Raw genomic sequence first — 144,179 nt, 5'->3', positions numbered from 1 at the left:
CGATCTTCAGCAACTCTGCAGTCTGCCTGCGATCTTCAGCAACTCTGCAGTCTGCCTGCGATCTTCAGCAACTCTGCAGTCTCCCTGCGATCTTCAGCAACTCTGCAGTCTGCCTGTGATCTTCAGCAACTCTGCAGTCTGCCTGCGATCTTCAGCAACTCTGCAGTCTGCCTGCGATCTTCAGCAACTCTGCAGTCTCCCTGCGATCTTCAGCAACTCTGCAGTATGCTTGTGGTGTTCAGTAACTCTGCTGTCTGCCTGCGATCTTCAGCAACTCTGCAGTCTGCCTGCGATCTTCAGCAACTCTGCAGTCTGCCTGCGATCTTCAGTAACTCTGCAGTCTGCCTGCGATCTTCAGCAACTCTGCAGTCTGCCTGCGATCTTCAGCAACTCTGCAGTCTGCCTGCGATCTTCAGCAACTCTGCAGTCTGCCTGCGATCTTCAGCAACTCTGCAGTCTGCCTGCGATCTTCAGTAACTCTCCAGTCTGCTTGCGGCTAATAGTAAATCTGCTACCTGTCTGCGGCCTTCGGTATCACAGCTAATGGTCCCGTCTGCTACCTGTGTCCTGTGTGCCTCACCCGTTTGCTGCACGGACGCCCATGTGCCCACCCGGACCTTGGGCTTCAAGGATCCACCACACCTAGTGAGATTATTTTCACCAGGGGCGATAATGCTGAATCCACTTAAACATGTGTCCATCTTGGTGGCTTTTCTGGTTCTTTAGGACAAGGGGTCTGACTCTCCACACCCCCAAGATTCCTATCCTATGTGTGCATGTACAACATGGCATAAGCCTGGTTCTCTCTGCGGACTTTGGTATATCCATTCTCTATAGGTAGATGGTTGACCCAGCTTTGGGGAAGGAATTTTTTTTTTTTTTTCCCTATGGAGAAAATTGGCTTCTACTCTCTGGGTTTTTTGCCTTCCCCAGGATCAACAATGCAGAACAGCTGCACTAAAAATAGGCTGAACTAGATGGACATAAGGTCTTCCTTCAGCCTTCAAAACTATGTTACCATGCAGGGGCGATGGAAGGATCCCTACGCTCCCTGCATCACTTATATGCAGGTAGCCCCTATAAGAGCTGGTGGCAATAATTGGAGCTGCAGATGTTTCCTCCTCTAGAGGGAAATGTAAACACATGGAAATCATTGGGCAGCCATGAGATAGGTGAATCTCCAGCCTCAATTGGGAGGAATGGGCCTGGTCTTTCCTGTGTCCTCAGCAGAGCCATTAATCTACAGCATATAGCTGTCTGTGGTGCTATTTGCGGATTTACAACGTTTTTATGTATTTTATACATAAAATAATAATAATATAACTATCAGCACCAAGGACAAGACCCCAGACCGGAAGTCCGCCATTTTGCTACACCCTCATTCTGAAGCCACCGGAGGTAGTAATCTCATCCTGCCTCTGACCTCTAATACAGTCCCTCTGTTCATCATAACCATTATATTGCTCCTCTCCTCCCTCGCTCTCCGCCTACACTCTTCTACACTTCTACTTTCCCTCAGCCATCCACTGTTATCCCCGCCGCCAGGCTTAGGTGACGTTGGAACGCATAGCCCCGCCCCCATCATCCGGGGCACGTCGCAGTGTACGTGCTGACGTCACGGAGGTATTAAGAAGCTGCTGACAGGCGATTCCCCGGCTAGTGACACTGCGGAGAAGATGGCGGTGAGAGTGATGCGTGGAGGAGACACCGGGGGCCGTGGAGGACTGGGGGGCCCGGCGGCGGGGGCCCGGGAGCACGTCCAGGCGGTCAGCAGGGATTACCTGTCCCAGCCGCGGCTCAGTGAGTACAGGGGGGTCATGTGACCAGGAAATGGCCATGTAGCCCCCTGCTTATATATGTATAGGGGTCAGTGACACCTGTACACCACATATCTGTTGCTGCTGGTGGGGGCAGTAGTGGACACTTCCTTTAAGAGATGTGACTGATAGAAATCAGTGGGCAGCTCTGAGATCTGTGACTCTTCGCCCTGAATTGGGGGCAGGGAGTTGCCTTTTTAGCGGTTGTGTTCTTCATGTTGGGGGATTGTCTTGTTAGCAGCTGTTTATTAGGCATGGTATTACGTTGTGGTTGCAGAACTACATTTCCCAGCATGCCCACAGCTGTCAGACTATCAGGGCTTGCTGGGAGATGTAGTTCTGCAAGCAGTGGGGGCTCCAGGTGGCAGGTCAGTATATTGGGTCGCTGTGGTTGCCTCCTTACCGGTGCAGGTTGTGGGTTCCCTTAGCGCGGTGCCTGCGGCGGATGATTTTTTATTTCTGCTGTTTTCAGTGACAACAGACGCCGGTTACTTTGTGTTTTGTGCACACAGATCCGCAGAGAGGAGGGCGGATGTCACCCTGCAGGCGGGATGTATGGAGCCTATAGGGGATGTACCGTCATGTGACCCCCTGCATCACATGTCTGCCATCATGTGACCTACACCCCCCGTCCTCCCCCCCATACATCCTCATTCCTGCACCGAGACGCTGGGAAATTCATAAAATTCCTCTCCCCTTCTCGCCTGCGTGCGACGTGTACTCACTTTTTTCCATCCCTTTCGCATATTGACTCCCAATTTGCCACAGTGTAAGAAATGTTTATATGCTTTGATCATTAGATTCTTGCAGGATAAGGTTTTTTTTTTTTTTTTACAGATTTTTATTTATGGAGATTATTTTATTTGCGAGAAGTGGGGATAAAGCGGCTCTAAGTTTCTATTTTTGTGGTGTATTCTTTCCGGTGGCACAGTAATAGTAAGACTAGGACTAAGCCGCAGGGCAACATGTAATGTGACCCATCCCTGCCGGTTGTGCTGTTTCTTGGGGGGGGAAGTAAAAGCAGCCTTTGTTTTTCTAATCTCAAGCCCTTAAAGGGGTGGTCTGGAGATATTATATATATTAATCCTAAATGCCTATCTAGTTAATGTCAGAATATAGGTTATTTTTCTAATATACGTTAATTAAAAATTCCCCTTTTGTTCCCTCACTGCTTGATTTTATAATTTTTACCATTATCCTGTTTGACGACTCTTCGTTTGAGCTCCGTGCATGCCGCGATAGTGAAACAAGTCTTCACCAGCGGGCAGAGACTGTGGTCACCGCCGCAGCCTCTGACCCCCACCTTAAGATGAAGCGTTATCAGTGACATTCGCTTCGGTGGCTGGGCTAGTCCCTGCTCTACCGAGCATGCGTCGGTTGTCAATTCTGACGGATGCGCAGTCCATTCTTGTCACTGTACAGTATGCATAGTGACAGTGCGCTCACTCGATGGCTCTGGTGATAAGTATGGAGCCGGCAAGCAGGGTTGTGGAGTCGGTAAGCCAAACCTGCGACTCCAACTCCGACTCCGACTCCTCAATTTCCCTTACTCCGACTCCGACTCCACGACTCCGACTCCCACACATATTGCTTATATTTAAGTGAAAAATTTATTGTAGTACAATGTGAACATCAGACATTTAATCATTTTTATGATCCAATAATCAAGATATTTAGGATAGAACAGAATATATATTGGTGAACTACCCGGTTTTCATTCTTTTTGGTACAGATATGATATGGATAGACAGATATGGATAAATGGATAGATAGAGCAGATTTCTAATCTGCTTTTGCTATTGAAAACATTATCTATGAGCTCAAAAACCTTTCAGGTGATGCGGTTTTTTAAAAAGATGATCAGCTTTTGCAGCTGAAAAACGTATCCTCAAAAAACACAGGAAAAACACTGTGTGTGAATGTAGCCTTAGATCAGGAATAGAACAGCCATTTATAGGACATTTCATAACTTTCCCAAACTCCTATGAAAAAATATTCAGCACATCCTGCATTGAATTACTGTACCCAATTTATTATATATTTTAGGAGTCGGAGTCGGTCCATTTTATACCGACTCCAACTCCGACTCCGACTCCACCAAAATGAGCACCGACTCCGACTCCACGACTCCGACTCCACAGCCCTGCCGGCAAGGGAGCGCACTGTCAGTGAGTGGTGTTGGATGATCACCCAGCGTCCAGTAAAAGCAGAGACCAGGACTGCATCCACCCGAGTACTGCCCATGCCCTCTCTTCCCTACGCACCAAAGATGGCGAGTGAGCTCACTGTCACTGTTCATAGTGTGTACTGTGCATACGGCAGATTTAAAGGGAATCTGTCACCCCATTTTTGTACTATCGTTTGCCGGCACCTCCATCATGTGCTTTTCTACAGCATTCTGTAATGCTGTAGATAAGCCACCCGATGTAACCTGAAAGAGAAGAAAAACGAGTTATATTATACTCACCGGGGGGTCGGTGCGGGCTTGGTCCAATGGGTGTCGCTGTCCGGCGCCTCCCATCTTGTAGCGATGACGTCCTCTTTGCTTCCTGTGGCAGCTCCTGCGAAGGCATACTTTACTTGCCCTGTTGAGGGCAGAGGAGAGTACTGGAGTGCGCAGGCGCCTGACCTTTCTTGGTGCCTGCGCACTGCAGTACCTTACTCTGCCCTCAACAGGGCAGAGAGTGTGCCGGAGCCGTGACGTCATCGCTACAAGATGGGAGGCGCTGGACTGTACCGCGTCACCCTCTGGACCCGAACCGGACCCGGAACACCCCTGGGTGAGTATAATCTAACTTTTTTTTCTTCTCTTTCAGGTTACATCGGGGGCTTATCTACAGCATTACAGAATACATTACAGAATGCTGCAGATAAGCCCCTGATGGTGGTGGCGGCAGCTGATACTCAAAAAATGGGGTGACAGATTCCCTTTAACAACGGACGCACGCTCAGTAGAGCAGAGACCAGCCCTGCACCCGCCCGAGTACTGACCGTGCCCGCTCTTCCCTACTCAACAGAGATGGCGAGTGAGCGCACTGTCACTGTTCATAGTGTGTACTGCGCATACGTCAGATTTAACAACGGACGCGCGCTCAGTAGAGCAGGGACTAGCCCAGCCCCTGAAACGTCACTGATGGAGTTTCATTTCTGGGAGGAGACAGAGGCGCTGACACTGACTACTTCTATTGAGGGAATGTAGAAAAAGATTAATTGTGACATTAAATAGGAATTTAGGATTAAAATGAATTTCTGTTCACGGACAGCCCCCTCAGGTGCGGGCAGTGCTGTTGTGTCTGCGCTAAATTCTAGTGTGCGTTTTGCATGAGGTCTTCCAGTATTTTACTGAGCAATGCTTTCTGGACACGTTCAGTGTTTGCGGCAGATTTTTCTGCATCAGAAACATTAACCAGAAGTGAGACTATGGATTGTTTACTGTCAGAGCAGTGAGACTATGGATTCTTTACTGTCAGAGCAGTGAGACTGGATTCTTTACTGTCAGAGCAGTGAGACTGCGGATTCTTTACTGTCAAAGAGCCGTGAGACTGTGGATTCTTTACTGTCAGTGAGATTATGTATTCTTTACTGTCAGAGCAGTGGGACTATGGATTCTTTACTGTCAGAGCAGTGAGACTATTCTATACTGTCAGAGCAGTGAGACTATGGATTCTTTACTGTCAGAGCAGTGAGACTGTGGATTCTTTACTGTCAGAGCAGTGAGACTGTGGATTCTTTACTGTCAGAGCAGTGAGACTGTGGATTCTTTACTGTCAGAGAGCAGTGATAGTGGATTCTTTGCTGTCAGCAGGGCTGTGGAGACGGAGTCGTGGAGTCGGAGTCGGTGCTCATTTTGGTGGAGTCGGAGTCGGAGTTGGAGTCGGTATAAAATGGACCGACTCCGACTCCTAAAATATATAATAAATTGGGTACAGTAATTCAATGCAGGATGTGCTGAATATTTTTTCATAGGAATTTGGGAAAGTTATGAAATGGCCTATAAATGGCTGTTCTATTCCTGATCTAAGGCTACATTCACACACAGCGTTTTTCCTGTGTTTTTTGAGGATACGTTTTTCAGCTGCAAAAGCTGATCATCTATTTAAAAAACTGCATCACCTGAAAGGTTTTTGAGCTCATAGATAATGTTTTCAATAGCAAAAGCAGATTAGAAATCTGCTCTATCTATCCATTTATCCATATCTGTCTATCCATATCGTATCTGTACCAAAAAGAATGAAAACCGGATAGTACACCAATATATATTCTGTTCTATCTAAATATCTTGATTATGGGATCATAAAAATGATTAAATGTCTGAGGTTCACATTGTACTACAATAAATTTTTCACTTAAATATAAGCAATATGTGTGGGAGTCGGAGTCGGAGTTGGAGTCGGTGTAAGGGAAATTGAGGAGTCGGAGTCGCAGGTTTGGCTTACCGACTCCACAGCCCTGGCTGTCAGAGCAGTAAGACTGTGGATTCTTTACTGTTAGAGCAGTGAGACTATGGATTATTTACTGTCAGAGCAGTGAGACTGTGGATTCTTTACTGTCAGAGCAGTGAGAATATGGATTCTTTACTGTCAGAGCAGTGAGACTGTGGATTCTTTACTGTCAGAGCAGTGAGATTGTGGATTCTATGCTGTCAGAGCAGTGAGACCAGGGCTGTGGAGTCGGAGTCGGTGCTCATTTTGGTGGAGTCGGAGTTGGAGTCGGTATAAAATGGACCGACTCCGACTCCTAAAATATATAATAAATTGGGTACAGTAATTCAATGCAGGATGTGCTGAATATATTTTCATAGGAATTTGGGAAATGTCCTATAAATGGCTGTTCTATTCCTGATCTAAGGCTACATTCACACAGCGTTTTTCCTGTGTTTTTTGAGGATACGTTTTTCATCTGCAAAAGCTGATCATCTTTTTAAAAAACTGCATCACCTGAAAGGTTTTTGAGCTCATAGATAATGTTTTCAATAGCAAAAGCAGATTAGAAATCTGCTCTATCCATTTATCCATATCTGTCTATCCATATCGTATCTGTACCAAAAAGAATGAAAACCGGATAGTACACCAATATATATTCTGTTCTATCTAAATATCTTGATTATTGGATCATAAAAATGATTAAATGTCTGATATTCACATTGTACTACAATAAATTTTTCACTTAAATATAAGCAATATGTGTGGGAGTCGGAGTTGGAGTCTGAGTCGGTGTAAGGGAAATTGAGGAGTCGGAGTCGCAGGTTTGGCTTACCAACTCCACAGCCCTGAGTGAGACTATGGTTTCTTTACTGTAAGAGCAGTGAGACTGTGGATTATTTATTGACAGAGCAGTGAGATTGTGGATTCTATGCTGTCAGAGCAGTGAGACTATGGATTTTTTACTGTCAGAGCAGTGAGACTATGGATTTTTTACTGTCAGAGCAGTGAGACTATGGATTCTTTACTATAACAGCAGTGAGACTATGGATTCTTTACTGTCAGAGCAGTGAGACTGGATTCTTTACTGTCAGAGCAGTGAGACTATGGATTCTTTACTGTCAGAGCAGTGAGACTATGGATTCTTTACTGTCAGAGCAGTGAGACTATTGATTCTTTACTATAACACAGGGCTGTGGAGTCGGAGTCGTGGAGTCGGAGTCGGTGCTCATTTTGGTGGAGTCGGAGTCGGTATAAAATGGACCGACTCCGACTCCTAAAATATATAATAAATTGGGTACAGTAGTTCAATGCAGAATGTGCTGAATATTTTTTCATAGGAATTTGGGAAAGTTATGAAATGTCCTATAAATGACTGTTCTATTCCTGATCTAAGGCTACATTCACACACAGCGTTTTTCCTGTGTTTTTTGAGGATACGTTTTTCAGCTGCAAAAGCTGATCATCTTTTTAAAAAACTGCATCACCTGAAAGGTTTTTGAGCTAATAGATAATGTTTTCAATAGCAAAAGCAGATTAGAAATCTGCTCTATCCATCCATATCTGTCTATCCATATCGTATCTGTACCAAAAAGAATGAAAACCGGGTAGTACACCAATATATATTCTGTTCTATTTAAATATCTTGATTATTGGATCATAAAAATGATTAAATATCTGAGGTTCACATTGTACTACAATAAATTTTTCACTTAAATATAAGCAATATGTGTCGGAGTCGTGGAGTCGGAGTCGGTGTAAGGGAAATTGAGGAGTCGGAGTTGCAGGTTTGGCTTACCGACTCCACAGCCCTGCTATAACAGCAGTGAGACTATGGATTCTTTACTGTCAGAGCAGTGAGACTGGATTCTTTACTGTCAGAGCAGTGAGACTATGGATTCTTTACTGTCAGAGCAGTGAGACTATGGATTCTTTACTGTCAGAGCAGTGAGACTATGGATTCTTTACTGTCAGAGCAGTGAGACTATGGATTCTTTACTGTCAGAGCAGTGAGACTATGGATTCTTTACTGTCAGAGCAGTGAGACTATTGATTCTTTACTATAACAGCAGTGAGACTGTGGATTCTTTACTGTCTGAGCAGTGAGACTGTGGATTATTTACTGTGAGAGCAGTAAGACTCAATTGAAAATTCACTAAATCATCTCAGACAGATGTCTGTCCAGCCTCTGAGGACTTCCATTGAAGGAGAACTCACCACCTCTCGTGGCCGCCTTTTCCACTCATTGATCATTGAATTTAAGGTTCTGATTGTGTATTTTTGTGAAGTGAGAATCGAAAAGGTGCGCCATCACAGGAGAAATTGATAAGCTACGGACTTAAAAATAAATAAAAAATAAATAAAAGTAACAAAAGCCCAATGTGCAGTCTGTGAATCCAGCCATAGATGAGTTGTGCATTACTGTCATATGGCAATACCATTTATTTATTAAGTAATAAAGCATTGTAATCGGATGACATCATGGGTTTAACCAGAAACATTTGCTGCTTATGGACGCAGTAATGGATTCTTTGGTTGTTACCCAGCTTTCCCAAACCCCTGAATGGTATTGGTCCTATTGAGCCGGGAGAAATCCTCAGGAAATCTGCCTAGTAAATCAATGATATGACAGAACATGGCTGCGCTCCCTGCAGGGGGCGCTAGCACTTCTCAGTTTTCCCAATTGTCCTAGCTTTTGCAGAGTCCTTCAGTGATGAATTTCCCTTTTTCCATATTGTTGACGGCTACAATTCATACAGCGCTGGATGACAATGGTCGTTTTTTGTCGCGGCTGCCATATTGGTTTTTTTTCCCCAGATTTTTTTCATGTGTAGCCCATTTATGCAAAAATCTGGAGTATTGCAAATGGGTGTTCAGTTCGGTCAGAGGTCTGCACCTCCCTAAAGGGGGTTTTACACATAGCGATATCGCTGCTGCATCACCGATTTGGTGATGCAGCAGCGATATCGCTACATGTGATACTTACCTCCGACCGGCTCCCCTGCTGTCTGTTGCCGATCGTGTGAGATCGGCCGGGTCCATTTCTCATCGGGCGCTTCCTGCTGTGGCGACGAGCGACGCGCGGACGGAGGACGTCAGGATCGCCGCGTCTGAAAGGTAAGTAACGACCGCTGCTGCGTCACTGTGAGATCTGCCTGTGTGGCAGCTCACTAGCGACCATGTAGCGATGCACCAGCGATCCTGACCGGGTCGTATCGTGGTCGGATCGCTGCTGCATCGCTAAATGTAAAGGGGCCTTAACTCCCCAATGTCGGGGGGCAATAATGATTGGGCAAAGGGGTTGTCCAAGCTCTGGACGGAAGTCACTGCAGGCTACTGAATCGTGGCGGCCAGCGGTGCCCCCCCATGTCACGATGCCCCGTTACATGCCAGCTAGACACTTTTAGGCACCTCCGGCGCGAGCGCCTTCAGATCCTCGATCGCTGGGATCAGCAAGTTGTCTCCTATCCTATAGGTAAAGGGATAACTTCATTCTTCAGAAACGCGCCAGTCCGTCAAGTACCTTGTCATCTACCAGTCCCCATCTCATCACATAGGAGAACCTATCGCAAGCTTCTGGGTGCAGGGCTGCCAGACCTTGGTGGCCTCCAGGCTATTGACAGAATGGCCTCAACGTGGCGGCTTATAAGTGGAACTCGATGGACTTTTCTACCTGAAACTACGAAACCACAGATGTGGTGCAAACAGGATGTTTACGAAAAGTTGCAGGTCCTCGTTTTTGTCACCTGTAATGGCCAGAATTGGCCGCTCGGAGGCTTGTCGTGCCGGATGGGTGTTTACAGTCACTGGAAGAAGTATGCGTTGGATAGAATATCAGTGCTACAAATGATAAATCTCGTGTCTAAAGGCCAGCCTGTTGCATCTGGAAATGCGATTTTCCTGCAGGTGAGTAGCATTAAAATCCTTAGTAGAAGAGCGGCTGCAGGGAGAAAATGAGCCTATATCTTCCCTGCGCCTTACCCGAGCTCGTTCGCTCATCACTCGTCTCTTCCTGTTAGTGGAAACTCTTGCTCAGATCATTCATTTCACAAATCACCTTAAAGGGTCAAACATTGGTCCATTAAAGGTTCGCTGCCTCCAACAGGTGACACTACAGGCGGTCTGCATTCTTCTAGAGGACCTAGTGTGCCTTCTTCTGCCCCATCAGACACCAGCCTGCCTTATAAGTCTGCATACATCTGGTGGGGTCTGGTGTCTTTCTAGACTTGTCAGGAGGTTGATGAATCTTTAAAGAGATTGTACAGGGTTACGGATAGAGAAACCTTTGTCAGGTGTTCATGCAGTTGCCAGGTTTCTGACGGCTCTCTGAGCACCGCTGCCTGCAGGAGAACGTTGTGTCTGCCGTGGCGTATACAGATCTAGAGATGGGCAGGGCGTGGCTTGTCACGTGTCACGGTCCTGTGGTCGGGTTCCTGGAAAAATGAGGAATTCGTGTGTGGTGACACAATGGCCAGAGAAGAGGAAATGGAGGAGCAGATGACTGCAGCATGGAGGACACCGCGGGGGGAAGCAGCGCCTCTGACACTTGTGGGCCGCTTCCCTTTTCTGAGGCTCTTGCTTACATTCTTGCCATGTTATGTGCACGGTCGCCCTCGGGACTGTATTTCGCCCCAGGAATCGATGCATTTGACGACCTAAATCAATTCCAGGCTGTGACTTACATCCTTCACAGTACCACTCAGACCTGATGAGGCCGGTGTACATGCTTTGAAAATCTGCATCAGAATGGCCGTGTTACCCTTTGTGAAAGTTTCCCTGCCTAATGGTAACATTTAGCCTTTTATGAGTTCATGTTTGTTTTAACCCTTTAACACACAATAGGGGTGATCGCGCGTGGAGCGGCCTCAGGAGCTGCACTCCTTCCACATGCCGTGTCTGCTCGCTATATTATACAGTCAGCACCTATGTCTGACAGCAGCAGCGCTTACTGAAATGGTAAGCTCGGCGAACATTGGCTCCCCGCAGCACGATGGCAGGGCACCCATCGGCTACCTTGCCGGCCTGGGACCTGCCGGAGGCCACAGAACTAAATGTTTACTGCGTACTTCAATATGATCGGACAAGCGCAAGATCAAGTCCCCCCCAAGGGGACATAAAAAGAGAGAAAGCAAAAATGATTATAAAAAAAAAAAAGTTTTATTAATAAACATTTGAATCCTCCTGTTTTTCCCCTCATTGAAGATAAAGAAATTATCACCACGTCCGGAAAGGTTAGATCTATCAAAACTAACCATGAATGAGAGAAAAAAATCTAAACATCGGAATTAAATGACCGTAATGTGCCCCAGCCTCCCAGAGATGCATTGGGGGCGTGTTCATGATCATGTATGCAGACACTCCCCCAATGCACTTCCAGGCTAATTTGCATGCAGCTTTAGAGCTATTTTTTTTCTCATCGCTGGATTACTACAAGACGGTTATCATTTTCCTTCTTGTAGCAGCAGGACCTCTGCAGACCAGCCACTAGTTTCAGGAGTCAGATGATCAAGGCCGGCTCCCTTGTGAATAGACTCCCTCGCCTCATACTGAAACCTGCGCGTATGTTTCACAGAAATCCATCTGACGCTCCACAACACGAGGATACCGCCGGCTATCACCACAGGCGGATCATCGGCACACTTCTGATGTGTTATCACAGCCCCCCCCCCCCCCCCCCCCCCGGAGTCTGGGATCCCTTAACTTCAGTCCATTAGACCCGTAGATGAACCAGACCAGAGGGTGTAACACAAGAAATGCTCCTGTAATTGTTTCTACTGTATATAGAGGTGTTATCAGTCATTGTACAGGAGGGGGAGGAGGTGAGCTGTGACAACAAATATTGTGAATGGTGGATCCCATGTTATCTACTGTATAAAGAGGTAGTCATTGTACATGAGGATAAGGTGAGCTGTGACATCCTGTGTTATCTACTGTATATATAGGTGTTGTCAGTCATTGTACAGGAGGAGGAGGAGGTGAGCTGTGACATCACCTATTGCGAATGGTGGATCCTGTTATCTACTGTATATAGCGGTGTTATCCATCATTGTACAGGAGAAGGTGAGCTGTGACATCACCTATTGTGAATGGTGGATCCTGTTATCTACTGTATATAGCGGTGTTATCCATCATTGTGAATGGCGGATCCTCTTAGCTACTGTACATAGAGGTGTTATCAGTCATTGTACAGGAGGAGGAGTAGGTGAGCTGTGATATCACCTATTATGAATGGTGGATTCTGGGTTGTCTAGATGTGACGGTTGTCATTGTAATCTTGTCTGTGATGATAATGAGACTGCTGAAGTCTTCTGTACAGAGCAGGAAGGAAACGGCTCAATATTAAAGCTAGTGTCCTGTGTGAAATCCGGTAAGATTTTAGGATATTTTTAAGTCGCATGAAAACAAAAACCACCAAAAATGTCTAAAGTGTCAGCACAGATCTGCTGTAAGCGCTGTGTCCTCAGTCTGTGCATTGCCCTGTGTGTCACCGTGCAGACCCCTCAGTGTGAAATCCTAGGTTGGTCAGCCGCTCTCACCCATAAATATGTATCTTAAGTGTGTGATCATGGCACTGGTGAATAGGGAGGAAGTCGGACTACAACCCTCATCATGTCGGATCTTCTTTTCCTATTCCTTATCCCCAGTAAGGTCGGATTCGCGCATCAGATGCACTGGCTGGTGGCCGCAGGTCGTCTGACCAGAAATCAACAACCCCCATATGTGTGACACTGATGAGGTGGGGCACGAGACCTGCGGGTGGGCAAGTATGAATCCAGCCTTCTGCCTGGCTGTGGTCATCATAGGGAGAGAAAGCTTTCTTTTTGGCCACCAGGTGTCGCTGTTAGTTTTCAGATCTGCGTGTACAGAAGTAAGTGCACCCGCCCCATGTGCCCGGAGAATGCAGAGTAAAGGGCCGGACGTATTGTGAATCAGTCCATTGTGTATCAGTAGATGAGCAGAACGGCACGGGATGAGGAAAAGTGGCATCATGTCTTTATCTGTGTCCGGACTGCTCAGAATAGCCGACTGATTATTAAGACGCAGGGCTATATAATCAGCCGATGGGCTGACTGTATGGGGTCACCATGGACAACCTATAGGCTCGGCTGCTGTTTATTTAATGATTTGTTGACCGGGGGTTGGTACTTGGCTTAGAAACCCAGTCATACCTCACTACAAGCCCTCCCTGAAGATTAGGCAGCAGTGGCGCATCACCTCTCGGTCCTACACTTGTGGCCTATGGGGACCTCTTACATTACCTGAGGTTGTAGTACAGGGTGCAGCCAGCAGAGGTCAGCATCGCTCACTGTGAGAGTTTCCAAACTTCGGCCGACCCGCACATCGTGCCCCCGTGTTGGGCAGAATTATCTTAGTCGTGCCCCGTCGGATGCCTTCCATCCAACTCTGTCAATCTGAATTTCTGCCCTCGTTTTTGGTGATACTGGTTTGTCTCTTGCCCTCTTTGCTCTCCACATTAATCTGCCTGTCTTTGCTCTGCAGCTTATCGGACGGTATCTGGAGTCAATGGACCTCTCGTCATCTTGGACAACGTCAAGGTAATCCGAGCTCAAGCTCTTGCCTTTATTGTAGTGCGTCGGCCTCACGGGGCCGCAGAGATGAGCAGAATTTGTAGCCCCCTTCTCTTCAGCCTCTTCACAGGAGGCTTAAAAGGTTTCCATGCATTTAGTTATGGGCTTAAAGGCTTTGTAGCAAGGTGGCAAGTTATCTCCTACTCACAGGGTAGTTGAGCTTTACTCATAGCTGGTGGTCTTTCTGCTGTGCCCCTCACCGATCCTAAAAATGGGGCTCTGCACTCAACCATGTGGACCTCTGCTCTGTTGTCTATGGGACTTATGGACATTACCGTATAGGAGGCAGCTAAATCTAGCAGTGCCACTGGCAATGAAGGGAGCGGAGCTGCATATGTACCAATGCGGAGCCCCCGCAATCCTACCAGCAGAGCCAGGTCTCCTAGGTAAGGTGCACGTGCTTACAAGTAGATGGGCGGACTTCTGGCTGTTCAGGTTCAGCTGAACATTTAAAAAAAAAAAGGACACCAGAACAGTACCCGGACCCCATTCACTTGAATGGGGCACCCGAACATCCAGTGTTTGCCACACTGTCATGTGCATGGCAACGTGGCAAATACTGCTTCTGATACGCAGTAAAATCGTTACCAGTGGTCAACGAGGTTACCGCTGGCCACTGAGGCTGCGTTCATGTCTGGGCCCCTGAACTGTGATGACCTCGGCAAGATAGGTGTCTTATAGACGCTCCTCGATTACTTGCAGTGGGTTTGATGCCACCGGACAATACAAAGGTGACATCAACCCCACAAGTATGAACCCGCCGCTACAGGGCAAGTAGGAAGGAGTGGGGCAAAGCGCCAGAATTGGTGCATCTAATAGCTTTGCCTTTTCTGGGCGGCTGCAGGCTGCTGTTTTTAGGCTGTGGGTGGGGGCCAATATAAATGGCAAGGCTGGTTGTCAAAAATGGGCTAGAAGGGGATCGTGTCATTTTATTTTTAATTATTTAAATAATTTACAAATAACGCGTGGGGACCCCTCTATTCTAGATAACCAACCTTGCTAAAGCAGACAGCTGAGGGTTGCAGCCCGCAGCTGTCAGTTTTGCCTGGCTGGTTATCAAAAATACAGGGGAGCCCACACCGTTTTTTTTTTTTTTTTTTAAATTGTTTATTTAGAGCGCAGGCGCCGGCTGTTATTAGCAACAGAAGTAGGCTGATGGGAGCAGTCGTCAAAACAGCATACGCCAGTGAATGTAGGTAAACTTTTTACCTCCAATCACAGCTGTGCGCTCACGCTGTCATTTGACAGCGTGGGAACCGCGGCTGTTGTGAGTTCATTTTCCCCTTCACCGTCGATGTCTGATGAACTCCCTCTTCTGGTGAAGGAAGGTAGTGAGGCTGATTACCAAACACCTGATCTGGTAGATGATGACTGGGTAACAGGAAATTCTGACTGGATATAAGGCAGCCGACGCCCTTCTGAGTCGCTGGTGATTTCTCTGCTGGATTCTTGGAGACCAGTCTGATTCCTGCTTCCCAAAGATAAGTTTTTGCTCTGCTATTGAACTTATTAGTTTTGTTTTGTTTACTTTGTTTTTTGGAGTTCAGCCATCCCCGGTCGGGGGTGTGCTGAGTTCAATTTTTGTCTCTGATCAGTTTGTCTCTTTGCTCTGTCTTCAGAATTTACCTGAGTGCTGATATAGTCTTTTTGAAGTCCTAGCGACTTCAGGACCTGTTTTTCCTATCAGACGGTTGGGACATTTTGTGGTAGGGTTTTTTACGGATTGCAGAGAGCAGCTTTTCTATCCTGTCCTTCTTAGTTAGCTTGGACCCCATCGTTTGCTCAACCTATCTTTCTATCTGTGTTAGTGTTTTCATCTTGCTTCACCGTCATTATTTGTTGGGGGCTGCCTATTGCTTTGGGGTCTGCTCTGGGGCAGTTTAGATTTCCCCTTTCTTTAGGTTTATTTAGTTCTCCGGCTGTGATCGAGGGGTCTAGGGCATCGTAGGAACCCCCCACAGCTACTGTTAGTTGTTGTGGATAGGATCAGGGGTCTTCAATCCGATAGCTACCAACCTCTCCGGTTTTCTGGACTTAGCTTGTATTTTTGTTTTTTCCTCCTTCGGTGACTCATTCATAACAGAGGCTGGTGATTCTGTTATGAATATGTCATCGAAGGAGGAAAAAGACAAACTGCTCAGAGACAAAAATGGAACTCGGCACACCCCCGACCGGGGATGGCTGAACTTCAAAAAACAAGGTAAACAAAACTAATAAGTTCAATAGCAGAGCAAAAACTTATCTTTGGGAAGCAGGAATCAGACTGGTCTCCAAGAATCCAGCAGAGAAATCATCAGCGACTCAGAAGGGCGTCGGCTGCCTTATATCCAGTCAGAATTTCCTGTTACCCAGTCATCATCTACCAGATCAGGTGTTTGGTAATCAGCCTCACTACCTTCCTTCACCAGAAGAGGGAGTTCATCAGACATCGACAGTGAAGGGGAAAATGAACTCACAACACGCGGCTCTTTGAAAGGCAGGGATGATTTCTCTGCCGATCAGAAGCCGTGTTTGCCGCGCTGTCATACACATGACAGTGCAACAAACACCCAGTGTTCGGGGCGCCGAACAGTAACACTGACTTCCTGGTGAAGTCCGTGTTCGGTGTTTGAACAGTAGGTGTTCGGTATGGACATCGAACTTTACTGTTCGGATTCTCCCATTTCTACCTACAAGCTTTGCTGTACAGCTTGCAGAATTAGCTGTGAAGTTGGCTGAAACGCTGTACTCAGTCCCTTTTGCTCCTCTGAACCAGCAGAAGCAAAGCTGTCTGTGCTGGCTGTATGGTGCACGGTCAACATCAGCGACTCAACTGTGCTACTAACCCAAACTTACATCAGGAGCCTTCCGCCAAGCAGAAAGCTTAGAGGCAGGGGAGCAGTGCGCTCCTGAAGACATGAGACAACCCTTTTAAATCTGCTCATCTCCCAAGAAGCCCCAGTGGCGCCCCCCCACCCCCCTTGTGACCCTCTGCGTCATCTTTTGGCACATGTCTTTTCACAGTCCGCCCCAGTACTTGGGTTCTGCATTATTTTGGCATTAAACCTTTTATGTTGTGTTTTTACCATTTTCCCCTAATTTTCAGCACATTGATGTCTGTCTTTTTGCTGTGGGTGATGAGTTTCTCCTGTGTCTTTATCTCAGTTCCCCAGATATTCAGAGATTGTGTACCTGACTCTTCCCGATGGCACAAAAAGAAGCGGTCAGGTCCTGGAGGTCAGCGGCTCCAAGGCTGTGGTACAGGTAAGGCCGCCATGCCAGGTGTATGCCCATTGTGCCCTCTTTTTTCCTCTAATATCTTTTTCACCCTTCTCCTCCTGCAGGTATTTGAGGGAACTTCAGGTATAGATGCCAAGAAGACGTCTTGTGAGTTTTCTGGAGATATCCTGCGGACCCCTGTATCGGAGGACATGCTGGGTATGTGCGCCCCATAGCGCCACGTATAGAAGTATTCTGGGTTGTCGTCCGATTAGACTTTGCAGAGTTGCTGAGATATTCAGTTCTGTTTCTCCAGGTCGTGTATTTAACGGCTCCGGGAAGCCCATTGACCGCGGGCCCATGGTACTGGCTGAAGATTACCTGGACATCATGGGTAAGGCGGAGGACCCTGGAGAAGTCTCGAGTCGTCTGGTATGTGCATTATTTTTAGAATTTCTACCTAAACTTTGTGTGTTCCCTGTAGGGCAGCCCATTAATCCTCAGTGCCGAATTTACCCCGAGGAGATGATCCAGACGGGCATATCTGCCATCGATGGCATGAACAGTATTGCCCGTGGGCAGAAGATCCCGATCTTCTCTGCCGCTGGTCTCCCTCATAATGAGGTGAGTTGGGCGCTTGGTGCATTTGTATGAGCATCGGGGGTATACGTGTACGTATAGGCCCATCACTTAGTATATCTTTATATATATATATCTGCTCCTGTCACCTGTCAGATTGCAGCACAGATCTGTCGTCAGGCCGGGTTAGTAAAGAAATCCAAAGATGTTATGGATTACTCTGAGGACAACTTCGCCATTGTGTTTGCTGCTATGGGGGTAAGTGGCTATTGATGAAGTGCGGCCGACTATGAATTGGATTTACCAAATTTTTCTAAATTCTTGTCTTTGTCATCACCCAGTCACCAGATCCTTCTAACCAGTAGGGGTTGTTCAAAGTACCTTCCTGCAGTCAACTTCAATTTGTAGGGAAAACCTGGACATAAAGCACCGATTCATCAGTTTTTGAAGTTGTGCAAAAATTTAGCTAATTTGTGCCAGTCCCAAACGTTGCCAAGCACGGCCAATAAATTAATCATTTATGCTGTGATAGTGGCATAAATTGCATCAAAAAGAGTGACCTTAATGGCGCACAGTGGTTAAGAGATGCCCCAAAATCATTAAAGGTCACCTGCTTCTTAATGGGAATCTGTCAGTGAAATCACCCCTCCTAAGCCATCTATATGGGCATGTAGGTCATAGGAAGCTGAATAAAATGTTACCTTGATGTCTGCAATATGATGTCATATTCCTGAGAAATCCATGTTTTTCTGAATATGTAAATAAGCTGTTAAGATCTATGGGTGGGACATAGATCTCCCTGAGAACCTGCCTACAGAGATTATTATAAATGAAAGGGGGCATTACCAGTGTGAGACATGTAATGGCTGACAGTCTGCTCTCCTGAGCTACATGTCTGACACTGTTAACACCCCCTTTCATTTACAGTAACCTCTGGAGGCTCCAATCGGTCCTCTTGCTGGCGTGTCCATTGGCTGTCATGGCAGCCGGGGATCTGCTGAAGGCTGCCATGTTAGTCCTTCTCTGCACTGGGCTTCATAACTTTTCATTTAGGTGATTTACTGCAATGTAGTACAGTGATTGCGAGCGATCCACCAAAGGAGAGTAAAATTTAGTGTAAAGAAAAAAAGTGTGTGTTGGGACAATACAAAAAATGAGGCAAAAAAAGGCAAATTGGACATAACTTGACACGACTCCCAAAGTGGGCTGGACAAAATTTTGGGCACCTTTACAAAATTGTGGCTAGACCACTTTGTTTCAAGCAAGTGATGCTGGTTCAAACTTACCCGTGACAAGTAACAGATGTGGGCAATATAAAAATTACACCTGAAAGCAGATAAAAGGGAGAATTTGACTCCATCTTTCCAGGACGTCCACCTGACAGCACTATGGAGGACGTCCTCCTCCTCCTTACAGGGACAGGAAAGCACACAAGAGGTTAAAAGGCCATGTCCCACCCCCTTTCCTTCAGTGTTTTTTCCTGTCCCTGCACGGAGGGACACGCGAGAGCTTACCGGAGGGACCCAGGGGATCGTGCGGCCGGTCCAATCCTTCCCCTGTCAAGAGGTCCCGGGGCCGAAACTTCCCGGTGGGGAGTCCCTCGGCTCCAAAGGCCAGGAGCAGGACGGCGCTCCTGGAGGGAGCCGTTCCTCCCGGTGGGGGGGCTCTCGGCTCCAGGACGGGTCGGCTCCCCGCAGGCGGCTGGCCATGCGGGCACCGATAGAAATGGGGCGGCGGGCCGAGTACCCGCAGGACGCGCTGACGCTGGGCAGTGGAGCCCGGAGCGTCATAGCAGGAAAGGCTCCCTGCTCGCGCCGAGCGCGGTCGCGCGCAGATGCCCGGCAGGAAGTGGAGGCGCGGCTTACCAGCGTCACATCCGGTGACGTCGGACGCCGGTTTCAAATCCAGGGCGCGCGCGCTCCTGGACCAGAGCGTTCTCCAGCGTCACAGGTGGTTCCAGACTGTGTGACTGCATCGGACGACAGGGGATGGAAGGCAACACTGCATCTGGTGGAGGGGTAAGTGCGCATAGCGCAGACCACCCTCCCCACCCGTCCCCACAGCCCAGATCTGATGAGGTGCCCCTTATATTATCAGGAAAAGGGAACCCCGGCTGAGTCCCCCTCGGGGAAGGACCCGGCGAAAGCCACCGCCAAATCAGTCAGATGTCCGGTGTGCAGAGTAAAGCTGCCAGACACCTATAGCAAGACCCTATGCGGTCCCTGTACCTCCAGGGTCATAGGCGAGGAACAGCCATCTCTGCGTTCCGAAATGAGGTCGCTGATAAGGGAAGAGATTCAGGCCTCTACGTCCCGGCGTCGATCCCCCAGCCCTGGGCCAGGTCGCAAGCGTCCAAGGTGGGAACCAGTCCCAGTATCAGAGGCGAGCCCTAGCGAGGAATCCGATTTCCGGAACTCGGATCAGGAGGAAGAAGGCGAGATCCTGGGGGACAGTCAGGAACAGAACAGAAAGTATCTCTTCAGACTGGAGGATACGGACGAGCTGGTACACGCGGTCAGAAATACCATGCAGATGGAAGAAGTCCCTAAGCCACAGTCCAGACAGGACTTAATGTTTGGAGGACTGGTGTCCCGCAAACAGGTGGTGTTCCCTGTGAGCGAGCACATCAAAGCAATGATCCAGGAGGAGTGGAAGGAAGCAGAGCGTCGGTTGACACTCTCCCGAATCTTTAAAAATAGACTGCCCTTCGATCCCGAGGAAACTCGGGCGTGGGAAGAAGTCCCTAAGATCGACGTCCCGGTGGCCAAGGTTACGAAGAAATCGGCTATCCCAGCCGAGGACTCATCCGGTCTTCGAGACCCAATGGATAGAAAGGCGGACGTCTTGTTAAAAAGAACATGGGAGACGTCGGCGGCCCTGATTAGAGCCAACATAGCAGCCACCTCGGTGGCCAGGTCTATGTTCCTGTGGTTGGGGCAGTTGGAGGAAAACCTAACCAACAAGACCCCGAGGTCAGAGATACTAGCATCTCTTCCTCTTTTAAAATCAGCCACGGCGTTCCTGTCGGATACGTCGGCGGAATCTGTTAGGTTTGCGGCCAGAAACAGCTCCCTCTCTAATGCGGCCCGGAGAGCAGTCTGGCTTAGATCCTGGTCGGGGGATAACCCTTCTAAGGCCAAGTTATGTGCCATCCCTTTCTCGGGTCTGAGGGTGTTTGGTCCAGCCCTGGATAATATCCTTGAGCTGGTGTCTGATAAAAATAAGGGATTCCCGGAAGAAAAACCCAGGCGGTCCCAGTCCTTTCGGAGAGGCTCCTTCTTCAGAGGACAGTCAGAGTTTAAGGGCCGGGCGAGTTCTAATAGAGGCTCCTACAGAGGCTCCTTCAGCCAAAGTGGGAAGAACAGAGGTCCCCCATTTGCATCGACATCTAGGTCGAGGAGACAATGACGCCATAGGCATTGGGGGGAGACTTCGCCACTTTGCAGCAAACTGGTCGCGAGTCACCAACAGTCAGTGGGTCCTCAGAACCATCAGAGAAGGTTACAGGATAGAGCTCTATTCTCCTCCCCCCGACAGATATATTGCCCCCACTGTCGTCCTGGAGGACTCCGCAATGTGGTCGGATCTTCAGGACATGTTAGACTCGGGGGTCATAATACCAGTTCCAGCATCAGAAAGAGGGAAAGGTCACTACTCTTCCCTGTTTGCAATTACAAAGAAATCCGGCGAGACCCGCACCATCATAAACCTGAAGCCACTAAATGCTTGGGTCAGATACAGGAGGTTCCGGATGGAATCTATCCGATCCGCGATTCCTCTGATAGACAGGGACGCAGTTATGTGCACCCTAGACCTAAAAAAGGCATATTATCAGGTTCCTATTCATCCCTCATCCCAAAGCCTACTAAGGTTCGCGATCAGTTCACCAGCCCGGACCTGCCATTTCCAGTTCCAAGGTCTTCCATTCGGGCTGGCCTCAGCTCCCAGAATCTTTACGAAACTGGTGGTAGAGGTGGTGGCCTACCTGAGAGATCAGGGTATTGTGATTGTGCCGTACCTGGACGACTTCTTACTGGTGGCAAGATCCAAAGAAGCGCTCATCCGAGACAGGATCCGAACAACTACTGTGATGGAGTTCCTGGGCTGGGTGATCAACTGGGAGAAGTCGGACCTCACACCAAACACCAGAAAGGTATTCCTGGGAGTCCTCCTAGACTCAGCCGACAGAATATCCTGGCTACCCGAGCAGAAGCAGAAGTCCATTCAGGCCAGAACCAGAGGTCTGTTGAAGCGTCAATGCTCCATAAGGGAAGCAATGGAGGTCCTGGGCCTCATGACGGCATGCTTCCAGTGTGTCCGTTGGGCCCAATTCCACTCGCGGTTGTTACAAAGAGAAATTCTCGCGAGGTGGGACAGGAGTCAGGCGTCGCTAGACAAACCCCTAAGACTCTCAGGACGAGCAAAGGAGTCCCTTCGCTGGTGGTTACAGGCCAGGAACCTTCAGGTGGGCGTGCATTGGACAACCTCTCCATACGTGGTAGTCACCACAGACGCAAGTGCGTGGGGATGGGGAGCCCACATAGAAGGGAAGATCTTCCAGGGGAAGTGGCCAGCAAGCATCAAGGCCAGATCCTCCAATTTCAAGGAACTCTTCGCGGTCTGGGAAGCGTTGCGGAGAAACCGGTCGGTACTAAAGAGTCGTCATGTTCGCATTCTATCCGACAATACAACGACAGTGGCATTCCTGAAACACCAAGGAGGAACCAGACATCAACCACTACAGGCACTGGCGGAAAAGATATTCACGTGGGCAGAACGGACAGTTCGATCCGTGACCGCGGTACATCTAGAGGGTTCCCAAAACGAAGTGGCGGACTACCTGAGCAGACAACAGATCCACCCGACAGAGTGGGAATTGAACATAGAGGTCTTCAACCAGCTTTGTCAGCGCTGGGGGAACCCCAGTATAGATCTCTTCGCAAGCCGCAAGAACTCGAAGGTTCCCAGATTCTACTCCCTAAATCCAATGGACCATCCAGAGGGCGTAGACGCCCTGAGTCAGACTTGGGGAGAATCCCTCTCTTATGCGTTCCCACCACTGGCCCTCATACCGGCAGTGCTCAGAAAGATACGCGAGGACCACGCAAGAGTGATATTGATAGTGCCATACTGGCCGAGGAGAAGCTGGTTTTCCCTTCTGGGAGCCATGGCAGTAGAAGATCCAGTCGAGCTGCCCTTGTGGGAGAACATCATCCACCAGGGCCCGATCCACCACCCGGACCCAGCAAGACTGCATCTATCGGCCTGGATCCTGAGAGGGACATCCTGAAGGCAAAAGGATTGTCGGAGCAGGTCATATCCACCCTACAGGCCAGCAGGAAGCCGGTGACGTCGGCAATTTATCGGAAGATATGGAGGAGATTTTGTCTGGAGGGTGGCAGGTCCGAGCTCGTGGCAGGTACCCCGGATCTCCCTAACATACTAGGGTTCCTGCAGGCAGGTTTTAATAAAGGCCTCAAGCCCAGCACTCTAAAAGTCCAGGTTTCAGCTTTGAGCGCCTTCTTTGATTATCAGTTAGCTGCACATCCCTGGGTGATAAGGTTTATAAAAGCCACACAGCGCCTGCGTCCCACGATTAGGCAGCTCACCCCGCCATGGGACCTGGGCCTGGTACTTCGGTTCCTCTGCTCGGACACTTTCGCCCTTAGTGAGAAGATAACCATCCCTGCTCTCACTCGTAAAACGGCCTTTCTAGTAGCCATTACCACGGCCAAAAGAATAGGGGAGATCCAGGCCCTATCCACTAAGGATCCATACCTCCAGATAAGAGAGGATAGTATAATCCTAAGGTTAGACCCGGCATTTACCCCGAAGGTAGCCTCTACAAGAAATCTGAATCAGGAGGTAGTGTTACCCTCTTTCTGTGATAATCCCCGAAATGAGAAGGAGCGGCGGCTCCACTCGCTAGACGTGAGGCGCGCAGTTATAGAGTACCTAGAGGCCACCAATAGTTGGCGTATCGACCCGAACCTGTTCGTTCTCTTTGGGGGTAGGAATAAAGGGAAGAGGGCCTCTAAGGCGTCCATAGCGCGTTGGATTACCTCAGTAATCTCGGACGCCTACTAGGCTGAAGGCGCCAGCCCGCCTGATTCCTTAAAAGCCCACTCTACAAGGGCGGTATCGGCCTCATGGGCCGAGCGGGCGGGGGCGTCAGTTGATCAAATTTGTCGAGCGGCAACCTGGGCTAGTCTTAATACATTCTGCAAACACTACAAACTAGATGTGTTAGCTGGCCAACAAACCGCATTCGGGAGAAAAGTTCTCCAAGCAGTAATCCCACCCTGAGGAGGTGCTTTGGTACTCTCCATAGTGCTGTCAGGTGGACGTCCTGGAAAATAGGTATTAGACCTACCGGTAATGATGTTTCCAGGAGTCCATCCTGACAGCACGGGTAGTTCCCTCCCTCTTATGTTATACTATGTTGTATTATGTTATGTCATATGCTGTAATATGATTGTTTCATTAAACCGTTACTAGCATCATCCACCTTGTGGTACTTGTCAAATCACTGAGGGAAAGGGGGTGGGACATGGCCTTTTAACCTCTCGTGTGCTTTCCTGTCCCTGTAAGGAGGAGGAGGACGTCCTCCATAGTGCTGTCAGGATGGACTCCTGGAAACATCATTACCGGTAGGTCTAATACCTATTTTGCATTGTGTGTCTGTGTGTGCCCCACTAAGCATGGAGAACAGAAAGAGGAGCGGAGCACTATCTAAGGGCTTGAGAACCAAAATTGTTGAAAAATATCAACAATTTCAATATTCCAAGTCCATCTCCAGAGATTTTAATTTTCCTTTGTCCATGATGCGTAACCTAATCTAGAAGTTTACATCCATGGCACTGTAGCTAATCTCCCTGAACCATGGACATCAGAGAAGAATTGATGAAAAGTTGCAACGCAGGATAGTCGGGTTTGTGGATATGCAGCCCCAATGAAGTTCCAAAGAAATTCAAGCTGTTCACCAGACTCGGGATGCATCATAGCTCGCATTAACAATCTGACATTTAAATGAAATGCTATGGCAGGAGACCCAAGAGGACCCCACTGCTGAAACAGACACATAAAAAAGCTAGACTGCACTTTGCCAAAATGTACATGAGTAGTGATGGGCGACCCCCTGGATGTTTTGGTTCTCATGAACAGTTTAAAAAAAAAAATTTGGTTCAGTTACCAGAACAGTATCGAACCCTGACCCCATTCAGAATGGCTACCCAAACATCCATTATTGGCCAACCTGTCACGTGGCAAACAATGGCCCTGATCCGGCGGTAAGACTATTGTCCTTTCTGTGGAACTGAGCATTCCACAGGGGAGAGGACATGGTCCGATATGTTGATTACCAGGTTTGATGTCTCACCTGTGACCGTGTGGTCATCCTTTCTCCTTGATCGCCTGGTAGGTTTGTGCTTTGGTGTCCTCCCCTGCGGCCTTTTTGGTAAAAAACGGTAGTTGCCAGAAGTTGAGAAGTCGCTCTCTGAGCTGAAGGACCCATATCTGTGCTGGCTTCGGGGTCAGCACCAAGAGTTTGTAGAAGCGGAGGAATCTGTGTTTTTGTATACACGGTTATTGGAGTAATCCTCGGAGTCTCGTTGGAATTTTTGCCTTTTGCGTTCTTGTAGCATTTTTTGATGGTGCGCCAAGGCCTTTTCCGTCTTAGTCTTCAATGCAGTCCAATCAGAGGAGGACAAGGTAGTTGAGAGTTGTGCCTCGATAGCCTGAATATTCTTTTTTGCCTCAGTTATGGCTTTTTGAAGATATTCCACAGTAAGGATTATGATATCCAGGGAACTTTTATTAAGGATTTTTTAATATTTATCACAGTATTCCGGATCATCGGAAAAGAGGGTAGGTTGAAGATTGCTCCTAAGGCCCCTGGGAGTCTTGTTTTGCCTGTGGTATTCCGCTAATGTTGTACAATGGAGATCCTAGGAAATTAATTTATGTTTCTCCTTTTCCAAATCCCTAGTCCTCAGTTCATGTACTGGGGTCCTAAGGAACTCATTTGAACCAGTTACTTGAGACAGTATACTGGAGCTAGTAGCCAAATCGTAGGCAAAAATGTCAGAAGACATGGATTAGTGGGGTTTAAAGGAAATGATTGGTGCAAACGCCAATAGTATAACGTAGAAAATAGATTTAGCGTGCACTCAGTTCAGGTAATAACGAGGTGCTGGTGTAACGGACCAATGGCCCTTAATATAGGGTAATATATAATTCACCGCACACTCAAGTGGATTATCATGCCAAAGTAGCTGAATTTTTATTTACACATAATCTGGGAGCGTAACAGAATAATGCAGTGGAAGCGATATATATATACAAATACAACGTTTCGCCTCCACCGGAGCCTTTATCAAAAATTCTCTGTGAAAATAAAAAATATTTCTCCTTCGTCTCATTGGGGGACACAGGTACTGTTGGGTGTATGCTACTGCCGTCTGGAGGCTGACACTAAGTATACAAAAAAAAAGTTCGCTCCTTCTCCGCCGCATACACCCTCGCCCTGATTGCGGGCGGAAACCAGTTTTATGCTTAGTGTCTTTAGAGGCAGACATGTCTGGGTTTTTCCAGACTTTTTTTTTTTTTTTGTTTCCCATGAAGATAAGACAGGGGAACGCATCCTATTGAAAGGATTCGATTTCCCCAAACCATCAACGGGCGAGCGCGTGCGAGTGTCCCTCCACGTATCCTTTCCCGCACTGTGGGACATTATGCCAGACTTAGCCCTGTCCACCCCTAGGTATTGAAACCATGGGCTTGCACAGAGGCACAAGACTAGTCTGTGCGGCCCCCACTGCTCCACCAACGCAAGACGGCGGTGCTGCATGGCGGCGGACGGTCCCTCTCCTCGCCCCTGCAAGGTGGACCGAGTTAGGGTGCCTGCACCATCCAAAATGGATTACCTCATGGCTCTACTGAATGGAGCAGGTATGGATGGCTGGGGAGGGCCCTGGGCAGGAGAGGCTCTAGGTCAGCGGCAAGGCTAGTGCTGTAATCCAGCATTCTCCATTCCACTCCCCTCTTCTCCCCCTCCTCTTCTCCTCCCTCCCTATACCTGTACGCGGAGGCCGCGGATGGGAAAGACACCCAGCGGTGGTGAAGGAGAGTGGTTCAGGGAGGTGCCGGCAGGATCGCCGGGATAACGGCCGCCAGTGCACGGGCGGGCGGGTAGTGTCTAATTTAGCCCGCGGCTTCGGCCTAGGCCGCGGGTGGAAGTTCCGCCCCCCGGCGTGACGTCGCATCCGGCGCCGCCCCCCTTGGCTAGGGCGGGCGCAAGACAAATTGAGGCCCTGGCTTCAGTAAGGGGTAGGCAGCGACCAGGAGAGCATAATCGCCGCCTACCCAGAGGTGAAGGAGCGCAGCAGAGGCAGGGCAGAAGCGCGAGAGGGACGCAGGAGCAGGGTAAGTGCGACCCTGTCCCTGGTGCCACGCTACGTGCAATAAAAGGTTACCCCCCTCCTTTCCCCTTAGAATCTCAGATTGGGCCCAAGCGGCAATATGTCCGGGAAAGGAAAGACGCACACGTTCCTTTATGCCGCATGCGTCTCCTGTGGGGTTCTGTTCCCACGAGCGCAGACTGTTAAGTTATGTGAAGCCTGTGACTCCGAACGCGCCCAGGAGCCCTCCTCCGCGACGGAGCCCAGGGGTCTGGACCCCATGGAATGGGCGTTATCACTCTCGCGGTCCATGGCTTCGCTTACAAAAGCGATCGAGACCCTTCAGGCCCCGGATAGGGGCAGAGACGACGGCTCGCCTGTCTGGGAGGGTTCATCCGCCTCACAAGAGCCTCCGGCCTGCAGGGGCCGCACTCTCTCTAGGCAGACGCATAGGAAGAGAGCCCACACTACGTCTCCAGGCCCCTCCGGTGCTTCGGCATCTGTGAGTGCGGCGTCTCGTTCACCGTCACCATTTTTTGGGAGTTGAACAGAGTTCAGATTATGACGTGGAGGAATCACTGGACCTGGATACCCCGGGGTGTTGGGAGACCGTAGACAGTCTCATTGAAGCTGTCAATCAGACTTTGGGTATTGAGGAGGACATCTCTCTAAGCTCAGGTCATAAAGTATCCTTTGAGAAGGCCAGGCGACCGCATAAAATGTTTGGCACTCACCCAGAGTTTGAGGACATAGTGCAGCGTCACAGGGAACGTCCAGACAAGCGTTTTTCGGGCCAGAAAACGCTAGAAACGAGATATCCATTTGCACCAGAGCTCTGTAAGAGATGGGTGGAATCTCTGGTTGTGGATCCCCCAGTGTCACGCCTGGCTTCAAAGACTTTATCAGTACCTAGTGTTTCGTCCATTTAGGACCCCACGGATCGCCTCATAGAGAGCTTGGCCCGCTCGGTATATCAAGCATCAGGATCAGCACTCTCTCCTTCTTTTGCGGCAACATGGGTAGCCAAGGCCATGATGTCATGGTCAGATTCTTTAAATAAGGTCCTGCAGGATAGAGACCTGCCGACGGAAGTGTCTGAAATAGCAGGTCAGATCGCAATGGCGGGTGACTATTTAATCAATGCATCCTTAGATGTGGCTAATTGCGCAGCACTAGCAGCGGTGAATGCAATCGCCATTAGGAGAGCCCTGTGGTTAAGGCGAGCTGATTCGATTTCCAAGAAATCCTTGACTTCCCTGCCTTATCAGGGTAGCCACCTATTTGGGGAGAAGTTAGACAAGCTCATCTCAGATGCTACAGGGGGAAAAAAGCAGTTTTCTCCCACAGCAGAAAGTTAAGCTGCCATTTCGTCAGCCTCAGGCACGCTTTCGGGCATTTCGCAGCCCCGGGTGGATGGCAGCGGCCAGTTCTTCTGCCCCAGCGCTCTACAACCAAGACAGGGATCGTCAGGTCACGTATAGAGCCAACCCGCTGTGCTGGATGCGAGGCCGCCTGCCCAGGTCAAGGGGGGCCATGTCCCAGAAACCCTCAGCTAAATGACTCGGGGCATCCGTTACCCGAAAACGGCAGAGTGGGCGGCCGTCTACTCCGGTTCTGCCACATCTGGGTCGCGGTAGCACGCGACGCATGGGTGGCGGAATTAGTGTCGTCCGGGTACAAAATAGAATTCGTCAGTTATCCTCCTAGACGGTTTTTTTCTTTCCCGCCTTCCCAAAGCGGAATCCCGGGCAGAGGCATTGCTAGGGGCCATTGAGGTACTTCAGCGCAGCGGGGTCATTGTCCCTGTACCAGAGTGCGAGAGAACTCAGTGTTTTTATTCCAATCTGTTTGCGGTCCCCAAGAAGGACGGGACAGTAAGGCCGGTTTTGGACCTAAAGCTCCTGAACAGGTTCATCAGAATCAGACACTTTCGAATGGAATCCCTCCGTTCAGTTATATCGGCCATGGAGCAGGGAGAATACTTGGCCTCGATCAATGTCCAGGATGCTTACCTGCACGTCCCTATTTTTCCTCCGCATCAGAGGTTCTTGCGGTTCACAATCGATGGTTGGCATTTCCAATTTGTAGCTCTGCCCTTCGGGTTGGCCACCGCCCCCAGGGTATTCACGAAGGTAATGGTGGTCGTCATGGCCATTCTACACTTTCGGGGCATAGTGGTCTTGCCGTACTTAGACGACCTTTTGGTGAAAGGTCCGTCTTTTCGGGCATGCGAGGAAAATGTCAACTTCACACTGGATACCCTATCCCGCCTAGGTTGGTTGGTCAACGGGAAGCAGTCATCCCTTGTTCCAGCTCAGAGGATTTCGTTCCTAGGGATGATTTTCGACACCTCGTGAGGGTTGGTAGTTCTCCCTCAGGACAAGGCTTTAGCGCACAGGCAGGGAGTTTGGAAACTTCAACGGCCAGGCTATCTCACCATTTGGTTCAGGATGAGGGTCCTAGGGAGGATGGTGGCAGCAATGGAAGCAGTTCCGTTTGCCAAATTTCATCTTCGTCCCTTGCAGCCTGCTCTTTTGGCATCCTGGGACAAGAGTCCATTCACGCTCGATCATCAGTGCAGGTTGTCCTCTCAAGTCAAACGGTCACTACAGTGGTGGACGCGCGTCTCCTCTCTTCAGGGGAAGCCCTTTCCCCCCCAGATCAATGATTGGTGATCACAACCGATGCGAGCCTCCTCGGTTGGGGGGCGGTTTTCCGCCATCACACGACTCAGGGGCGGTGGTCGCAACAGGAGGAGCGCCTCCCGATCAACTTGTTGGAGATATGTGCGGTGCGGTTGGCACTGCAACATTTCCAGCACTTTCTAGTAGGACGACCTGTCCGGATTCAGTCGGACAACGCCACGGCGGTGACGTACGTGAATCATCAGGGGGGCACGCGCAGCAGGGCAACCATGCGCGAGATAGAGCATGTACTACGTTGGGCCGAGGGGAACCACTCGGTGATCTCGGCAGTCCACATACCAGGCGTGGAAAATTGGGCGGCGGACTTCCTAAGTCGGAAGGGTGTCATGTCCAGGGAATGGTCACTACACCCCGAGGTCTTCCAGCAGATTTGCCAACGGTGGGGGACACCGGACGTGGATCTGATGGCCTCAAGGGTAAACGCCAAAGTGGGCGTGTTTGTCGCTCGGTCTCAAGACCCGCGAGTGATTGCAGTGGATGCGTTGGTTCTACAATGGAACCAGTTCCGCCTCCCGTACCTGTTTCCCCCGCTGCCACTGCTTCCGAGGGTCATCAGGAAGATCAAAACAGAGGGGGTTCCGGCAATTCTGCTGGCCCCAGACTGGCCCCGTCGAGCATGGTACGCTGATTTAGTACAGCTCCTCGCGAACATTCCTTGGCGGCTGCCAGAACGACCAGACTTACTGTCTCAGGGGCCGATCTGCCACCCGAACTCAGGGGCCCTGTGTTTGACGGCATGGCCATTGAATCTTGGATCCTGACCCAAGCGGGGTTTGGGCGTGAAGTGGTTGCTACAATGGTTAGCGCCCGGAAGCCTACCTCGGTGAGAATTTACCATCACACTTGGAAGGTTTTCTTTGGTTGGTGTCGAGAGGACGAGGTTGCTCCACTATCTTTTTCGATTCCCAACATCCTGGCTTTTCTTCAGTCAGGCCTAGACTCAGGGTTAGCCCGGAGCTCCCTTAAGAGACAGATATCGGCCCTGTCTGTCCTTTTCCAGCGAAGAATCGCTACCAACATGCAGGTCAAGACATTCATTCAAGGGGTCTCACATTTAGTACCCCCCTATAGAGCGCCCCTGGACTCCTGGGACCTTAACCTGGTCCTGAGTGTCCTGCAGGAAGCTCCCTTTGAGCCGTTAGGAGAAATGTCGTTGTCGTACCTTTCCAGGAAGGTCGTATTCTTTGTAGCCATAACTTCCATTAGGCTGGTCTCGGAGTTGGCAGCCCTATCTTGTAGAGCACCGTTTCTTACCTTCTACAAGTATAAGGCAGTTCTTAGACCAGCTCCCCCCTTTCTGTCGAAGGTCGTGTCCTTTCACATTAATGAGGACATTGTCCTGCCTTCATTTTGTTCAGCGCCAGTACATCAGGTGGAAAAGGCGCTCCACACATTGGACCTAGTGAGAGCACTCAGAAGGTATGTGTCACGGACTGCACCGTTTCGCCAGACAGACTCTGTTATCCCCGAAGGGCGCAGGAAGGGACTCGCAGCCTCAAAATCGACCATAGCCAGATGGATCCGTCTAACTATTCAAGAGGCTTACCGGATTAGAGGCGCACCAATTCCGGCAGGGATAAGAGCACTCTCTACTCGGGCAGTGGGCGCTTCGGCACCAGGCTTCGGCAGAGCAGGTATGCAAAGCAGCAACCTGGTCCAGCCTGCACACTTTTTCTAAGCATTAGAATGTGCATACTCGGGCTTCGTCAGATGCGAGCCTGGGTAGAAGAATTCTCCAAGCAGCAGTGGCGCACCTTTAGCAGGAGGTGCATGTGGCTTGGATCGGTGAGTCAGTCTCCCACCCAGGGATTGCTTTGGGACGTCCCACAGTACCTGTGTCCCCCAATGAGACGAAGGAGAAACATGGATTTTTGTGAGTACTCACCGTAAAATCCTTTTCTCTGAGACGCTCATTGGGGGACACAGCACCCACCCTATTAGCTAGTTGGCTCCTGTTTATTTAATATGTTTCCTTTTTAAAACTAGGGTGATCCTTTTTCAGACATATGGTATTCTGCTTGAAGGCTAGATTGCTTTTTGTGTTCTCCTACTGCTATTTCACTAAACTGGTTTCCACCCGTGATCGGGGCGAGGGTGTATGAGGCAGAGGAGGAGCTAACTTTTTTTTTTTGTATACTTAGTGTCAGCCTCCATACGGCAGTAGCATACACCCACAGTACCTGTGTCCCCCAATGAGCGTCTCTGAGAAAAGGATTTTACGGTGAGTACTCACAAAAATCCATGTATTTCTCTCACTTAATATGCACAAATATGCACCAGGATACCAGACTTATTTTTGTTCTTTTTTTCAACATGTATGGAATTGTATTTTCTGTTACTCCCTGTGGAGCCTGAAACGTAATGTATATACAGTATATGTATATATATCACTTCCACTGCATTATTCTGTTACGCTGCCAGATTATGTGTAAATAAAAATTAAGCTACTTTGGCATGATAATCCACTTAAGTGTGCGGTGAATTATATTTTACCCTATATTAAGGGCCATTGGTCTGTTACACCAGCACCTCGTTATTACTTGAACTGAGTGCACGCTAAATCTATTTTCAACATGGCAAAACTGACAGCTCTGCGCTGCAACCCTCAGCTGTTGGCTTTATCATGGCTGGTTATCAAGACTAAAAGTGTCCCCACGCCATTTTTTAAATTATTTAAGTAATGTAAAAAAAACAACGCTGGGTCTCCTCCCCCCCCCCCCCCCCCTTTTTGTCAACTAGCCAAGCTAAAGACGGCAGCTTGGGGACTGGTAATCTCAAGGGGCCATGGATATTGCCCCCCGCAGCCACGCCAGAGCACGTGCTTCTGTTATAATCACTAATTCTGGCTCTTTGCCCAGCTCTTCCCATTTGCCCTGTAGCGGTGCCAAGTGGGGTTGATATTTGTATTGTCCAGTGACCTAAATCCCACGGGTTAGTTTCAGAGAGACGTCTATAAGACACCAATCCATTACTAATCCTATAGTTGTATGGTAAATAAACACAAGCCCTTTATTTGAAACTAGCTGAAGAGTCTGGCGTTGCCTGGGCATAGTAACCAACTGTGGTTAGTTATCACAAATTATAATTATATTGCACATGAAAACATTTCAAATCATATATTCAACACTACAGATTTACAACACAAATTAATTAAACGATTACCCAAGTATTTTCAACTCATTCAAGAGCCTTTTGATAAACAACATGTTTGTTTTTTCCTTTCGGTGCAAAGATGAACAGATTTTTGGCAGTTCCAACTCTTGAACAGACCACGTAAAGTTGACCATGAGAAAAGCATGGAGATTGCAAATCGATCCCTACTACTTTCAAGGACTGTCCCTGAGCCTTGTTAATGGACATTGCAAATAGCAGTTGAACTGGAAACTGGAGGCGTTTAAAATCAAAAAACAAATCAGTTGGAATGAGTGGAATTCTTGGAATGAAAATGTCCTCTCCTTTGGCACATCCTGTTTCTGAGCTATTCCTATCGTGTGATACTGACTGCTGAGCTGTGTACCTAATCTCTCGTGATACTTTCTGCTCAGCCGTGTATCTAATCCTATCCTGTGTGATACTGACTGCTGAGCAGTGTATCTAATCCTATCCTGTATGATACTGACTGCTCAGCCATGTATCTATTCCTCTTCTGTGTGATACTGACTGCTGAGCCATGTGTCTAATCCTCTCCTGTGTGATACTGCCTGCTGAGTAGTGTATCTAATCCACTCCCGTGTGATACTGCTGAGCTGTGTATCTAATCCTATCCTGTGTGATACTGACTGCTGAGCTGTGTATCTAATTTTATCCTGTGTGATACTGCCTGCTGAGCTGTGTATCTAATCCTCTCCTGTGTGATACTGCTGAGCTGTGTATCTAATCCTATCCGGTGTGATACTGACTGCTGAGCCGTGTATCTAATCCTATCCTGTGTGATACTGACTGCTGAGCCGGGTATCTAATCCTATCCTGTGTGATACTGACTGCTGAGCCGTGTATCTAAGGGCCCCGTCACACATAGCGATCTCGCTAGCGAGATCGCTGCTGAGTCACAAGTTTTGTGACACAACAGCGATCTCACCAGCAAGATCGCTGTGTGTGACAGCAATCAGCGACCGGCCCCCCTGCCGGTATTGCTGATCACTCTTGGAAACCTCTGGACATTTCTTCCATCGCTGGTCTCCCGCTGGCCAGCACGCATCACTGCGTGTGACAGGCGGGAGACCAGCGATCAGCTGGTAACTAACGGTATCTAAGGGACGCACGTCCCTTAGAAACCCGATGTGTACCTTAGTTACCAGCTCCCTGCATCAGCGCGCTGGTAACTAAAGTACACAGCGACGCCGTGCGCTCGGCGTCGCTGGTGCTGATCACTGGTGAAGCTGCCTGTTTGACAGCTCACCAGCGATCATGTAGCGACTCTCCAGCGATCCTGACACGTTGATATCGTTGTCGCAATCGCTGGTGAGTCGTTGTGTGATAGGGCCCTAATCCTATCCTGTGTGATACTGACTGCTGAGCCGTGTACCTAATCCTATCCTGTGTGATACTGACTGCTGACGGTGTATCTAATCCTATCCTGTGTGATACTGACTGCTGAGCCGTGTATCTAATCCTATCCTGTGTGATACTGACTGCTGAGCCGTGTATCTAATCCTATCCTGTGTGATACTGACTGCTGAGCCGTGTATCTAATCCTCTCCTGTGTTACTGACTGCTGAGCCGTGTATCTAATCCTATCCTGTGTGATACTGACTGCTGAGCTGTGTATCTAATCCTATCCTGTGTGATACTGACTGCTGAGCTGTGTATCTAATCCTATCCTGTGTGATACTGACTGCTGAGCCGTGTATCTAATCCTATCCTGTGTGATACGGACTGCTGAGCCGTGTATCTAATCCTATCCTGTGTGATACTGACTGCTGAGCCGTGTATCTAATCCTATCCTGTGTGATACTGACTGCTGAGCCGTGTATCTAATCCTATCCTGTGATACTGGGCTCCCCCTGCAGTCTGTGTCAGAGGGTGGTCTGTGTTGGCACGGTAATAAATTGCGTTATTTCCAGCCTTACAGAAGGACGATAACACCATAGAAATGATAAGAATAATAGGCCTCAGTTACCACAACTGTGTACAAAGAAAACTGTTGCTGATAGCGACCAATCACAGCTCATTTTTCGTCTTTTAAACAGCTCTGGGACAGCGTGGCGAGTTTTGAGTGGCGACTTTTGTGTTTCGACTTTTATGTGGCGAGGTTGGTGTATGTGTGGTGAAATGTGTGCTGAGGGTGGTCTATGTGGTGAAGCACGTGGTAGTGTGTGGCGCATTTTGTGTGTGTGTTCATATCCCCGTGTGTGGTGAGTATCCCATGTGAGAGCCCCACCTTAGCAACTGTACGGTATATACTCTTTGGCGCCATCGCTCTCATTCTTTCAGTCCCCCTTGTTCACATCTGGCAGCTGTCAATTTGCCTCCAACACTTTTCCTTTCACTTTTTCCCCATTATGTAGACAGGGGCAAAATTGTTTGGTGAATTGGAACATGCGGGGTTAAAATTTCGCCTCACAGCATAGCCTATGACGCTCTCTGGGTCCAGACATGTTGCTGTAGCTACGACGGTGCAGATGCCTATCCCGGACATACAAACATACACACACATTCAGCTTTATATAGTAGATAAAAATACACACCGTTATACTTTATTTAAAATTAAAAACTGGTGCGTATAATACCTATTCCATTGAAGCCCTTATCTCCTGTAAGAAAACAAAAATGCCTTGACTGTGTGCAAGACATCATGAAATCTGAAGATTACCAAAGGATCTTGAGTTACAATGTAGCGCCCAGTGTCAGAAAGCTGGGTTTGCTTCCTAGATCATGGGTCTTCCAGCGGGACAATGACCCCAACCATACTTGCTGAAGCCCCCAGAAATGGATGGGAACAAAGCGCTGGAGAGTTCTTAAGTGACAGCAATGAGTCCCGATCTAAGTCCCATTGAACACCTGTGGAGAAAAGCTTAAACTTGCTGTTGGGAGAAGGCGACCTTCACATTAGAGACGTGGAGCAGTTTGCAAATGAAGAATGATCAAAAAATCTAGTTGAGAGGAGTAAGAAGCTTGTTGGTGGTTACAGGAAGCGATCGATTGCGGTTATAGGGCGAGCAACCAAATATTAAGTTGAGATCCCTACAATTTTGTCCGGCCCATTTTGGGTTTTTGTGTGAAATTTTTGTCCAATAGTTTTTTTTCTCTTTTTTTATTTTTTTTTTTTTGTGTGTTCCAATTTAAACAAATGAATAAATGTGTAATTGCAATAATTTTCTGGGAGAAATACTTCATTTTCTGGAACAATGTGAAGGGTGTCAACACTTACGGCCCTGACTGTGTGTGTGTGTTAATTTTACAAATAGGACCGGCAATAAATGCATACACACATAATAAATAAATATATACAGTGGGTACGGAAAGTTTTCAGACCCTTTTTACATTTTTGTTTCATTGCAGCCATTTGGTAAGTTCATTTTGTCATAAGTTACCCAGTATGGTATTACTAACAATGGCAGCTCGGCACGCAAAACGAATGAAAAAAAGACTCGTCTTGCAAAAATAAGGCTACGGCCCGATGTAGAAGAGGAGCAGAAATAACCAGAAAGTGTTTAAGCATTGTAGAGTTTTCTTCCATCACTTTTTTTCCCGGCCTCCTATGTATTTTTGCTATTTAAGGTGAACATGGAGACTGCTCGGTTCTTCAAATCCGATTTCGAGGAGAACGGCTCCATGGACAACGTGTGTCTCTTCTTGAACTTGGCCAATGACCCCACGTAAGTACGGGACGATGTATAGCCGATGGGGCTGATCTATAATCACCGCGTGCTGCCGGCCGTGCCCCTGGTGTCTGACCGGCGATGCTTTGTCCCCCGCAGCATTGAGCGTATCATCACTCCTCGGCTCGCCCTCACCTCGGCAGAGTTCCTGGCCTATCAGTGTGAGAAGCACGTGCTGGTCATCCTGACGGACATGAGCTCCTATGCCGAAGCCTTGAGAGAGGTGATGTGTGAATACCAGGGCCATGGCGCAGATTATTGGGGAGGGCATTACTGTCAGATCGGGGTTGGTTTGGTCACTCCAACGCACGATGATCGCAAGAATTGGGTCCTCCGTTACCTTGCCTGAGCAAGAAGACCGTTGCGAGGAGGAGTTTAATGAAACGCTCACATCCTACTGCTCCGTCCAAAGTGTATGGCACCGTCTGAGATGTCCAGTCGATACTGACATTGACAGGCGTCTATATTCATTAGACTCTGCATGATCAATGGGGAGAGAGGAGTGAAGCCGGTGCCGGTAGCCTCTGCACGGACTGCCACTATGTGGTGTTCTACTGTACAGTCAGGGTCTGATGGATTTTTATTGTAGGTTCCTAAAACAATCTTGAGAGATGCCTTATTCTGTTTACCAGGTGTCTGCAGCTCGAGAAGAGGTGCCAGGTAGAAGAGGCTTCCCAGGTTACATGTACACTGACTTGGCCACCATCTACGAGCGAGCAGGCAGAGTGGAAGGAAGGAACGGCTCCATCACACAGATCCCTATCCTCACTATGCCCAACGACGGTCAGTGTGCGCCCGTAAATTGGCCACGTAGCGTTCACACACTTGCTTGATCTCGTCTCCTCTGGTTCCTTGCAGACATCACTCATCCCATCCCTGACTTAACGGGGTACATCACAGAGGGGCAGATCTATGTGGAACGGCAGCTACACAACAGACAGGTTGGTGATGGATATCTGTTGGGTAGGACTATCTGTCCAGGTTCTAGTGTCCGCTCCATGACATTGATGTCTCTCCTCCTCAGATCTATCCTCCCATTAACGTGCTGCCTTCACTGTCCCGTCTGATGAAGTCGGCCATCGGTGAAGGCATGACCAGGAAGGATCACTCGGACGTGTCCAACCAGCTGGTATTGAAACTGTGGCGTTTCTTTCTATTGATCCATGTAACATTTCCTAAGAGTGGGTTTTGTGGCGCACACCACCATTTGTTGAAAATGATTAAAGGGGTGTTCGGGCTGCGATTGCTTCCGCATCGGCAGATGAGGGGCCAGTGACACGTCTACTGATGCCTGCCGAGACGTGTGCAATCGGCCGCTATTGTGCACCAATACAACGTGATTATTCCGAGATCATTGCTAGGAATACCTAATTTAGAGGAAATTACATTGATAAAGGGGTTCTCTGTTTTGGACAGTCCCTACTTGGGAAGACAATAAACCGATTGTTTTCCCACCTCCTGGGACCCATAGTGATCAGCGTGATCTGTGGTGAAATCTGGCAATAGGTGCTCAGTTTCCCAGCGGCACTCCCACAGGGGAAATTAGGTATTACACGCAGTGCACATGATCAACTACAAAACAAGTCCTCCAGTGGGAAAGAAGCTTTGCTCAGGATTCTCATCTCCTGGTATGAGTGAGGAGCTGGTACCTAGGATGCCCCTCTATTCCCACATAAGGTAGATGAGTGGAAACTGGACATCTATGAGCACACACGTCTCTTGCAACCGTCCCTGCAGGTAACGCATCCTATTAAAAGTGGTCATTCGGGTCAAAAGCAGTCTTGATTGTTGCACTTTGTCCTTCAAAGCAACTGTTGGTTGATAACGGAAGTGTGGTTCCTGAGCAGGAGACTCGGGTTATTCTGGTAGGACAGACCCTGTAAAGGGATTTCCAGTACTTTGGTATTATTGGTCCTATCTTTACGATGGGTCATTAATGGCAGATCATTGGTCACCCGATGTCCAGCATCCTCATTCGTAGGCCGTGTGTTCACTGTGTAGTAGCCATCCTTGGGTGCTAAGCTGCAGTACCGGATAACGGCCAGTAATACTGTGTTCCCGTCCTGACATCGGGGGCATCTGACAGCTGATCAGTGGGGGTGTCAGGTGTTGGATCCCACACCGATCTTGTGTTGATAACCTATCCTAGGGCTATGTCCCCAATATCAAAGTCCTAGACACCCCACCTTTTCCACAAGACCGGCAAAATCAGCCAGGCATCAAACTTTCAATACAACATTGATTCATGAATTTTTCCCATGCGGCCCACTGTGAACAACATGGCTTAGGCAAGTTTCATTGCCATCACTAGCCGTAGGTATTTCTCCATAGCCTGCAGGGGCCCATCATGTCAGCTGGCATCGGTGGGGATCCATTGTAGGTCTTGTTCGCACAGCAGTTTGCAAAATCAGTAGTGGATCCTGGAATAAGTCTTTTTTTGGACCTGCTCTTGGTTGTTGTCTTGCCTTGTGCCAGGCTCCACCATCTGTGAGTTTCTCTAGTCCTGGATCATCGGGTATCTTCATGTCATGTGTTCTGCTTTCTGGCAAGAAACCCTGTGGCCCCCCGGTCATATAACCTCTCCATTGTTGTCTTTCCTCAGTACGCCTGCTACGCTATAGGAAAAGACGTACAAGCCATGAAAGCTGTGGTGGGTGAAGAAGCTCTGACGTCGGACGATCTCCTCTACTTGGAGTTCCTTCAGAAGTTTGAGAAGAACTTTATTGCCCAAGGTGAGTGGGAACGTTGTGTACGAGCCAAAGAGACACATTCGCATCAGACATGAGAGGCGCTGTAGTCACCTCGCTGTTCATGATTAGCGCACCAGATGGCGCCATTTCTCCGTAACTATATAGATGCCTCACTGGTGACTTATTTGTGCCGTTCGCGAGGGTCCGGACACGACATGCAGAACAGTGTGGCCTCATTTGCTGTGTTGTTGCATTAAGTCACAACTGATTCCTTATAAGAACCCATAATTGTATGGGTCATGACCAATTACGAGAGCTAGGACTATAGCGCCCCCTAGTAAGTGTATATTGACATGAAAGTGTCCATGCTGCTCTGTGGGTCTGCCAGCATTCATGTGGAAGGTTGCTCCAAGAGCTCAGATTTTGAGAAGTCACAAAATTTGATCCAGGTTAGGGTAGGTCCAGTGCATAGTTGAGTGAGCGAGCCTCGCTTCTCCGGGCAGTCAGTGCCCAGTATGGCAGCCCACTCGTTGCTGACTGCAGCCACCCGTGCAGAGCACAACTGTAGAGACAACTGCTCCACTCTGTATAGACCGTGACTAAGCTGACAAAACGCTGATGGTACTGGTTAGACCGAATTCGTTAGCAACTCTGTTGCTGCCTATGCAGAGCGCAGCAGCCATTGCGTCATCTTGACATCTGCAGAGGCAGCAACAGAGATACTGTATGATGGTCTGTGCAGCTCTAGTGACTAAAGACTGAAAGATGACAGTAGACAGTACTGAGTGGGGCTGCGGATGCTGTTCTCAGGGCACTCTGGGGTAGGCAGAGGCAATATACTCGGGGGAGTAATCTCGCATCACGCTGGCTGCTCTTCACATGAATAATTAAAGGGGTTGTCCACTACTCTGACAAAGCCTTCTCAGTTGAGTAGTGTACAACCCTTTAATGATTGCTGTGATCTTGAAAAGGTTGGACCAAGTCCTGTGCAGGCCATTCAGCTGCAACTTGTCTTTTCACTGCTCCATACCCCATGGTATAATTACTATCTATATTCAGAGATACCTACTGGGAACTATACAGCTGCCAGAAGGTGCATGAGACTGTTGGAGACTTAAGAGGGACTACGTTTATAGTGCCAGAAGGGGAAGGGTACTGATTGGCAACTTTCTAGGGAGCAGATGGCTGCCGGATAGGGAAGGATACTGTCTGGTGACTTACTAGGGACTATATAGTTGCCAAATGGGGAAGGACATACTGACTGGTGGCTTACATAGTGACAACTTACTAGGGACTATATAGCTGATAAATGGGGAAGAATACTGACTGGTGGCTTACATAGTGACAACTTACTAGGGACTATATAGCTGATAAATGGGGAAGAATACTGACTGGTGACTTAGTAGGGACCATATAGCTGCCAGATGGGAAAGGATTTGGACTGGTGACTTACTAGTGCCCATATAGCTGCCAAATGGGGAAGAATATACTGACTGGTGCCTTACTAGGGACTATATAGCTGCCAGATTGGGAAGGATACTGACTGGTGCCTTACTAGGGACTATATAGCTGCCATATCTGGAAGGATACTGACTGGTGACTTACTAGGGACTATATAGCTGCCATATGGGGAAGGATGTACTGATTGGTGATTTGCTACAGACAATATTTTTGCCATGTGGGGAAGAATACTGACTGTCCATGATGTGGTACAGAGAGTGTATGGAAGACGGTGGGGATTTGTAGAAAGTGCTGGTGCGGTGGGGCACACAGATAAGGGGAGTTGTAAAGAGCATATTTTGGAGTGGAAATGGTGCCAGTGTAAGAGAAGGTAATATGTGCTTGGGACTGTGTATGATTGTGTATGGGCTCTGGGGTTAATCCTAGTTATCATGTACCTGTTGTAAGACTATGGAGTCCTGTAGGGAGTTGTAGTGGCGGTCCGCCTGTCCAGCGCCTGATGTATAGATGCACTCGGGAGATGAGGCTCCAGATGACTATATGTGTGCAAGATGTCATACTGCCAAGAATGCAAAACCTGACCTAATGCCATCTGTGGTGACACTACTAGTCTCCGCATGTGGCATCGCTCCTGCAGTCTCCTTGCACTATGCACATACATGTAAATCTGATGTTGTCCAGCAGTGAAGGAGTTAAGCATGGCTTGGCAGCGGGGCGGCTCCGGGTGCTTCTGAGCTGTCACCCGTTATCACTGCGGATCCCGCTGTTCAGCCCTCCTTTAAATAGCTTGCATAGGACTGTCACATGGGGATGTGTGGGCGGCAGGCAGTTACCTTAGCAACTACTGGCTCGTTAAGGGATAATAGCAGCTTTTGGTACACATGGATGGGGAGCAGTGAGGGCACCAGGGGGGTCTGACGTGGCCCAGCGTTAACCCCGTTTATTCCAGGTAGGAGCATAGGTTCTATGTCTGTTTTCCTGCAGGACAGATGGTGCAGTTCTCACTTGCAGCCACATGGGGGCAGCACAGAGCAGATCCAATGTTATGCAATTATCAGTGGGTAAATCTGGGAGTCATTGCTGCAGATTGTGGCCCGTCCCCGGTGTCTGACCCGTACGGATCCCATCCTGCACCCTCACACTGTTCTCCTCTCTGCAGGTCCATACGACAACCGCACAGTGTACGAGACCTTGGACATCGGCTGGCAGCTGCTTCGAATCTTCCCCAAGGAGATGCTGAAGAGGATCCCTGCCAGCACCCTGGCAGAGTTCTACCCCCGAGACTCGTCAGCCAAGCACTGAGACCCTCCGTCATTCCTCCGCTCCATTTCCCTCCATGTGTCTGTCAGGGACCCCTGGGAATGAGCAGTGCAGAAATTACCAATTTTTTTTCTGCATCCCCCTTTAAGAAGAGAATTGTATTTTTCCAGGTGATACCATGGCGCTTATGTCATGTGCCGTCAGAACAGGCGCCATCGTGTATGCGGCTTCTCTATAATTGTCGACAACGTGCGGTACCCCCAGCTACTGTGAAACTACCCTTCCCATCATGCGCTGACGGCGCTGTGCCAGCCAGGAAATGATGGCAGTTGTAGTTCGCCAACAGCTGGCGTGCCCTGTGTTGTAGGCGTCATGTATAAGGCAGCGATCTGGGGTGGAGACCCCCTCCTGACGTGTGTATTGTGCCGTCGTGTGCACGTGGTTTACCGTCATCCGATGTGCTGGTAATACACGTGCAGCTGTCACTCTGTACTACAACCCCCAGCATGTCACGCCACATACGTGCGAGCAGGACGTACCGCGGCAGTTGGCTGGTATCTCTGCACTATACCTCGCCCCGTTTCCCTGCCATCAGTCCCAAATATTAATTTATCTTCTCCTTTTGACGCCAGCCCTCTTCTCCGCAGGTTCGAAGTCCTTTTTCCTTTCAGGGCTGATTTTGATGTCTGTGTATATTGGTGCACTCGTCCATTCCGCCTGAATCCGGTGTATACATTTATTGAAGAGCATCATATCTGAATAAATATTAGTGTACGGTGAGGAACGTGGGTGTGTTGTCTCCTCCGCGCCTGTGCGCCACCCCTGCGTCTTATGGGGGTCCGGCTGCCAGGGAGTCGTGCTCTGAGGGACGCTAGTGGGACCGGTCATGCCCACTGTTACCCTCTAGACTTCCCGTTGCAGCAGTTAAAGGGATTCTCTCCATCCAGAAAATCCTGGTCCCTGGATGCAGTTTCTTACACAACTCAGTCTTTAGCTCCACGGTTGAGTCTCCATTACTTCTGATGCTTGATAATTAGCTGCAGCACAGGTGTGACGTAGCTGCAGCCAATCGATGAGCTCTGCGGCTCTGAGCGGGTGGTGATCAGTCTACATGGACAGAGCCACTGACCTAAGTGATTGGCGGTCGAATTGATGTCAGCGCTGCAGACACTAGAAGGAGGAGTGGTAGAGATGCAGTGGTGGACCTGGGGACAGTGAGTAGGGCTCTTTATTTTTTTATTCTATTTTTTTTTTAAACTGCACCCAGAGACTGGAATTTTCTGAAAGGAGTCAACTTTTTATTGCCCCCTTAGACAAGTCAATAATAGTGGACGTGCATTCATTAGAAAGCGGATTAGCAGCTTCTGTAAACACCAACAATCTCCTGACTAATGAGCAAAAGCGCCCGTTTGTTAAGTGATTGGTATTGGTAACCTTTTGGTTGGATCATTTATAGTTCCGGCAGTGTCCAGAACATTTTTTATTTGCGGACAAACCCTTTAAGCCTTGCCTCCTGCCATTGCAAGCAAATGAAGGGACAACTCCAAGTAGGAGCCTCTGCCTGAAAAGTGCTTGGAAATGCGAAGCAAGCGATCATCAGAAAATGGTCTACTGTTTAAGTCGGGTGTAAAGGCAATAGTGTATTGTCCCCTCTCCCACTTATACCACAAATTGTGTTTAGAATAGTAGTTTCACAGCGGCCACTGGTTCTTCACGATCTTTCAAGAAGACTTTTCATCAATCTCATTATTAGAACAGACAGGAATACAATGATTGATAAAACACCTCTGTGTATAGCTGATGAGCGTGTGCAGTGGTCCTTGTGATGGGAGAAGGAGGTGTTATATCGCCCATTGTGAATGGTAGATCAGCACAGGATGTACCAATCACAATAGGCTGTGATGTGCATAGGATGTACCAATCACAACAGCTCCTCCCATCACAGTGACCATTGCACACGCTCATTAGATGCATCAATACAAAAGCCAGTCTATTGCTGCTAATGTGCATGTCAGATTCCAGAAAGGGGAAAGAGTTGAATATCCCCCAGTGTACAACGTAAAAATTGCAAGATTAAGTCTCTTGCTGCTAATTTACATGTGAATTTTCTGAAAGAAAAGGTAAGAATCTAAAAAAAAGTGTTGGTGGTCAGGGTGGAACTTTCAAAGTTTGCTAAAATGTAATAGTGACCTAAAAGTAAATGGTGTTCCGTATGAGCCACTTGTATGGAAGCCCTAGTAGCCACAGCTGTAACGTGATTTTCGGCCACCCTCTTTGTCCCCACTCCAGGGACAACAGTCTGACCATCACATTTTGGGTTATAAGGCAGCAATCATTATGTCACTATCTCACGTAGTATATGTGTTCTCTCTTCTGCTCTGACACCGACATATTAACACTGATTTTCTTATACCAGTTTGATGGGAGTCATGATTACGTTGTCAGTCTAGAGGTGGCCTTACCAAATAACTCTTTTAAAGGGAATCTGTCACCCCATTTTTGGCCTATGAGCTGCGGCCACCGCCATCAGAGGCTTATCTACAGCATTCTGAAGCCCCCGATGTAACCTGAAAGATAAGAAAAACAAGTTAGATTATACTCGCCGGGTGCAGTGGGTGTCGCAGTCCGGTCCGGCGCCTCCCATCTAGAGATTATGTCCTCCTTCTGCCGCGGCTCCTGCGCAGGCGTACTGCTCTGCCCTGTTGAGGGGAGCGTAAAGTACTGCAGTGCGCAGGCGCCAGGAAAGGTCAGAGAGGTCCGGTGCCTGCGCACTGCAGTACTTTACTCTGAACTCAACAGGGCAGACAAAGTACGCCTGCGCAGGAGTTGCGGCAGAAGTAAAAATGAGGAAGTCATCGCTAGAAGATGGGAGGCGCCGGACCCCGGGGTGAGTATAATCTAACTTATTTTTCTTATCTTTCAGGTTACATCGGGGGCTTATCTACAGCATTACAGAATACTGTAGATAAACCCCTGATGGTGCCGGCAGCTTATAGGCTGAAAATGAGGTGACAGATTCCCTCTAACAATCTAGCTTAGCCACTTTGGCAAAGATGTGTGTGGGGATGGTGCTCTTTTCAGAAGCCGCCAAGCTGAAGCTCATTTGTACGGCTGATCACTTGTAAGGTGGTGTATCCACTGTGGAGATGCCCTGTAGTGTTACTTTCACTTCTTTAATATCCCGACCAGATGAGCTCTTCAATCTGTGCAAACCCTGCTCTGCTGCTTTACCTCTGCTTTGACACCAACCCTTCTGTCCCTCCGTCCACTGGTGCCCATCACACATTGGGGAAAGTCGGCAATTTGAATTGTAGCCTAAGCACGCTCAGATTCTATTACATCCCACAGTTTTCTGGCTTGGTTCATACTGGTGGTGAGCCTTGTGGACCAGTCACGTTCACAGCACCCTAGCAGACGGGTGCAGTGGCTGCCTACGATTTACATGCGCATATCTGGTTGGAGCAGTGATTTTTTACCCACTCACCCGTGTGCTGACCCAAGGGTTTGTGTGGTAAATGGCCTACAGGCTAATGCACATGGACTACACACTGACCTAAAATATGCATGTCTGAATTTAAACGGGTTACCTAGAGGTGTCCTGATCCACTCACTCCTGTAGTACCAATGATGTTCCAACCTGTTGAGATACTTCCATACTCGACAGGTATCGGTACATGGTTTTTTCCTCCATCGGCACCACTCTCTTCTGACTCAGAAGTGAGCAGCTCTGGACAACTCCAGGTAACTCCTTTAGCTCATCAGATGCCACCCAATGAGCAGCCTCTACTACTGATGATATCTTGTGATCACGTTCTCTCATATAAGAGTTCTCTCGTGCTTCCCCTTCTGGAGTTTCCCGCCTCACTGCATCCCAAATTGCCCAACCCTCCAAAAGCCTCCTGAAAGCTTCCTCTGCCGACAATTGGCCTAAAGAATCTTCAGCTGGTATTCCATTATCACCTGACCTGTCTATCACAATTCCCCGAACTTCTATGTCTGCGGGCTCATGTTCTTTGCGCTTTTACCTATCGTACCTAGCAGTCTGTGTTCCGTAATTACAATGTGTAGTCTTAGTTTTCCGCTTTACACAAGTTGATGGCTCCGTATAAATTACTTAGCAAGAATAACGGGACAACCACAGAATTGACCAAGTCGGTCAGGATTGATGATGGTGGGATTGGCCAAGACTGCTGTCTCCGTTCTTATTTCTGTGGCCGGAGTACAAGACGTTTGAGGCTGGTACACGAGTCCTGAACTTTCTGAGGTGGTTTGCTTAGAAGATCCTGTTCGTAGTTGCGTCGCCGCCTCTCACCCGGCTTTTGCCATCTGTTTGTATTGGTGTTTGGCAAAGCGTCAGGGCTGGTAAACAACGCGAGTGTGCAGAAAATGAGCCATGCTTCTCTGCACAGAAGGTGCCGCTACCTGCCAACGTTCCTAGAGGCGACGTAAGCCGCTTCTCGTTCTCCCACGTAGCCTTTTTCTAGCTGGCTGCTATCCTTATTGCACCTTGAGGACAAATCTAGATTGAGAAGTGAAAAAAAAAAAGAAAGCATTTACATCGATATGCTAGAACATAGGAGTGGGACTCAATCTACTAATGCAAAAGTCTACAACACTGCGGACTCCTCCGAGCAGAGAAATGCGCTTTACCCGAGATAGGAGGCCAGACTTGATACACTCGTCTCATTTTTCAGTCATTGGGATCGGCGCAGGCCAAAATGAATTATTCTTCCCACACAAGGGAAAAAAATGCTCTGCGCATGCGCCAGGTTGCACGCAGCATGGGGTTAATGTTGTAGGTATCAGTCCATATATAACCAGTGGACACTTCAGCCTCAATTTGCATTTGGCGCAAAATGACTTTTATAAGATATAAAGTGGTACAACTGATGGGTGACAAATGGTGGGGGAAGGGTTTATAGATGAAAATCTTGCCGACAGGTTCCCGCAAGACAGCGTGGCATTTTCTCCTCAGGACGGCAGCTGCGTTGTGACTGCTGTCAGCCGGTTCGTTTCTTATAACTCTGCATACGGGCGCATGCATCGTTCACTACAGGATCCTGCGGCGCATGCAATGGAAGATCCCATTGGTCAAGATGTACTCTGTGCTCCTGTCCCATAGAAGATGCCGATGCCACAACCCACTGCCTCCAGTGATGCGTATGCCCCAGCCCTGGTGCCTCCTGTCATGTCTATGTCCCAATGCCTCCAGGGATGCATATCACACAGCTCTGGTACCTCTGACGATGCGTATGCCCCTGTCCTGGTACCTCTGGCGATGTGTATGGCCCAGGCCTGGTACATCCGGCAGTGTATGCCTCAGCCCCGGTGCCTCCTGTCATGTCTATGCCCCCAACCCTGGTGCCTCCTGGCATGTGTATGCCCCCAAAACTCACGGAAACAAAAAGGACTTAAAATTTTATTTTTTTGTGCAATAGTATTTGCACCTGTGTTGCTGCCATAATTAGTTAGGTCCACTGCACCCTGATAGTGCATTTGTTTTGAGGTCTAGGCAGGTAAGCAGCTCTGCCTTTATTGTGATTCGTGTGTGCTCCAGCCCTTGTACCTCCGGCGATTCGTATGCCCCGGTGCCTCCTGTCATGTCTATGCCCCAGCCTCGGTGCCTCCTGTCATGTCTATGCCCCAGCCTCGGTGCCTCCTGTCATGTCTATGCCCCAGCCTCGGTGCCTCCTGTCATGTCTATGCCCCAGCCTCGGTGCCTCCTGTCATGTCTATGCCCCAGCCTCGGTGCTTCCTTCATGTCTATACCTCCTGTGTGTACATTGCGCTTTCAAGACCCATTTTGCGTATTTGACACTTCATGAAGCAAGTATAAGGGGCTACCTCGTGCATATATAGATGGTCGGCAGTATCAGACCTCAGTCGTAATCCAGGTAAAATGCGGCAAATTTTAGGCTGATAAATGTGTGCTTCTTGAGCTTCTACAACAGAAGTTCACATCGTCCCCTGCTATAAACCACAAAATGTTTATATAGATTATATTTTCCATGCCTTTTTTTCAAAATTTATAAGAAATATGCCCAAGGGTGGCGCTGCCAACTTTTGTTAACCTCTCCAACTTTTCTCAAAACTTTCTAAAAGCAGAGAGGAAATTTTCAGATGTGGCGTGGGTCAAAATTTGCTCCCTTTTTTTTTTTTTTGCACCACACAAGGGGGGTGTAAATCACTTAAGCTCTCCAACCCTCCTGTAACCTTTTCAGTATATTTTATATCATCTGATCGGGTCTAAGTGATCCAAGAGGTTTGGTAATTGATGTCACCTTGCTGCGCTCCTAGTAGAGGTGACATCTTAATTAGGATTTTTTTTTTCTCAATTTACGCTTGACAAACCGAATCGTTTAGCGAAGTGATTAAGGAGAGAGACAAAAGTGAGAGTAATTATCCGCTGGTGCGATATATGCAGGCAGCGCATGCAGTAATGTATAATGAGCGGCTAGAGCCCTTACCTGAACCTGCCGAGTGGACGGACAGCCATCGCCTACACACAGTAGCCCCCCCAGTTCTTTTTTTTTTTTCTTTTCTATCAGGGTATGCGCCTTTCAATAAATTTAGTACAAATCACTCCCCTTATCTGCTTTCTGGGACCGGCGTAAGCCAGTATCGGTGATGATTGATTGGTCGGCAGAGGTCCGACCGCTGGGACCCGCACCAATCGGCAGAATGAGTCGGCAGTGCCCATGCTCGGCCCCTGCGCCATTCATTCTCTGCGAGGACGGTGAGCACGGTGCTTGGCTAATTCCAGCAGCCCCATAGAGAATGAATAAAGGGGTGGTTGGATGCCCAACCTGCTGCTCCTTTTTGTAACCGGGATAAAAGTGCCCCATTTTGTATAAATTCCCATTTCGTCAATCGGATCAGGTCCCAGCGGTCAGACGTCAACGATCAGTAACCGATCACCTACACTATTGATAACTTGAAGTTGTAGTCTCATGTGACCCCCTACTCTTCACTGTGATTTCAGTAGTCAATTATCAAGGTAAAGGCCTCCATATTTCGGTATCAATACTTAACTAAGCTACTGTACTTTATTTTCATATATCTATTCTGGAGCTTTTGTGACATGATAGCTTATATATTTCTGGCTATTGACGGTCACCACTAGGGGGAGCCAGCTGCACATGGAATTCATTACAAGCTGTACAAATCTCTATGCAAGGAGCTCCCCCTAGTGGGTAAGAGGGGAAGCAGTTCAGTGTTCCACCTGTTTCCAGCACAGGCTCTATTCCAACTGTTCTGTATTGCTGCCTTTGCATCTGTGAGATGCCCAAGTGAGGTAGTCGTGGGTGAGCTTCTGTTCCCACTTGCTCTGGCATCCTACAGACATCTCATGTCCCAGTCCTGGTGTGTGAGAGGAGCATCACACTTACTTTAGGGCTGCAGGCCTCTTCTTCAGGAATCCCTCTTCTGGAACCAAGACAGCAATTAATCCAGGAGACACGAGGTTCATAAAAACAACCAAACTTTTACTTGGTGAGTAGCAGTATTTACAGGCAGATGTAGAGGATAAGGCTCAGCGGGTTGTCATCTTTCTCACAGGAAACGAATACAACTTCAGCCCTGTCTCTCGGTATAGGTTGAATGTCTATCTCACTGGCTCTCCTAGCCCTAAGGAGTCTTCTCCACCACTAGCAGTATCTTCGGATTGCAATACCTTTCGCCCCATGTAGCCTGAGTCCATTTTTCCCTGAGTTTACCCCAGGCCCCCGATGTCAATCTTGAAGTTGCCCCAGGCAATTAGACGGAATCTCATAGAAGGGTATTTTCGGCAATGCAGTGCCCCAAGTATTAGGCCCACGCTGTCCCTAGCAGCCTCTTGACAAGCCTGCTACTTAAAACACTGCTATCCACACACTGATCCTGTCACTTTCTGGACTTGCCACTAAGGGTACCGTCACACTTGGCGATGCACCAGCGATCCCAACAACGATGCGACCTGGTAGGTATCGCTGGTGCGTCACTACAAGGTCGCTGGTGAGCTGCCAAACAGGCAGATCTCAACAGCGACGCAGCAACGATATGGAACGATACGACGGTTGTTGGGACCCTGTCTCTCAGACCTGTAGTATTGAGGTCGTTGTCCCTGTCAAACACAGCGATGCATGCTGGCCAGCGGGACACCAGCGATCAAAAAATGGCCCAGGACATTCGAGCACAATCAGCGACATCGCAGCAGGGGGCCGATCGCCGCTATGTGTCACACGTAGCGAGATCGCAGGCGAGGTCGCTGTTGCATCACAAAAATCGGTGATCTCGGTATGTGAGATGGGGGCTCTACTCTCAGTTCCCCCTCCCAAACTGGGCTGGCCATTACAGTTAACCCTGTCTAAGCTAACTGCAGCCCTAAAGGGTATCATCCTATTATAACATACATAAACATCAAATGCGTTTAACCCTTGGAGTGTCAGAGAGCGAACCTCCAGTCTCCACCACTGCTACACATCCAATAATGTTTTGTTGCTTCCTCCAAGCAAAAGAAAGGTGTTAGCAAAAAGGGTTTCCCAAAGAAGCTGTTTTAGGGACCTGGATCCAAACAGACCAGGCTAAACCGCAGGACTTTTGACCTGCAGATTTACCTGCGTTTTTTTTACAAATCCGCGGGGACAAATCCGCAGCTTTTGAAAAGTACATGTGCACATAGCCTTAGATGTTATCTGGTTGTGTATTTGTTGAAGGATCTGCTCTAGGGTCTTGGGTATCAGGTCAGAGGGTCTTTGTGTAGATTTACTGATCTGAGGCCTGTATAAATTTCGAGAGTCTCTATTAGAGGGGCTGATTTGGGGGTCGGTATTTGTTTAGGAGGTCTGGTCTTTGGTGTACACTCATTTTGAGGTAGGACAAGTGAGAAAATTAAAGTATTTACTGAGACCAGGGGACCTTTTTTTAGGGGTTTGGTCTGTAGTCTGTTTTGATGGGATCTAGTCTGGGGTCGGTGTTTATTTTGGGGTCTGATTAAGGGGGGCTGCAGGAGACAATATTTGCAGCCGATTCGTTTTGGGTCTGTACTTTTAGATGACATATATTAAGGGGTTTGATTTGGGGGTCTGTATCCTGGGGTGTGATAAGTGAAATGAATAAGTGCAAAAGACTGGCAAAGTTTGGTTTGTGGCCTTTATTTTATAAATGTTTATTTGTTTAGGGGTATGGTTTGGGATCTGTATTAATTTTTTTTTTGTTTTGTTTTGTTTTTTTAAATTCTAGGAGCCTGTATTTATTTTGATGTGGGAACTGTAGGGACTGCAAGCTAAATGAGAGCAAAGTGTTTGCAAAGTTTGGTTTGCCGTCTGTTTTTTTTAATAAGGTTTATATATTATTTAGAGGTCTGGTCTTGGGTCTATATTGAAGGGGTATGGACTGGGTTTTATATTGAATGGGTACGGTCTGGGGTCTGTATTCAATTTGAGTTTTGGTATGTGAGGACTGCAAGCTGCAGCAGAGAAGAGTGTGCAATTTGGATTGGGGTTCAGTATTTTATTAAGGTTTATATTTGTTTATGGTTATGGTCTGGGGTCTGTATCGAAGGGGTAAAGTCTGGGATCTATATCAAGGGGGTCTCTTCTGGGGTCTGTATCGAGGGGGCCTGGTCTGGTTTTTGGTCTGTATCGAAGGAGTGAGGTCTGGGGTCTGTATTCACTTTGGGGTGTGATATGTGAGGACTGCAAGCTGCAGGAGCAGAGTACTTGCAATTGGATTGGGAGTTTGTATTTTTAGGGGGTCTGTGTTCAGAGGTTCGGTCTAGGTCTGTTTTGAAGTGGTCTTGTCTGGGGGCCATATTAAGAGATTTTCTCTTTATTCATGATCTAACTAACGCTAGGAAAAAGAACGATGTCGCTAAAGTACAGAAAGGACAGCACCATTTAGTGGGATGCTGGAAGACCCTGCTGTAGCCGGATGTGATAAGAAGAACGTCCCGGTAAACACAGGATACATGATGTCTGGAGGCAGCTGAACGCTGCATTCCACCCTCATCCCGTACACGACGCTCGCTGGTGGGTGATTTTTAGCTGCTTGGCAACAACATCAGGCCCTGGATGAGTCACAGCCATTGAAAGAACAATGAATTCTGTATTGTACCAGCAATTTCTACAGAAAAAGTCATGGGATCCAGCCATAAGCTGATGCTTAATAGGACGCTCAAGGAGAAGAAATGTATTATTTCCAAATCTATAAAACACAGGCTTGAAATGTATGAACAAGGTCCGTGATACTTCAATTAACCCCCTTGCGGTCACACTAAAGAAGGAAAAACTATAATTTGTGTATATTAACCCTTTGGATCGGGTCGGGGTAGCACAGATAATGCCCGCTGGGACCCTACTGGTCACTAGAACAGGGGACCCCAGTCTTCTCTCACCCACATGATCTCGGTGAATAGAGTGTGTATAGAATTGCGGTATGTATGCTGCCACTCTATACACCTTTTTTGATAGCTGTGAAAATAGTTGGAGATTTAATTTGGGTCCCAGAGGTGAAACATCAACAAGCACAGTGTATGCAGCAATGTAAGGCTTGTTAGACATAGGGATGAGCGGACCCATGGAAGTTCGGGTTCTGGTACTCTACATGAACTTTATTCCAATGTTTAATTGAGGTACCAGAATCCAAACCCCATTCAAAACAATGAACTTTTTGTCTGGATAGAATTCCGGGAAAAGTCAGTGTTTGGCGTTTACCCCCGGACACTAACAAGTCTGGTACGAACCTGGAACTTTTAAGTTCGGATCTACTTATCCCTATTTAGATTACATGCTATACACCTTTAGAACATGTTCACGATTTGGTGATTTTTTATTTTTTTACCTTTAGTATTTGTAAGCCAAAACCAAATACTAAACCTGTGCACATCACCTTAAGGTTCATTAGCCTTGAGCGAATGTTGGCCATAAAGGGACTGTCCACCATTTATCAGTGAGGTCCAAAAGAATGTCTCTGCATAGTGGTTGGCGGTGTGGTCACTATGTTGTAGTATTTTGTTTTTAAACTGTATTGTGCTATTTTATAGGCCTAGTATGCTGTAACATTTATGGCTGAATTGTATGTCAGAACCCAGCTATATATGTCTGAGCCTACTGATACTGTATAGTTCTTCAACATAGCATTGGACCAGTTAAGACCCATCAAGGTAGAGCAAAACCGAAAAAACGGCCGGCACGTCTGTTGGTATAAGTGCAATGTGTAGATTCCCATTCACACAGACAAAACCTAGAATAAAAATAAAATGAGCAAATACCCTGTAGGATACTGTGGATGACGTAGGGATGCGTCAACCACATGAAGCAAGGCAGGAGTACGGCAATTATGGGGCTAGAGGAAGCGCTCATTGAAACGAACCGCACTGGGGTATTATAAAAGGTATTTTTCAGCATCTGCAGAGACGCTAAGGGACTGATTTAGAGCAGTCTAGCAAGCTGTGTAAGAGGCATAAAAGGTGGTTCCCGCAGTTTAAATTGGGAAAACATGGTGCCAGGTTCCCTTTAACAGAACCAATTGGTTAAAAAACAGAGGACTGAATGGTTTTATTAAACTGCATGGGCTGAACTGATCGTTTGCGGGTTTTTTAATTTGACTTTTCTGTCTAGTGGTATTCGTTGCAGTTTATTTGCGCCAACTTCTTCAAAATGGCATGTTCTTTGCCCAAAATAAAAGATTATCTACTTTTTTTTCCCCACTTTTACCCTTTTTTGTGCCTTTTGAGAGAAAAAAGTAGCACAATCTTTAAAAATGCAACTCTAAAAGTTGCCCAAAAATTTCTGTTAAATAAATCTCACCCAAAGGAAGAATGGAGTACATTTGCGCAAAAATGTAGTGACATTTTTTTGTTAAGTCGCAAATACTGATTCGGCCACACACATCTGGGTTACAAAAGTCACATCCATAGCAACGAATAGATAAAAAAACAGAAATGAACAGGAAGATAATAGGCTTCAAAATAGGCGCAACTTAAAAGGAATTTGGCGCGAGATTAAAAAATAAACTAAAGTAGACAAAAACACAAATGCAATAAGAAATTGGGCCCAATATGTCAGGGTGCTGTAAATTTTAAAAACTGACAGCACAAAGGATCGGAAAGGTTGATGTGTGATTGTGCCCTAAGAAATATGCTGGTGTGGTCTGGAGGCACCGTAGTGGGGCACACAGACTCCACAATGTCACCATACAGGCTCCATCTGCATGGGTTGCTGTGCCAGTGAATCCTAGCACATTATGCACTGATGTGAAAATCCTATTCTGCTTTAAGGTCATTTAACATCAAATTAGACTGAAAATTATTATGATTATCATTATTATTTTCGTCTCATGCTCTAAAAGATATACATGGTGGGGTAGTAATATAGCAGGACTATCAATTAAGTTAGGGTTCCCACAGTGCAATTTTGCATTTCTTTTTCTTAGCTAAAACTGGGAATCAATCCAAACGTAGAAAAATAAACCTTTTCTTTTATACCTTTCTTCTCCCTATGAATCCAGTCCCAGCGACTTGAATAATTCCTTTTTTCTTGTTTAGCTCAGTGGCTGCTTTTCAGTTCAGCTCCATTAAAGTACAACGTAACTGATTCATCTAAAAGGACTCTAAAACGGCCCAGACTGATTTCACCCTCTATCACACAAGTTGCTGCTCTGTTCTTTCGGTAGGAAAAGCCCTATTCAGAGAAGCGCTATTGGTAAAGGCACTCAAATGTCTATGTATAAGTTGACAAGTCATGATCTAGGGTTTTTTTGATAACCAAACTTTCTCCAAACCCAAGAATTGGGCGTCCATAACTTTTCAGTTGAAAAAAAAACTCCAACTGTGCTGACTGTTCTCTACCAGAGACTGAGACGTAATCGGGCTCACCCTTCAAATAAGTGAGCATTTTGGTGGTCGGTCAAGTAGTGTCTTAGGTCCTATTAATATCCAATGTCCATTTTCAGTTGTATCCTGTTTCTAAATAACTAATCTGAATTGCTGCAACTGATAAACGGGCATCATCTCCACATTACCTACTAAGTTTTGCCTATGAAATGTCATCGTGGGTAACGTGAGTGTTGTTTTGAACTGTGGCTGTCGTGGCAATCGAGTGGACCATCAAAGCTGTCAAAAGGGCATTGTGGCTGTTATGGAAAGAAGATGCAGAAAACATTTGGGCAGGCTTACAGGACTATAAAGAACTTGAATATTAATAATCTGTCCTTACTACAGACCATCAATATGAGAACAATAGAAATCCAACTCTGGGCCACATCCTTGATCAGCGATTGAAGGTTCCTTGGAGCACCAGCTGTGGCACAGCTCCACTTTCCATTTTTAGTGCGCAACTTCTTCAATCGAAGTCGTACCAATGCCAATCTCATATTAATGAGTTATCCGAAGGATAGGTCATCAATATTAAATTCCTGAAAAACCCCTTTAACCCCTTCACCCCCAAGGGTGGTTTGCACGTTCATGACCGGGCCAATTTTTACAATTCTGACCACTGTACTTTTATGAGGTCATAACTCTGGAACGCTTCCATGGATCCCGGTGATTCTGACATTGTTTTCTCGAGACATATTGTACTTCATGTTAGTGGTAAAATTTCATTCAAATAACTTGCGTTTATTTGTGAGAAAAAAGGAAATTTGGCGAAAATTTTGAAAATTTCGCAATTTTCCAACTTTGAATTTTTATGCCCTTAAATCACAGAGATACGGCACACAAAAAACTTGATAACTAACATTTCCCACATGTTTACTTTACATCAGCACAATTTTGGAACCAAAATTTTTTTTTGCTAGGAAGTTATAAGGGTTAAAAGTTGACCAGCGATTTCTCATTTTTACAACACCATTTTAGTTTTAGGACCACATCACATTTGAAGCCACTTTGAGGGGTCTATATGATAAAAAATACCCAAAAGTGACACCATTCTAAAAACTGCACCCCTTAAGGTGCTCAAAACCACATTCAAGAAGTTTATTAACCCTTTAGGTGCGTCACAGGAATTTTTTTGAATATTTAAAAAAAAAATGAACATCTAACTTTTTTTCATAAAAAAAATAATTCAGGTTCAATTTTTTTTATTTTACCAAGGGTAACAGGAGAAATTGGACTGCAAAAGTTATTGTGCAATTTGTCCTGAGTACGCAGATACCTGATATGTGGGGGGGAACGACTGTTTCGGCGCATGGCAGAGCTCAGAATGGAAGGAGCGCCGTTTGACTTTTTCAATGCAAAATTGGCTGGAATTCAGATTGGACGCCATGTCACGTTTGGAGAGTCCCTGATGTACCTAAACAGTGGAAACCCCTACAAGTGACCCCATTTTGGAAACTAGACCCCCCAAGGAACTTATCTAGATATGTGGTGAGAACTTTGAACCCACAAGGGCTTTACAAAAGTTTATAACGTACAGCGGTACAATTAAAAAATCATATTTTTTCCACAAAAATGATCTTTTCACCCCAATTTTTATTTTCCCAAGGGTAACAGGACCCTAAAAGTTATTGTGCAATTTGTCCTGAGTACGCTGATACCCCACATGTGGGGGTAAACCACTATTTGGGCGCATGGCAGAGCTCGGAAGGGAAGCAGCGCCATTTTACGTTTTTGGCTGGAATTGAGATCGGACACCATGTCGCGTTTGGGAAACCCCTGATGTACCAAAACAGTGGAAACCCCCCACAAATGACACCATTTTGGAAACTAGACCCCCTAAGGAACTTATCTAGATGTGTGGTGAGAACTTTGAACCCCCATGGGCTTCACAGAAGTTTATAACATAAAGCCATACAATTAAAAAATCATATTTTTTCCACAAAAATGATCTTTTCACCCTCAATTCTTATTTTTCCAAGGGTAACAGGACCCTAAAAGTTATTGTGCAATTTGTCCTGAGTACGCTGATACCCCACATGTGGGGGTAAACCACTATTTGGGCGCATGGCAGAGCTCGGAAGGGAAGCAGCGCCATTTGACGTTTTTGGCTGGAATTGAGATCGGACACCATGTCGCGTTTGGAAAACTCCTGATGTACCAAAACAGTGGAAACCCCCCACAAATGACACCATTTTGGAAACTAGACCCCCTAAGGAACTTATCTAGATGTGTGGTGAGCACTTTGACCCCCCCAGTGCTTCACAGAAGTTTATAACGCCCGGGCGTGAAAATAAAAAATTCGTATTTTTTCCACAAACTTGATCTTTTAGTCACCATTTTTTTATTTTCCCAAGGGTACCAGGAGAAATTGGACCCCAAAAGTTGTTGTCCAATTTGTCCTGAGTATGCTGATACCCCATATGTGGGAGAAAACTACTGTATGGGCACACGTCGGGGCTCGGAAGGGAAGTAGTGACGTTTTGGAATGCAGACTTTGATGGAATGGTCTGCGGGTGTCATGTTGCCTTTGGAGAGCCCCTAATGTACCTAAACAGTGGAAACCCCCCAAAAATGACACCATTTTGTAAACTAGACCCCCCAAGGAACTTATCTAGATGTGTGGTGAGCACTTTGAACCCCCCAGTGCTTCACAGAAGTTTATAACGCCCGGGCGTGAAAATAAAAAATTCGTATTTTTTCCACAAACATGATCTTTTAGTCACCATTTTTTTATTTTCCCAAGGGTACCAGGAGAAATTAGACCTTAAAAGTTGTTGTCCAATTTGTCCTGAGTATGCTGATACCCCATATGTGGGAGAAAACTACTGTATGGGCACACGTCGGGGCTCGGAAGGGAAGTAGTGACGTTTTGGAATGCAGACTTTGATGGAATGGTCTGCGGGTGTCATGTTGCCTTTGGAGAGCCCCTAATGTACCTAAACAGTGGAAACCCCCCACAAATGACACCATTTTGTAAACTAGACCCCCCAAGGAACTTATCTAGATGTGTGGTGAGCACTTTGAACCCCCCAGTGCTTCACAGAAGTTTATAACGCCCGGGCGTGAAAATAAAAAATTTGTATTTTTTCCACAAACATGATCTTTTAGTCACCATTTTTTTATTTTCCCAAGGGTACCAGGAGAAATTGGACCTTAAAAGTTGTTGTCCAATTTGTCCTGAGTATGCTGATACCCCATATGTGGGAGAAAACTACTGTATGGGCACACGTCGGGGCTCGGAAGGGAAGTAGTGACGTTTTGGAATGCAGACTTTGATGGAATGGTCTGCGGGTGTCATGTGCGTTTGGAGAGCCCCTGATGTACCTAAACTATTTAAACTCCCCACAAGTGACCCCATTTTGGACACTAGTCCCCCCACGGAACTTATCTAGATGTGTGGTGAGCACTTTGAACCCCCAAGTGCTTCACAGAAGTTTATAACACTCGGACGTGAAAATAAAAAAATCATTTTTTTCCACAAAAATGATATTTTTGCCCCCAATTTTTTATTTTCCTAAGGGTAACAGGAGAAATTGGACCCCAAAAATTGTTTTGCAATTTGTCCTGAGTAGGCTGATACCCTACATGTGGGGGTAAAACACTGTTTGGGCGCATGGCAGAGCTTGGAAGGGAAGGAGCACCATTTGACTTTTTCAACTCAGAATTGGCTGGAATTGAGATCAGACGCCATGTTGCATTTGGAGAGCCCCTGATGTGCCCAAACAGTGGAAACCCCCAATTCTAACTCCAACCCGAACCCCAACATGCCCCTAGCCCTAACCCTAACCCTAGCCCTAACCCTAGCCCTAACCCTAGCCCTAACCCTAACCCTACCCTAACCCTAACCCTAGCCCTAACCCTACCCCAACACACCCCTAGCCCTAACCCTAGCCCTAACCCTAATGGAAAATGGAAATAAATACATTTTTTTTATTTTATTATTTTTCCCTAACTAAGGGGGTGATAACGGGGGGTTTGATTTACTATTTATGGCGGTTTTTATTTTTGGCAGCTGTCGCACGCTAAAAGATGCTTTTTATTGTAAAAATAGTTTTTGCATCACCACATATTGAGAGCTATAATTTTTCCGTATTTTGACCCACCGGGTCATGTGAGGTCTTATTTTTTGTGGGACGAGTTGACGTTTTTATTGGTACCATTTTCGGGCACGTGAAATTTTTTGATCGCTTTTTATTCCGATTTTTGGGACGCAGAATGAAGAAAAACCAGCGTTTCATGAATTTCTTTTGGGGGGTTGCGTTTACACCGTTCCGCGTGCGGTAAAATTGATAAAGCGGTTTTATTCTTCGGGTCAGTACGGTTACAGCGATACCTCATTTAGGTCGTTTTTTTATGTTTTTGTCGGTTTTATGCAATGAAAACTATTTTATATAAAAATTAATTATTTTTGCATCGCTTTATTCTGCGAGCTATAACTTTTTTATTTTTTCGCTGATGATGCTGTGTGGTGGCTCTTTTTTTGCAGGACAAGATGACGTTTTCAGCGGTACCATAGATATTTATATGCGTCTTTTTGATCGCGCGTTATCACACTTTTTGTTTGGCAGTATGATAATAAATCATTATTTTTTGCTTCGTTTTTTATTTTTATTTTTTAAGGGGTTCGCTAAAGGGGTTAACTAATGGGACAGTTTTATAGGGCAGGTCGTTACAGACACGGCGATACCCAATATGTGTACTTTTATTGTTTTTTTTTTCCAAAAAATGGATTTATTGGGGGAATATTTTTTTTTTTTTCTAATTTATTTGGCGATTTTTTAAAATTATTTTTACACTTTTTTTATTTTTTTTTTTACTTTATTAAATAGTCCCAGGTGGGACATCACTGTCCTGTGACAGATCGCTGATCTGTCACATCACAGATCACTGTGACAGATCAGCGATCTGACACAGGCACTGCAGAAGGCTTCCTCATGCCTGCGCTTTGCAGGCACTGAGGAAGCCAGCTTCCTCAGGCCCCCGAAGGCCCCCGTCGCCATCTTGGATTTGGGGGCCTGGAGGAAAGGAGTCCCCCGCAGCAGCGCTGCACATTGCGCTGCCGTGGGGGGCTCAGGGAAGCACGGAGGGAGCCCCCTCCCTGCCGATGCTTCCCTTTAACTCCCGGTACACCGCGATCATGTTTGATCGCGGTGTGCAAGGGGTTAACATGTCGGGGGCGGTCCGTGACCGCCCCTGACACATTGTGCCGGGTGACAGCTGTGATAATCAGCTGACACCCGGCCGCGATCAGCGGCGCTCACCACGTGGGCGCCGCTGATCGCGCCCGACGTACTATCCCGTCCATGGGCATAGGGGCCCAGGTCCCATGGACGGGATATACCGTCGGATGTCAGGAAGGGGTTAAATTGACCCTCCAGCCTAGGACTAAAAAGTGATTATACATTTCAAGGGTATAATCATCTTTCCTGTTTTTTCCATTTGCCTCCTGCTCCCTCTTCCTCTTGGCTTGGTGTTCCATTCCTCCAAAATGGCTACTGGATGGGTTGTCATACAGAGAACAGAGGTTAATTTTGAGCATTAAGCAACATCTTTCCTGCCTCCCCTATCCTGCAGCCCTTTGGAGGCATAATTTGGACCTATCACTGTACTCCACATGCTAGCCCAGTGGCAAACTTGGAAACAGGAGGAACAGAACACCAAGCTGAGCGGAAAAGGCAACGGGAGTCAAAGTGCCAGGTACGATGATTATACGTATGAAATACATGGTCACTTTTCAGTTTGAGGTTGGTTGGTGACTTTGATATGTGGATATATTTTCCACTGCAGAAGGTATAACATGGGGGAAGAGCTAGCAAGTTTACACCTCCATAGTAGAGATGAGCGCATACAGTTGCAGGGGCCTGGTCAGTATTCCATGGCCGCTGGATGAGAGCTGTTAGGCTCACCTTTTGAAGTGGGTCCACTAAGCCTCATTTCAGGTTGGACAAATGGACCCTGGGCGTCGGCACACCAGGCTGTCTGGAATGTAGAGGACTCAGAAAATTGGCAATACAGGACTGGGTAGAAGCCATAAAGGCAGGAAGACATGACAGGAACTGAGGACTTGGATAAGGTCAGAGGCCAAAACAAAAGTCTGTAGGACATACAGTACTTCTAGTTTAATATTCAGACACAGGCATGTGTCCAAATAAAGCCTAGGGAGATGTCATGCAGGTAAGCCGGACCACTTTAAAAATGGGACGTGGAGCTCAACAGAGAGCAGCAGCCATAGCGGAAGGAGGAGGAGCCCTGCCAAGTCGAGATGGGTGTAACAGGAGCCCTGCAAACCTCCTTCCGACCTGCCCGGCTCCAATTTTGATTAGCCAGCCGGTCACAATGTCATGTGTGCATTATGCCAAAATGATGATGTCGCACCAGTCCAGCTAATCAAGAGGAAATGGAGATGGTGACAGGTAAGAGATGGTTCTCAGGACTCCTTTCCAGCGGCCCCGAAAAACTGATCTGGATGCCACGAGGGTCCTGCAAATTGATTTCTACTTAATAGTTTTTGACAGATGCTAGGAAGTATTGCAATACTTTATCCACAGTACCAGGAATAATGAACCCTAACAGGTCACTGGTATTCCTAATCAGATTTTGCACTGAGTCAAAAGCGAGGCTTTCGTGGATTGCAGCTTATAGTGGAGTGCACAGGGTTAGTTTGGTTTGAGTAGCAGGATGTTCTATCAGACTGCGATCTCTAACCCCCTCTTTTCTTTATGTAATGAGTTCTGCGATAATTTCTCTCTGAAGAACAATTATAGCTCATTAGCATCTTCATCTGCTGTGTGTGGGCTGCAAGAAGCAGGCACACGGCGAGCATTGCTCTCTGTTACAAAACTCATCCGTAGGTTAATATAAGTCTGAATACATCAATGCACCTGTATACTCAGACATGATTTCTATAAAAAGGGAACTACAAACGTAAAGAACGTCTACAGTTGTGGCCAAAAGTATTGACACCCCTGCAATTCTGTCAGATAATACTCAGTTTCTTCCTGAAAATGATTGCAAGCACAAATTCTTTGGTATTATTATCTTCATTTAATTTGTCTTAAAGGAAAAAACACAAAAAGAATTGTCCTAAAGCCAAATTGGATATAATTCCACACCAAACATAAAAAAGAGGGTGGACAAAAGTATTGGCACTGTTCGAAAAATCATGTGATGCTTCTCTAATTTGTGTAATTAACAGCACCTGTAACTTACCTGTGGCACCTAACAGGTGTTGGCAATAACTAAATCACACTTGCAGCCAGTTGACATGGATTAAAGTTGACTCAACCTCTGTCCTGTGTCCTTGTGTGTACCACATTGAGCATGGAGAAAAGAAAGAAGACCAAAGAACTGTCTGAGGACTTGAGAAACCAAATTGTGAGGAAGCATGAGCAATCTCAAGGCTACAAGTCCATCTCCAAAGACCTGAATGTTCCTGTGTCTACCGTGCGCAGTGTCATCAAGAAGTTTAAAGCCCATGGCACTGTGGCTAACCTCCCTAGATGTGGATGGAAAAGAAAAATTGACAAGAGATTTCAACGCAAGATTGTGCGGATGTTAGATAAAGAACCTCAACTAACATCCAAACAAGTTCAAGCTGCCCTGCAGTCCGAGGGTACCACAGTGTCAACCCGTACTATCCGTCGGCATCTGAATGAAAAGGGAATGTATGGTAGGAGACCCAGGAAGACCCCACTTCTTACCCCAAGACATAAAAAAGCCAGGCTGGAGTTTGCCAAAACTTACCTGAAAAAGCCTAAAACATTTTGGAAGAATGTTCTCTGGTCAGATGAGTCAAAAGTAGAGCTTTTTGGGCAAAGGCATCAACATAGAGTTTACAGGAGAAAAAAAGAGGCATTCAAAGAAAAGAACACGGTCCCTACAGTCAAACATGGTGGAGGTTCCCTGATGTTTTGGGGTTGCTTTGCTGCCTCTGGCACTGGACTGCTTGACCGTGTGCATGGCATTATGAAGTCTGAAGACTACCAACAAATTTTGCAGCATAATGTAGGGCCCAGTGTGAGAAAGCTGGGTCTCCCTCAGAGGTCATGGGTCTTCCAGCAGGACAATGACCCAAAACACACTTCAAAAAGCACTAGAAAATGGTTTGAGAGAAAGCACTGGAGACTTCTAAGGTGGCCAGCAATGAGTCCAGACCTGAATCCCATAGAACACCTGTGGAGAGATCTAAAAATGGCAGTTTGGAGAAGGCACCCTTCAAATATCAGGGACCTGGAGCAGTTTGCCAAAGAAGAATGGTCTAAAATTCCAGCAGAGCATTGTAAGAAACTCACTGATGGTTACCGGAAGCGGTTGGTCGCAGTTATTTTGGCTAAAGGTTGTGCAACCAAGTATTAGGCTGAGGGTGCCAATACTTTTGTCTGGCCCATTTTTGGAGCTTTGTGTGAAATAATCAATGTTTTGCTTTTTGCTTCATTCTCTTTTGTGTTTTTTCATTTAAGAAATTAAATGAAGATAATAATACCAAAGAATTTGTGTTTGCAATCATTTTCAGGAAGAAACTGAGTATTATCTGACAGAATTGCAGGGGTGTCAATACTTTTGGCCACAACTGTACATGCCACTTAGTAATACAATTGACTATTAATAATTAATTGACAAGTTAATTGACAATTAATTGACAAGTAATACATCACCTGCCGCGATGTGAGCTGTTAGCAGGTCAACCGCTTAGATGTTGCAGACAATAGTGATCATGACATCTAAGCCGTTAGACACAGAGTATGGGATGAAATGACATTCAAGAGCCCAATGAAGACCCCTGTTGTTGCTGTATTTGTACTCCTAATGGACATCTCTGATGGGACAATGCAATGCAATATAGTATTCTAAAATAATACATTGTATGGTACTAAAGACCCAGTGTTTCCTGGTTTAAGCCCATTAATGGGACAGCAAAAGTTAAAAAAAAAGTAGAGTTCCATTAATCCACCCAGTACCATCCGTAAGGTAGCTGCGATCACAGCAGTTTACCTCTTATAGATTTAGGACAGTAGGGACTGCAACATCTAAGCAGTTGAGTTGCAAGAGGGCAGGTTTTATGTAAACACCCAAAAGTGGGCATTACATAGATGCAGCACACACACCTGCACTGCATGTCTCAAATTGAAACCTAGACAGAGTTCAGCCCCCAAGGTCCCTCTGGTTTTGGCTATTGCTTGGGGGTCATCGTGTGCTGGCTCTAGTCCTGACTGCTATATTGACCTTTTAAAATAATAGTGTCACTCAAAATATTGCCTTATACCTAGTGCCCCAGCAATAGTGTTGTCAATAGTGGTTGGAGAGGCCTCAGAATGCTTTAAAAACAAATTGATGCACAGTAGGAACTCGTTGGAGGTGTCCTGTTTTGGCTACGTACAGGCATGAAGTTGTAGAAGATCGCTATGAGGATTTTCAAGGACAACTGAAAGAAGTATAGAAATGTTCAATTAAAATGTAAAATACTAAATCTGTATGGCAACCGATAAAAAAGATGACATAAAATCTATAAATTAAATTATATAATTACCTGGTCAACCTCTTTAAAGTAAGCATTCAGCTTTGACATTGGCTGCACAGCTGACTTGGCGTAACAACATTACAAGAGCCTTGATAGACACTGCACCGGCATTGATGGAATGGCACAACTGCGGAAGGTGAGTGTATGTTATTTTTATCTTGCAAGGATAATGCTTATTTATAAAAGTCGACTACCCGGCCAACACCTTAATGGAAATTACTTTTCAAAGTGGTCCCAAAGATGGTGGTTTCTCTTCACTTTTACGCTCTATAGATGTGTGTTGACTTCAATGTCTAGAACTTGTTAAATGTCATCCATCAGTGTATGTTAATAATTAATATAAATCCCTCTGGATGAGGTCTACCTACCTCTTGTTATGCTACTTACTCTTCTATCGATCCGGTGCCCAGCATGGTAGCTCATAATTAGTCAAAGCTTTGATAAGTCTTTAGCTATGTCTTGTCTGACCTTCAAACTTCCTGACTCTCATCTTGTGTTTATTGGCCCTGACATCCACTCTATTTCTCTTGTCATTGCCTTCTCCTTGGCTAGAGTAATGTTCTTGGTTAGTTCTGGCTCATTCTTCTGGTATCTTGGTTTCTGCAGGCATCTTGGTTTAATCTTTAGCTTTATTCCAGTCAGTTGTCGTCTTCTGGATGACATCCATCTCATCTCCATCAATGGTCCATACTGCTTTTGGTGTGTCATGGCAGTGTCCACTTACTGGTTATTAGTTTGGGAACCACAACTACAGGTCAACCTCAAGCAAATTTGATTGCGCTGTTTCCTTTAATCAATTCCCATGAATTCTTTAAAGCTACAACCTCAAGCAAAATTTACTGTAGATCTTCTGGCAAGGCTTAAAGTAAAAACTTTGACAAGAATACCCTGTTTTAAAATCTTTAACTCCTGACAATTAGCTGTTATCACCTTCTGTCTATACATTTCTAACTGAATGTAGCATTACCTGCCAAGTTCTCAAATCAATGACCAACCATGCAACGTATGGATGGCTATATCTGGCCAGTCAATGACATCTTATCTTGCTTATCTAATTCCCTAATGTGGCATATGGTCAGAGTTTCTCTTCATGAGACAGTCCCATTAAGGTGCCCCAATTTAGCCTGCAAAAATGTTAAAAAAAAAATCATTTAAAGTATGAAAGCTTAAGGACTGCCTCCTCAATTACATTAGTTACCCTTTAGGGCATATAGTCAAGGGGTATCCTTATGAGACAATCAATTTCAGAATGACATCAGATTTTAGAGGACGTGCTCCAGTTTTGTAGGACCACTACTTCTCGAATAACAGTGGTTCATAAGGGAAAAAAGTTTGTGGTGGTCAGTTGTCCATATCCCAAAAGGAAAGGGTGTCATATTCTTATTTAATTAGGACCCACTTCTACTGTAAAGATTCACAAAGTAGATTGGCTGCCAAGGGTGGTCTCCAAATACATGCAGTTGTTATCCCTAGCTCACTAGCGTTGCATTTTTAACATGGCCATCAACTTCTCTACCAACATGTCATCTTGGACTTTACTTTGAGTTAGTATTGATGATGGTAGTTTTTGCAAAAGACCTTGATATAATGAAATTCTTCAAACCTTGTAATACACAGAATAGGTCACACATGTAAGATCACTGGTGGGTACGGCTCACCAATCATGAGAACAGGGTACCGGACTCCCATGTGTGAATGCAGTGTGAGTATGTACGACCCCTGCTCCATTCATTGTCTATAGGAGTGGTGGTCACTATCACACCAGTCACAAAGGGGAATTTGGGTTGAACCCCCAGTGATCATGAATTTATCACCTATCCTGTGAGACCTGCATGATAGGAACCTAGAAATTTGGGTTTCATGGAACGCAAAGTTAGACAGAAAATAACTACAAAGTATAATAGGACATGCGATTTGTAAATAAAAAATAAAATATTTTAATAGTCCACCCTGAGGCCCATCTCTACAAGAAAATCGTGAATGATTCGCTGGCAATACAATGCTTAATAACTGAGAGAAACCAAAAACAACCATCAATGGTGACCAATGAAAGGAGATACATTACACATAGATCGTCATAATACAGCAGCACATCATATCATAGATTTCTTTTATTTAGATTGTGTAAACATCAAATTTGAGATTTTGTCACCCAGTTAGCAGCTTCCAGGCTGCACTAGACACAAAGAAATATGGCTTCCCAAACCCAAGTATCCTGACACTGTAATCTCACCCCAAATGTTAGCAAAAGGGGGATTGGAGTATTATCCCCTCCACCCATACATTCATAAAGGCTTAGCATCACAATGGTCACTTAGATCCTTCAGTGCATTTGTTTATGGCATTTAGACGTCAACTGATTGTCTGACTTGCGAATGACCAGCAGTGCATTATTCGGCTTGACTGGCCTATGAAAGTTTTATCTATTAACTTTTTTTTTGTATGTCTTATATTGGAGCAGCAATGTTCCACTAGTCCTGCCGTCAGTTCTGCTATTTTTAAGTGCCAACTTATACCAATGTTTGACACATTACTGTGATTTTTGGAACCTTCTTCCAGAATGTTGTTCAGAACTTCGATCATCCAGCACAGTGTTGTTTTGTTTTCCATTAGCACCACTTTTCATCAGAGGTCAGTGGTCAATGTTTTCGTCTTCATTTTTCAAGCAGTGGACTAGTCGAGTGGTTGTCCCATTGCTGGTGGCCTACATAGATTTATGGCGTTCTAACACCTTCTTCAGTTCTCATAGTGTCTGTTCGGTTTTCGTATCACCAGTGCACAGAACACAAACAGATTTGCGTGCGGCACAAACTCCACATCACATGGACCATCTTGGTTATTCTGGTGATTTGCACAAAATGATCAAAGTACAAAGAGAACCAGTAGGGTGTTAGAAGAAGGGTTCTTTATACACATAAAATATACTTTGTGAGCGCACACAGCAACATACAACCACTTTATGCACAACGCATTCATCCTTTTACTCAAACGTTGGCTCGCAGTAACAATACACTGTCATTCATGCCCTTCATGGCTTCCCCCATTTTAGGCAAAACCTCACTTTGCTGGCCTAGCCTTATACACCCTTTCCTAGGCAGCAGCGATTGTTGACAATCCCCGACATCTACTGTTTAGGCCAATTTTCCCATAGCTACGCCCCGGCGCATGCTACGGTATGTAGTTCGACATAAGCTACTTTATAACCCCAAGTACATTCAGCGAGACACAAAGCACTCAACCATTCTCTCACTGACTCGCATCTGTTCTCACACTACTCCAATCATATCTCTGTGGCTAATATGTCCTGGAAGGAGAGCTCCATATCAGGAAGGGTCATGATGGGCCCATCATCCAGGTCCTCTCCACTTAGAGCCCGCAGCCTCTGCTCCAGGGCTTGACATCGTTGGCACATATGAAGGTAATTTTGCTGCAGCTGGCGCTGATAACGGATGACCTTCTCCTTCTCATCTCGCCAAGTCTTCCTCTCCCTCTGGAAGACATCCGTCATCTGCTCGTTGTTCTGTCGTTCTGCCTCGAGCTCCGTGCGAAGAGTCTCCATCTCAGCCTCTGATGAGTCTGCCTCTTCTCGGTCTTCTCTTTCTGCTTCCGAGACACGTAGCCTTTCTTCCACTTCCCTTGCCCGCTGTTCCTGGGCCTCCGCTCGGCCTTTAGTCTCCCGCAGTTGGGCTTTCAAACTGAGAATTTCACTGGCTCGAAGGGAAGACTCTTCTTGAGTTTCTCGTAGCTGTTGACGAAGGGATGCAATTTCTGATGATTTCTGGCATACCTGCAGGAAGTAATGTAAAATTAGATAAATAAAACAATTTCCTCAACTCTTCATTATCACATTTTTAGTGCTGGAAGACGTTAATATTTGTCTGCTTTTGGGCGGTGATTTTTTTTATTTGTTAAAAGGGTCTACTGATAATAAGCTAATCACTGGATAGCTTTCTACTGGGAATACCGGCGATCAGTGAGTGACTGTCAGCAAGTGTTTAATTTGCCCACAGCACCACCACAGGTGAAATTAAGCATTACATTGTGCGTTATGGGAGCTCATCTGAGGTTGTCACATGTCTCAACAGTAAAGCATAAATAACACTGTTCTTATGTTTATGGCCCACGTTTGGCTTATATACTGGTAAAATGTCCAGTCATTTTCAACTGTATGCCTTGCAAGTATATATGTCCCTCAATAAGCACCAAGTCAGCTGGGTTTTTGAATACATTATAATACAATAAGATGTTAAAAGGGTATTTTTTTTTCGCATTTGTGGTACCCATTTTAAGCTGTAGAGGTGGTGTATATGAGTTTATGCCATTGTGAACATAGCCTAAACTGAAAGTTTCTTCCTAGGTAAACCAGTGAAATTAAAAAAAACTATCTTTAATTAAATCAACCTTATTTGATATATTTTCTATACTTGTACCACTCATGGCTGGCCCTTAGAGTGAACAAAAAGATAAGGTGCATTATCTGTCCCTACTGAAGTGGTACCTATGGCCATGATGGCCTCCAATCCCATACTTGGTGCCTAAACTTATGGAAAACATGCAGCTTTATTTATTTCTTTATTGTTTTTTCTCTTTCTAAAAATTTATATTCCGTCCTGAGTCTCTTAAACATTTTTTATAGTCTCACCTCCCACTGTGTTTCATCCATTGATGGACTCATGGAAAGCTTCCTCTCTTTTTCATATGCTCGGACCTTGCTTTCCTTAGACTCGCGCTCCTGTGCCAATTGAATCTGTAGCATGTGTTGGCCTCTTTGGCCCCTTTGTGAACTTTGCCTGGACCTGGTAGGACCTCTGTGACCTTCATCTGTTTTGTCACCGGGTTCTGATCTTGCCAAGTCATCACACGATGGCGGAGACCTTAATCCTGACTTGGGTGGTACGCTGATAATTTTATTGGCGTTCCCACCATCTGACAAAGACATTGCTCTAAGGCTCAACATGTTGCTTCTGGAACTCTGGGTGATATTGTGGGCACTGCCTCCAAAACGACCTGTTGGCATTAGTAATGCATCCAGTTGGCATGCTGTTCCAAGCTTGCTGGGATGTGTTGGAAGGCTGGACATGGAGTTTCTGCCGGATTCTGACATGCCACGTATGCAGTGCCCTGCCTGACTTTCTGCCTCTCGCAGACGATCTGGCCGGTAATACAGAGAAAGTTGAGGCCCACTCTCTGCCGCTGGGTAACATGTGACCGCTGAGTTTCTTCGCATTCCAGGCTTAAGAGGTGTTGGGCGCAAGGCATTCATTTCCTAGAAAAAAAATGCCAACTATTAGTTGACTTTTACACTTGAAACCAAATTATCTACATTTATTACGATATTCCATAGATATCGCTTACAAATAAGAACTTGAAAATGTATGCAAATCTCAGGGCAAATAAATTTAAAAATGCTACAATAGGATATTGGTCTATAAAGATATTCTTACCAATTCTAGCCGATTGGGAAAGTGGATCAAGCTGGGTGGGTTACATGGCTTGCTTGTTGGCACCGGATACTCCTGGACTGGCTGACTTTCTGGCTCAGTGTTGGACACTCTTTCATGATAATCCTGCCTTGGACCCACATGGGATTTCTGGCTTACTTTAATATAGAAGAAATCTTCACTCCGACCCATCTTAGATCCCCCTCCCTTGGTATGTCCTGATTCCTGGGAAAAACCAAATCGTAGGATCCCATCTGAGCAACGACTCAATTTCTTGAGGTGTGGGGGTTTTCGCCCACGATGCTGAGAACCTCTTCCATGCTTGCTGTTGAAGCCATGCCCAGAGAGGAGGCTACCCACGCTGCCCATTGTGTCTCCAGAATGGACAGTTAAGAGGGTAAATTAGGCAAAGAGCTGGAGAGAAAATTGAAAGGCCAATGGTCATATTCCAGGGTCACCCATCTTTTTATTTTAAGAACCTACGGGACAAAAGGAAAAGTGGTGAAATATAGCTTTATCCAGTCACTAAGTTTTAAATGCAATGAGATTATGCGACAATCACTTGTTTGTCTACATGCAGGTTGTGAATGATCCAACAGAGTATCAGAAGACCTGCAAGTTGGCCTGAGCTCTTACACAATAATGGATCCCAGAATTTAACACCATTTGGAGGCAACTAGGGCTGTTCACTTGCCACTAGGATGGTTTCAAATAAGTTTTATACAATAGTGGAAATGTGCATTGAGTGTGAAGGTTAGAATAATTTTCTCTGGTGGGCTCAGGCACTTAAAGTCCAAAGCTTCTCATATGTAGAAAAAAGGGAAGAAAGTTCCAGCGCCAGGAATGGAAAATTAAAAATCCATTTTATTGTGCCAATGCATATTAAAATTCCAGCAAGTACGGCATATCAGTCGGATGACTGCAGAGCAACGCGTTTTGTCGCCTCAGGTCTTAATCATGTTGAACATGATTAAGACCTGAGGCGTCGAAACGCGTTGTTCTGCAGTCATCCGACTGATATGCTGTACTTGCTGGAATTTTAATATGCATTGGCACAATAAAATGGATTTTTAATTTTCCATTCCTGGCGCTGGAACTTTCTTCCCTTTTTTCTACTATTGATTGACTGCCTAGTCAAATCCGTGCGCAGGATTTGGATCCTACCAGCAAGGCAGTGCGGTGAGCTAGATTATTCTGTTCTTTTACTTCAAAGTTTCTCATATGTTACTTTTGGCTTCAAACCGTCTTTTTCATATGACCCTGATCAGAAGAGTAGATGTATTGGATGCAAAAATTGCACTTGGACAACATAGGTGGAGACTGAAGAAGTGTCGTAAAAGATTTTGCATTGGGGCCTTGAAGCTTCAAGTGACACCTGCATTTTCTACTATAAAATGCATAATTGGTAAACAATTAGAGTAATATAACTACTGCTCATCTTATAAGCAGCAGTGGTTCTATGCATTGTTTTGAGGGCAAATGATGATACATATTTTCTCCCTGCTAATAATGTAGGCAGTCCATAATTTTAACTTCCATGGTTTAAATGAGCGTGGAGAATTGAAGGCGGGGGTTGTGTCCTCTATTTCTCCTGAAAACAAGTCAAGATATACCTACAGATCAATTGGCTGGTTTATTAAAGCTAATGCAAAAATAGGAGTTGTTAGGGTATGTCCACAATGAGTTTTAGAGCAGAATCGGAGCGAAAGCTCTCAAAATCCTCACCAAAAACTCAAAACTCCTCAAAAACTTGTCTCTGCTCAGTTTATACTACACAAACTCATCAAAAAGAACACATCTTTAACATATATACACAGAACATCATTTCATTGGATTCCGCCTGGAACCCTCCTGAAAATTGCTTGATAGACTTGAAAAATAATATATAATGTACTGCAATGTCAAAATGTCTTTCTGTGCATATGTTCCGTCTTTTGTAAATTCTTTTAACCGCTTCAGGCTTCAAAATTCAAGAAGCGGCTAAAACAAGTGATCTGAGCGTTATTCAGAAGCCTTCAGCTTACGTCACCACTATTTTTTTAACATAAAATAAAAATTAAAAAAATGCCCTTGGCAAAGTCACCACAAAAACAAGAACAACAACAAAGAAGAGGCTTCAGAAAAAAACACAGCTGGCATTTTACTTAAGCGTCTTCTACTTAAAAAACTCACATTGGTGTCAATAAGATGCCGTGTGCACACACCATTAGGTTATGTGCGCATGGACTTTTTTGAGGAGTCTTGAAGTAGCTTCTGATGGAATCTGCTCCAATCCTGAGTAATGTCCGATCAAAAGGCTGTTAAAAAAAACATTTCAGGAAAAAACTATTACAAAAATTCTTCAAAACCGCTTCAGGAAATGAAAAACTCCTCAAAGAAGGAAAGTTTTCTGAAATAGTTTCCACTACAACTCTTGTTGCTCTTGACCCCCACAAAAATACTCAGTGTTGATATACTCTCAGGGCAGAGGTCCCCAACTTTTTCTGACCTTGAGAGCCACATTCGGCTATGAAAGAGGGTTTTGAGCCACATCCAGCTCTGAGAAAGGGTCATGAGCCACATCCAGCTCCTGCCCCGCTAACAATAGTGACACCCAAATGCACCAAGCTGGCAGACAGCCGCGAGCCACACTTCACGAGCCCACAAACCACATGTGGCTCTTGAGCTACAGGTTGGGGATCCCTGGTCTTAGGGCATAGTCTTATGATCTTATGGTCCATGTTATGGCTATAATTCTTGACTCAACCAGGGGTCTCTGACAGACTCATAGACATGTATGGTGGAGGAGTTGGCTTGCTCCTGTCTGATACCTGTTTCTTTATCCCTATTACACTCCCACTCTCCGCTACTCTTCCCTCGTTCGAGGTGCACTCCGTCTGCATCTATTCCCCCTCCAAACTCTAAATGGCTGTCATCTACCGCCCCCCAGAACTAGCCATCTCCACCTTTCTCGACCACTTCACCACCTGGCTACTCCATTTCCTCGCTGCTGACATCCCCACCATCATCATGGGCGATTTCAACATCCCCATTGACACTTCCATCCCGGCTGCCTCTAAACTTCTATTGCTCACGGCTTCCCTCACTTACGGTCCAGCGTGTGACCACCTTTGTGAGTGGCCGCAGAGGACCATTATCTTCACCCGTCTCTGTTCCCTCACCAATCTCACTAACTCACCCCTCCCCCTGTCTGACCGCAACCTACTGACATTCTCTTCCCTCTCCTCTCCTACTGCGCAACCCCCACTCCACAAACTCGCTCACCTTTGCAGGAATCTCAAACATCTCAATTTCAATCACTCTCTGAGTCCCTTCTCCCTCTTACAGACATAGCTTCCCTTCATGACACAGACACTGCTGCCACTTTTTAAAACACCACAATAACAGCAACACTTGATTCGGCCGCACCCCTCATGCAGAGCAAAACCAAAGAACTGAGACGGGTTTCCAGGGCCGCTGAGTGGAGATGGAAGAGAACCCATTCTACCTAGCACGTCAGTGCATACAAGCAGTCCCTTGCCAGCTTCAAGTCCACGCTCTCTGCCGCAAAACAAACTTACTTCGCATCTCTCATATCCTCCCTGTCTCACAACCCTAAACAGCTCTTCAACACTTTCAATTCTCTACTCCGTCCCACAGCACCTCCCCTCCTCTCCTCTAATTTTTGCTGAAGACTTTGCTTCCTTCTTTAAGCAGAAGATCTATACGATCAGAGAAAGCTTTGGCCCGCAGCCCCGAATGCCCCTCTTTGCCACTCAGCCATGTTATTCCAAAGCCAGCTTCTCCACCATGACCGAAGACCGGCTCTCCACCCTCCTGTCAAGATCACACCTCACCACTTGTGCACTTGACCCGCTTCTGTCCCACCTTATCCCTAACTTTGCCACAGTCTTCATCCCAATTCTAACACACCTCTTCAACCTTTCACTTACAAATGGTGTCTTTCTCTCACCCTTCAAACATGCCTCAATCACACCCATTCTCAAAAAGCCCTCCCTCGACCCATCCTCTGTGTCTATTGCCCAATATCACTTCTCCCTTACGCCTCAAAACTACTGGAACAGCATGTATATCTTGAAGTGTCCTGCCACCTCTCTTCCTGTTCCCTCTTTGACTGGCTACAATCTTGCTTCCGACCGCATCACTCAACTGAAACTTCCCTAGCTAAAGTCACTAACGACCTACTAGCCGCCAAGAGCAAGCGACACTACTCTGTCCTCCTTCTCCTGGACCTGTCTTCTGCCTTTGACACCGTGGACCATTTCCTCCTGCTACAGATTCTCTCATCTCTTGGCATCACAGATGTGGCCCTATCCTGGATCTCATCATACCTAACAGACTGAACATTTAGTGTCTCCCTCTCACACACCACCTCCTCACCTCACCCTCTGTCTGTCGGTGTTCCTCAAGGCTCAGTCCTAGGACCCCTACTCTTCTCCAGCTACACCTTCGGCCTGGGACAACTTATAGAATCCCACGGTTTGCAGTTTCACCTCTATGCCGATGACACGCAGATCTACCTATCTGGACCTGACCTCACCTCTTTACTGACCAAAACCCCACAATGTCTGTCTATCTCAGCCTTCTTCTCTGCTCGCTTTCTCAAACTGAATATGGACAAAACAGAATTCATCATCTTTCCCCCATCTCACTCTACCCCTCCACCAGACCTATCCATCAATGTCAATGGCTGCTCGCTTTCCCCAGTCCCGCACGCTCGGTGCCTTGGGGTCATCCTCGACTCTGCCCTCTCTTTCAAACCACTTATCCAAGCCCTTGACTACTCCTGCCGCCTCAAACTCAAAAATATTTCCCGGATCTGCGCATTCCTCAGCCATGAAACCACAAAAACACAACCAGCTCTACCCTCTCCTAGTGTATCCTCACCCATCCCTGTAGACTGTGAGCCCTCGTGGGCAGGGTTCTCTCTCCTTCTGTACCCCTTATCTTACACGTGTTTTTTATACCTATCTATATTTCCCCTTTTCACATGTAAAGCGCCATGGAATAAATGGCGCTATATAAATGTATAATAATAATAATGTATGATGCACGAGACCCACAATCTTGGCTCGTGCATATGAGCAACTATCTTGGATGAGTGCTCTCCAGGGTTTTCACAGATGACACTTGTACCCATGATACTCTGTGGGGCTGTAGACGTTTGCGTTTTTTCTTTTTTTTTCCTCGGACCGAGCTGACCAGAGAAAAAGTTGGAGACACGTCCGATTTTGATCCGACACTAAGATCAAAAATCGACAATGCAAATATGAGTTTGTGAAAACATTGGACCGCACTCAGGTGACAAACGAGTACCGCCCAATTTTCACAGACTGATATAATTGGGAAGATGAAGAAACTTTTTTTTTTCCTCTTCATGTCTGAGAAAATCTGATCCCAGTCTGATCAAACTGAATAGAATAATTGGACCACTTTTCTCGGATGGTTTTGTTCACCTAACCATCAGCCTGAGGAATGCGGCCCTAATACAAGACGTAAAATATGGCTGCTGTATGGTCATGTGACTCTGGCCTAAGGCTCTTTTCACACCAGTACCACATTTCATTCATCTTCAATTTTGGTGAGGGGGGTCCCAGATGTTGAGTCCCCTGCTTATTCTATCAATATGTCTGCACTATAAGATGGCAAAAGGAAACCCTTTAACCCTTTGCGATTAAGTCCTTAGTAAAAGTGACTCCTTTAGGCAACACCTTCACTTTGGCAATATATCGGGAGATACTATTTATGGGAAAGCCCTTTTTTTTTGGTAATTTTACAAAATTTAATTTATAAGATTCTCTTTTAGCTTTGTTACATTATTATGGTTTATTTAATTTTTGTCCATGTCAGAAAGCTATGATGTCTAAGTGCAGTTATATTACACACTCTAGGGCATCAGTATCAGACACACCCTACATTGAGGGCACCAGTGACTGATATGAGGGCTTCCTTGGCAGACACATAATGGGGAAGATTGCTAAAACCAGACAAGCTGGCGCTGTTGCCCATGGCGACCAATCACAGCACAGCTTTCAATTCTAATTGGGCTCTTGAAAGATGACAGCTGCTCTGTGATTGGCTGCTGCGGACAACAGACCGTTTCATTAATTTGACCTTCTAAGGCTAGTTTCACACTAGCGTTTATGAGCGCAGCGACGGCCTGCGCACGGCCGCAGCTAAGCCCCGCCCCCTGCCCCGGCCCGCTGGTAGCTCCGCCCACCGGCGCATGACGCTGCATGCGTCCTGCGTCCCCTATCTTTATCACAGGGGGCGCAGGCCGTGCGCAGTATGCGTTTGGCGGCGCATGCGCCTTTTTGACGGTGCGCCGACGCAACCAAACTGCAGCAGGTTGCGTTTGGCGCAGGTCGGCGCACCGTCAAAAGGACGCATGCGCCGCCAAACGTATACTGGGCACGGCCTGCGCCCCCTGTGATAAAGATAGGGGATGCAGGGCGCATGCAGTGTCATGCGCCGGTGGGCGGAGCTACCGGCGGGGCGCGGCAGGGGGCGGGGCTTAGCGGCGGCCGTGCGCAGGCCGTCGCTGCGCTCATAAACGCTAGTGTGAAACTAGCCTAATCTAGCTAGGCCATGTGTTCATATTGAGGATTCTGTCCCTCTTTAGGAACACTTGTCAAATCACCACATGGGGCAACATCTCTGTCTTTGGAAATAGCCAAAAACGCGGACCTAAGCGGAAATTAATGAACATGCTGCGTTTTTTACCGCTAGTGGTAAAAAATGCATCCATTGGCACAAAAAGGCCAAAATGCATTAAAATGAATGGGATGCTTCTTTTAAGCGTTTTTGATGTGGTTTGACCCCGAAAAATGCGTCAAAAATGCTTAAAAAAAGCAACGTGGGCACACTGCCTGACTTCATTATTTATTTTATTGTTCATATGAGGAGTTTTTTCAGCATTTATTTTTTCTGAAATAGTTTTAAGAAACCATCGCGGCCTAGTGAATAAAAAACATGCATGTCATTCTGTGAAGAAAATCCTGATGCAATCCACTCAGAATTGCCAAATCAAAAGGTTGCAAAAATGCTTTATGAAACACTTCGGGAAAAGAAAAGCGTCAAAAATTCCCCCCCCAAAGAGGAGCACTTCCTAAGCAGTTGCTGCATAAAAAACTTCTAGTTTTATAATGTGTAAGTTCTTTGAGGCACACTATTATAGGACATCTAGGTTTGGCACCATATTATGGTAACATTTGGTGGGTGACATTGTTATGGGGCATCTGTGTCCAACACAGTTACGAGGCATCAGCGGTTACCATACTATTATGGGGCACCTTTGTCTGAAACACTTATGGGGACATCAGTGGATAACACACTTTTATGGGGCATCTGCTGTTACCATACTATTAAGGGGCATCTATGTTTGGCACCCTATTATGTTGACATCGGTAGATGACACAATTTTATGGGGCATCTGTGTCTCACACAGTTACGAGGCATCAGCGGTTACCATACTATTATGGGACATTTACTGTATGTCTGAAACACTTAATGGGACATCAGTGGATGACACACTTTTATGGGGCATTAATGGTTACCATACTATTATGGGGCATCTATGTTTAGCACACTGTAATAAGGAGATCGGTGAATGCCAATGTTGGCATACTGTTACTGGGCACCTATGGCTAGCACATTTTTATAGCTTATCAGTCTTTATCATATTATAGGGAAGCTGTTTGGCATAGGGGCATTGGTGGATGACAAACTGTTATGGGCATCTATTTTTGGCACAATGTTATGGGGCGTCTATGCTTAGAACACAGTTAGGGGCATCTCTGTATCTCTGTCGGGCACATTCTTACAGGGAATCTGTCTGGCACATTCTTGAGGAGCATCTATGTCTGGGACATTCTTATAGGGAATCTGTCTGACACAATGTTGTGGGGCATCTATGCTTATCACACTGTTATGGGGCATCTACGTCTGGGACATTCTTATAGGGAATCTGTCTGACACAATGTTGTGGGGCATCTATGCTTATCACACTGTCATGTGGTATCTATGTCTGGCACATTCTTATGGAGCATCTATGCTGGGCACACTAATGGGTGTTTTGCCAAGTACTTAAAGGGCTCGGATATGGCTTTAAAGAAGGCGATTAATTTTATTACAATAATTAAATGATTATAGAAAACAAGATATAGTGTGATATTGCATACACTTTTGCATAATATAAATCACAAAGGTAAAGTACTTACATTGCACACTACATAAGCAAAAAGCAAAACTTCACCAGGAATAGCAACATCATCTGTCTGGAAACATCAACCGTGAGAAGCGAATGGCGAAGACAGAGAAATTCCTGAGATATCCACACTGTAGACTCACATGGGCATTCCCTCTGGTCTACAGGTAAACAGGCTTCTGTCTTAGCTGAAATCTTGCCCAGATTATGTATTGTTTAGAAAAAAAGCAATGCTTGCGTAACTTAGTGTTACTCAAACTCTAACAGATTTTATTTGTCCAATATAATATCTCTCTTCTGAGTGGCCAGCTCTTCAGATGTCACACTACACCAGACAAATACATCACTGGATATGACATGCCAAAGACTCATGGTACCAGATATTCCACCATATTATAAACACATTTCTCACCAAACATTAATAAAGAAACTATGCAGTAATTGGATGAATAATATAAACATACACTTTCTCACTAGAGAATATAAACATACACTGTTCTCACCAAACAGTGATAAAAAAAACTATGTGATAATTGGATGAATACTATAAACAAGCATGTTCTCACTAGAAACTATGCAGCCCAGGTGTTAGGAAAATTACAGAAGATACACAGCTAAACTATTACTGTTTAATATCTTAAAGGGGTCTTTAAAGACGGCCTACTAATATGGGTTTCCGATGGTCATTAACATCTTAGCGCTACAATACACCCTTGACCATCGGGAAACCATACGTCATTTATATACAATGTCTTATCCTAAGGGAATAGCTTCAGCAGATGAACAACACATTGATATGAGAGAATGAATACATTACATACAGCAGCATAATGTAATATAAGCACAGATAATAGCAAATATAAAATATAGCCTAAATAACCAAAATCGGGCAACCAGGAAAATAACCAGTCCCAACATTTACCATTACTTTGTGTGATGTGATCAATGTCATCTTGTAACTTGTCTGAGACAGCAAATCCTGGCTATGAGCCACACATACCTTCAAACTCCTGACATCTATGGTGGTGAATTAATAACAAATAATCTATAATTGCTCTATTCTGTAAGATAGTTTTTCAGTAACTTTGTATATCTACCATAATAATATATCTTCTAAGGCTCTACTGGTAGTACCAATATGGGTTCCCGATGGTCATTAATATCTTAGCATAATAATGGGGCATCTATGTCTGGCACATTCTTATAGGGAATCTGTCTGGCACAGTGTTGTGGGGTATCTAGGCTTATCACACTGTCATAGGGTATCTATGTTTGGCACATTCTTATGGGGCATCTATGCCTGGCACGCTATTATGGGGCATCTTGTGTCTGGGACATTCTTATACGGAATCTCTCTGGCACAATGTTGTGGGGCATCTATGCTTATCACACTGTTATGAGGAACCTATGTCTGGCACATTCTTATGGGGCATCTCGATCACCCGATTGGCAACAAAATGCTCGTTTGTCGGGTGTAGTCATCTTTCTCGGCAGCACTTCGTCCTGTGTAATTAGAACATGTGCTGCCGAGAACTGTTTAATTGAATAATCTATTTCTGGTTGTTCTGTACATAAAGTTCTGCCGGTCTAAACAGGCTATTAAACTAATGCCGATCGACAAACAAGCAAACTATCAAAAGTCAACTCCACAAGTCAAATGGTGCAAACCTGGAGGAACCTAGAGCTAGTGTCTTATCTATAGGGTCCGTAGAGACATATACAACAATGCATTGATTCCTACACCATATAATTCATGGCACTTTGGGATGTAATGCTAGAGGATAAATCATCTATTTACATGTGATAGTCACACAAGCTGCTGTAGATCCTGATTTGGTAATGTGCAGCTAACATCATGAATAGGCCGTCATTTGTGTCACATAATAATAATATCCTGCGATCGGGCACAATGCAATAGTTTGTCAATCATAAAAGCCACAGTAAAAATACACACACACTGTACGCCGCGTTCCAAGCTGCGCACTCCGTTTCCGTGGCAACAGGAAGTCTGACGCCTCCTGAAAAGAGCAGGACAAAAGCTTCTGCTGGAAGGCATGGAATGGGTTAAAGCGCAGGAGTTTGCGAGAGTTATCGGCACCGATGTGGGAATATGCAGGAATTCACAGGGGAACATGATGGAAGAGGGAAACAATCTAAAGTCCGCCATCGTCAACATGTGGCTTGCCAGGATTTGCAAAAATACAAATTTCAGCATGTCCCTGAGAGCCAAGAGTCCAAAAACTAGAGAAGATTTTTGGAGATGTAAGCAGAAGCTTTACTATGACCATTCATAAGGGAGTACAGATCATGGAGAGAGACCCAAAGGAAAAGACGCCTATTTTTGCCTTCTCTCCACAAGGTTAACAGATGACGGGTGGGAGAAAAGACCCCAAAGTCAAATCGCCTGTATCCAATAAAGGGTGTCGAGCCCCTTGTCCTTGGATGTGGCATCAAAGGCCAGTGTCAGATCACCAATGATTACCTTAGTGAGGTAAAAAAAATACTAACTTGATTGTCCAGGAGTAGAAAAACATGGCTGCGTTCTCCCGCAAAGTGTTACCCCATCATTGGGTTGTGAGTGGTATTCCAGTTCTGTGCCATTTACGTCAATAGAGCTGAATGACAGTACTAGGCTGGACCCGTAGATAGAGGTTGGCGCTCTTTCTTGTAGAAGGAATCCATGTTTATGGTCCCTTGGGCAACCTCTTTAAATGTATGCCAATAAAAGCAATAGCGATGAATCCTAAAAGTCAATATAGCTTGCTGATAAGTAGTGACCCATCAGGACACAGACCAGTGTGCCGATTCTAATGATCCAAGATGGCTGATTGTCAAAAGATCCCCACATACTTCTGTTGCCGAGAACAGAATGTTGTCATTAGATGCAAGCTCAATTTCTTTAGGCTTCAAGCTTTAAGACTCCAAGAGTGGCGATGAGTGCTGAGATCTAATGGAGCACCATGTGGGTGGCACTGTGATTGGAGGACACATTGTGACTGGGATTGATATGGAAGATGCTTTATGGGTGGCAATGGCATGGAGGACACATTGTGACTGGGATTTCTATTAGGAGACTGTGAAGCTAACATCTTTATGTAGATTGGAGGACCCTTTGTGGCTGGCACTGGTATGGAGGACACATTATGGATAACCCTGTTATAGACAACACTTTGTGGCTGCATTTGTTACGGGGAGGCTATGTGACCAGCATTCATAGAGGACAAAACACTTTGTGGCTGGTGCTGCTATAGAGGACACTTTGTCGCTGGCGACGTTATGGAAGACATCAGCACGGTTATGGAGGATACTGTATGGCTAGAACTGTAATGGAAAACTATAGGAATGACTGTTTGGTGCTTTTTGACTGCAATTGTTATGGGGAGACTGTGACTGGCACTTACACGGAACACACTTTATGGGTGGCACTGGTATGGAGGATACCTTCTTGTTGGTGCTATTATGGAGGACAAATTGAGAATTGGGCTGTATGGCGACCACTTTGTGGCTGGTGCTGATATGGAGATCACTTTATGGCTGGTGCTGATATGGAGATCACTTTGTGGCTGGCGCTGATATGGAGAATACTTTGTGGCTGGCGCTGATATGGAGAACACTTTATGGCTGGTGCTGATATAGAGAACACTTTATGGCTGGTGCTGATATGGAGAACACTTTGTGGCTGGAGCTGATGTGGAGAACACATTGTGGCTTGTGCTGCTATGGAGAACACTTTGTGGCTCGTGCTGATATGGAGAACACTTTATGGCTGGTGCTGATATAGAGAACACTTTATGGCTGGTGCTGATATGGAGAACACTTTGTGGCTGGTGCTGATATGGAGATCACTTTGTGGCTGGCGCTGATATGGAGAACACTTTATGGCTGGTGCTGATATGGAGATCACTTTGTGGCTGGCGCTGATATGGAGAATACTTTGTGGCTGGCGCTGATATGGAGAACACTTTATGGCTGGTGCTGATATAGAGAACACTTTATGGCTGGTGCTGATATGGAGAACACTTTGTGGCTGGAGCTGATGTGGAGAACACATTGTGGCTTGTGCTGCTATGGAGAACACTTTGTGGCTCGTGCTGATATGGAGAACACTTTATGGCTGGTGCTGATATAGAGAACACTTTATGGCTGGTGCTGATATGGAGAACACTTTGTGGCTGGTGCTGTTATGGAGAACACTTTGTGGCTGGTGCTGATATGGAGAACACTTTGTGGCTGGCGCTGATGTGGAGAACACTTTATGGCTGGTGCTGATATAGAGAACACTTTATGGCTGGTGCTGATATGGAGAACACTTTGTGGCTGGTGCTGTTATGGAGAACACTTTGTGGCTGGTGCTGATATGGAGAACACATTGTGGCTTGTGCTGATATGGAGAACATTTTATGGCTGGTGCTGATATGGAGAACACATTGTGGCTTGTGCTGCTATGGAGAACATTTTATGGCTGGTGCTGTTATGGAGAACACTTTGTGGCTGGTGCTGATATAGAGAACACTTTGTGGCTGGTGCTGATATCGAGAACACTTTATGGCTGGTGCTGATATCGAGAACACTTTGTGGCTGGTGCTGTTATGGAGAACACTTTGTGGCTGGTGCTGTTATGGAGAACACTTTGTGGCTGGTGCTGATATGGAGAACACTTTGTGGCTGGTGCTGTTATGGAGAACACTTTGTGGCTGGTGCTGATATGGAGAACACATTGTGGCTTGTGCTGATATGGAGAACATTTTATGGCTGGTGCTGATATGGAGAACACATTGTGGCTTGTGCTACTATGGAGAACATTTTATGGCTGGTGCTGTTATGGAGAACACATTGTGGCTTGTGCTACTATGGAGAACACTTTGTGGCTGGTGCTGATATAGAGAACACTTTGTGGCTGGTGCTGATATGGAGAACACTTTGTGGCTGGCGCTGATATGGAGAACACTTTATGGCTGGTGCTGATATGGAGAACACTTTGTGGCTGGTGCTGATATAGAGAACATTTTATGGCTGGTGCTGTTATGGAGAACACTTTGTGGCTGGCGCTGGTATGGAGAACACTTTATGGCTGGTGCTGATATGGAGAACACTTTGTGGCTGGTGCTGTTATGGAGAACATTTTATGGCTGGTGCTGCTATGGAGAACACATTGTGGCTTGTGCTGCTATGGAGAACACTTTATGGCTGGTGCTGATATGGAGAACACTTTGTGGCTGGTGCTGATATGGAGAACACTTTGTGGCTGGTGCTGATATGGAGAACACTTTATGGCTGGTGCTGTTATGAAGAACACTTTGTGGCTGGTGCTAATATGGAGAACACTTCATGGCTGTTGCTGTTATGGAGAACACTTTGTGGCTGGTGCTGTTATGGAGAACACTTTGTGGCTGGCGCTGTTATGGAGAACACTTCATGGCTGGTGCTGCTGTTATGGAGAACACTTCATGGCTGGTGCTGTTATGGAGAACACTTTGTGGCTGGTGCTGTTATGGAGAACACTTTGTGGCGATGCTGATATGGAGAGCACTTTGTGGCTGGTGCTGATATGGAGAGCACTTTGTGGCTGGTGCTGTTATGGAGAACACTTTGTGGCTGGTGCTTATATGGAGAACACTTTGTGGCTGGTGCTTATATGGAGAACACTTTGTGGCTGGTGCTGTTATGGAGAACACTTTGTGGCTGGTGCTTATATGGAGAACATTTTGTGGCTGGTGCTGATATGGAGAACACATTGTGGCTGGTGCTGTTATGGAGAACACTTTGTGGCTGGTGCTTATATGGAGAACACTTTGTGGCTGGTGCTGCTATGGAGAACACTTTATGGCTGGTGCTTATATGGAGAACATTTTGTGGCTGGTGCTGTTATGGAGAACACTTTGTGGCTGGTGCTGATATGGAGAGCACTTTGTGGCTGGTGCTGATATGGAGAACATTTTGTGGCTGGTGCTGTTATGGAGAACACATTGTGGCTTGTGCTGCTATGGAGAACACTTTATGGCTGGTGCTGATATAGAGAACACTTTATGGCTGGTGCTGATATGGAGAACACTTTGTGGCTGGTGCTGTTATGGAGAACACTTTGTGGCTGGTGCTGATATGGAGAACACTTTGTGGCTGGCGCTGATGTGGAGAACACATTGTGGCTGGTGCTGATATGGAGAACACTTTGTGGCTTGTGCTGCTATGGAGAACACTTTATGGCTGGTGCTGATATAGAGAACACTTTATGGCTGGTGCTGATATGGAGAACACTTTGTGGCTGGTGCTGTTATGGAGAACACTTTGTGGCTGGTGCTGATATGGAGAACACATTGTGGCTTGTGCTTATATGGAGAACAATTTATGGCTGGTGCTGATATGGAGAACACATTGTGGCTTGTGCTGCTATGGAGAACATTTTATGGCTGGTGCTGTTATGGAGAACACTTTGTGGCTGGTGCTGATATAGAGAACACTTTATGGCTGGTGCTGATATGGAGAACACTTTGTGGCTGGTGCTGTTATGGAGAACACTTTGTGGCTGGTGCTGATATGGAGAACACTTTGTGGCTGGTGCTGATATGGAGAACACTTTGTGGCTGGTGCTGTTATGGAGAACACTTTGTGGCTTGTGCTGATATGGAGAACATTTTATGGCTGGTGCTGATATGGAGAACACATTGTGGCTTGTGCTGATATGGAGAACATTTTATGGCTGGTGCTGATATGGAGAACACATTGTGGCTTGTGCTGCTATGGAGAACATTTTATGGCTGGTGCTGTTATGGAGAACACTTTGTGGCTGGTGCTGATATAGAGAACACTTTGTGGCTGGTGCTGATATGAAGAACACTTTGTGGCTGGCGCTGATATGGAGAACACTTTATGGCTGGTGCTGATATGGAGAACACTTTGTGGCTGGTGCTGATATAGAGAACATTTTATGGCTGGTGCTGTTATGGAGAACACTTTGTGGCTGGTGCTGTTATGGAGAACATTTTATGGCTGGTGCTGATATAGAGAACACATTGTGGCTTGTGCTGCTATGGAGAACACTTTATGGCTGGTGCTGATATGGAGAACACTTTGTGGCTGGTGCTGATATGGAGAACACTTTGTGGCTGGTGCTGATATGGAGAACACTTTATGGCTGGTGCTGTTATGAAGAACACTTTGTGGCTGGTGCTAATATGGAGAACACTTCATGGCTGTTGCTGTTATGGAGAACACTTTGTGGCTGGTGCTGTTATGGAGAACACTTTGTGGCTGGCGCTGTTATGGAGAACATTTTGTGGCTGGTGCTGCTGTTATGGAGAACACTTCATGGCTGGTGCTGTTATGGAGAACACTTTGTGGCTGGTGCTGTTATGGAGAACACTTTGTGGCTGATGCTGATATGGAGAGCACTTTGTGGCTGGTGCTGATATGGAGAGCACTTTGTGGCTGGTGCTGTTATGGAGAACACTTTGTGGCTGGTGCTGTTATGGAGAACACTTTGTGGCTGGTGCTTATATGGAGAACACTTTGTGGCTGGTGCTGCTATGGAGAACACTTTATGGCTGGTGCTGATATGGAGAACACTTTGTGGCTGGTGCTTATATGGAGAACATTTTGTGGCTGGTGCTGTTATGGAGAACACTTTGTGGCTGGTGCTGATATGGAGAGCACTTTGTGGCTGGTGCTGATATGGAGAACATTTTGTGGCTGGTGCTGTTATGGAGAACACATTGTGGCTTGTGCTGCTATGGAGAACACTTTATGGCTGGTGCTGATATGGAGAACACTTTGTGGCTGGCGCTGAAATGGAGAACACTTTGTGGCTGGCGCTGAAATGGAGAACACTTTGTGGCTGGTGCTGATATGGAGAACACTTTGTGGCTGATGCTGATATGGAGAACACTTTATGGCTGGTGCTGATATGGAGAACACTTTGTGGCTGGTGCTGTTATGGAGAACACTTAGAACACTTTGTGGCTGGTGCTGATATGGAGAACACTTTGTGGCTGGTGCTGATATGGAGAACACGTTATGGCTGGTGCTGTTATGAAGAACACTTTGTGGCTGGTGCTAATATGGAGAACACTTCATGGCTGGTGCTGTTATGGAGAACACTTTGTGGCTGGCGCTGTTATGGAGAACATTTTGTGGCTGGTGCTGCTGTTATGGAGAACACTTCATGGCTGGTGCTGTTATGGAGAACACTTTGTGGCTGGTGCTGTTATGGAGAACACTTTGTGGCTGGTGCTGATATGGAGAGCACTTTGTGGCTGGTGCTGATAAGGAGAGCACTTTGTGGCTGGTGCTGTTATGGAGAACACTTTGTGGCTGGTGCTGTTATGGAGAACACTTTGTGGCTGGTGCTGATATGGAGAACACTTTGTGGCTGGTGCTGATATGGAGAACACTTTATGGCTGGTGCTGATATAGAGAACACTTTATGGCTGGTGCTGATATGGAGAACACTTTGTGGCTTGTGCTGCTATGGAGAACAATTTATGGCTTGTGCTGATATAGAGAACACTTTATGGCTGGTGCTGATATGGAGAACACTTTGAGGCTGGTGCTGTTATGGAGAACATTTTATGGCTGGTGCTGATATGGAGAACACATTGTGGCTTGTGCTGCTATGGAGAACACTTTGTGGCTGGCGCTGATATAGAGAACACTTTATGGCTGGTGCTGATATGGAGAACACTTTGTGGCTGGTGCTGTTATGGAGAACATTTTATGGCTGGTGCTGATATGGAGAACACATTGTGGCTTGTGCTGCTATGGAGAACACTTTGTGGCTGGCGCTGATGTGGAGAACACATTGCGGCTTGTGCTGCAATGGAGAACACTTTGTGGCTGGCGCTGATATGGAGAACACTTTATGGCTGGTGCTGATATGGAGAACACTTTATGGCTGGTGCTGTTATGGAGAATATTTTATGGCTGGTGCTGATATGGAGAACACATTGTGGCTTGTGCTGCTATGGAGAACACTTTGTGGCTGGCGCTGATATGGAGAACACTTTTTGGTTGGTGCTGATATGGAGAACACTTTGTGGCTGGTGCTGTTATGGAGAACATTTTATGGCTGGTGCTGATATGGAGAACACATTGTGGCTTGTGCTGCTATGGAGAACACTTTATGGCTGGTGCTGATATGGAAAACACCTTGTGGCTGGCGCTGAAATGGAGAACACTTTGTGGCTGGCGCTGAAATGGAGAACACATTGTGGCTGGCGCTGATGTGGAGAACACTTTGTGGCTGGCACTGATGTGAAGAACATTTTATGGCTGGTGCTGCTATGGAGAACACTTTGTGGCTGGTGCTGATATGGAGTACACTTTTTGGCTGGTGCTGATATGGAGTACACTTTGTGGCTGGTGCTGATATGGAGAACACTTTGTGGCTGATGCTGATATGGAGAACACTTTATGGCTGGTGCTGATATGGAGAACACTTTGTGGCTGGTGCTGATATGGAGAACACTTTGTGGCTGATGCTCATATGGAAAACACTTTATGGCTGGTGCTGATATGTAGAACACTTTGTGGCTGGTGCTGTTACGGAGAACACTTTGTGGCTGGTGCTGTTATGGAGAACACTTAGAACACTTTGTGGCTGGTGCTGATATGGAGAACACTTTATGGCTGGTGCTGTTATGGAGAACACTTTGTGGCTGGCGCTGATGTGGCAAACACTTTGTGGCTGGCGCTGATGTGGCAAACACTTTGTGGCTGATGCTGATATGGAGAACACTTTATGGCTGGTGCTGATATGGAGAACACTTTGTGACTGGTGCTGATATGGAGAACACTTTGTGGCTGGTGCTGATATGGAGAACACTTTGTGGCTGGTGCTGATATGGAGAACTCTTTGTGGCTGGTGCTGTTATGGAGAACACTTTGTGGCTGGCGCTGTTATGGAGAATAGTTTGTGGCTGGCGCTGATATGGAGAACATTTTATGGCTGGTGCTGCTATGGAGAACACTTTGTGGCTGGTGCTGATATGGAGAACACTTTGTGGCTGGTGCTGTTACGGAGAACACTTTGTGGCTGGTGCTGTTATGGAGAACACTTAGAACACTTTGTGGCTGGTGCTGATATGGAGAACACTTTATGGCTGGTGCTGTTATGGAGAACACTTTGTGGCTGGCGCTGATGTGGCAAACACTTTGTGGCTGGCGCTGATGTGGCAAACACTTTGTAGCTGATGCTGATATGGAGAACACTTTATGGCTGGTGCTGATATGGAGAACACTTTGTGACTGGTGCTGATATGGAGAACACTTTGTGGCTGGTGCTGATATGGAGAACTCTTTGTGGCTGGTGCTGTTATGGAGAACACTTTGTGGCTGGCGCTGTTATGGAGAATAGTTTGTGGCTGGCGCTGATATGGAGAACATTTTATGGCTGGTGCTGCTATGGAGAACACTTTGTGGCTGGTGCTGATATGGAGAACATTTTGTGGCTGGTGCTGATATGGAGAACACTGTGGCTGGTGCTGATATGGAGAACACTTTGCGGCTGATGCTGATATGGAGAACACTTTATGGCTGGTGCTGATATGGAGAACACTTTGTGGCTGGTGCTGATATGGAGAACACTTTGTGGCTGGTGCTGTTATGGAGAACACTTTGTGGCTGGTGCTGTTATGGAGAACACTTAGAACACTTTGTGGCTGGTGCTGATATGGAGAACACTTTGTGGCTGGTGCTGATATGGAGAACACTTTATGGCAGGTGATGTTATGAAGAACACTTTGTGGCTGGTGCTAATATGGAGAACACTTCATGGCTGTTGCTGTTATGGAGAACACTTTGTGGCTGGTGCTGTTATGGAGAACACTTTGTGGCTGGTGCTGCTGTTATGGAGAACACTTCATGGCTGGTGCTGTTATGGAGAACACTTTGTGGCTGGTGCTGTTATGGAGAACACTTTGTGGCTGGTGCTGTTATGGAGAACACTTTGTGGCTGGTGCTGTTATGGAGAACACTTTGTGGCTGATGCTGATATGGAGAGCACTTTGTGGCTGGTGCTGATATGGAGAGCACTTTGTGGCTGGTGCTGTTATGGAGAACACCTTGTGGCTGGTGCTGTTATGGAGAACACTTTGTGGCTGGTGCTAATATGGAGAACACTTTGTGGCTGGTGCTGCTATGGAGAACACTTTATGGCTGGTGCTGATATGGAGAACACTTTGTGGCTGGTGCTGATATGGAGAACATTTTTTGGCTGGTGCTGTTATGGAGAACACTTTGTGGCTGGTGCTGATATGGAGAGCACTTTGTGGCTGGTGCTGATATGGAGAACATTTTGTGGCTGGTGCTGTTATGGAGAACACATTGTGGCTTTCGCTGCTATGGAGAACACTTTATGGCTGGTGCTGATATGGAGAACACTTTGTGGCTGGCGCTGAAATGGAGAACACTTTGTGGCTGGTGCTGATATGGAGAACACTTTGTGGCTGGCACTGAAATGGAGAACACTTTGTGGCTGGCACTGAAATGGAGAACACTTTGTGGCTGGCGCTGAAATAGAGAACACTTTGTGGCTGGCACTGAAATGGAAAACACTTTGTGGCTGGTGCTGATATGGAGAACACTTTGTGGCTGATGCTGATATGGAGAACACTTTGTGGCTGGTGCTGTTATGGAGAACACTTAGAACACTTTGTGGCTGGTGCTGATATGGAGAACACTTTGTGGCTGGTGCTGATATGGAGAACACTTTATGGCTGGTGCTGTTATGAAGAACACTTTGTGGCTGGTGCTAATATGGAGAACACTTCATGGCTGGTGCTGTTATGGAGAACACTTTGTGGCTGGTGCTGTTATGGAGAACACTTTGTTGCTGGTGCTGATATGGAGAACATTTTGTGGCTGGTGCTGTTATGGAGAACCCTTTGTGGCTGGTGCTGATATGGAGAGCACTTTGTGGCTGGTGCTGATATGGAGAACATTTTGTGGCTGGCGCTGTTATGGAGAACACATTGTGGCTTGTGCTGCTATGGAGAACAATTTATGGCTGGTGCTGATATGGAGAACACTTTGTGGCTGGCGCTGAAATGGAGAACACTTTGTGGCTGGTGCTGAAATAGAGAACACTTTGTGGCTGGTGCTGATATGGAGAACACTTTGTGGCTGATGCTGATATGGAGAACACTTTATGGCTGGTGCTGATATGGAGAACATTTTGTGGCTGGTGCTGTTATGGAGAACACAGAACACTTTGTGGCTGGTGCTGATATGGAGAACACTTTGTGGCTGGTGCTGATATGGAGAACACTTTGTGGCTGGTGCTGATATGGAGAACACTTTATGGCTGGTGCTGTTATGAAGAACACTTTGTGGCTGGTGCTAATATGGAGAACACTTTGTGGCTGGCGCTGTTATGGAGAACATTTTGTGGCTGGTGCTGCTGTTATGCAGAACACTTCATGGCTGGTGCTGTTATGGAGAACACTTTGTGGCTGGTGCTGTTATGGAGAACACTTTGTGGCTGGTGCTGTTATGGAGAACACTTTGTGGCTGGTGCTGTTAAGGAGAACACTTTGTGGCTGGCACTGTTATGGAGAACACTTTGTGGCTGATGCTGATATGGAGAGCACTTTGTGGCTGGTGCTGATATGGAGAGCACTTTGTGGCTGGTGCTGTTATGGAGAACACTTTGTGGCTGGTGCTGTTATGGAGAACAGTTTGTGGCTGGTGCTGATATGGAGAACACTTTGTGGCTGGTGCTGCTATGGAGAACACATTATGGCTGGTGCTGATATGGAGAACACTTTGTGGCTGGTGCTGATATGGAGAACACTTTATGGCTGGTGCTGATATGGAGAACACTTTGTGGCTGGTGCTGATATGGAGAACACTTTGTGGCTGAAGCTGATATGGAGAACACTTTGTGGCTGGTGCTGATATGGAGAACATTTTGTGGTTGATGCTGATATGGAGAACACTTTGGCTGGTGCTGATATGGAGAAAACATTGTGGCTGGCGCTGATGTGGAGAACACTTTGTGGCTGGCACTGATGTGGAGAACATTTTATGGCTGGTGTTGCTATGGAGAACACTTTTTGGCTGGTGCTGATATGGAGAACACTTTTTGGCTGGTGCTGATATGGAGAACACTTTGTGGCTGATGCTGATATATAGAACACTTTATGGCTGGTGCTGATATGGAGAACACTGTGGCTGGTGCTGATATGGAGAACACTTTGTGGCTGATGCTGATATGGAAAACACTTTATGGCTGCTGCTGATATAGAGAACACTGTGGCTGGTGCTGATATGGAGAACACTTTGTGGCTGATGCTGATATGGAAAACACTTAATGGCTGGTGCTGATATGGAGAACACTTTGTGGCTGATGCTGATATGGAGAACACTTTGTGGCTGGTGCTGATATGGAGAACACTTTATGGCTGGTGCTGTTATGGAGAACACTTTGTGGCTGGTGCTGATATGGAGAACATTTTGTGGCTGGCGCTGATGTGGAGAACACCTTGTGGCTGGTGCTGTTATGGAGAACACTTTGTGGCTGGCGCTGTTATGGAGAATAGTTTATGGCTGGCACTGATATGGAGAACATTTTATGGCTGGTGCTGCTATGGAGAACACTTTGTGGCTGGTGCTGATATGGAGAACATTTTGTGGCTGGTGCTGATATGGAGAACACTGGCTGGTGCTGATATGGAGAACACTTTGTGGCTGATGCTGATATGGAGAACACTTTATGGCTGGTGCTGATATGGAGAACACTTTGTTGCTGGTGCTGTTATGGAGAGCACTTTGTGGCTGGTGCTGATATGGAGAACACTTTGCGGCTGATGCTGATATGGAGAAAACTTTATGGCTGGTGCTGATATGGAGAACACTTTGTGGCTGGTGCTGTTATGGAGAGCACTTTGTGGCTGGTGCTGATATGGAGAACACTTTGTGGCTGGTGCTAATATGGAGAACACTTCATGGCTGGTGCTGTTATGGAGAACACTTTGTGGCTGGCGCTGTTATGGAGAACACTTTGTGGCTGGCGCTGTTATGGACAACATTTTGTGGCTGGTGCTGCTGTTATGGAGAACACTTCATGGCTGGTGCTGTTATGGAGAACACTTTGTGGCTGGTGCTGTTATGGAGAACACTTTGTGGCTGGTGCTGTTATGGTGAACACTTTGTGGCTGGTGCTGTTAAGGAGAACACTTTGTGGCTGGCACTGTTATGGAGAACACTTTGTGGCTGATGCTGATATGGAGAGCACTTTGTGGCTGGTGCTGATATGGAGAGCACTTTGTGGCTGGTGCTGTTATGGAGAACACTTTGTGGCTGGTGCTGTTATGGAGAACAGTTTGTGGCTGGTGCTGATATGGAGAACACTTTGTGGCTGGTGCTGCTATGGAGAACACATTATGGCTGGTGCTGATATGGAGAACACTTTGTGGCTGGTGCTGATATGGAGAACATTTTGTGGCTGGTGCTGTTATGGAGAACACATTGTGGCTTGTGCTGCTATGGAGAACACTTTATGGCTGGTGCTGATATGGAGAACACTTTGTGGCTGGTGCTGATATGGAGAACACTTTGTGGCTGATGCTGATATGGAGAACACTTTGTGGCTGGTGCTGATATGGAGAACATTTTGTGGTTGATGCTGATATGGAGAACACTTTGGCTGGTGCTGATATGGAGAAAACATTGTGGCTGGCGCTGATGTGGAGAACACTTTGTGGCTGGCACTGATGTGGAGAACATTTTATGGCTGGTGTTGCTATGGAGAACACTTTTTGGCTGGTGCTGATATGGAGAACACTTTTTGGCTGGTGCTGATATGGAGAACACTTTGTGGCTGATGCTGATATATAGAACACTTTATGGCTGGTGCTGATATGGAGAACACTGTGGCTGGTGCTGATATGGAGAACACTTTGTGGCTGATGCTGATATGGAAAACACTTTATGGCTGCTGCTGATATAGAGAACACTGTGGCTGGTGCTGATATGGAGAACACTTTGTGGCTGATGCTGATATGGAAAACACTTAATGGCTGGTGCTGATATGGAGAACACTTTGTGGCTGATGCTGATATGGAGAACATTTTGTGGCTGGTGCTGATATGGAGAACACTTTATGGCTGGTGCTGTTATGGAGAACACTTTGTGGCTGGTGCTGATATGGAGAACATTTTGTGGCTGGCGCTGATGTGGAGAACACTTTGTGGCTGGTGCTGTTATGGAGAACACTTTGTGGCTGGCGCTGTTATGGAGAATAGTTTATGGCTGGCACTGATATGGAGAACATTTTATGGCTGGTGCTGCTATGGAGAACACTTTGTGGCTGGTGCTGATATGGAGAACATTTTGTGGCTGGTGCTGATATGGAGAACACTGGCTGGTGCTGATATGGAGAACACTTTGTGGCTGATGCTGATATGGAGAACACTTTATGGCTGGTGCTGATATAGAGAACACTTTGTGGCTGGTGCTGTTATGGAGAACATTTTATGGCTGGTGCTGATATGGAGAACACATTGTGGCTTGTGCTGCTATGGAGAACACTTTGTGGCTGGCGCTGATGTGGAGAACACATTGTGGCTTGTGCTGCTATGGAGAACACTTTGTGGCTGGCGCTGATATGGAGAACACTTTGTGGCTGGTGCTGTTATGGAGAACACTTTGTGGCTAGTGCTGATATGGAGAACACATTCTGGCTTGTGCTGCTATGGAGAACACTTTGTGGCTGGCGCTGATGTGGAGAACACATTGTGGCTTGTGCTGTTATGGAGAACACTTTGTGGCTGGCGCTGATATGGAGAACACTTTTTGGCTGGTGCTGATATAGAAAACACTTTATGGCTGGTGCTGATATGGAGAACACTTTGTGGCTGGTGCTGTTATGGAGAACATTTTATGGCTGGTGCTGATATGGAGAACACATTGTGGCTTGTGCTGCTATGGAGAACACTTTGTGGCTGGCGCTGATGTGGAGAACACATTGTGGCTTGTGCTGCTATGGAGAACACTTTGTGGCTGGTGCTCATATGGAGAACACTTTATGGCTGGTGCTGATATGGAGAACACTTTGTGGCTGGTGCTGTTATGGAGAATATTTTATGGCTGGTGCTGCTATGGAGAACACATTGTGGCTTGTGCTGCTATGGAGAAGACTTTGTGGCTGGCGCTGATATGGAGAACACTTTGTGGCTGGTGCTGCTATGGAGAACACATTATGGCTGGTGCTGATATGGAGAACACTTTGTGGCTGGTGCTGATATGGAGAACATTTTGTGGCTGGTGCTGTTATGGAGAACACTTTGTGGCTGATGCTGATATGGAGAGCACTTTGTGGCTGGTGCTGATATGGAGAACATTTTGTGGCTGGTGCTGTTATGGAGAACACATTGTGGCTTGTGCTGCTATGGAGAACACTTTATGGCTGGTGCTGATATGGAGAACACTTTGTGGCTGGTGCTGATATGGAGAACACTTTGTGGCTGATGCTGATATGGAGAACACTTTGTGGCTGGTGCTGATATGGAGAACATTTTGTGGTTGATGCTGATATGGAGAACACTTTGGCTGGTGCTGATATGGAGAAAACATTGTGGCTGGCGCTGATGTGGAGAACACTTTGTGGCTGGCACTGATGTGTAGAACATTTTATGGCTGGTGTTGCTATGGAGAACACTTTTTGGCTGATGCTGATATGGAGAACACTTTTTGGCTGGTGCTGATATGGAGAACACTTTGTGGCTGATGCTGATATATAGAACACTTTATGGCTGGTGCTGATATGGAGAACACTGTGGCTGGTGCTGATATGGAGAACACTTTGTGGCTGATGCTGATATGGAAAACACTTTATGGCTGCTGCTGATATAGAGAACACTGTGGCTGGTGCTGATATGGAGAACACTTTGTGGCTGATGCTGATATGGAAAACACTTAATGGCTGGTGCTGATATGGAGAACACTTTGTGGCTGATGCTGATATGGAGAACACTTTGTGGCTGGTGCTGATATGGAGAACACTTTATGGCTGGTGCTGTTATGGAGAACACTTTGTGGCTGGTGCTGATATGGAGAACATTTTGTGGCTGGCGCTGATGTGGAGAACACTTTGTGGCTGGTGCTGTTATGGAGAACACTTTGTGGCTGGCGCTGTTATGGAGAATAGTTTATGGCTGGCACTGATATGGAGAACATTTTATGGCTGGTGCTGCTATGGAGAACACTTTGTGGCTGGTGCTGATATGGAGAACACTGGCTGGTGCTGATATGGAGAACACTTTGTGGCTGATGCTGATATGGAGAACACTTTATGGCTGGTGCTGATATGGAGAACACTTTGTGGCTGGTGCTGTTATGGAGAGCACTTTGTGGCTGGTGCTGATATGGAGAACACTTTGCGGCTGATGCTGATATGGAGAAAACTTTATGGCTGGTGCTTATATGGAGAACACTTTGTGGCTGGTGCTGTTATGGAGAACATTTTATGGCTGGTGCTGCTATGGAGAACATTTTGTGGCTGGTGCTGATATGGAGAACACTGGCTGGTGCTGATATGGAGAACACTTTGTGGCTGATGCTGATATGGAGAACACTTTATGGCTGGTGCTGATATGGAGAACACTTTGTGGCTGGTGCTGTTATGGAGAGCACTTTGTGGCTGGTGCTGATATGGAGAACACTTTGCGGCTGATGCTGATATGGAGAAAACTTTATGGCTGGTGCTTATATGGAGAACACTTTGTGGCTGGTGCTGTTATGGAGAAAACTTTGTGGCTGGTGCTGTTATGGAGAAAACTTAGAACACTTTATGGCTGGTGCTGATATGGAGAACACTTTGTGGCTGGTGCTGTTATGGAGAAAACTTTGTGGCTGGTGCTGTTATGGAGAACATTTTATGGCTGGTGCTGATATGGAGAACACATTGTGGCTTGTGCTGCTATGGAGAACACTTTGTGGCTGGCGCTGATGTGGAGAACACATTGTGGCTTGTGCTGCTATGGAGAACACTTTGTGGCTGGCGCTGATATGGAGAACACTTTGTGGCTGGTGCTGTTATGGAGAACACTTTGTGGCTAGTGCTGATATGGAGAACACATTCTGGCTTGTGCTGCTATGGAGAACACTTTGTGGCTGGCGCTGATGTGGAGAACACATTGTGGCTTGTGCTGTTATGGAGAACACTTTGTGGCTGGCGCTGATATGGAGAACACTTTTTGGCTGGTGCTGATATAGAAAACACTTTATGGCTGGTGCTGATATGGAGAACACTTTGTGGCTGGTGCTGTTATGGAGAACATTTTATGGCTGGTGCTGATATGGAGAACACATTGTGGCTTGTGCTGCTATGGAGAACACTTTGTGGCTGGCGCTGATGTGGAGAACACATTGTGGCTTGTGCTGCTATGGAGAACACTTTGTGGCTGGTGCTCATATGGAGAACACTTTATGGCTGGTGCTGATATGGAGAACACTTTGTGGCTGGTGCTGTTATGGAGAATATTTTATGGCTGGTGCTGCTATGGAGAACACATTGTGGCTTGTGCTGCTATGGAGAACACTTTGTGGCTGGCGCTGATATGGAGAACACTTTTTGGTTGGTGCTGATATGGAGAGCACTTTGTGGCTGGTGCTGTTATGGAGAACATTTTATGGCTGGTGCTGATATGGAGAACACATTGTGGCTTGTGCTGCTATGGAGAACACTTTATGGTTGGTGCTGATATGGAAATCACCTTGTGGCTGGCGCTGAAATGGAGAACACTTTGTGGCTGGCGCTGAAATGGAGAACACATTGTGGCTGGCGCTGATGTGGAGAACACTTTGTGGCTGGCACTGATGTGGAGAACATTTTATGGCTGGTGCTGCTATGGAGAACACTTTGTGGCTGGTGGTGATATGGAGTACACTTTTTGGCTGGTGCTGATATGGAGAACACTTTGTGGCTGGTGCTGATATGGAGAAAACTTTGTGGCTGATGCTGATATGGAGAACACTTTATGGCTGGTGCAGATATGGAGAACACTTTGTGGCTGGTGCTGATATGGAGAACACTTTGTGGCTGATGCTGATATGGAGAACACTTTGTGGCTGGTGCTGTTACGGAGAACACTTTGTGGCTGGTGCTGTTATGGAGAACACTTAGAACACTTTGTGGCTGGTGCTGATATGGAGAAGACTTTGTGGCTGGTGCTGATATGGAGAACACTTTATGGCTGGTGCTGTTATGGAGAACACTTTGTGGCTGGCGCTGATGTGGCAAACACTTTGTGGCTGATGCTGATATGGAGAACACTTTATGGCTGGTGCTGTTATGGAGAACACTGTGGCTGGCGCTGATGTGGCAAACACTTTGTGGCTGGCGCTGATGTGGCAAACACTTTGTGGCTGATGCTGATATGGAGAACACTTTATGGCTGGTGCTGATATGGAGAACACTTTGTGGCTGGTGCTGATATGGAGAACACTTTGTGGCTGGTGCTGATATGGAGAACACTTTGTGGCTGGTGCTGTTATGGAGAACACTTTGTGGCTGGCGCTGTTATGGAGAATAGTTTGTGGCTGGCACTGATATGGAGAACATTTTATGGCTGGTGCTGCTATGGAGAACACTTTGTGGCTGATGCTGATATGGAGAACATTTTGTGGCTGGTGCTGATATGGAGAACACTGTGGCTGGTGCTGATATGGAGAACACTTTGTGGCTGATGCTGATATGGAGAACACTTTATGGCTGGTGCTGATATGGAGAACACTTTGTGGCTGGTGCTGTTATGGAGAGCACTTTGTGGCTGGTGCTGATATGGAGAACACTTTGCAGCTGATGCTGATATGGAGAACACTTTATGGCTGGTGCTGATATGGAGAACACTTTGTGGCTGGTGCTGTTATGGAGAACACTTTGTGGCTGGTGCTGTTATGGAGAACACTTTGTGGCTGGTGCTGTTATGGAGAACACTTTGTGGCTGGTGCTGTTATGGAGAACACTTTGTGGCTGGTGCTGATATGGAGAACACTTTGTGGCTGGTGCTGATATGGTGAACACTTTATGGCTGGTGCTGTTATGAAGAACACTTTGTGGCTGGTGCTAATATGGAGAACACTTCATGGCTGTTGCTGTTATGGAGAACACTTTGTGGCTGGTGCTGTTATGGAGAACACTTTGTGGCTGGCGCTGTTATGGAGAACATTTTGTGGATGGTGCTGCTGTTATGGAGAACACTTCATGGCTGGTGCTGTTATGGAGAACACTTTGTGGCTGGTGCTGTTATGGAGAACACTTTGTGGCTGGTGCTGTTATGGAGAACACTTTGTGGCTGGTGCTGTTATGGAGAACACTTTGTGGCTGGTGCTGTTATGGAGAACACTTTGTGGCTGGTGCTGTTATGGAGAACACTTTGTGACTGATGCTGATATGGAGAGCACTTTGTGGCTGGTGCTGATATGGAGAGCACTTTGTGGCTGGTGCTGTTATGGAGAACACTTTGTGGCTGGTGCTGTTATGGAGAACACTTTGTGGCTGGTGCTAATATGGAGAACACTTTGTGGCTGGTGCTGCTATGGAGAACACTTTATGGCTGGTGCTGCTATGGAGAACACTTTATGGCTGGTGCTGATATGGAGAACACTTTGTGGCTGGTGCTGATATGGAGAACACTTTGTGGCTGGTGCTGATATGGAGAACATTTTGTGGCTGGTGCTGTTATGGAGAACACTTTGTGGCTGGTGCTGATATGGAGAGCACTTTGTGGCTGGTGCTGATATGGAGAACATTTTGTGGCTGGTGCTGTTATGGAGAACACATTGTGGCTTTTGCTGCTATGGAGAACACTTTATGGCTGGTGCTGATATGGAGAACACTTTGTGGCTGGCGCTGAAATGAAGAACACTTTGTGCCTGGCGCTGAAATGGAGAACACTTTGTGGCTGGTGCTGATATGGAGAACACTTTGTGGCTGATGCTGATATGGAGAACACTTTGTGCCTGGCACTGAAATGGAGAACACTTTGTGGCTGGCACTGAAATGGAGAACACTTTGTGGCTGGCACTGAAATGGAGAACACTTTGTGGCTGGCGCTGAAATGGAGAACACTTTGTGGCTGGCACTGAAATGGAGAACACTTTGTGGCTGGTGCTGATATGGAGAACACTTTGTGGCTGTTGCTGATATGGAGAACACTTTGTGGCTGGTGCTGAAATGGAGAACACTTTGTGGCTGGTGCTGATATGGAGAACACTTTGTGGCTGTTGCTGATATGGAGAACACTTTGTGGCTGGTGCTGATATGTAGAACACTTTATGGCTGGTGCTGTTATGAAGAACACTTTGTGGCTGGTGCTAATATGGAGAACACTTCATTGCTGGTGCTGTTATGGAGAACACTTTGTGGCTGGTGCTGATATGGAGAACATTTTGTGGCTGGTGCTGTTATGGAGAACACTTTGTGGCTGGTGCTGATATGGAGAACACTTTGTGGCTGGCGCTGAAATGGAGAACACTTTGTGGCTGGCGCTGAAATAGAGAACACTTTGTGGCTGGTGCTGATATGGAGAACACTTTGTGGCTGATGCTGATATGGAGAACACTTTATGGCTGGTGCTGATATGGATAACACTTTGTGGCTGGTGCTGTTATGGAGAACACTTAGAACACTTTGTGGCTGGTGCTGATATGGAGAACACTTTGTGGCTGGTGCTGATATGGAGAACACTTTGTAGCTGGTGCTGTTATGGAGAACACTTTGTGGCTGGTGCTGTTATGGAGAACACTTAGAACACTTTGTGGCTGGTGCTAATATGGAGAACACTTCATGGCTGGTGCTGTTATGGAGAACACTTTATGGCTGGCGCTGTTATGGAGAACATTTTGTGGTGGTGCTGCTGTTATGGAGAACACTTCATGGCTGGTGCTGTTATGGAGAACACTTTGTGGCTGGTGCTGTTATGGAGAACACTTTGTGGCTGGTGCTGTTATGGAGAACACTTTGTGGCTGGTGCTGTTATGGAGAACACTTTGTGGCTGGTGCTGTTATGGAGAACACTTTGTGGCTTGTGCTGTTATGGAGAACACTTTGTGGCTGGTGCTGTTATGGAGAACACTTTGTAGCTGGTGCTGTTATGGAGAACACTTTGTGGCTGATGCTGATATGGAGAGCACTTTGTGGCTGGTGCTGATATGGAGAGCACTTTGTGGCTGGTGCTGTTATGGAGAACACTTTGTGGCTGGTGCTGTTAAGGAAAACACTTTGTGGCTGGCACTGTTATGGAGAACACTTTGTGGCTGGTGCTGTTATGGAGAACACTTTGTGGCTGGTGCTGTTATGGAGAACACTTTGTGGCTGGTGCTGTTAAGGAGAACACTTTGTGGCTGGCACTGTTATGGAGAACACTTTGTGGCTGGTGCTGATATGGAGAGCACTTTGTGGCTGGTGCTGTTATGGAGAACACTTTGTGGCTGGTGCTGTTATGGAGAACAGTTTGTGGCTGGTGCTGATATGGAGAACACTTTGTGGCTGGTGCTGCTATGGAGAACACTTTATGGCTGGTGCAGATATGGAGAACTCTTTGTGGCTGGTGCTGATATGGAGAACATTTTGTGGCTGGTGCTTTTATGGAGAACATTTGTGGCTGGTGCTGATATGGAGAGCACTTTGTGGCTGGTGCTGATATGGAGAACATTTTGTGGCTGGTGCTGTTATGGAGAACACATTGTGGCTTGTGCTGCTATGGAGAACACTTTATGGCTGGTGCTGATATGGAGAACACTTTATGGCTTGTGCCGATATCGAGAACACTTTGTGGCTGGTGCTGATATGGAGAACATTTTGTGGCTGGTGCTGATATGGAGAACATTTTGTGGTTGATGCTGATATGGAGAACACTTTGGCTGGTGCTGATATGAAGAACACATTGTGGCTGGCGCTGATGTGGAGAACTCTTTGTGGCTGGCACTGATGTGGAGAACATTTTATGGCTGGTGCTGCTATGGAGAACACTTTGTGGCTGGTGCTGATATGGAGAACACTTTTTGGCTAGTGCTGATATGGAGAACACTTTGTGACTGGTGCTGATATGGAGAACACTTTGTGGCTGATGCTGATATATAGAACACTTTATGGCTGGTGCTGATATGGAGAACACTGTGGCTGGTGCTGATATGGAGAACACTTTGTGGATGATGCTGATACGGAAAACACTTTATGGCTGGTGCTGATATGGAGAACACTTTGTGGCTGGTGCTGTTATGGAGAACACTTTGTGGCTGGTGCTGTTATGGAGAACACTTAGAACACTTTGTGGCTGGTGCTGATATGGAGAACACTTTGTGGTTGGTGCTGATATGGAGAACATTTTGTGGCTGGTGCTGCTGTTATGGAGAGCACTTTGTGGCTGGAGCTGTTATGGAGAGCACTTTGTGGCTGGTGCTGATATGGAGAGCACTTTGTGGCTGGTGCTGTTAAGGAGAACACTTTGTGGCTGGCACTGTTATGGAGAACACTTTGTGGCTGGTGCTGTTATGGAGAACACTTTGTGGCTGGTGCTGTTATGGAGAACACTTTGTGGCTGGTGCTGCTATGGCGAACACTTTGTGGCTGGTGCTGTTATGGAGAACACTTTGTGGCTGGTGCTGTTAAGGAGAACACTTTGTGGCTGGCGCTGTTATGGAGAACACTTTGTGGCTGATGCTGATATGGAGAGCACTTTGTGGCTGGTGCTGATATGGAGAGCACTTTGTGGCTGGTGCTGATATGGAGAGCACTTTGTGGCTGGTGCTGTTATGGAGAACACTTTGTGGCTGGTGCTGTTATGGAGAACAGTTTGTGGCTGGTGCTGATATGGAGAATACTTTGTGGCTGGTGCTGCTATGGAGAACACTTTATGGCTGGTGCTGATATAGAGAACACTTTGTGGCTGGTGCTGATATGGAGAACATTTTGTGGCTGGTGCTGTTATGGAGAAAACTTTGTGGCTGGTGCTGATATGGAGAGCACTTTGTGGCTGGTGCTGATATGGAGAACACTTTGTGGCTGGTGCTGATATGGAGAACATTTTGTGGCTGGTGCTGTTATGGAGAACACATTGTGGCTTGTGCTGCTATGGAGAACACTTTATGGCTGGTGCTGATATGGAGAACACTTTATGGCTGGTGCTGATATGGAGAACACTTTGTGGCTGGTGCTGATATGGAGAACATTTTGTGGCTGGTGCTGATATGGAGAACATTTTGTGGTTGATGCTGATATGGAGAACACTTTGGCTGGTGCTGATATGGAGAACACATTGTGGCTGGCGCTGATGTGGAGAACACTTTGTGGCTGGCACTGATGTGGAGAACATTTTATGGCTGGTGCTGCTATGGAGAACACTTTGTGGCTGGTGCTGATATGGAGAACACTTTTTGGCTGGTGCTGATATGGAGAACACTTTGTGACTGGTGCTGATATGGAGAACACTTTGTGGCTGATGCTGATATATAGAACACTTTATGGCTGGTGCTGATATGGAGAACACTGTGGCTGGTGCTGATATGGAGAACACTTTGTGGCTGATGCCGATATGGAAAACACTTTATGGCTGGTGCTGATATGGAGAACACTTTGTGGCTGGTGCTGTTATGGAGAACACTTTGTGGCTGGTGCTGTTATGGAGAACACTTTGTGGCTGGTGCTGTTATGGAGAACACTTTGTGGCTGGTGCTGTTATGGAGAACACTTAGAACACTTTGTGGCTGGTGCTGATATGGAGAACACTTTGTGGCTGGTGCTGATATGGAGAACACTTTATGGCTGGTGCTGATATGGAGAACACTTTATGGCTGGTGCTGTTATGGAGAACACTTTGTGGCTGATGCTGATATGGAGAACACTTTATGGCTGGTGCAGATATGGAGAACACTTTGTGACTGGTGCTGTTATGGAGAACACTTTGTGGCTGGTGCTGATATGGAGAACACTTTATGGCTGGTGCTGTTATGGAGAACACTTTGTGGCTGGTGCTGATATGGAGAACACTTTATGGCTGGTGCTGTTATGGAGAACACTTTGTGGCTGGTGCTGATATGGAGAACACTTTGTGGCTGGTGCTGATATGGAGAACATTTTGTGGCTGGCGCTGATGTGGAGAACACTTTGTGGCTGGTGCTGTTATGGAGAACACTTTGTGGCTGGCTCTGTTATGGAGAATAGTTTGTGGCTGGCACTGATATGGAGAACATTTTATGGCTGGTGCTGCTATGGAGAACACTTTGTGGCTGGTGCTGATATGGAGAACATTTTGTGGCTGGTGCTGATATGGAGAACACTGTGGCTGGTGCTGATATGGAGAACACTTTGTGGCTGATGCTGATATGGAGAACACTTTATGGCTGGTGCTGATATGGAGAACACTTTGTGGCTGGTGCTGTTATGGAGAGCACTTTGTGGCTGGTGCTGATATGGAGAACACTTTGCGGCTGATGCTGATATGGAGAACACTTTATGTCTGGTGCTGATATGGAGAACACTTTGTGGCTGGTGCTGTTATGGAGAACACTTTGTGGCTGGTGCTGTAATGGAGAAAACTTTGTGGCTGGTGCTGTTATGGAGAACACTTTGTGGCTGGTGCTGATATGGAGAGCACTTTGTGGCTGGTGCTGATATGGAGAACACTTTGTGGCTGGTGCTGCTATGAGAACACTTTATGGCTGGTGCTGATATGGAGAACATTTTGTGGCTGGCGCTGATATGAAGAACACTTTGTGGCTGATGCTGATATGAAGAACACTTTGTGGCTGGTGCTGCTATGGAGAACACTGTGGCTGGTGCTGATATGAAGAACATTTTGTGGCTGGCGCTGTTATGGAGAACACTTTGTGGCTGATGCTGATATGGAGAGCAGTTTGTGGCTGGTGCTGATATGGAAAACACTTTGTGGCTGATGCTGATATGGAAAACACTTTGTGGCTGGTGCTGATATTGAGAATACCTTGAGGCTGGTGCTAATATGGAGAACACTTCATGGCTGTGCTGTTATGGAGAACACTTTGTGTCTGGTGCTGATATAGAGGACACTTTGTCGTTGGCGACGTTATGGAAGACATCAGCACGGTTATAGAGGTTACTGTATGGCTAGGCCTGTAATGGAAAACTATAGGAATGACTGTTTGGCGCTTTTTGACTGCAATTGTTATGGGGAGACTGTGACAGGCACTTTCATGGAGCACACTTTATGGGTGGCACTGGTATGGAGGATACCTTCTTGTTGGTGCTATTATGGAGGACAAATTGTGAATTGGGCTGTATGGCTAACACTTTGTGTCTGGCGCTGATGTGGAGAGCACTTTGTGGCTGGTGCTGATATGGAGAACATTTTATGGCTGGTGCTGATGTGGAGAACACTTTGTGGCTGGTGCTTATATGGAGAATACCTTGAGGCTGGTGCTGTTGTGGAGAACACTTTGTGGTTGGTGCTGATATGGAGAATACCTTGAGGCTGGTGCTGATATGGAGAACACCTTGAGGCTGGTGCTGATATGGAGAACACTTTGTGGCTTCTGCTGGTATGGAGAACACTTTGTGGCAGGTTGTGATATGGAGAATACCTTGAGGCTGGTGCAGGTATGGAGAACACTTTGTGGCTGGTGCTGATATGGAGAATACCTTGAGGCTGGTGCTGATAAGGAGAACACTTTGTGGCTGGTGCTGTTGTGGAGAACACTTTGTGGTTGGTGCTGATATGGAGAATACCTTGAGGCTGGTGCTGTTGTGGAGAACACTTTGTGGCTGGTGCTGATATGGAGAATACCTTGAGGCTGGTGCTGATATGGAGAATACCTTGAGGCTGGTGCTGATATGGAGAACACTTTGTGGCTGGTGCTGTTATGGACAACATTTTATGGCTGGTGCTGATATGGAGAACACATTGTGGCTGGTGCTGTTATGGAGAACACTTTGTGGCTGGCGCTGATATGGAGTACACTTTATGGCTGGTACTGATATGGAGATCACTTTGTGGCTGGCGCTGATGTGGAGAACACTTTGTGGCTGGTGCTGTTATGGAGAACACTTTGTGGCTGTAGCTGTTATGGAGAATAGTTTGTGGCTGGCACTGATATGGAGAACACTTTATGGCTGGTGCTGCTATGGAGAACACTTTGTGGCTGGTGCTGATATGGAGAACATTTTGTGGCTGGTGCTGATATGGAGAACACTGTGGCTGGTGCTGATATGGAGAACACTTTGTGGCTGATGCTGATATGGAGAACACTTTATGGCTGGTGCTGATATGGAGAACACTTTGTGGCTGGTGCTGTTATGGAGAGCACTTTGTGGCTGGTGCTGATATGGAGAACACTTTGCGGCTGATGCTGATATGGAGAACACTTTGTGGCTGGTGCTGTTATGGAGAACACTTTGTGGCTGGTGCTGTTATGGAGAACACTTTGTGGCTGGTGCTGTTATGGAGAACACAGAACACTTTGTGGCTGGTGCTGATATGGAGAACACTTTGTGGCTGGTGCTGATATGGAGAACACTTTGTGGCTGGTGCTGTTATGGAGAACACTTTGTGGCTGGTGCTGATATGGAGAACACTTTGTGGCTGGTGCTGCTATGGAGAACACTTTATGGCTGGTGCTGATATGGAGAACACTTTGTGGCTGGTGCTGATATGGAGAACATTTTGTGGCTGGTGCTGTTATGGAGAACACTTTGTGGCTGGTGCTGATATGAAGAACATTTTGTGGCTGGCGCTGTTATGGAGAACACTTTGTGGCTGATGCTGATATGGAGAGCAGTTTGTGGCTGGTGCTGATATGGAGAGCACTTTGTGGCTGATGCTGATATGGAGAACACTTTGTGGCTGGTGCTGTTATGGAGAACACTTTGTGGCTGGTGCTGTTATGGAGAACACAGAACACTTTGTGGCTGGTGCTGATATGGAGAACACTTTGTGGCTGGTGCTGATATGGAGAACACTTTATGGCTGGTGCTGATATGGAGAACACTTTATGGCTGGTGCTGATATGGAGAACACTTTATGGCTGGTGCTGCTATGGAGAACACTTTATGGCTGGTGCTGATATGGAGAACACTTTGTGGCTGATGCTGTTATGAAGAACACTGTGGCTGGCGCTGTTATGGAGAACATTTGTGGCTGGTGCTGCTGTTATGGAGAACACTTCATGGCTGGTGCTGTTATGGAGAACACTTTGTGGCTGGTGCTGTTATGGAGAACACTTTGTGGCTGGTGCTGTTATGGAGAACACGTTGTGGCTGGTGCTGTTATGGAGAACACTTTGTGGCTGGCACTGTTATGGAGAACACTTTGTGGCTGGCACTGTTATGAAGAACACTTTGTGGCTGATGCTGATATGGAGAGCACTTTGTGGCTGGTGCTGATATGGAGAGCACTTTGTGGCTGGTCCTGTTATGGAGAACACTTTGTGGCTGGTGCTGTTATGGAGAACACTTTGTAGCTGGTGCTGATATGGAGAACACTTTATGGCTGGTGCTGTTATGAAGAACACTTCGTGGCTGGTGCTAATATGGAGAACACTTTGTGGCTGGCGCTGTTATGGAGAACACTTTGTGGCTTGCGCTGTTATGGAGAACATTTTGTGGCTGGTGCTGCTGTTATGGAGAACACTTCATGGCTGGTGCTGTTATGGAGAACACTTTGTGGCTGGTGCTGTTATGGAGAACTCTTTGTGGCTGGCACTGTTATGGAGAACACTTTGTGGCTGATGCTGATATGGAGAGCACTTTGTGGCTGGTGCTGATATGGAGAGCACTTTGTGGATGGTGCTGTTATGGAGAACACTTTGTGGCTGGTGCTGTTATGGAGAACACTTTGTGGCTGGTGCTGTTATGGAGAACTCTTTGTGGCTGGCACTGTTATGGAGAACACTTTGTGGCTGGTGCTGATATGGAGAACACTTTGTGGCTGGTGCTGCTATGGAGAACACTTTATGGCTGGTGCTGATATGGAGAACACTTTGTGGCTGGTGCTGATATGGAGAACATTTTGTGGCTGGTGCTGTTATGGAGAACACTTTGTGGCTGGTGCTGATATGGAGAGCACTTTGTAGCTGGTGCTGATATGGAGAACACTTTATGGCTGGTGCTGTTATGAAGAACACTTCGTGGCTGGTGCTAATATGGAGAACACTTTGTGGCTGGCGCTGTTATGGAGAACACTTTGTGGCTTGCGCTGTTATGGAGAACATTTTGTGGCTGGTGCTGCTGTTATGGAGAACACTTCATGGCTGGTGCTGTTATGGAGAACACTTTGTGGCTGGTGCTGTTATGGAGAACTCTTTGTGGCTGGCACTGTTATGGAGAACACTTTGTGGCTGGTGCTGATATGGAGAACACTTTGTGGCTGGTGCTGCTATGGAGAACACTTTATGGCTGGTGCTGATATGGAGAACACTTTGTGGCTGGTGCTGATATGGAGAACATTTTGTGGCTGGTGCTGTTATGGAGAACACTTTGTGGCTGGTGCTGATATGGAGAGCACTTTGTAGCTGGTGCTGATATGGAGAACACTTTATGGCTGGTGCTGTTATGAAGAACACTTCGTGGCTGGTGCTAATATGGAGAACACTTTGTGGCTGGCGCTGTTATGGAGAACACTTTGTGGCTTGCGCTGTTATGGAGAACATTTTGTGGCTGGTGCTGCTGTTATGGAGAACACTTCATGGCTGGTGCTGTTATGGAGAACACTTTGTGGCTGGTGCTGTTATGGAGAACACTTTATGGCTGGTGCTGCTATGGAGAACACTTTGTGGCTGGTGCTGATATGGAGAACATTTTGTGGCTGGTGCTGATCTGGAGAACACTGTGGCTGGTGCTGATATGGAGAACACTTTGTGGCTGATGCTGATATGGAGAACACTTTATGGCTGGTGCTGATATGGAGAACACTTTGTGGCTGGTGCTGTTATGGAGAGCACTTTGTGGCTGGTGCTGATATGGAGAAAACTTTGCGGCTGATGCTGATATGGAGAACACTTTGTGGCTGGTGCTGTTATGGAGAACACTTTGTGGCTGGTGCTGTTATGGAGAACACTTTGTGGCTGGTGCTGTTATGGAGAACACAGAACACTTTGTGGCTGGTGCTGATATGGAGAACACTTTGTGGCTGGTGCTGATATGGAGAACACTTTGTGGCTGGTGCTGTTATGGAGAACACTTTGTGGCTGGTGCTGATATGGAGAACACTTTGTGGCTGGTGCTGCTATGGAGAACACTTTATGGCTGGTGCTGATATGGAGAACACTTTGTGGCTGGTGCTGATATGGAGAACATTTTGTGGCTGGTGCTGTTATGGAGAACACTTTGTGGCTGGTGCTGATATGAAGAACATTTTGTGGCTGGCGCTGTTATGGAGAACACTTTGTGGCTGATGCTGATATGGAGAGCAGTTTGTGGCTGGTGCTGATATGGAGAGCACTTTGTGGCTGATGCTGATATGGAGAACACTTTGTGGCTGGTGCTGTTATGGAGAACACTTTGTGGCTGGTGCTGTTATGGAGAACACAGAACACTTTGTGGCTGGTGCTGATATGGAGAACACTTTGTGGCTGGTGCTGATATGGAGAACACTTTATGGCTGGTGCTGATATGGAGAACACTTTATGGCTGGTGCTGATATGGAGAACACTTTATGGCTGGTGCTGCTATGGAGAACACTTTATGGCTGGTGCTGATATGGAGAACACTTTGTGGCTGATGCTGTTATGAAGAACACTGTGGCTGGCGCTGTTATGGAGAACATTTGTGGCTGGTGCTGCTGTTATGGAGAACACTTCATGGCTGGTGCTGTTATGGAGAACACTTTGTGGCTGGTGCTGTTATGGAGAACACTTTGTGGCTGGTGCTGTTATGGAGAACACGTTGTGGCTGGTGCTGTTATGGAGAACACTTTGTGGCTGGCACTGTTATGGAGAACACTTTGTGGCTGGCACTGTTATGAAGAACACTTTGTGGCTGATGCTGATATGGAGAGCACTTTGTGGCTGGTGCTGATATGGAGAGCACTTTGTGGCTGGTCCTGTTATGGAGAACACTTTGTGGCTGGTGCTGTTATGGAGAACACTTTGTAGCTGGTGCTGATATGGAGAACACTTTATGGCTGGTGCTGTTATGAAGAACACTTCGTGGCTGGTGCTAATATGGAGAACACTTTGTGGCTGGCGCTGTTATGGAGAACACTTTGTGGCTTGCGCTGTTATGGAGAACATTTTGTGGCTGGTGCTGCTGTTATGGAGAACACTTCATGGCTGGTGCTGTTATGGAGAACACTTTGTGGCTGGTGCTGTTATGGAGAACTCTTTGTGGCTGGCACTGTTATGGAGAACACTTTGTGGCTGATGCTGATATGGAGAGCACTTTGTGGCTGGTGCTGATATGGAGAGCACTTTGTGGATGGTGCTGTTATGGAGAACACTTTGTGGCTGGTGCTGTTATGGAGAACACTTTGTGGCTGGTGCTGTTATGGAGAACACTTTGTGGCTGGTGCTGTTATGGAGAACTCTTTGTGGCTGGCACTGTTATGGAGAACACTTTGTGGCTGGTGCTGATATGGAGAACACTTTGTGGCTGGTGCTGCTATGGAGAACACTTTATGGCTGGTGCTGATATGGAGAACACTTTGTGGCTGGTGCTGATATGGAGAACATTTTGTGGCTGGTGCTGTTATGGAGAACACTTTGTGGCTGGTGCTGATATGGAGAGCACTTTGTAGCTGGTGCTGATATGGAGAACACTTTATGGCTGGTGCTGTTATGAAGAACACTTCGTGGCTGGTGCTAATATGGAGAACACTTTGTGGCTGGCGCTGTTATGGAGAACACTTTGTGGCTTGCGCTGTTATGGAGAACATTTTGTGGCTGGTGCTGCTGTTATGGAGAACACTTCATGGCTGGTGCTGTTATGGAGAACACTTTGTGGCTGGTGCTGTTATGGAGAACTCTTTGTGGCTGGCACTGTTATGGAGAACACTTTGTGGCTGGTGCTGATATGGAGAACACTTTGTGGCTGGTGCTGCTATGGAGAACACTTTATGGCTGGTGCTGATATGGAGAACACTTTGTGGCTGGTGCTGATATGGAGAACATTTTGTGGCTGGTGCTGTTATGGAGAACACTTTGTGGCTGGTGCTGATATGGAGAGCACTTTGTAGCTGGTGCTGATATGGAGAACACTTTATGGCTGGTGCTGTTATGAAGAACACTTCGTGGCTGGTGCTAATATGGAGAACACTTTGTGGCTGGCGCTGTTATGGAGAACACTTTGTGGCTTGCGCTGTTATGGAGAACATTTTGTGGCTGGTGCTGCTGTTATGGAGAACACTTCATGGCTGGTGCTGTTATGGAGAACACTTTGTGGCTGGTGCTGTTATGGAGAACACTTTGTGGCTGGTGCTGTTATGGAGAACTCTTTGTGGCTGATGCTGATATGGAGAGCACTTTGTGGCTGGTGCTGATATGGAGAGCACTTTGTGGATGGTGCTGTTATGGAGAACACTTTGTGGCTGGTGCTGTTATGGAGAACACTTTGTGGCTGGTGCTGTTATGGAGAACACTTTGTGGCTGGTGCTGCTATGGAGAACACTTTATGGCTGGTGCTGATATGGAGAACACTTTGTGGCTGGTGCTGATATGGAGAACATTTTGTGGCTGGTGCTGTTATGGAGAACACTTTGTGGCTGGTGCTGATATGGAGAGCACTTTGTGGCTGGTGCTGATATGGAGAACACTTTGTGGCTGGTGCTGCTATGAGAACACTTTATGGCTGATGCTGATATGGAGAACATTTTGTGGCTGGCGCTGTTATGGAGAACACTTTGTGGCTGATGCTGATATGGAGAACACTTTATGGCTGGTGCTGATATGGAGAACACTTTGTGGCTGGTGCTGCTATGGAGAACACTTTGTGGCTGGTGCTGATATGAAGAACATTTTGTGGCTGGCGCTGTTATGGAGAACACTTTGTGGCTGATGCTGATATGGAGAGCAGTTTGTGGCTGGTGCTGATATGGAGAGCACTTTGTGGCTGATGCTGATATGGAGAACACTTTGTGGCTGGTGCTGTTATGGAGAACACTTTGTGGCTGGTGCTGTTATGGAGAACACTTTGTGGCTGGTGCTGTTATGGAGAACACTTAGAACACTTTGTGGCTGGTGCTGATATGGAGAACACTTTGTGGCTGGTGCTGATATGGAGAACACTTTATGGCTGGTGCTGATATGGAGAACACTTTATGGCTGGTGCTGATATGGAGAACACTTTATGGCTGGTGCTGCTATGGAGAACACTTTATGGCTGGTGCTGATATGGAGAACACTTTGTGGCTGATGCTGTTATGAAGAACACTTTGTGGCTGGCACTGTTATGGAGAACATTTTGTGGCTGGTGCTGCTGTTATGGAGAACACTTTGTGGCTGGTGCTGTTATGGAGAACACTTTGTGGCTGGTGCTGATATGGAAAACACTTTGTGGCTGATGCTGATATGGAGAACACTTTATGGCTGGTGCTGATATGGAGAACACTTTGTGGCTGGTGCTGCTATGGAGAACACTTTGTGGCTGGTGCTGATATGGAGAACATTTTGTGGCTGGCGCTGTTATGGAGAACACTTTGTGGCTGATGCTGATATGGAGAGCACTTTGTGGCTGATGCTGATATGGAAAACACTTTGTGGCTGATGCTGATATGGAGAACACTTTGTGGCTGGTGCTGATATGGAGAACACTTTGTGGCTGGTGCTGATATGGAGAATACCTTGAGGCTGGTGCTAATATGGAGAACACTTCATGGCTGTGCTGTTATGGAGAACACTTTGTGGCTGATGCTGATATAGAGGACACTTTGTCGTTGGCGACGTTATGGAAGACATCAGCACGGTTATGGAGGTTACTGTATGGCTAGGACTGTAATGGAAAACTATAGGAATGACTGTTTGGCCCTTTTTGACTGCAATTGTTATGGGGAGACTGTGACAGGCACTTTCATGGAGCACACTTTATGGGTGGCACTGGTATGGAGGATACCTTCTTGTTGGTGCTATTATGGAGGACAAATTGTGAATTGGGCTGTATGGCTAACACTTTGTGGCTGGCGCTGATGTGGAGAGCACTCTGTGGCTGGTGCTGATATGGAGAACACTTTGTGGTTGGTGCTGATGTGGAGAACACTTTGTGGCTGGTGCTGATATGGAGAACACTTTGTGGCTGGTGCTGATATGGAGAATACCTTGAGGCTGGTGCTGTTGTGGAGAACACTTTGTTGTTGGTGCTGATATGGAGAATACCTTGAGGCTGGTGCTGATATGGAGAATACCTTGAGGCTTGTGCTGATATGGAGAACACTTTGTGGCTGGTGCTGGTATGGAGAACACTTTGTGGCAGGTGCTGATATGGAGAATACCTTGAGGCTGGTGCTGGTATGGAGAACACTTTGTGGCTGGTGCTGATATGGAGAATACCTTGAGGCTGGTGCTGATAAGGAGAACACTTTGTGGCTGGTGCTGATATGGAGAATACCTTGAGGCTGGTGCTGATAAGGAGAACACTTTGTGGCTGGTGCTGTTGTGGAGAACACTTTGTGGTTGGTGCTGATATGGTGAATACCTTGAGGTTGGTGCTGTTGTGGAGAACACTTTGTGGCTGGTGCTGATATGGAGAATACCTTGAGGCTGGTGCTGATATGGAGAATACCTTGAGGCTGGTGCTGATATGGAGAACACTTTGTGGCTGTTGCTGGTATGGAGAACACTTTGTGGCAGTTGCTGATATGGAGAATACCTTGAGGCTGGTGCTGGTATGGAGAACACCTTGTGGCTGGTGCTGATATGGAGAATACCTTGAGGCTGGTGCTGATAAGGAGAACACTTTGTGGCTGGTGCTGTTGTGGAGAACACTTTGTGGTTGGTGCTGATATGGCGAATACCTTGAGGCTGGGGCTGTTGTGGAGAACACTTTGTGGCTGGTGCTGATATGGAGAATACCTTGAGGCTGGTGCTGATATGGAGAATACCTTGAGGCTGGTGCTGATATGGAGAACACTTTGTGGCTGGTGCTGGTACGGAGAACACTTTGTGGCAGGTGCTGATATGGAGAATACCTTGAGGCTGGTGCTGGTATGGAGAACACCTTGTGGATGGTGCTGATATGGAGAATACCTTGAGGCTGGTGCTGATAAGGAGAACACTTTGTGGCTGGTGCTGTTGTGGAGAACACTTTGTGGTTGGTGCTGATATGGAGAATACCTTGTGGCTGGTGCTGGTATGGAGAACACTTTGTGGCTGGTGCTGATATGGAGAATACCTTGAGGCTGGTGCTGATAAGGAGAACACTTTGTGGCTGGTGCTGTTGTGGAGAACACTTTGTGGTTGGTGCTGATATGGAGAATACCTTGACGCTGGTGCTGATATGGAGAATACCTTGAGGCTGGTGCTGATATGGAAAACACTTTGTGGCTGGTGCTGGTATGGAGAACACTTTGTGGCAGGTGCTGATATGGAGAATACCTTGAGGCTGGTGCTGATATGGAGAACACTTTGTGGCTGGTGCTGGTATGGAGAACACTTTGTGGCAGGTGCTGATATGGAGAATACCTTGAGGCTGGTGCTGGTATAGAGAACACCTTGTGGCTGTTGCTGATATGGAGAATACCTTGAGGCTGGTGCTGATATGGAGAACACTTTGTGGCTGGTGCTGGTATGGAGAACACTTTGTGGCAGGTGCTGATATGGAGAACACTTTGTGGCTGGTGCTGATATGGAGAATACCTTGAGGCTGGTGCTGATATGGAGAATACCTTGAGGCTGGTGCTGATAAGGAGAACACTTTGTGGTTGGTGCTGTTATGAGAGAGGCTGTTTGCCTCGTGCTGTTATGATAAATGGTGGAACTGTATAATTTTTAGCAGTTTTGTCCCGATTACTCCTGTACAGGGTATTCCCATCTGAGATATTATGGTATATTTATAGAAAATGCCATAAATGTTTAATAGACCGGCCCTTCAGAAAACAGGGGACGAGGCAGTTTTAAGTTTTATAGTGTTACAATGTGATAATATGGTTCTTGAAAAGGTTATGTACCCCTGATTTACTTCTCCACTATGGTTATTATGGCAAAGCTGAGCCTCCACAGAAAATCACTCTTTAAAATGAATCTTTCATCACAAAAACATATATTGATTAAATTAGGTTTTGAAGGTAAATGCATTTTTTTATTTTTTTCCCCATTTCACTCTCAGCAGCTTTATAAAAAAAAATTCAGAAATGTCAAAATTTTCAAACTGACCACTGTGACTAAAATAAGGCTTATCATTCCTACTCTTTCCAGCAGCAATAGGCTAGCTATTACGCTATGGGCTTTTAAAACAAGTATTTTCTGGGCATGCTCTGATATGGGCAAAAGTCATTGTGAAGAGAGGGGAAGGAGGTGAGCTGTGATGTCCTGTATAGTGAAGTGTGGATCCTGTGTTATCTACTGTGTATCGAGGTATAGAGGTGTTACTTTTCATTAAACACTGTCTGTGATGATAATTAAACTGCCGAAAAGTCTTCTGTACAGAACAGAAAATTTGAGTCTAATATTAGGTCTAGTGTTCAGTATGAACATTGAAAGATTTCTGATTTTTTTTTAAATATAGTCCTATGGAAAAATAAAAAAAAATATCTAAAACTTTTAAAAAACATATAATAAACCTTTATTTACAGTACTTTAACACCATCATTTTGCAGCTGGCATTGGATCACTGGAATGATTTCACATATGAATATAGAGAGATTGCTTTTTCCCCCAATAAATATGATCATTTCTTATAAAGATCGTATGTGCCATTCACCTAGTGTAGATGTCATATGCAAATTAGACTGGCAGTGCATTGGGGCGTGTCAATGCACTTGGATTGCTTCTTCAAAAATGGAGAATTTCTATATAAACCCAGGAAGTGGTGAAAACAGACAGAAGGGGGCCCCTGTGCAAGAACAATGAATGGCCCCTTTGCCGTCCAAATGCTCGTCATAATGAACAATTCTACCTGTTTTGGAGGTAGACGTGGGCCCCCTTACCTCTTGAGCCCCTGTGTGGCTGCACAGGTTGCACCAATGTTACCCCAGTCTGCCCCTGCATCTGGGGTAACATAAGTAAGTATTAAAACAACCTCAACCCTAGTTACCTAATATGTGCCCATTTTCGGGTGATGAATAATTCCTTAAAGGGGTTTCTTTTTTTAAGAATACAAAGGATAGGTATTAATTAATCACGGGTGCCACTGATGGGACCCCACTTCTATCTCCGTCAGCCCTATAGTCTTTCAGTTGAGCAGCATAGCTTATACTCCACCACCACTCCATTCAATCAGGGCCATGCGGGACCCTCGTTCTTGTGATCGACAAGTGTCCCAGTGGTGCGACCTTCCCTCACCCAACAATCTCGTGCATAAATGATAAATGTTAGTGAAAACCTCTATAGACAACTTTATAATACTATGTTTGTCCAGAAAGACCTCTGCACTCCTGAGTTTCTGAAACTGACTCAAAGAAAAATTGTTCCTGTTGCACATAGCAACCAATTGCAGTGCAGTTTTCATTCTGAATTCCATCCTTGAACAATGAAAGCTGAGCTGTGATTGGTTGCTATGGACAACAAAGACAGGTTGTTCTCACAGTTCCCTTTTATATAAAAAAGTTCTTGTTCAACACAAATAAAAAGGTGCTAATAATTTACCCATAACACACTGTATTAGTGGGGATTCAAGGCCATAAATTGCTAATTTTGTGGAAATTTACACCCCTTAAGAAGTAGCTGTCAGTAGGTCAAGATCGGTCAGTTTTTGTACTAATTTTATTCCCACTGTTCCACTAAGCGTTACACTTTTTGTCTTTTGTAAATCCCCCATACGGTTCCAGAGATACGGGCTTTTCATTTAGAGCTAATTTGCGTGGTCTTTATGATGAGGGTGTGGCTTACAGGGTAATTATGCAGAGCAGCCTAAAGACACGCCCCAGAGGATCCTGTGAGCCACGCCCCCTTATAAAAGATAAAAATACATTACATATAAAGGCCCATATCTCTGGAACCGTATGGCCAATTTAAAAAAGACAAAAAGTGAATTACTCAGGGGAGCAGCGGGAATAAAAAAAGAGCAAAAACTGGTCACTTTTAACTTTGTGACCAGTTCTCTTTAAAGGGTACTTGAGTTTAACAGATAGATTTAGGTATTAATTATCTACAGATCTCAGGGCCCATATACACATTAAATGAAATTCAGCCAATTTTGCCAGAAATGTCTGACCATCTGATGTATTTAGAGGCCTCCAGACTCTCCGCTAACAGCTTTTCGAGGGGGAAGGATCAAACATATTTGAATTTCAATGTCTGAGCCTTTTGTTTTCAGGGAAGATATAAACCGCTACCAGAGTCTGGTTTTTCTCCTCTCTCCCCATTGAAAACACACGAGTCGAGCGCTCATGTGTACGGGAGAGGTGAATGAGACAGTATTTTGCCAAACGACAACTGTGTCATATGTATGGCTGGCTTTAGATTAATAGTCTCCACTCTGTCCCCCTTTGTCCGTCAAGGCATGCTGTGAGTTGTAGTTTGGCAATAGGTGGTTGGAGGGAGACCTTATAAAAAAAAAATGTTATCCATATGGGAAGAAAAGAAAACTCATGACACTAAGGCAATGCTAATAATTGTGGAGGCAGGTTCTCCAGCATTCTCCCACACATTCCTCCAATTCAGCCCTTTAAGTCTCCCAGTCCCTGATTTTTTGACTGTATAGTCTTGGAGGTAGCAGAGCCTCCCACGCACACTCTGTGCTGCATGAGTCAGGCTGGAGCAACCGTTAGGGACAACAGCCTCAGATCATGTCAAATTCTGACAGCATCCTATGGCAACAGACCCACACATTACAAAAAAAAAAAATCCCAACATTTTCAAGAACCCCCTCCGCTGCTCGCTGTGTCAAACCCAAGAAACAAGCCATGCAAACGTGTGAATAAGCATGTATGGCTGGTCCATACAATCAGAGCAACTGTTACCACCCACCTTTCGTGTCTCCCTCTTTCCTCATAGACTGTAAGCTTGCGAGCAGGGCCCTCACTCCTCTTGGTATTTGTTATAATCTACTGTATGTGATTATTGTTATGCTGTAATGTCTATTGTCTGTACAAATCCCCTCTGAAATGTAAAGTGCTGCGGAATATGTCGGCGCTATAAAAATAAAATTTATTATTATTATTATAAGCAACCGACATCTGGATCAGAACCAACCATGGGAGGAGGAGGAGGACCACGGTGCAAAAATTAGAATCCTTATAGATGTAGGCTGTTTCTAAACTCATCTGAGCAAAAAAATTAATTCAGTTTGATTTTACATGGGACTGCAAGTTACCTTTTTTTCTATAACGCAGATGATCCACAGCGCTCAATGACAAATTTGACGCTCGTGTGAGCAATATTTGTATCGGTTTGATTTAACATGGGACTGCAAGTCATCTTTCTTTTATAACTCAGATCCCCACTTCTCAATGCTAAATTCGCTTCTCATCTGAGCAATGCTGAAATCCAGTTTGATTTTTACATGGGACTGCAAATTAACCCACCGGATAATTTTTCTTCTATCACGCAGAGTCTCAGTTCTCAATGCTAAATTAGGCTCTCATCAGAGCAATGTTGAAATTGGTCTGATTTTGTTTGTTTTTTTTTACAAAGGACTGCAAGTTAACCTACTGGATGATAATAATTCCACAGTGCCGCTGACAAATCCATCTCTGCTACATCGCTATTTAGAAGCAGAAAGGATGAAAAGTATTATCTCCTGTATCCCCCCCAGTGCATTTTTGGACCTTTTTCCTTTAGTTTGCTGCATAAAACAAAACTATATAAAATTCTAAATTTCATTCCAGTTTGGCAACAAACCATTTACTAGACGACGTAAAATGACCCCCGAGAGCCCAGAACGTCCCCCCCCCAAAAAAAACACCAAGTGCTACAGATGCTAACCTAAATCAATCACTCCGAAGAAGGATCAGTAGGGATTCGACTCGATTAACCCTTCTCACGCCGCAGACGACACACGATAGACACATAGGATAACATCACCTCACCTCTACATCCGCACAACGATTCCTGGTCCTCCGCTCCGAGCCTCTACAGTAATACATCCCACCGTTAATCCCTCCCCACCTGTAACCTACGGACCATCCTTCTATTAACCCTTCTAGCCATACATCCATAGATCTATCGATCCAGGGCGCAGACTAACGCAAATGTAGCAGAGCTGAATATGTCATTTAACTTTTTGGCACCTGAACTCTATATTAATTAGCAGTCCTATGTAAAAAAAAAAAGAAATGAGTATGCGGATGTGTGACCAATCTAGCTCTGCTAGATCTGCACATAGAAAATAGTTTTGATCAGTGTGGGAACGTTTTACCTAAGAGGGTCCTCATCCCATTTATTGCTTTTCTAATTGAGCTTCAGTTCATTAACGGTATCTGGAGAGCATCGCTCATCTATACGCCTCATTGTAAAGATGCCAAGGGCAGAATTATATGCATTCTTAATACGTCATTGACTGCAGAGCATCGCTCTTCTAGGTTGACTGCAGAGCATCGCTCATCTAGGATGACTGCAGAGCATCGCTCTTCTAGTTTGTCTGCAGAGCATCGCTCTTCTAGGTTGACCGCAGAGCTTCGCTCTTCTAGGTTGACTGCAGAGCATCGCTCTTCTAGGATGTCTGCAGAGCATCACTCTTCTAGGATGAATCCAGAGCATCGCTCTTCTAGGATGACTCTAGAGCATCGCTCTTCTAGGTTGACCACAGAACATCTCTCTTCTAGGATGACCGCAGAGCATAGCTCTTCTAGGATGACCGCAGAGCATCTCTCTTCTAGGATGACCGCAGAGCATTGCTCTTCTATGTTGACTGCAGAGCATCGCTCTTCTAGGATGACTGCAGAGCATTGCTCTTCTAGGATGACTCTAGAGCATCGCTCTTCTAGGTTGACCACAGAACATCTCTTCTAGGATGACCGCAGAGCATAGCTCTTCTAGGATGACCGCAGAGCATCTCTCTTCTAGGATGACCGCAGAGCATTGCTCTTCTATGTTGACTGCAGAGCATCGCTCTTCTAGGATGACTGCAGAGCATTGCTCTTCTAGGATGACTCTAGAGCATCGCTCTTCTAGGTTGACCACAGAGCATCTCTCTTCTAGGAAGACTGCAGAGCATCGCTCTTCTAAGATGACCGCAGAGCATTGCTCTTCTAGGATGACTCTAGAGCATCTCTCTTCTAGGTTGACCACAGAGCATAGCTCTTCTAGGATGACCGCAGAGCATCGCTCTTCTAGGAAGACCGCAGAGCATTGCTCTTCTAGGTTGACTGCAGAGCATCGCTCTTCTAGGATGACCGCAGAGAATCGCTCTTCTAGGATGACCGCAGAGCATCTCTCTTCTAGGATGACCGCACAGCATCTCTCTTCTACGATGACCGCAGAGCATCGCTCTTCTAGGTTCACCGCAGAGCCTTCCTCTTCTAGGATGACCGCAGAGCATCGCTCTTCTAGGATGACCACAGAGCCTTGCTCTTCTAGGATGACTGCAGAGCATCGCTCTTCTAGGAAGACCGCAGAGCATCGCTCTTCTAAGATGACCGCAGAGCATCGCTCTTCTAGGATGACCGCAGAGCATCGCTCTTCTAGGTTGACCGCAGAGCATCGCTCTTCTAGGATGACCGCAAAGCCTCGCTCTTCTAGGATGACCGCAGAGCATCGCTCTCCTAGTATGACCGCAGAGCATCGCTCTTCTAGAATTGCAGAGCATCGCTCTTCTAGGATGACTGCAGAGCATCGCTCTTCTAGGATGACTGCAGAGCATCGCTCTTCTAGGATGACCGCAGAGCATCGCTCTTCTAGGATAACTGCAGAGCATCGCTCTTCTAGGATGACCGCAGAGCATCGCTCTTCTAGGATGACCGCAGAGCATCACTCTTCTATGTTGACTGCAGAGCATCGCTCTTCTAGGATGACCGCAGAGCATCGCTCTTCTAGGATGACTGCAGAGCATCGCTCTTCTAGGATGACTGCAGAGCATCGCTCTTCTAGGATGACTGCAGAGCATCGCTCTTCTAGGATGACCGCAGAGCATCGCTCTTCTAGGATAACTGCAGAGCATTAACCTACAAGACTTTTCAAGCCTACTCCCTCGAATCATTATAGGGGTCTAGGACCACCTTGCCATTAAAAGGTTTAAACCTTTATAAGTTGCCAAATTCTTTTTCCAAGTCTTGGACCCAAATAATTCTTCTGCCTCCTACCTGCAGGAGCGTTTCTTCTTTCTGATTACTTACTGAAAATTGTTACCTATATAGTACCCCCCAACAATTTCTCGCAAACCCCCCTTATTTCTGCAGAGTATCATCTTCTTTAAGCTAACACCCTCGTAAAAGACACCAAAAAGGCTCGCTCACACCTCCTCCAGGTGGATGGAGGTCTCACTTGGCCACAAGTACCTGCTGCAGTCCTCCTTGCAGTCTGTAGACTACCGCTCCTTTATTATCCATCCGTTAGGACGACCATTGCCCCTTCCCAGCAATAATGCCCCCTTTGACTCACCTGCTCCCATTTATAGTCCACCAGTCCGAGGCCAGACCTGTAGCTTACAGCATTCGATTATCCACTGACGGCAGAGACTAGTAGCCAAATTGGCAAGGAACGAAAGGCTGGGATAAAATCCACTCGTTCCTCTTATTGGCTCCGGGAAAAAAAAAAGGCAGAATTTACATAAAACTTCATCTGACTCCCACACGCTTTGATTTTCCTATCCTCCCTCACACACTCGCTGCAGGAGCCTTATATCTCCCCCCCTTTTTTTATGTACGTAGTTTTCCAACCATCAGAAAATCTTCATATTATTTTATAAAGTGACAGGCACACACATACATACAGGCTCCAGAAAAAAAGTAAGGAAATTGGCCCCCAAAAAAAGAACTTGCACCACCAAATATGACACTGCCGCACTCATACTTTTAATAGCGGGGTACTTACCGTAAAGATAAGTTGCTTTTTTTTTTATAAACAGCGCCACCCATGTCCATGGCTGTGTGTGGTATTACAATTGTGTAAATAAAGTTGGGGGCTGCAATACAAGACACAGCCCATGGACAAAAATAGTGCGATTTCTGGAAAAATAGAGATCTTTAGCCTCAGAGGTGGTGGTGGAGTGTGAGCTAGTTGTCAATCAACAGTAACAAAAGGGCCACCAAGCAAAGCGTAACTTTAAATTCACCAGTCCTAGAAAATGTGAACCCTAAAGGTGATTTCCACTTAAAAAAAAAAACATATCGGCCACAGACCCGTACTCAGAAGCTGTTGGCTCGTGGTTAGCACTATGTCTGGTTTACTTCATTAGCTAAGCCAGCCCATGTTCTTGTAGTAATGCATACACAGAAAAGGGGTCTTGACTCTTGACAAACCAGTAAAATAATGAAAAACACCCTACAAGTCAAGATGAGATATAATAATAGGCATACTGATAGCCAGAGTATGGTGGCTCACCCACTAAATACATCGAACACGTTTGACAACTGCTTCATCAGGGGTGACAAAACATTTGAGAAATGCGGGTTATGCATTCTTTTTCTAGCATGCTTTTGTGTTCCTACTCTAAATATTTAACTATTTATTGTTCACTTTTATTACATTACCTATTAGGATAACTTTGTCACTATTTTTCTTGTTTTTTTTTCTCCTTATCGTTCACCCAACAACATGTGATTTTTTTTGTGTGTCTATTGTGTTGCAATACATATAAGCCTGGTTTATTTTTAATTTATTTTCAATGAAAGTTATATATTTTATTAATCATTATTTTTTTTTGTACTGTAGTTTGAGCAGACCTAACTCAGCCATTTTTATGACCTCTCCTGAAGCTTTAGTCCAGAGTGTACACCATAGACTGAAGGTGATAGCACAGTGGGCAGGATGACACATGGAATAGGAAAGCAGGGTATTCAGGAAGGCAGGCAGACTAGTGGCACATGAAATACCATGAGACATAGAGCTGGGAGGAACTGAAGATGTATAGTCAGTCCAGGACTTGCAACAAACAAGTGGTTAATGGCAGAGTTGCATGTTGTTAGGAAACGGATGGTCAATGGCAGAGGGGGGGTAGGCAATCTGCATTCAAAAGCTTAACCCCAGTGAGAAGTGATGCACAGGCAAAATGGATACTTGCTTGAAGAAAAGAACTACACACTGTGGCAGCAGCATAATAGTGTGAAAAGCACTAGCATAACAGAGAAGAGTTTATTTACAGCAACAAATGGTTAACCATAGGTCAACCACAATTAATATGCAACTGCATACTTGCTTGCAAAGATGATAACACACTGTTGTAGCAGCCTTGCAGTGTGAACAGCACCAGTGTACCAGGGAAGAGTTTGTTTACAGCAAACAAATGGTTATCTGCAGGTCTGAGCCAGGAAGTAAATAAGTAAATGCAGATAGATGAGTAAAAAGCAAGAGTTTGCTGAAAAGATGATTTAGTCAGCTGAGAAAAATATATGGTGAGGCAAACTCCAGAAATAAACTAGGTAACAATGCAAAGCTTACTGAATATTCAGACGGCACATAGGTGACTAAGTCAGCCTTAACTGCCAGGAAGTATCAGTGCCCCACACAGGATGGAGTAATGGAGGGCAGTATCAGTCCAGCGCACAGGATGGAGTAATGGAGGGCAGTATCAGTCCAGCGCACAGGATGGAGTAATGGAGGGCAGTATCAGTCCAGCACACAGGATGGAGTAATGTTACGCAGTATCAGTCCAGCGCACAGGATGGAGTAATGCCAGGCAGTATCAGTCCAGCACACAGGATGGAGTAATGCTAGGCAGTATCAGTGCCCCACACAGGATGGAGTAATGCCAGGCAGTCTCAGTCCAGCACACAGGATGAATTAATGTTGGGCAGTATCAGTGCCCCACACAGGATGGAGTAATGCCGGGCAGTGTCAGTCCACCACACAGGATGGAGTAATGCCGGGTAGTGTCAGTCCAGCACACAGGATGGAGTAATGGAGGGCAGTATCAGTCCAGCACACAGGATGGAGTAATGCCAGGCAGTATCAGTGCCCCACACAGGATGGAGTAATGCCGGGCAGTGTCAGTCCAGCACACAGGATGAATTAATGCTGGGCAGTATCAGCGCCCCACACAGGATGGAGTAATGCCGGGCAGTGTCAGTCCACCACACAGGATGGAGTAATGCCTGGCAGTATCCGTGCACCACACAGGACACAGTAATGTCAGACAGTATCATTGCAGCACACAGGATGGAGTAATGCCGGGCAGTATCAGTGCACCACACCGGACGGAATAATGATAGAGCAGTAAATGCAAAATACATTATGGTGATCAGATTAAACCTAATATTCCCAAGACTAGTTTGTATCACAAAACAGGAGACCTCATAAGTTTTATATTGCAGCAGGAGTCATTTGTGCAGAGGAAAGTGTGTGACGAAAAGGAAGTGCTAAAGTCCTGACGCCTCTTTTTATCAGGAATGGCATTTGATCCAGAAGTCGGACCCCCCGGTAACTATTAGCAATATGCCATCATTTACTTAGATGGTGTGGAGACACAGCATTGTATCTTAATTAATCAGATGACTATTTTTAGAAAGCCAGAAAGAATAGACTGTTATCTATATGTTGACTTTTTAATTTGTGTTTTTTTCTGGTTGGTCAAGAAAACAGACTTTGGGTTGTGGAAGCCTGTAATATTGACTTGTAAGTTGGCATTTTATGTAATATATTGTGCTCTTATCCTTGATGACTAGTGATGTTTACAAGATATGCTAATTATGCATTGTCCAGGCCAGATAGATAGCTTGTTGACTTTTAAAACAGAGGAGGAAAATCTATGCAAATAGATTACATAATCAAACAATGCAACTTGGTCATCACCATTCTTCCCCTTATCTGTGATGCTAGATTGAAGGACACTTGTTAAACATACAAAGAGGTGGTATACCTCTCTGTGAGACAGCCAGAGATTGAGCCAAGACATCCAGACATCCAAAGGACAAGAGACAGGACAGCAGAAAGACATCAGGGCTCCATCACGAGGGACACAGATTTATTCTACAGGATGCCAGTTTAGAGGACTTCGGCCCCGGTTGGAAGAATACAGACCTGCACCATTGACTATCGCTGAACTATGAATACATTTATGAAACCCATGTTGGGACTATCTGGTGACCTGGCACCTATGTTTCGAGAAAGCTAGAATTGGGACCTGACGGTCGCCTGGCTCCATGGAGATTTTCTGAGAAGCCAGGTTGTGACCCTCTGGTCAACTGGCCTTAAACCTCAATGGACTGTTATCGTCCTATGCTTGTCATTACCTCCTCTCTGTGTGCGTGCCATAGGTGGGGTAGTCGAGCCTGGAAGATGAAGCCAGGTTGTGATCCTCGGGTCAACTGGCCTTGTTCCTTAATGGACTGTCATCTTCCTATGCTTGTCGTTACCTCCTCTCTGTGTGCGTGCCATAGGTGGGGTAGTTGACCCTGGAACCTCTGAAGTAACAGCTGCTATTTTCCAGGTGAGTCAGCGGTAGGGTGAGACTCTTTAATGTGCGCCATCTTGGGGTATTTTGCTGGGACTGTTCTACATGTATTGCTACATCGTTTTACCCTCACCCTTTTTTGTCTGACTATCGTTTTGCCCACGTTAAAGGGAGAGCGGGCATTTGGCGGGACGATCCCTGGTCCATGCGGTCTCGGCTAACAGACTAGGGCACCTGCTGACCCCCCTTGTCTCCACAGATGGTAATATTCCTTTAAAGCTTTTGTTCCCCAAAAACATCAATATAGAAACATAATTTTCCCAGAAATGTAAAAACCACATAGGGATGCAAAAACCTCTAAGAAAACAAGCAGGTCTCCCTGTCCTCCATCAGACCTGGGCGTTTATATTATCAGGCTGCGAAATGACAAACCTGATTCTCCGACAGCTGTCAATGAAGACCTCACCCATCCGAAGATGAAGTGTTTGCCACACGCGGAACAGGGCTACATGTCACGCTGCTCCCGCAGTGCACGCTCCGCTTCATCTTCTGCACAATTAGATGTGACGATGATTCATTAGAAATAATAATTAGGCGTAATTACAGTTATATAACCACCCCCTCCCCCACACACAAATATATAAATATACACAAACAGCCACATCTACTATTCCCGTACACACACATGTATTATGTTGTTGCTCTGTCCTTAAGGATGTGGGGGCTCCATGACATATGAAAAGCAGATTCTGAGTATGAAGATCCATTTCCCCAAAGAGGTAATAACAAGCGTGAAATACAAGTCCCGTGAGATTTACTGCTTTCATGGGAAAAAAACATACTGCATACAGTATAAGTCAACATTTTGTTAAAGGAAATGTATCATCTAAAAATGAACTAATACTTAAATCAGGATTTTGTGTTTCTTGTATTTTTTTTAAACATTTTTGGATTTTTTTCCTTTTGTATTAACACAATCTGTAATAATAATAATAATAAAAAAGTATTATTAGACCTACACTTCTTGTTCTTTACAGGTGACTTTTCAGAAGTTTCATTATCATCACAGACAGGCATACAATAACAGGTAAAACCTGATAGCACAGGATCCAGAAATCACAATAGCTGATATCATAGCTCCCCTCCTTCTCCCTCCCTTCAAAATCACCTTTGCACACGCTCATTAGATGTCTCAATGTAAAAGGTAGGGTCTGAGCTAGTCTATTGTTGCTAATGTACATGTGCATTTCCTGAAAAAAGAGAGGAGAAGGAAGGTAAAAACCTTCCAAAACGACAATAGAGGTCAGAATATATAAAATTGCTTCATTTGGACACAGGGCAAGGAACAATACAGATTAAAAGTTATAGCTGATAGCTTGTCACAAAAAGGCACCGTAATCTACAAATGCTGCTTCAATATAACCCATATATAAGGAGGACAAGAAGATATAACCCTCATTTCATATAACAAAACATAGCATATTCAATTGAACAGTAATAGCACAAAGAAGCACTAAGGGCAATGAGTACGTCCCACATACCAAAACTGTGCAAATGCACACAGGCAAAGTGAGAGGTCCAATACCCGCCCCTATATATACTGCTTCAATATAACCCATGTAAGGGGTGTAGAAACATATATCCCTCATTACATATACAATGACAAGGCATAGCACATTCAATTGAACAGTAATAGCACAAAAAGTGCACTGAGGGTAACCATGTAAGAGGTAATAAACGTCCTACATACCAAATATGTGCACGTGCAAGCAGGCAAAATGAGAGGTCCGGTGCCCGCCCCGACGCGCGTTTCGGGAACCTTCGTCAGGGGGCGCTGTGATACACTATTGAGACGTGCTATAAATAGTACAAGGGCCGGAAATAACTCCGATCATAGTTGCCGGATGAGCGTCATCGCTACCCCGGCAACCATAGATCCGCCCCCCCACCGGGGTTGCCGGGGTAGCGATGACGCACATCCGGCCGCTACGATCGGAGTTATTTCCCGCCCTTGTACTATTTATAGCACGTCTCAATAGTGTATCACAGCGCCCCCTGACGAAGGTTCCCGAAGCGCGCGTCGGGGCGGGCACCGGACCTCTCATTTTGCCTGCTTGCATTTGCACATATTTGGTATGTAGGACGTTTATTACCTCTTACATGGTTACCCTCAGTGCACTTTTTGTGCTATTACTGTTCAATTGAATGTGCTATGCCTTGTCATTGTATATGTAATGAGGGATATATGTTTCTACACCCCTTACATGGGTTATATTGAAGCAGTATATATAGGGGCTGGTATTGGACCTCTCACTTTGCCTGTGTGCATTTGCACAGTTTTGGTATGTGGGACGTACTCATTGCCCTTAGTGCTTCTTTGTGCTATTACTGTTCAATTGAATATGCTATGTTTTGTTATATGAAATGAGGGTTATATCTTCTTGTCCTCCTTATATATGGGTTATATTGAAGCAGCATATGTAGATTACGGTGCCTTTTTGTGACAAGCTATCAGCTATAACTTTTAATCTGTATTGTTCCTTGCCCTGTGTCCAAATAAAGCAATTTTATATATTCTGACCTCTATTGTCGTTTTGGAAGGTTTTTACCTTCCCTCTCCTCTCATGTCAATTTGACAACTGGTCTGTGTACAGTCCACAGCACTGTAAGTATTATGGGGTACCTTATTGTTACACTGTCTTTATTATGATATATCCCCCATATAGCAGGTTTGCTGGAGTATGCCACTTTAGTCTTTATATTTCCTGAAAAAAGATTACCTAAGAATAGTCCCAATGACCAGCGTGAAAATGGCATGTTTTAATGTGTTTTTTTTTTTGCTACAGATTGTGATATAAATGATTAAAAAAATATATAACATAAAAACTGATTGAATAACATTAGTCTGAGTGCTTTTGTTTTTTTCTATGGACTACACTCGGACCGAAAATATGGTTGTGTGAACGAGCCCAAGCACTGACAGATCTAATACCCTGCAATACATGAGTATCACGGGGTATTAGACTTGTGATGAGACCATAAAATGTTCAAGTTCCGTAGAGGGAGTAAGCAAAAAAAGAAAATAGTAAAAAAAAAATATATATATCTATAAAACTCTAAAATATATAATGAAAAAAAATCACAGAAAAATGTTTGCCCAATAAAAATACATTTTTTTTTTTCATAGAAGCAAAGATAAACAAGGCAAAAGACCTATTTGGCATTGCCGCACCTAGAACGACCTGAACTATAAAACTGTCACACTATAATGAACACCAGAAAAAAATAAAACCACTGCAAAAATGCTGGGTTTTTTTATCATGCCTCCACACAAAAAGTGAAACTAAACAAAACTAATGTATGTAAGGAAAAATGGTATCATCTTATTGAGCAAAAAACAAAAAACTTTTAGCTTTCGGGATATGACAGGAGTTAAAGATTTTTTTTTTCTTGAAAATTGTTCTTAATGTGCAAATATAGCAAAATATGAAAAAAAAAAAAAACCTTTATAAATGTGGTATCACTGTAATTGTACTGACCCGAAGAATTTATTTTTTTTGTTCGTTCTGTCTCCCAAAAATCAGTATAGAAGTCAATCAAAAAAATAATACAGCTCTGACGGTAGAAAGATACAAAACTTAAAATATAAAAAAAAAACACTTTTTTTTCCGTAAGAAAGCATTTTTAGTGTATAAAATATAAAAACTGATATAAATCTGTTATCACTGTTATCTTGCTGACCCGAAGAATAAAACCGTTTTATCACTTACAGTGCCTTGAAAAAGTATTCATACCGTGGGAACTTCTCCACTTTTTTTCCACCTTACACCCACAAACTTAAATGTATTTTATTGGGAAGTACCAACGCCAAGTAGCAAGTATTTGTGAAGTGTGAAGGAAATGATGCATGGTTTTCTAATTATTTTAAAAATAAATGAAAATTGTGACGTGCATTTATATTCAGCCCTCCCAGAGTCAGTACTTTGTAGGAGCACCTTTCACTGCAATTATTATTATTATTCATTTTTATAGCGCCATTTATTCCATGGCGCTTTACATGTGAAAAAGGGGCAAATATAGATAAGTACAATAAACATGAGCAAAACAAGGCACACACAAATACAGAGAGGTCCCTTCCTGCGAGGGCTCACAGTCTACAGGGGACGGGTAAGGATATACTAGGAGGGGGTAGACTGAGGATCACTGCTTGTTGTAGGCTTGTCGGAAGAGGTAGGTCTTCTGGTTCTTTTTCAAGGTTTCCGTGGTAGGCGAGAGTCTGATGTATTGGGGTAGAGAGTTCCAGAGTATAGGGGAAGCATGGGAGAAGTCTTGTATGCGGTTGTGGGAGGAGGAGATAAGAGGGAAGTAGAGAAGGAGATCTCGAGGGGATCGAAGGTTGCAATGCAGAATGAGTCAAAGTGTTTTAACATCAAACATTATATAAATTGTAAAAGTGAAAATGAGGTATAAATTCTTAAATGTTCATCATGGGACAAAATGTATGTGGGCTGCACATCGCTGAAGCTAAGAAAAACGCATCTCTGAACATTTGACCGATATTTCTAACACCTCTTATACTAACTGTGTGATTTCTCCTGCATCGTGGCATTTCATTCAACACCATCGCGAGACTTCTTCACTTCAAGTATTCGGGACAGAGAGAGTGCTAGTGAGGCGCCCGCCAGGGCCATGGGGTACTCGGTACCGGGCCGCTTCTTAAAGGGGCAGTGTCACAGCGGCGGTGACCCTGTCCGTGGCCCTGGGCGTCCAGTAAAAAGGGGATATTTACAAGGGATGATAAAGAAAGAGTTTGTAATAAAGTGTTCGTGACGCCACCTGTGGTATCTGATCAGAGGGGACCAGCGCTGCAGTGCAGATCCTCTGGTACTGATGGTGGGATGCAGCAGAGTTGGAATAGCTCTCCACAGGCAGAGCTTATTCCCAGGGCAGATGAAAGATGTTAAGGTAGATGGTGATGTAGTATTTGGCAAGAGATGAAGCAGTGCTGAGAAGGTGTTGCAGAAAGAATTCAAAGGACACAACTGGATGCAGTTCCAAAGCTTTACTCACAGTTCTTGTGCACACAGATACCCACTTGGTGCTACGTCCTCCAGGTCAGAGATCCAGCAAACTTCCAGGCAGATGGAGAACACCTTTCCAACACTCCCTTCAATATGTGCCTTTCCTGGCCGTCTCACTGTGTTGCTTTCTCACCTCTTCCTACCCAACACCTCACAGTCAGCGTCCCAGGCCAGCAGCCGCAGACCCCGTCGGATAACGCACTCTCTGCGTTTCCTTGCTCCCTTTTGGCTGCCTTTCTGGCGAAGATAACTGTGGTTAGTGGCTGAGGTACCTAAAGGTGCCACAGCTGTCGGCTAGCTAGCTGAGTCACTAGTCCACTCCACTAGGCTAGGGGCCGATACCCTTCTGCGACCTGATCCCTCCACCTGACGTCCATCAGCGTGGAACGAGCCCCATGGGTGGCTCTCGCCCAGCCGGTGCCTCTGGGATCCTTTCCCTCTTCAGGGAGCTTCCTTCTGTCTCTTTCCTTCCCAGCAGCTCCTGCTGACAGGGAGCTGCTGAACAGACGTCGTCTCACTTCCTCCCCTCTGGGAAGACTCTTCTAACTTCCTACTATTCTCCCGCTCTGAGCCCTGTAGCTCCACCCACCTCCCAACACCCTTTATGACCCAAGCAGGGGTTATCCAAGGTGCCCTGCAACTCTAGGGTGTGTGTTGGCTGCAGGTGTAAGAGTTTGGTCAGGTGTCTCCAACTTACCTGGGAAGTCGGATACCACACCTCTGGATAATGTGCAGTACCTCTGTGGCGACTGAACCCTCAGGGGCACCTCATTAGCAATCCCAAGGTGCGTGGATATCAATAAGTTGACTGCACAATCGCAAAGGGAATTGGATGGACAGTCTTGACACATGCAATCCAAATGGATTGAATTTGCTCAAAGAACTTATGTTCCATTATTAAGACAGTGTGTTGGAATTGCTGCTCTTGAATACTTAAATGTCTTGTAGCTCTGACAAGGAACGCTCTTGTAACGCGTTGCTACCTATGTAAATACCATGCATTGATTTTTTAGCTATTTATCTAATAAACCACAATTTGAGGAAGCTGGATTTTTTCTTATACTTTTTCTGCAATTGGTCTTTTGGATTCCATGTTTCAACACACCTAGAGCCTGGGTGAGCTGATATTTATTTTCTTTCATTAACCACTTAGTCTTTATCCACATACAGGAAATGGGGTAGGTCTTCGTCCAACTAACGGAAGTGCCGTCTGGTCTTTGTCTCTCTATAGGAAGTAGGGGTGGGTCTTTGTTTCTTTAATGGAAGTGAGAACTGTTTTTTTCCTCTCAATTGGAAGAGACGGCAGTGAGACGGCAGCTCTTGGACCTCTCTAGAAAGTGAAGGTGGGTTCATGTCTTTCTACAGGATGCAGGGCTTTGTCTTTGTCTCTCTACAGGAAGTAGGGGTGAGTCTTTATCCATATACAGGAAGTGGGGTGTGTCTTCATTCATCTAAAGGAAGTGAGGTTGGGCTTTGTCAGTTTACAGGAAGTGGGGCAAATATTTACTTCTCTACAGGAAGTAGGAGGGAGTCTTTATCTATTTGCAGGAAATTAAGTGGGTGTTTATCCATCTATAGGAAGTAACATTAGGTCTTTGTCACTATAGGAAGTAGAGGTGGGTCTTTATCCATAAACTGGAAGTGGGGTGGGTATTTATCTCTCTATCTCTCTTCCGTCACATCTCCTCCAGTCCCTTTCCCCTGCTATCACCACTCACCTAACTAAAATATTTAACCTCTCTCTCTCTTCTGGTATCTTTCCCTCCTCATTTAAGCATGCCATCATACATCCACTACTTAAAAAACCATCCCTCGACCAAAACTGTGCTGCTAACTATAGACCTGTCTCTAATCTTCCCTTCATCTCTAAACTCCTGGAACGCCTGGTCCACTCCCATCTTATCCGCTATCTCTCTGATAACTCTCTTCTCGACCCTCTCCAATCCGGTTTCCGCTCTTTACATTCCACTGAAACTGCCCTCACTAAAGTCTCTACTGATCTTCTAACAGCTAAACCAAATGGTCATTACTCCATGCTAATTCTCTTGGATCTCTCTGCAGCATTCGACACTGTGGATCATCAGCTCCTCCTCACTATGCTCCATTCCATTGGCCTCAAGGACACCGTTCTCTCCTGGTTCTCCTCCTATCTCTCTGACCGCTCCTTTACTGTATCTTTTGCCAGTTCCTTCTCCTCTCACCTTCCCCTTACTGTTGGGGTTTCTCAAGGATCAGTCCTAGGCCCCCTCCTCTTCTCCTTGTACACTGCCCCTATTGGTCAAACAATCTATAGATTTGGTTTCCAGTACCATCTCTATGCTGATGACACCCAATTATATGCTTCTTCTCCTGACATCACGCCAGCCTTTCTAGAAAACACCGGCGATTGTCTAAATGCTGTGTCTAACATCGTGTCCTCACTATATTTGAAACTGAACCTGTCAAAGACTGAACTCCTTGTGTTTTCTCCCTCTACTAATGCACGATATTGCCCGATATTGCCATTTCTGTGTGTGGCTCCACTATTACTCCCCAGCAACATGCCCGCTGTCTTGGGGTCATACTTGATTCCGAGCTTTCCTTTGTCCCCCACATTCGATCACTGGCTCGCTCTTGTCATCTGCACCTCAAAAACATTTCTAGAATTCGACCTTTTCTTACTTTTGAGTCTGCAAAAACTCTTACTGTTTCTCTTATTCATTCTCATCTCGACTATTGTAACTCTCTTCTAATCGGTCTCCCCCTTACCAAACTCTCCCCTCTCCAATCTGTCCTGAATGCTGCAGCCAGGATCATATTCCTCACCAATCGTTACACCGATGCCTCTACCTTGTGCCAGTCATTACACTGGCTACCCATCCACTCCAGAATTCAGTACAAACTTATTACCCTCACCCACAAAGCCCTCCATGGCTCAGCACCACCCTACATCTCCTCCCTTGTTTCAGTATACCACCCTACCAGTGCCCTCCGTTCTGCTGATGACCTGAGGTTAGCATCCTCAATAATCAGAACCTCCCACTCCCGTCTCCAAGACTTTACACGTGCTGCGTCAATTCTTTGGAATGCACTTCTCAGGTCAATACGATTAGTCCCCAATCCCCACAATTTTAAGCATGCCCTGAAAATGCATTTATTCAGACTGGCCTATCGCCTCAACATATTAACCTAATCTATCCCTGTGTGGCACAGCCACAGTTTTACCATAAAAGTTTTACCATAACCAAGTTCCCCGCATCATGTTCCCACATGCTTTATGCAACCATTAGCCCTCTGTGTTTGTACTGATACACACTTAACATTATGGCTGATTCATACAATCAGGGCAACTGTTACCACCCACCTTTCGTGTCTCCCTTTTTTCCTCATAGACTGTAAGCTTGCGAGCAGGGCCCTCATTCCTCTTGGTATTTGTTATAATCTATGTTATTGTTATTGTTATGCTGTAATGTCTATTGTCTGTACATATCCCCTCCGAAATGTAAAGTGCTGCGGAATATGTCGGCTCTGTAGAAATAACATTTATTATTATTATTATTATTATTACAGGAAGAGTGAGTCTTTATACATTTACAGGAAATGGGGTGGGTATTTGTCCATCTAAAGGAAGTGACATCCATAAACAGGAAGTGAGGTGTGCTTTTGTCCATCTACAGGAAGTGAGGTTGGGTTTTTGTCCTTTTACAGGAAGTCGGGGCAGATATTTATCTCTCTATAGGAAGTAGAAGTGGGTCTTTATTCATATACCCCAAATGGGATGGGTGTTCATCCATCTAACGGTAGTGAGGTCAGGTCTTTGTCTCGCTATAGGAAGTAGGGGTGGGTCTTTAGCCATATACAGGAAATAGGGTTGGTGTTTGTCCATCTAAAGGAAGTGAGGTCAGGTCTTTGTCTCTATAGGAAGTAGGGGGGGTCTTTGTTTCGTAAATGGAAGTGGATGTGGATCTTTTTTCCCTCAATAGAAAGAGAGGGCAGCTCTTGGACCTCTCTACAAAGTGGTGGTGGGTTCATGTCTTTCTACAGGACATGGGGGGTAAGTTTATATCTCTCTAGAGGAAGTGGGAGTGGATCTTTATCTCTCTCTTCCTGCTCTCCTGTCTGTCTAACTGCATTTAGACATAATAGAGAGCCGGCTTCTAGTTCATGGCAGGCAATATATTGGACTGTGATATAAGCCAGAGCAAGTGGAAGTAAGAGAAAGGGAATTCCAGAATCTGTAGTGCTGACAGAATGCTGATAAAGAGGAACCACAGACTCAAAAAGACCATGCTATTCTACAGGTTTATTGCTAAAAAGAACAGGCAATCTTTAAGGCTATGGTGCCAGATATAGGAGCAGGGCTGATGTCACTGGAGGCTGCTCTGCATTAACCACAACTCGGCTTTGTAGGATCTCTTTAAAGCCAATGGATATTTTTGCATGCAGGCATTTAAGTAATGGGATGCTAGAATGGTAAATGACAAGGTACAAGTGGTACTCTTGATCTAGTAGGGGACTCAAGAGGCCCCACACTATTCAGTTTTTCCTTGAGAGAGACACAGTCTGGAGGATTACTGTGGAAGACCTACCACTTATATACTGAAAGTATTTTTAACAATTTTATGTTCAGCGCTAAAAAGTTTAAAAAGACCTGTAGCTCATATGAAAATACACTACAGTATAGGAAAAAAAATTATTGGGAAGTCTTATTCATTGAATTCATTTTTTTCATCCAGCCCAGTATATAACATCTGGCCCCTCGCCATGAATTCTGCCTTTATTAATGTGTGATAGAATAGCTAGTTTCAGTTCTTCAATAGAAAAAGTGAAACTCATATATTCACTCATTACAAACATTACTAACTCATATATACTGTATCCCTCATTACACACAGAGTGATCTAATTCACATGTTTATTTCTGTTAATGTTGATGATTATGGCTTACAGCCAATGAGAACCCAAAAGTCATTATCTCAGTAAATTAGAATACTTTATAACACCAGCATGAAAAATGATTTTAAAATCCGAAATGTTGGCCTACTGAAATGTAGGTTCAGTAAATGCACTCAATATTTGGTCGGGCTCCTTTTGCATCAATTACTGCATCAATGCGGCGTGGCGTGGAGGCGATCAGCCTGTGGCACTGCTGAGGTGTTATGGAAGCCCAGGTTGCTTTGATAGCAGCCTTCAGCTCGTCTGCGTTGTGGGGTCTGGTGTCTCTCATCTTCCTCTTGACAATACCCCATAGATTCTCTATGTGGTTAAGGTCAGGCGAGTTTGCTGCCAATCAAGCACAGTGATACTGTTGTGTGTAAACCAGGTATTGGTACTTTTGGCAGTGTGGACAGGCGCCAAGTCCTGCTGGAGAATGACATTTCCATCTTCAAAAAGCTTGTAGGCAGAGGGAAGCATGAAGTGCTCTATTTCCTGGTAGACGGCTGCACTGACTTTGGTCTTGATAAAGCACAGTGGACCTACACCAGCAGATGACATGGCTCCCCAAACCATCACTGATTGTGGAAACTTCACACTAGACCTCCAGCAGCTTGGATTGTGGCCTCTCCACTCTTCCTCCAGACTCTGGGACCTTGATTTCCAAATGAAATGCAAAATTTACTTTCATCTGAAAACAACACCTTGGACAACTGAGCAACAGTCCAGATCTTTATCTCCTTGGCCCAGGTAAGACTCCTCTGGCGTTGTCTATTGGTCATGAGTGGCTTGACACAAGGAATGTGACACTTGTAGCCCATGTCCTGGATACATCTGTGTGTGGTGGCTCTTGAAGCAATGACTCCAGCAGCAGTCCACTCCTTGTGAATCTACCCAAAATTTTTGGCCTTTTCTTAACAATCCTTTGAAGGCCGCGGTTATCCCGGTTGATTGTGCACCTTTTTCTACCACTCTTTTTCCTTCGACTCAACTTTCCATTAAGATGCTTGGATACAGCACTCTGTGAATAGCCAGCTTCTTTAGCAATGACCTTTTGTGGCTTACCCTCCTTGTGGAGTGTGTCAGTGACTGCCTCCTGGACATTTGTCAGGTCAGCAGTCTTCCCCATGATTGTGGAGCTACTGAAACAGACTACGGGAGCTTTTTAAATGCTTAGGAAGCCTTTGCAGGTGTTTTTGTTAGTTATTGTAATTTACTGAGATAATGACTTTTGAGTTTTCATTGGCTGTAAGCCATAATCATCAACAGAAATTAACAGAAATAAACACGTGAAATAGATCACACTGTTTGTAATGACTCTATATAATATACGAGTTTCAGTTTTTGTATGGAAAAACTGAAATAAATTAACTTTTTTGATGATATTTTAATTTTGTGAGAAGCACCTGTATGTAGTAACCGACAATAGGGTAATTATGGGTGAGAAAATCTACAATCGCCACCACATGAGTATATAGGACATAGAATAAGGACACATTGGTAGGACAATTCTTTATTGATTATGAGTAGAGTTGAGCGACTTTTGTTTTTTTAGGGTCGCGCTTCGTTTCGTGAAACCCGACTTTTCCAAAAGTCGGGTCGAGCAAGATCGTCCGATTATAGGGAAAAGTCAGGGTCGTACCGAAACACGAAACCCAATGTAAGTCAATGGGGAATAAAAGTCGGCAGTGAGAGGAGGACAGGAAACACACCTACAGTGCCCATTTGAATGCCAAAAGCATCAATTCTTCTTACTTAAGCTTGTCAACCTTAATTAACTTCATAATACAAGTTACGCACTGAAAAATGGGGGTTATTTGGCTACAATTGTGGGGGGGGAGGGCTGGCTCCAGGTTTTCATGTGCCCTAGGCGAAAGAGCGCCCCTTTAACACATACCACAACTCATCATGCTCCGATACGGCAGAGAAATAGCGGTATAGTACAATGAAAAATACTTCACTTTTTACATCTCATGACGAGGCCCATCTATTTCTCCATACAGAATCATTGGTCCCATATAATGTTTGAAACAGTATATGATGAGCTCCACATAATGCTACAGTATATGTTGGTCCCCATGGATGAAGCTCCACTGTCTTATGGGCCCAAATAATGCTCCAAACATAATGGGCCCCATTTCTAATGCTCTAGTGTATAATGGGCCCTGTAAATGCTGCTCCAGTGTCTGATGTCCACCTTTGGAATGTTCCAGTGTATGGTGGGCCCCATCTATCATTCTCCAGAGTATAGTGCTCCCCAAAAATTGCTGTCCCAACATTGAAAACAATCAAATAAGTCTCCTCGCTAGGGAATCCCTGTACTTGTCTGGACTCCTCGTCGTCCCCATCTTCCATCTCACTGCACAGTATTTCAACTTTGCAAGTGCTGTGATCCTGAGCAAGCAGGGGGGGCCCACTCGTTGGCGATGGCACTGGCACAGGGCCCCTGATAGTACGGTGGTGTGTCTGATGGCGGGTGGGCCGAACCTGCACTTTCATCTGCAGCTTCCTCTTTGTCACCGTGTAAGATGGAACTGTATATGGGAAGGGTAACCTGAGTTTCATCAGGGTCAGATTCAGGCCGTGTAGCGTGCGAGGGGAATGTAGTGGTCTGGGTCAATGTACCAGCAGATTCATCGAGCAGTGGCTGGGCATCAGTGCACTTGTGTCGCCCCCAGGAGTACGGTCGCCACAGTGGCATTACCTTCTTCCTAGGGAGTGTGATGTCATGCTTGGGAGCAACGAACGATCTCTCTAGCAGGTTAACTGATTGGGCGGCGTTATTCCCACGAGTCATGACCCTCCAAACAGCGTTCATGAAGGCAAAGTGTTTGTTTTACGTGGGCAGTATGGTTGCAAAGCTGAACCTTAAAGGAATGTCCAGAAGGGCACCACCAGGAGTGGAGCCTATGGTTAAATTCGACTCCACCTGGGAAACCTCAACCATGCCAGCTACAGAACAGATGCACACATTGCAAGCTTAATTCCGTTAATGAACGAAACTCCGTCATGCCCCGCGGTCCGAGTCCGGCTTACTAGAGGGAAACGTGATGCTCTGGCACATGAGATTGGCCAATAACTGGTGTGTCATGCCCTTACATGTCCGTGGCTGCATGTGCGCTACACTGAAAAGGCCAGCGTTTGTCGCTTACAGGTGCAGATAACCCACTGAACAACGTTAGTGATGGGGATCACTGATTACAATTATTACCCGCGAACAATGATTTCCCAGAAAGTGCAGGTCAACCGCAGTTCCGGAATTAGGCCTAACCGTCATTCCTGAAAAAATGAAAAACTTACGTATGCAAACCACAGGTGCTGTAGCTTGCTTAACAGCTCGCCAGCCGTTCTTACGCCCAGTATGGATTGCACGTGATTGCACAAAGGTGAGAAAGGGTACCGTATCCCCGGATAACATGTATGGATAGCATAGTGTACACATTCAAAATATATGTCTATACATCAGGAGGCAGGCTCAGACGGTGTTAGGCCCAGTATGGATTGCACGTGATTGCACAAAGGTGAGAAAGGGTACCGTATCCCCAGATAACATGTATGGATAGCGTACACATTCAAAATATATGTCTATACATCAGGAGGCAGGCTCAGACGGTGTTAGGCCCAGTATGGATTGCACGTGATTGCACAAAGGTGAGAAAGGGTACCGTATCCCCAGATAACATGTATGGATAGCGTACACATTCAAAATATATGTCTATACATCAGGAGGCAGGCTCAAACGGTGTCAGGCACAGTATGGATTTGACGGCCCAGACTACACAGCGGAGGAGCAGGGAGAGGTAAAGATTCCAAATGCTGGGGCCCTACCAATGGCGGATCTTAATAGGGGCGGATGGGGCGGTCGCCCCGGGCCCAAGGTTTTTTGGGGGCCCAGGGGCAGGGGCGGGCTCAGGCCCGGCGTCAGCACCCGGCGTACCCGGGCAAGTGCCGGGGCCCTGGCGTGACGGAAGGGCCCACACACGGTGACACACTGTCTGACAGCTGGGGAATGCGACCTTGAATCTGAATCAGTGGCGCCGGCAGGAGACGCGTGCCATTAGCCAATCGCAGTCCAGCAGCAGCCCAGGAGTGTCGTTTGATTGGTGGAGACCGTGGAGAGCTCCCCTCCCCTGTCTCTTGTCATGTGTGCGACGCAGGGAGGAAGTGACGAGGCGGAGACAGGACGGGGCGGAAGGAGGAAGCAGGAGCTTGTGAAGCGTGCTGCGCGCCTCTCTCTGGACATGGAGGGACCGGGCGGTGACCAGACATCAGCGACGGGCGGCGCACTGTCGCACATCTCCTGACCTGAGTCCTGACACCTAGTGAGTGGCTGGCGCTGCGGCTCGCTGAGTGAGGCTCATCAGTCCTTGCTCCAACTCCAAGACAGTGAGTGGTGGTGCCGGCGGCTCCTGCTGCGGCAGCTCCAGCTGGCAGTGGCACCCGGGCCCAGGGGCTGTATATGATGAAGGGGGGTGACTGGGGGCTGTATATGATGAAGGGGGGGTGACTGGGGGCTGTATATGATGAAGGGGGGGTGACTGGGGGCTGTATATGATGAAGGGGGGTGACTGGGGGCTGTATATGATGAAAGGGGGTGAGTGGGGGCTTCACAGGATGAAGGGGGGATGAGTGGGGGCTTCACATGATGAAGGGGGGTGAGTGGGGCTGCACATGATGAATTAAGGGGTAAGTGGGACTGCACATGATGAATTAAGGGGTAAGTGGGACTGCACATGATGAATTAAGGGGTAAGTGGGACTGCACATGATGAATTAAGGGGTAAGTGGGACTGCACATGATGAATTGGGGGTAAGGGGAACTGCACATGATGAATTAAGGGGTAAGTGGGACTGAACATGATGAATTGGGGGTAAGGGGGACTGCACATGATGAATTGGGGGTAAGGGGGACTGCACATGATGAATTGGGGTAAGGGGGACTGCACATGATGAATTGGGGGTAAGGGGGACTGCACATGATGAATTGGGGGTAAGGGGGACTGCACATGATGATGGGGGAGTGGGGCTGCACATGAAGTTGGGGGGAAGGGGACTGCACATGATAAAATGGAAGGGGGGATAAGGGGCTGCAAATGATGAAGCGGCACTGCAGATGAAGTGAGTGGGTGATAGGGGACTGCAATGGAAGAAGTAAGGGGACTTCAAATTAAAGTGGGGACATTAAAGTGGATCCCCTATGGCCAGGATCACGTTGGGCGATTTTGTGCGTATTGGCCGTAGGCCTACAGCTTATGTGCAATGTCTTTTTAGGCCATGTCCACACGTGGTGGAATGGTGGCGGGTTTTCCGTATGGACCCGCAGCAAACCAAGTGCTGTGGTCCGTACGGCTGTCAATTCCTGCACGGGGACCGCAGCGCTCAGGTGGGAAGGGGGGTACAGGGGCCCAGGTTTTATGAACAGCCCCGGGCCCATAGTCCACTTAATCCGCCACTGGGCCCTGCCCAAGCAAGGGGGGCCCACTCGTGGGCGTCGGTACTGGCACTGGGCCCCTCATAGTACGGCGGTGTGTCTGACGGCGGGTGTGCACCACCACCGTCAGAGACAGTTGATTGCACTATGAGGGACCCTGTGCCAGTGCCCGCGCCCAAGAGTCAGCCTACCCACCTGTCCAGGGCAACGGCACTCGCACGGTGTCGTGCGCTAGGTGGTGACCCCGGCCATGGGGGGGGAGGCAGCACAGTTAGGGAGTTTTAGAAAGTGGCATATGTTGATGTTGGACATTCAGCTGATGCAAAAGGTGAAATAGGTCAAGTCCCAGGAAGAGGTGGACCAAAGCAAGCCATTTTTCTGTCACCCTATGTGTCATCAGGGGAAGGTGGGACAAAATCCTTGGAAACCCATGCGTGGTTCATTTTAATGAAGGTTAGATCATCCACATTTTGGGTTGACAGACGGGTCCTTTTTTCTGTCAGGATTGATCCAGCTGCACTGAAGACTCTTTCCGATAGCACACTTGCAGCTGGGCAAGCGAGCTCCTGTAAGGCATATTGTGCCAATTCAGGCCAGGTGTCCAGTTGAGCGGCCCAATAGTCAAAGGGGAATGACCTGTGTGGGAGAACATCGATATGGGAGGAAAAGTAGTTTGTAACCATAGTTGACAACTGCTGTCTCCTGTCACTTTCCATCGATGCAGTATTACCAGTTGTGTGAGCGGTACTTGAAAAATCAGTCCACAACATTGTCATGAAACCCCTGTCTCCAACGCCACTTCTGCTGTGTGCACCATGAACACCTCTGCCAAGCTGACCCTGGCCCGTACGGCTCGTGTGAGAACCATCACCGCTGCTGTGTGCTGGGAATGCCTCAAGCAACCGATTTACCAGAGTTGCTTGTTTATTAGCCAATATTAGGTCAAGGTTCTCGTGTGGCATGATGTTTTGTAATTTGCCTTTATAGCGTGGATCCAGGATGCTGGCCAACCAGTAGTCGTCATCGTTCATCATATTGGCAATGCGGGGGTCCCTTTTTAGGATCTGCAAGGCATAATCTGACATGTGGGCCAATGTTCCCGGTGTCAATGATGCACTGCGAGTGCTGGTTGGAGGAGCACTTTCTGGCAAATGCACATCCCTCCAGTCACGCACAAATCCTGTACCAGACCTTGCCACGCCAACATTTTCACTTGCCCCACGAGATGCATCCTCCTCCCCTAAGTAATCATCCCCATCATCCTCCTCCTCTTCTTCCTCCACCTCGTCCAGGAGAGGTCCCTGAGCAGACAATGGCTGAATGTCATCAAGGATTCCCTCCTCCTCTTCCTCCTCATCAACATTGGCTGCAGAAGCCTGCTCCTTAAGGTGCGTCAAAGTTTGCATGAGCAGACGCATAAGTGGGATGCTCATGCTTAGGATGGCGTCGTCTGCGCTTACCAGCCGGGTGCATTCCTCAAAACACTGAAGGACTTTACAGAGGTCTTTCAGCTTCGACCACTGCACACCTGTCAACTCCATGTCTGCTCTCAAAGTGCCTGGCCGTGTATCCTCCCACAAATGCATTATGGCCTGCCTCTGCTCGCACAGCCGCTCCACCATGTGCAGGGTGGAGTTCCACCTTGTTGCAATGTCGATAATGAGGCGGTGGTTGGGAAGGTGGAGCAATCGCTGCAGCTTCTGCATACGAACGGAGTGTACAGGCGACCGGCGGATGTGCGCGCACAGTCTTCGCACCTTCTGGAGCAGGGCTGTTAACTCCGGATAATTTTTGAGGAAGCACTGCACCACCAGGTTCAAGGTGTGAGCCAAGCAAGGTATGTGGCTGAGTTTTGAAAGGGCTATGGCTGCCACAAAATTACGGCCGTTATCACTAACTACCTTGCCTGCCTCAAGATGTACACTGCCCAGCCATGACTCAGTTTGTCGCTTCAAGTACTCGGCCAGCACCTCGGCGGTGTGTCTGTCGCCCAAACACATCATCTGCAACACAGCCTGCTGACGCTTTCCACTAGCTGCTCGATAGGGGGACACCTCGTGTGCAACAGTGGCAGCTGCAGATGGAGTGCTCGTACGACTGCGCTCTGTGGACGAGCTTTCGCTTCTGGAGGAGGAGGAGGAGGAGGGTCGAACGCCTACAGCCAACTGTTTCCTATACCGTGGGCTAGGCAGCACTGTCCCACCACCGCTGTCCCCTGTGGACCCTGCATCCACCACATTAACCCAGTGCGCAGTGATGGACACGTAACGGCCCTGGCCATGCCGACTGGACCATGCATCAGTTGTGAGGTGCACCTTTCCGCTCACTGACTGCTTGAGTGCATGGACAATGCGGTCTTTCACATGATAGTGGAGGGCTGGGATGGCTTTGCGAGAGAAGAAGTGGCGACTGGGTAGGTCATAGCGTGGTACTGCATAGGCCATGAGTTCGCGGAAAGCTGCGCTTTCCACCAACCGAAAGGGCATCATCTCAAACGAGATTAGTTTGGCAATGTGGGCGTTCAAACCCAGTGTACGCGGATGAGAGACTGAGTACTTTCTTGACCTACTCATAGTGTCTGGGAGGGTGAGCTGGACTTGAGAGCTGCATGTGGTGGAAGTAGCGGTGGACAGGGCGGACTGAGAGAGGGTTGATGATGGTGATGGAGTTGGTGTTCTTTCTGATGGCCTAGAATCAGTCTTTCGTTGATATAACAGTGGGATTCCCTGACTGCTGTGGCCTTGCAACGACACCTCAACATTTGCTGCTGTGCTAACCGGTGGGCTTACAGTGGGGGAAACAATGTAGCGTTGCTGACTACCTTCGTTGTGATCAGTTGCACATGTGGCACTTGAGGTTTGGTGTTGTGTCCACGCTTGCAAGTGCATGCTGGTTAAATGTCTAAGCATGCAACTGGTATTCAAATTTTTCAGATTTTTCCCTCGGCTAAAGGTCTTTGCGCACTTCTTACAGATAACCTTGGCCTGATCATGAGGATTTTGTTCAAAAAAGTGCCACACTGCACTCTTCCTACTTTGGCAGACATTTTGCGGCCTAGCACACTGTGATCTTTTGACCCTCTGGACAAGCTGTCCAGCAACTCTTTTGATTTTTGGAACCTGTCTTTGGAGTGCTCCGGGCCTGCCAGATAACAGCTGTTGCGATGTTGATGTCTGCTGTGGATGCTCCTCATCTGAGCTATTGGAAGCAGCACCCTCTTCCCCCAATGGATGCCAATCTGGGTCAACAACTGGGTCATCCATCACCTCCTCTTCAATGTCATGTGCACCTTCCTCTGTGTCACCGTGTATGGTGGTATAGTGTGCGGGAAGGGGCACCTGAGTCTCATCAGGGTCAGAATCTGGCTCTGTACACTGAGAGGACAATGTAGTGCTCTGAGTGAAAGTACCAGCAGAATCATCCATCAGCGGCTGTGCATCAGTGCACTCTATGTCAGATTCATCTTGGCCTGGGTAATTCACCATTTGACTTGATAATCCAGGCATGGTATGTGAAAACAGCTCCATGGAGTAATCAGTAGTATGGCCTGCGTCATCCTTCAATCTTGGTTGGGGTGAAGGACACAAGGAAAGGTGTGGTTCATGAACATGAGCCTCCAATGACGACTCAGTGCTTTTACTTTTTACAACTGAAGAAGAGGAGGCGATAGAGCTGGAGGCTGAGTCAGCAATGTAAGACAAAACTTTTTCCTGATGCTCTGGCTTTAAAAGCGGTTTGCCAACTCCTAGAAAACTAAGCCTTCGAAGCCTTATGGAGCCAGACGATGACGCAGACTCAACACCTCCTGCATTCGGTCCTATTTTGCTCTTGCCACTACCATCAGATCCACCACCAACTCCATCATTACCAGCTGCCAACCCCCACCCAATTCCACGGCCTCTTCCACCAGCCTTCCTCATTTTTGGTAGAAATGTAGACAAAATCCAACAAACTATATAGTAATGTAAAACAAGGTACAAGGTGTCTATAGGACAGGGGAGATTTTGAATTTCTGCTCACACTAGTGGACACTGGACACTTTTGGATTGTGTGAGGCCCACTGAATATCTGAGCGCTATGTCACAGGCTCGATGGCACAGCTGTGACCAAAGTGACTAGAGGATAAGTGAGATTTTGAATTTCTGCTCACACTAGTGGACACTGGACACTTTTGGATTGTGTGAGGCCCACTGAATATCTGAGCACTATGTCACAGGCTCGATGGCACAGCTGTGACCAAAGTGACTAGAGGATAAGTGAGATTT

The 144,179-nt window shown here is 46.3% G+C and overlaps 2 protein-coding genes across 2 annotated transcripts; one reads left to right on the top strand and one right to left on the bottom strand.

The window, feature by feature from the left end:
- The first annotated feature begins 1,587 nt into the window (after positions 1–1,587).
- ATP6V1B2 (ATPase H+ transporting V1 subunit B2) lies at positions 1,588–42,719 on the top strand. The gene is made up of 14 exons (XM_073557125.1): positions 1,588–1,800; positions 13,739–13,794; positions 16,972–17,070; positions 17,151–17,244; positions 17,342–17,419; positions 17,510–17,649; positions 17,761–17,862; positions 36,428–36,525; positions 36,628–36,751; positions 37,161–37,311; positions 37,387–37,469; positions 37,553–37,657; positions 39,131–39,260; positions 41,839–42,719. Exons 1-14 carry the CDS (start codon positions 1,677–1,679, stop codon positions 41,979–41,981), a joined length of 1,527 nt encoding a protein of 508 aa, XP_073413226.1. The 5' UTR covers positions 1,588–1,676; the 3' UTR covers positions 41,982–42,719.
- Positions 42,720–66,222: 23,503 nt separating this feature from the next.
- Positions 66,223–120,666, bottom strand: LZTS1 (leucine zipper tumor suppressor 1). Its single transcript, XM_073557124.1, has 4 exons — positions 120,542–120,666; positions 69,754–70,229; positions 68,952–69,575; positions 66,223–68,096 (listed from the first exon to the last, which is right to left on the bottom strand). The coding sequence occupies exons 2-4, from the start codon at positions 70,117–70,119 to the stop codon at positions 67,590–67,592; spliced, it is 1,497 nt and encodes a 498-aa protein (XP_073413225.1). The 5' UTR covers positions 70,120–70,229; positions 120,542–120,666; the 3' UTR covers positions 66,223–67,589.
- Positions 120,667–144,179: the final 23,513 nt, after the last annotated feature.

The sequence above is a fragment of the Dendrobates tinctorius genome, unplaced genomic scaffold (genome assembly GCF_039654945.1).
Source record: "Dendrobates tinctorius isolate UK_male_01 unplaced genomic scaffold, ASM3965494v1 ptg000245l, whole genome shotgun sequence".
In the NCBI taxonomy this organism is placed as follows: Eukaryota; Metazoa; Chordata; class Amphibia; order Anura; family Dendrobatidae; genus Dendrobates; species Dendrobates tinctorius.
The sequence above is the reverse complement of the archived record's forward strand: the minus strand, read 5'-3'. Positions and strand labels throughout refer to the sequence as shown.

Bases quoted from the DNA above. Each gene is read 5' to 3' on its own strand.
- ATP6V1B2 (XM_073557125.1), top strand. From the start codon at position 1,677: ATGGCGGTGAGAGTGATGCGTGGAGGAGACACCGGGGGCCGTGGAGGA. The intron at 36,526-36,627 runs GTAAGTACGGGA...TGTCCCCCGCAG, and splicing joins AACTTGGCCAATGACCCCAC to CATTGAGCGTATCATCACTC. The intron at 37,312-37,386 runs GTCAGTGTGCGC...GGTTCCTTGCAG, and splicing joins CCTCACTATGCCCAACGACG to ACATCACTCATCCCATCCCT.
- LZTS1 (XM_073557124.1), bottom strand. From the start codon at position 70,119: ATGGGCAGCGTGGGTAGCCTCCTCTCTGGGCATGGCTTCAACAGCAAG. The intron at 69,576-69,753 runs GTAAGAATATCT...TTTTTTTTCTAG, and splicing joins TTCCCAATCGGCTAGAATTG to GAAATGAATGCCTTGCGCCC. The intron at 68,097-68,951 runs GTGAGACTATAA...TACTTCCTGCAG, and splicing joins TGGATGAAACACAGTGGGAG to GTATGCCAGAAATCATCAGA.